This window comes from Euprymna scolopes, chromosome 31 (genome assembly GCF_053919585.1).
Source record: "Euprymna scolopes isolate OS-2025 chromosome 31, ASM5391958v1, whole genome shotgun sequence".
In the NCBI taxonomy this organism is placed as follows: Eukaryota; Metazoa; Mollusca; class Cephalopoda; order Sepiida; family Sepiolidae; genus Euprymna; species Euprymna scolopes.
The window spans coordinates 87785617-87929795 of record NC_136512.1 but is presented as its reverse complement, the minus strand read 5'-3'; the positions used below and the strand labels follow the sequence as shown (position 1 = coordinate 87929795).

The 144179-nt window shown below is 35.3% G+C and overlaps 2 protein-coding genes and 1 long non-coding RNA gene across 4 annotated transcripts in view; all 3 read left to right on the top strand.

Annotated features, from left to right (window-relative positions):
* Positions 1-7352, top strand: part of LOC145255846 (uncharacterized) — a 42350-nt gene extending 34998 nt beyond the window's left edge. The window contains exons 3-4 of the long non-coding RNA XR_013863908.1: positions 3625-3703; positions 6564-7352. This is a non-coding gene — a long non-coding RNA (uncharacterized LOC145255846). The remainder of the gene's footprint in view (positions 1-3624; positions 3704-6563) is intronic.
* A 17552-nt stretch (positions 7353-24904) lies between these two features.
* On the top strand, positions 24905-117784 carry LOC145255840 (uncharacterized). Its single transcript, XM_080114572.1, has 3 exons — positions 24905-26830; positions 112488-112664; positions 116056-117784. Exons 1-3 carry the CDS (start codon positions 25046-25048, stop codon positions 117460-117462), a joined length of 3369 nt encoding a protein of 1122 aa, XP_079970698.1. The 5' UTR covers positions 24905-25045; the 3' UTR covers positions 117463-117784.
* A 19302-nt stretch (positions 117785-137086) lies between these two features.
* LOC145255839 (uncharacterized) overlaps positions 137087-144179 on the top strand; it is a 47413-nt gene continuing 40320 nt past the window's right edge. The window contains exon 1 of one of the 2 annotated variants that reach the window (XM_080114571.1): positions 137087-137478. Coding sequence is in view for 1 of the 2 variants with exons in the window: in XM_080114570.1 (XP_079970696.1) it covers positions 139185-139251 (67 nt within the window). In the remaining variant the exon portion in view is untranslated. Of the gene's footprint in view, positions 137479-138369; positions 139252-144179 lie in introns of those variants that run through there. The other variant, XM_080114570.1, reaches the window with a different exon arrangement.

Genomic DNA, 144179 nt, shown 5'->3' with positions numbered 1-144179 from the left:
GCCAAGGTCGCTGGAAAGATGGTGGGATCCTTCTACCGCTCCAGAAGATATCTCACTAATGATAAAATTCTCTATCTATATAAAAGCCAAGTACGTCCAAGGATGGAATACTGTTGCCATATCTGGGCAGGAGCTGCTAAAAACAGCCTATCCTGCCTTGACAGAGTACAAAATAGACTTCGTGGCTTAGTGGGGGATGCCCTCTTCTCTACCCTGCAACCTCTCTCCCACAGAAGAGACGTTGCGAGCCTATCCTTGTTTTATCGTTATTTCCATGGCAGGTGCTCGTCTGAACTCCAATCTCTGGTCCCCCCTCGCCAATCTTTCACGAAAAACACACGTCTAGCTGAATCCACTGAAAAATTTCCCCCACTCTATATCTGTGTCTAAATCAAAACGCAGATTCCATGAACAAAGCTTCTTTCTTAGAACTGCACGCCTGTGGAACTCTGTTCCGTCTGCCTGCTTCCCACCGAACTACAACTTGGATGTCTTCAAGTCCGTTAACAAATTCCTAATGAACTGCCCCCTGAAGTAAACACTTCATCAAATCTCCACACTAACGTAATGTACTTGCAATAACCCTTATCCCTGAGTGGCTTCCGGGCCTTGATAAGTGGTGATCACTGTGTAAAAAGAAAAAAAAAAAAAAGGGGCTAAAAATGAAAGCATAAACCAATAGCTATTACATCACATGCATATTCGTAATGCTGTCGTTAAACCTTCACCTGGAAAATTTCATTTTTTTAAATTTCTGCTTTTGCACCGTTTTTTTTTTTTTTTTTTTTTTTTTTTTTTTCCCCACCTCTGGCTAAAACCTAAATATAAAGTTTTGCATGGGCTTGAATATCCTATATATGAAGTTTCATGTCTGTAGACCCAAAGCTGGCAGTTTGGTAGGCAAAATCTTATATATATATATATATATATATATATATATATATATATATATATATATTAATAAAATCACCTGTCTGTTTAAATGTATGTATGTATGTATGTCTTGCAAAAACTTTCGACAGAGGCGACGAGATTGATATCGTTTTGAAGCTCAACCCTTTGGACAACAAATATCTAAAAGTGGGCTAAACACATTAATTCCTTCACTCTTAACTGGGCACTTTTTTACAGGAAGGGGTCGCTTTTTCCACTGATATTTTCGAAAGTCATCCCCTCTTTTAGATTGTCTAGCCTACGTCCCTTCCAGTTTTGTGATGGACACAACAGCAAAGACATCACTTTTCCACGTTTTTTTTTTTTTTTTTTTTACTCCGCTGTATGGGTTCGAGCCTGCTTGTCCACTACCACTTTTTTTGCTCAACACGCACCCAGGCTAGTATATATATATATATATAGATATAGATATAGATAGAGGTTTGTCTTTACTATTCGGGCCCTATGTACTGTTCTTAGCTTTATATATTAAAAAGTGTGCATATGTACGGTAATTCTTTAACTACCATAGAGAAAAGTTTGGAGAGACCGCAGAGGTGATAACAAATGAACACATATCTAAAGAAATGGCAAAAACACTAGAGGATGACCTCCAATCTGTAGTGGAATGGGGACAAAAACGGATGGTCACATTCAATGCTGCCAAGACTAAACTCGTTTCCTTCAATAACTACAAGAAACCTTTTCTATCACCAATAGCAATGGCCAAAGACTCTTTATCTGAAGGTACATCTTTTAAACTCATCGCCCTAATGTTCACAAGAAACACGAGTTGGAACAATTACATTGAGAGCATTGCCAAGACCACTGCGAAGAAGGTAGGTTCTCACTACCGTGCTTGAAAGCTATTAATGCCTGAAAGTGTCCTGTACCTCTATAAAGCCACCATTCGTTCCTGTATGGTGTCATATTTGGGCTGGTACACATACACACAAACTTGGAAGAAAAAAAAAATCGATTATGGATCTGTTTCGTTTGCCCATCTCGGTTTGAGAAAACCTTTACTAATCTAGTTTCCAAAGAATTTGGATGAAGAAAAAGCAAATAATTTTAAGGAAAAAAGGGGACAACCTTATTGCAAAAGTAAATCTTATTTTTTTTATTGCACCTCTGCGACTTCAGGGTCACTCTCCTCCAAAAGTGTTGTAAATTTCACAATCCTTTCTGCAGTCCAACCATATTTGTTACAAATAGATATCAATCACTGCCCGCCTTGTCCACCAACATTCAGTCATAAACATCCAACAGTCTTTGTTATATTTGCTATTTTCGATAAACACACCTGCAACAGGCAAAATTATCGATAACTCTATCTGTTATGTCAGAAATCGACAAACAAATTAAACAGGAATAGAAATAAAAATCCGAGTCAATATCTTTTTTTTCTTTAACACAAGTTTTTATTACATCATTTTCGACAACACTTAAAGTCTCTCGCTGCCACGTGTTTCTATTTCTTCCGACCGCATGCTGGTTTAGCCAGCCATTTCTCATCTTTGCTTTACACGGCCATTCTTCTCGATGCTGGCTTTGTTTTCTTCTGAACACATGTTGCATTTTTCCTTTTTTTTTTTTTTTTTTTTTTTTCCTTCTTGCGCACATTTCCTAATTTGCATATAACGTTTTTCAACTAATACTACTCTTTGCAAACCGCCACCCTTTGCTGCTGCTGCTATTTCCCATGTGCTCGTCTGCATTGTTAAAATTTAAAAATAGTTCAGAGATAATCTCCGCAGGTGGAAATCAAGGGAGGCAATATTTTTATTTTATTTATTTATTTTTTTTAAGCTACTTTTCATCAAATGGTTTCATGCCTTGTCTGGAGTGATTTCCAGAAAAAAACGTTATGGAGTCGGTATCACAAAACTTGCATGATGTACTTTTGCTGTTCACCAAAATTTTCAGAAATTTATCCAGTATTGTTTAGAAAAAAATTATCACCACCATTATCAACATTAATACGATAGCTTGTGTTTTGTGTCACACGTCCATTTTTTTTTTTTTTTTTTTTTTTTTTTTTTTTCATCCAAGTGATTGTCATTTGTTATGACCTTCCATTTCTTGTAATAATTTTATCCAGAATTCTTTATAAGTTTTAGCTTAGATTTTTATTATAACTGAAGGAACTCGAGTTATACATATTTTTTTCTGTCCTGATAAGTTTCAGTTTCGATTGCAGCTGATGCAGCCAAATCATGAATATATTTGTGAAATCACAACTTTATAATATATAAAAATCGATAGAAAATTAACTCTATAATAATATGAAATCTGTATGAATTAAAATATATTAAGTGTATTTTATGACCGGGCTATGCCGGGCATCCTTACTAGTTTAGATAAATACTTAAATACTACGAGGGAACTCCTATGGAATTTCCACAGGTCCCACTAGTCAACATTACTATGGAAGTCAAGAAAGATGGGGTGGCGTTTCACATAAAAAAAAAAAAAATGAAAAAGAAAATGATCTCCCTTGAATATCGTGGTGATATCTATAGTGTTCAGTTTATTTCCTAAAAAAAAAACAAAGAAAAAATTAGTTTAAAAATTATACGTAGGATTACCAAAAAGGATGGAAATTACATCGGCCAAAATGTGAAAAACTTGTCCAAATAATCCATGTTGTACAGATTAAGATTTTTTGTGATTTCCTTAACTCCTTTGCAGTGAAAACGTTACCTTCAAGGGAATTCCGGGTGCTCCACCTGTAGTTATTTTGTTTGATAAAGATGAACAAGAAATCGAGGTAAATAACTTTTTTTCTTTTTTTTTTTTTTTTTTTTTTCTTAAAAAAAAACAAAAAAAAACTTGGTCAATTTACATGCTTTTTGGAATGACATCTTTTGACAATTTTTTTTTTTTTTTTTGTGTAATTCTAAATAAGTGCTGAAATAAACAAGTTGTGCCCCTTGCAATGCCATGGACGGCTTGCTTCTCCCCTCCACTTACCTCCAAGGTAAGCTTGTATCAGTGGAAAGTAATGTTAAAACGACAATATGTAAGTGGTGTGAATCATGTTTTTTAATATTCGGTTAGACCACGTTCTGCACTGACATGAGCATTCTCATGACAGTTTTACAAGCCTTACTACTTCTGGGCTGGCTCATGAAAAATTGGAAGTGGGTTGTGACAGCACGTGGCCTCCCCTTCGACAAACCACCAATCTCATAGTTGTGTGCCGTGGATTACTACCTCATCTCTTCATCGTTCTTGTTCGCTGTGTCATCATCTTTTGGTTCACACTGGCGGCTGCCAACAGAATGCACGGATCACAAAGAATAAATATTAAAACAAAATAAACATGAAAAAAAACGCCAATGTTTCACATATTTGACGGTTGGACTTGGGAGTGTGTGTGTCTTCTCCCCCTTCTATCAATGTTACGTTTGTCTGTCAGTTGCAATCTGGCTTTATCTTTGTTTCACAGTCAACTCTAAAAACTGTCAAACCGTTGTTGTTATCGGCTCCTATCCGCTGCGAACAGCATCTAGTTGTCAAGTGACTGTCTTCTCTGCGTCTGTATCTGAAGTCACCCCCACCCCAGCAACCCGGAAGCTGCTCTTCCCTTGTAGGCTTGTATTGTCACCATCAATTCTGTAGGCTTCTATTGTCATTGTCAAATCTAAAAGGCTCAATGTAAAAATACCTAGATTCATCATTTGCTACTTCCTATTTCATTGTATATTTGTATGACACTTCCCATCTATTGTTTCCCTTCAGCACTTAGTGACTCATGGGTCACCTTCATAGTATCACAGGGTGTTTTATCTGTGACACCAACACTAGAAAACTGCCCTACAGGGTTAATTGGCTTGCTCTGTCCAGTTTAGTTTTTCAATAGAAGCACATTTTCTTAGATATGTTACCTTCACCATGGCTGAGGTATACCACCTACCCTTCCTGTATGATAACCTTCAGAATATCAAAGGAATGCTAACAAGTAGTTCTACCAGATCAGACTATATGAAGATGCTGACTTCCTGACTGTAAATATACCACTATTGATTTTTCTATTTGTAAGCCATGTTTACTTTCAGAACAGTTTCCGATGGTTCGTTGTTCTATACAAGTCTTGGAGGTGACTGGTTCTCAGTTGACAGTTCTTGAGTTGGAAGTCATAGAACAAGATTCTTCCCGTATTGACACGATGAAAACATATGCGAAGTTGCTAAAGAAAAGGTTTAATTTTTATGAATAAATTCTGGTTTCTGATTGGTTGATAGCAGAACGTGAATTAATTAGATTCGTCAGTTCCTAGCAGCATTGTTTATAAATAGAATCTCTGGACTGTGTGGGATCATACCCTATTATGAGACGAAAATATTGCAACAGTTTTTTTTTTTTCCTTTTTATTGTGTAGTGGCATACATAGAGGTGTGTGTGTGGGGGGGATCTTGATGGATGACGGGGATATATATTATAACACATACATGAGACATTTATGTATCACTGTTACACAATGAGATGACGTCGGTTGTATAATGGCGTAAACGGTGGCGATGGTGACAGTTCTATTTAGTTCATATTATTAACAGAAGACATATGAATGCAAGAAGCGATATGGAATACAGTTCTTTTAACTCCGAGGTGGGGGGGGGTCATTATTTTAACATCAGAGGAGATACTTTATGATGATGGCAGAGGCGACACATAATACTTGACGGGTGTTTCACAAAGTTTGTTTACAAGATAATAGACAAAAACATTTCTCTTTCAGTTGTAATGAAGACACAGTTTACAAAATATAGATGGTGATTCTGTATTCATCTAGCTGGCTGAGTGATTAATCGGGAATTCAAGCTTGTATGACTGTATAGTCTCCCCCCCCCCCCCTTCGCCTTTAAGGGCATCAGCTCCCAGGCTGACTGACTCCTCTCCCTCCCTTCTGTCTTGACTCTCACTGTCGCTTTCAGACACTGTCTCTCTAACTGACTCAAACCTATCTTAATATATTGGAATTCCTAAACAATGTGACTCCCTCATGTTTTGAATTAGACGTGCGCTTTGCACATGCATCCACACCTCTGGTAACAAAGAAATTCCTAAATGAATTGTTTCATTTATAACCTATTTATTTCATCATTATTTCTAAACTGCATTGTTCATATCTAACTCTGACATAGCAAATATTTCGTTATTTGCGTGAACAATGACAATCATTCTACATTCCTAAGATTTCAATATGTATTTTATTTTTTAAACTTGTCTTACTGGGTTCGATTCTAACCTTTTCCAAATACCATTTTCAAACTTATCTAGTTTTTTCTTTTAATTACTGGGGTCTGTCCCTTTTCATGTAACACTATTTGTAAAACTCAATCATGTTCTGTGAAGTCTAAAACGATTTTTCTCTACTAAACAACCATCTAAGCACCATGAATAAATATTTAAAGATATAAAGAATTTGAAGCATAAAACATTATCCAAAATTATTGGATTTGGCATAAAAGTTGATATACTATAAAAGAAAACAACCAATTTTTTTTTTTTTTTTTTTTTTTTTTTTTTTTTTTTAATAAAAAAAAAAAATTGGGTTGGATCAAATTGTATGTCCTTTATCTAACCAATTTTCTTTTTTTTTTTTTTTTTTTTTTTTTTTTTTTCAGAGGATTTTTCTCAAAGATAAAAATCAAGAAGAATGTAACGATCTTCTCCTAAACAAAGGTTTCCGCAGGAAGAAAGTGTCGGAAGAATTGTAATCTTTTCGTGTTGAGTGACGTGTGTAAGAATAACTGCCCCCCCCCCTCCACCCGCCTCCTTTTTCCTTTGCAGTTGTACACTTGACCTGAGAGGTTTTCGGTCCTTATTTCGGCAACCTGTGTTCAATTATAAATCAATATATAACTGACCACGAGTAATTATTTACAATTTATTCACAAATGGCAAGATGCACAGTGTAGTGTCTGTTCTTCCTCCTTCAGTGAAGGGAACTCCTTCTAGACTGAGACAGGTTTTACTTTTGTCCCAATCCAGGATGCCCCCCCCCCTTTTTTTTTGTGTAAGTAAATTTCCTCTACATTAAAAACCATTCTTATGTCTAACTCTGCCCTCGTGGGAACGCAAATAAATAGGAATCTTGTGAAAATTCTACAGCTGCTTTTTATAAGTTACTGCCCATGAATTTTTAGTTTCGCCAAAATAGTATTTAAGCTGACAAAAACCAATTTTGCTTCTGATGATCCAGTTTGTATTTGTTATTGCAGTACCATGTTATTGTCAGTAAAATAACATGCTTGGCTACAATTTATTTGAAAAGTGACTTGGTCCAGGCTAGACTAGTGAATGATGTGTTTTTAAATAATCACTTAAAAATAAAAATCAGCAATAGGCGATAACTCAATCATATATTGAAGCATATAATAGTTATCTTTTTTTTTTTTTTTTTTTTTTTTTTTGTGCAAATAAAAATCTTAGACGGCATAGAATATACACCTAGTTAAGAATACTTCTCTTGAAATATAAATTTCTTAACGATATAAGCTGGATTTATTATAATAGAAACATTTTAAATAATTACCCAAAATTTTCTAAATGTAAGGGAGATAATTCATATATTAACAAAATTGTAATCAATTATTCCTCCTTACATTTTTAGCTTGTTTTTCTGTCACAAAAATAAACTGCATAAAAATTTTTTTTAAAATTTCTCGCCTAAAATAACCTGTGAATTTGCCACGTAAGTACAATTAGCATAAATTAAAAACTCTAAATAAAATAGAGTTGAACACGTTTTACTGAAAAATGCATATCTGAACTTAACACGAGTAAAAGCTTTTCAAGTCGAACAGTGAATCGAACCAGACACGATTCTACGCTATTTTATTGTCAGGTTTTTCGGTAATAATTACATATGCTAACTCCAAAAAAATTCTGTAAATTCTTCCACCTCCAACAATATTTCGTTAGCGTTATTTTTCCTGTCCACTTGTCTTGCTTTTCCTCTCAATTAGAAAGAATTTATTTGGTAAACATTTAGATTAACCGCATAAACAGAATTCAGTTTTTAAAATTTTTGTTTTTTATTTGGACTACCGTTCGCATCTGTATGTTATGTATTTCGGTCAATGTAACTTCAAACCTTCTTCAGATGTATCTTGTTGAGCTTGAAAATCTTTTAATTTCTGGGATCTGTACAGGATCCCAAATAGAATTCTTTCATTAATCCATGCACTTTTAAAAATTTTTTGCCCATTCCACAAAAAGATACACCTGGAGAAAATCTGAAGCTACATTCGCCAAAATGTGTGAATAACAAGATGAGAACGGTAGTCTTCAAGATACAAATTATCAATCCTCATCTCAAAAATTCATAAACAGATGCAGCATTCAATGAAAAATTGTGTACAGGCAAGAAAAAAAATGTTTTTATTTTATTTATTTATTTATTTATTTATTTTTTTTAAATCCCTGAGACGAAAAAATATTAAAATATCATTTTCCATTTGTGTATTCATTTTATAGCGGACTGTTATCGACATCTTTATAGTTTTTGCTTTTGTTACACCATGTTTCAGCCAACTTATCCTTTTGCCTTCTTCATATGGTTAACCGCAACGGGATAGGAATGCCGAGTCTTGTAAATGTATCTGTAGTAATTACTGCCTTCCATAGTTGTTGTCTCATCACGTTTTGGCCAGCTAGTCATCTAGCCTGCTTTGGTTAGGATTGAAACGGACAAGTCTCACCTGGAACCATAGAGACTCAACGTCTCTATCCATTGTGCCCTGAAGGCCAGAGGATAAGTTTGTTGAAACAACTATGAAGTTGAGGATGAATAGTCCGCAAGAAAATGAATACACAAATTATGAAACCTCATCTCAAAGGATTTAAAAAAAAAAAAAAAAAAAAAAATCTTTTTCCATGTTCTTACATAAAACTAAGTTTTTTTTTTTTTTTTTTTTTTTTTTTTTTTTAATCCCAAAACGTTGTGTATATCATAACCTTAAAATATATAATCAATTATTTGAATAAGATTAGTTGATGTATCTGAAGAAATTGTTAATGTCGTCAATCCGAATGTTTACTATTTTCTACTGACCACAACTGCCTCTCTTCTTGTGTGAATGTGTATGCGTGTACGTTGCGAGTGTGTATCTTTTTACTCCTTCCAGTCTGTCACCTCATGTGTTGCCGAGAGTTCCCCATGAAATTTTAGGCTTAAACCATTTTACGGCCTAAAATGGATCCGCTACAGCTGCTATGCAACCCTGAGTGACCGACTCGATGGAGGAAAGAAGATGCCAATTTTATATTGAAAGAAGACATATATATTTTCAATTCTTATTTTTATTTTTGAACCAAAATGCAAAACAAAATGGATTTTCTGAATAAACGTTTTGTAATTGCCATCAATTGTTGTTTTGGATATATTTAAGTGATTTTATTTTTTCATTTTTTTAATTTTTTTTTTTTATTTTTTTTTTTATCATCGCTCCAAGCAAGACATGAAGCCACTAAATGTAAGAAGCTAACAAGAATGAAAGATGGTTATCATAAAGATGGGAGATCTCTCTATAGATAAAAGGAAAACCGCTGGCAGGAAGAGAGCTCCACTAGCTTGCAGTTCTTTACCAAAAGCTAGTACAATAAGAAGTTGTATTAAAATTGAGTAAATTGGTAAAGACCACTAGGTCAACATGCCAAACGAGCTGAAACAAAGGCAGCAGGGATTAAATCAGCTAATTCTGAAGACAAAGGATATCCCTCTGTAATGGCATGTGTAATTGTGAAGCAAAGGTTGCGCAATCTCCAATCACACCTCCTGAATCAGCACTGGTTGAGTCCAGTAGCAAGAAGTCCAGGACAACTGGAAACAATGCTGAGATAAGCGGAGATTACATACAGAACTGAAAGTCCCAAATGGTCACCAGTTTAGGTTCAACATTGTTTAACTTCAGTGATCCAGCAGGAGCCGGTATGTCAACATGGTTGTTTTATAGTATTTATTTAAAAAAAAGACTGAGACTAGCAACATCACGTGAGAAAAAGGGTTTGGGCTAATCAAATTTCAGATATATTTCTGCACATTATCAAGAACCCTCAAATGAGACACAAATTCACCAACTGAAATGTGACGATAGTATGCCATACATTGTCAGTAGAGTTAGAGAATAACCATCAACATATCCTTGAGTGGCCTCTTGGTCTTGATAATGTGATGCTTTTCTAAAAAAAAAAAAAAAAAAATTTATAAGAAAGCTGCCTTTGCACGAGGCAGAAAAACCAATGGATCTAACATATGACGTCTGAGAAATTTCAGAATTGAGTAACACTAGCAGAGGGGAGTCTTTGCTTCATCGTATAATACGCTTAAATATATTTGAATTTGTCCAGATTTTGTGTATATTATTAGTCATGATTTCAAGTCGAACAAAAAAAAAAAAAAAAAAATTTGAGTGCCATCAGCTAAAATCGAAAACAAAATCAAAACTGTAGCATTCAAAGCTGGTGACGTTACCACTGTACCAATGTGACACACATGTGAACTGATTGAAAATAATCTAAGATGAGTGCACGGAATGTATAACGATTTAAAAAATTTGATTCCTTAAAAACTAGAATAAGGCAACCATTTGCCCATGTATGGAGTACAGTTGTCACATCTGGGCTGGTGCATCTGCTGCTTGTCTCACGCTCCTGGACAGGGTTCAAAAGAGTCGCCAACCTGATAGGTCCTGAACTGTCATCTAGGCTTCAGCCTCTGTCCCATCGATGAGATGTTGCATCCCTCTGCCTGTTCTACAAATACTTTAATGGTGAATGCTCTAACGAACTGCAAACACTTGTACCTCCCCGACGTAACTACCCCCGACAAGCTACTAAGTCTCATCCCTTTACAGTAGAGATCCCTAGGTGCAAGAAAGCCTTTTACTCCAATAGTTTCTTCCCCCAGAACTGCGGGTCTTTGGAACTCTCTTCCGGGATTCTGCTTTCCCAACTGCACTGATATGCAGAAGTTCAAGTGTAATGTTAAGAAACATCTTTCTACTCATCTCCTTCCATAATGACCCTGCTAATTAAGTCCCTGATAGTAGCCCCCTGCTTCAAAGTGGCACTGTGCCTTGTATGGGGTGAAAATTGAATAATAAAAAAAAAATAAATAAAAAAACTATTTTAACTGATTAAAGACCCATAAAAAATCTAATCATTTGAGGCACCTTGCTCTGCGACTTTTCGTATCGGAAGAGATAGTTTAAAAATATAAAGACAGACATATAGCCTTAGATTTTAATGTAACTACTGAATATTGGATAGGTAGATCAACTATTGTATATCTTAGGTAAAGCGGTCTTATCAAATGCTTTTAGAATAAGGAAAATAGAACTCCCAGATCAGCAGATGACAGCTTCCTAGTCTAAGGTCATCATTATATGGTTATAAATGCGGAGATTTTATTGTTGGCATTGGTTTCCCTGATATTTTTATGGTCAGAATTATTTTTAGAAAGACTTTAGGTACTTACAGGAGGGATCATGTAAAGGTTGTCAACGTCCCAAGTGGAAGTGATTTTTGTAAAACAAACTTGAAACCTCGAGGTCGTCAGTTTATGCCATTAACCACTGAACCACCATCACCTCGTGCTGGTCAAAGGTGAAATTACTTAAGCTAGTGGATATTATGTCATATAGGTCTGAAAGAAAGAATTATAGATTTGTTGGAAGAAGCAGTATTGATATTTATCATCTTCATATTGATTTAGAAGTGGTTCTCTGCTTAATAGAACATGGTATCTCCAATTAATGATCACCAACCCTAATGTTGTGTGTCTTGGATTTTTTTTTTTTCTTCCATTTTCTATTCTCTTTTTAGCATGGATTCGTGACTGCCAAGTGGATGCAGTAACTCATATATTTTTTAAACGGTGAATGCTCTGACGAACTGCAAGCACTTGTGCCCCCTCGACGTAAATACCCCGACAAATCGGTCAAGCAGCTAAATCCCACCCTTTCAGTAGAGATCCGTAGATGTAAGAGAGCCTTCTACTCCAGTAGTTTCTTCCCCAGGACAGCTAGACTTTGGAATTCCCTTCCGGGTCCCTGCTTCCCCAACTGTACTGACATGCAGAAGTTCAAGTGCAACGTGAACCAACATCTTGCTGCCCAACTCTCTACACAGTACCCCTGATGCCCATGTCCCTGATAGTAGCCCCCTACAACAAAGTGGCAATATGCCTTGTTTGGGGTGAAAATATAATAAAAAAAAAAAAATAAGAGCAACGAAAAATGATGTGATAGCAAGAATGATGGTGACAGATTGTAAATCTGGCCTCCAGCCAATGTAAGATTGAGACCATTTGGTCCCCCATCGACAGCATCCTCAACGTTGTGTGCTATGGATTTGATCTCCTTTGTTTTCTCATTCTGGCTGTGCATGTTCTCCCATGCTTTGGCAGCTGCTGAGTGGGTGCAGTAGGTCACAGGTAAAATAAAATAAAACAACTCGAAGGGAAAACTGATTGTAAATATTTGTTGCATTCTGGGTGAGTGTGTGATACTATCGTTGGAAAACTACCTTCTAATTGCTAACGTCCATATTTAGACCCTGTTCGTCAGTTGCCGTCAACTCATCTCAATTTCCCAAACCTCTCGGTACTTGGTTCAAGCAATAATCTACCTTTGACTGTGTCAAACTTCAACTGGACTGTGGTTAATTGTGGAATCCAGGACTGTCATAAAACTCAGTCTGACGAAAAATGTTTCATTTTCTATACACTTTTCTTTTTAACCTATCAACACAGACAAAAAATAGCTATGGTAGGGTTGTGAATTAGGGTGTAACATTGAATAACAAAACCTACCTTCTATCTTTACATCATCAACACTCTGATCCCCATCTGGCAGCAATTGAAATGGATTGCTCTCGTCTTGGGGAGGCTCTATGTTTTGACAAGCTTCTGAGGTTGACCTTTACTCCTGATCTGAAATGGAACACATACATCAAATCTGTTGCCAGGGACGCTGGAAAAATGGTAGGATCCTTCTACCGCTCCAGAAGATATCTCACTACTGATGCAATTCTCTATCTGTATAAAAGCCAAGTACGTCCAAGGATGGAGTACTGCTGCCACATCTGGGAAGGAGCTGCTAAAAACAGCCTATCCTACCTTGACAGAGTACAAAATAGACTTTGTGGTTTAGTGAGGGATGCCCTTTTCTCTTCCCTACAACCTCTCTCCCACAGAAGAGACGTTGCGAGCCTGTCTTTGTTTTATCATTATTTCCATGGCAGGTGCTCGTCTGAGCTCCAATCCTTCGTCCCCCCCCTTGCCAATCTTTCACAAGAAACACCCGTCTGGCTGAAACTACTGTCAATAATTTTCCCCACTCTCTATCTGTGCCTAAATCCAAACGTAGATTCCATGAGCAAAGCTTCTTTCTTAGAAATGCATGCCAGTGAAACTCTCTGCCACTTGCCTGTTTCCCACCTAACTACAACTTGGACGTCTTCAAGTCCAACATAAACAAACTCCTGACAAACCGCCCCCTTAAGACACTCTATCAAAACCCCCAATACTAATGATTATTACAATACTACCTCATTGATTACTGTACATGCAATAGCCCTTATCCCTGAGTGGCCTTCGGGCCTTGATAAGTGGTAAAAAAAAAAAAATTTAAAAAAATAAAAAATCGCGAACATCCATATCTTGGGTTTTTTGTTGAGATCATGTTCATCAGTTGTCGTCAGCTCATCTCGATCTCCTGATTGGGAGAATGGGATAAATCCTCACCTAATTAACTGTCAAATCTGAAGATTCATTTATACATGGCTTCGTGTCTAACACCTTCGAAGGGAGGTAAATAAAATACATGGGGTCCAGATTTTGCAGTGAGATTGTTATGGTGATGGTGTGGAAAGACTAAAGGATAAGCTGCCATGACTATCATGCACCAAGTGTTGGAAATCTGATACTATTTGATTTTGTGGCAATGGTTGTGATTATGCAAATTTTTTTCTTTTTTACAAGGTCGTCACCACTTATCAAGGCCCTGAAGTCACTCAGAGATAAGGATTATTGCGTGTACAATGGGATAATATCGTATTAATCGTTAGTAATGGAGATTTGATGAAGTGTCTTACTTAAGGGGGCGATTTATCAGGGATTTGTTTATGTTGGACTTGAAGACACCCAAGTTGTAGTCAGGTGGGAAACAGGCAAACGAAAGAGAGTTCCACAGGTGTGCAATTCTAAGAAAGAAGCTTTGCTCGTGGAATCTACGTTTTGATTTAGGCACAGGTAAAAAATGGGAAATTATTGACAATGGTTTCAGCTAGACGAGTGTTTTTCGTGAAAGATTGGTAAGGAGGGGCCGACCAGAGCTTGGACAAGCACTCGCCATGAAAATAATGATAAAACAAAGACAGGCTCGCAACGTTTCTTCTGTGGGAGAGAGGTTGCAGGGTAGAGAAAAGGGCATCCCCCACTAAGCCATGAAGTCTATTTTGTACTCTGTCAAGGCAGAATAGGCTGTTTTTAGCAGCTCCTGCCCAGATGTGGCAGCAGTACTCTATCCTTGGACGTACTTGGCTTTTATACAGATAGAGAATTGCATCAGCAGTGAGATATCTTCTGGAGCAGTAGAAGGATCCTACCATTTTTCCAGCGACCTTGGCGACAGACTTGATGTACGTGTTCCATTTCAGGTCAGGAGTAAAGGTCAATTCCAGAAGCTTATCAAAACATAGAGCCTCCCCTAAACAAGAGCCATCCATTTCAATTGATGCCAGATGGGGATCAGAGCATTGATGATGTAAAGATAGGAGCTTGGTTTTAGATGCAGTAAAAGTAACCAGCCACCTCTTCCCCCACTGTACCACGCGCTCAAGATCAGAGGAGAGTCACCTTCAATCCTGACCTGAAATATAAGACTTACGTCAAATCTGTTAAGGATATAGGTTAATGAGTCTGCGGTGGTCATTAGGACAGCAGTGTAGTGATCGTCAGAAGTGGAAATTGGGTAGAATTAGACTTGATGTTGTAGTCTGCTGGAAAGCAGGCCTACGGAACAGATCTACAGTCGGGCAGTTCTAAGAAAGAAGCTTTCATGGAATCAGCATTCAGATTTATTCATATTGATTGTAGCTAGATGAGCATTTTTTTGTGTGAAAGTTTGGCAGGAGGAGGGGACTATAGATTGGAGCTCAGACGAGCATTGCCATGAAATTAATGATAGAGCAAACAGGCTTGAAATGTCTCTTCTGTGGAGAAGAAGTTGCAGGGATGAGAAAAAAATATATATATATACTAGGTTTTGAAAATAGTTTTGAACTTTTTCATAGGATAAAGTGCCCAGATGTGACAACAATAGTCAATTTTTAGGATGTATTTGACTCATACAGGTAGAGGATTATGTCAGGAATTAGGTACCTTCTGGAGTGGTAGAATGATGCCACCATTTTTCCAGCGACCTTGGCAACAGATTTGATATAAGTCTTATATTTCAGGTCAGGATTGAAGGTCACTCGGAGACTTGTCAAAGCAAGGAGTTATAAGATGAGAACCATTCATATCAATTGGGGCCAAGTGGGGATCAGAGCATTGGTGGTCAAATGAGAGAAGCTTGGTTTTGAATGCGTTAAAATAAGAGGGCTGTCTTTTTTCTGTTGTTCTCGGCATTCGGGTCGAGATCAAAGTGTAGTATCTGTTCTTCTGATGCTGCACTTAAGGTAATTTGTCCCAGTCAATGGAAACCCTCTATACTGGGACAATTATTATTTTTGGTAACCAGAATGCCCCCCTTTTGCCTACTTTTAGGGGAGCTGGTTTTTACCCCACATTAAAAACGGCCTTGTGCCTAATTTGCTTTGGTGGGGAAGCAAATAAATACACCTTTTTGTTCCATTACACCACGTGTTCAAGGTTGAAGGCGAGAGACTCAAAGAGATCTTGGTCGTTACTGGCCTTTGAAATGTTGCTATAGATGGTAGTGTCGTCTGCATATACGTCGATGAACGAACTTTGTGATTTGGGAGATCATTGATGAAGATAATGAAGAGAGTTTGGTCCAGGATGCAACCCTGAGGTATGCCAGCATTGACACTTTGAGTTTCAGACTTCTGCACATCGATGAGTATTTGTAAAAAACTATCGGAGAAAAGATTTGATGGCCGAGAAGACATTTCGAGGTATTCCATAGCTGGAAGTCTGTGTAAGTAAATCTTAATGTGAAATCAAATGCTTTACATATGTTAAGCGTTATTTCTCTAGAGAAGAAGCCCCTGTTGATAGATTCGCTGATCCTATGTTAAATTAAAATTTAGTGCGCGATTAAGGTATTTGGCGCAAAAGGTGTTTGTTAGTTAAGGCTGATATTTTCTGGATCTTCGACAGGTTCTGAGAGTCCAGGCAAGGAAATCCGAGCGAATCAGTGGATGAAAGGTATATCTTAAACTTTGGAAGCCAACCACAAAGATAAACGAGCTTTAAGATTGTCCCAAAAAGATAAGAAAAGTTACAAAACGAAAACAAAGCTCCAATTAATAGATGAACCATACGGAAGAAAGGATCAAGGACACAATTGGACGAAGAATCGTCGATTTCGTAAAGAGGTAAAATGAGACCTTAGTTTACGGTATAAGGGTGGCTGGAAGAAGCAGCTGACGTGAGTTATAGGAGGTACTACCCTACACCCAAAAGGGATATGCCAGGGAGATCAGATAGAGAGTCTGGTCTAAAAAAAACAAATAAAATTATGAAGTCAGTTGGAAAAAGGGCTGACTTAGAAAAAAACAGTTTCGGTTATGTTTTATGGTGTCTGATCTTTCTTAGCCAAGTGGTTATATAGAAAAAAAAATGTACTAAAATTAAAAAATGCGTGCATTTTTTTTGGAAAAATGAGAGGAAGGGATGTTACATGATAAGGGCTGTCCCCTTTTCATGTAAGTATAAAAATAGGGAATTAGTTAAATGTAAAAATGAAATAGAATAGACGAAATTCGAACCTCATAATTTAGGTTTAGAAATAGATTACGAGAGAGAATTAGAAAATGGAATGTAAAAACAAACCATTGTTTAGCTTAGAGATAAAATAGTTTTAAGAAAAGGAATGCGCATTTGTCAATTCTGTTATGAAATTGAATTGAGGAATGCAACTATAGGATAATTTAATAAACATGTTTTTAACATATTGGAAATATAAGTTACTGGAAATACAGATTAAAATTCCTTTTGTAAACAAAGGAAAATGTTTTGGGCACGCATTTCCAGAACACGTGAAAGAAGAAACATGTTTTAACATGTGTATGACGTCATGGAAAATGGGAAGTTCTCGATATAGTTAGAAACTTGAGAGTTAAGAGAGAGAGTCTGAGGACGACAGACGACAGTCTGGAGTCCAGAGATGGACAGTCGAACGTCTGGAAGCGAGACGGTCACCTTTGAAACATAGAATGTAAAACTTTGAATTCCTGACTAAGAAAACCACCGACCGGTCGAAGAAGAAATAAACGTATCATCATGTGTTTTTATAAACGTCGTCTTTGTGTTGTAATTCTACCAAAAGGTAAAGTGAAATTGTCATTATATGTCTTATGTATCCTGTGCTTTAAAATGTCTTCACATACACAATGTCTCAACATCTCATATCTACAATGTGAACACTAAGACTGTCTTAACACTGCCTACTCACTCTAAGAGCTTCTACTACACTTCTAAGTATGAACATTTTATATATATGAATCTCTTCATAACACGAACACAGAACGCAACATCTCTCTTAATAAGACTCTCTAAGACTCACTTTTAATAAGACTTCCTAACAACGAACAATAACAACAACAATAACAATAACAATGATAATAATGAAAAACCTATATAACAGCTGATCCTATGTTAAATTAAAATCAGTACATCAGCTCTAAATCTTGCAAGATGCAAACCACATTGCTTGTCACTGAGTAAGTTGTTTTTTTTCTGAAGTGCTTGATTATTTCTCTATCTAACATGGATTCAAGCAACTTACTCATGACTAAGGCTGTGACAACAGCATATTCTTTTCATTGCTTTGACTCTTGAGTATATATCTGACACAGTTAATCAACTGAGAACCACATCACCCTATATAAAAGCATATAAGATATCAACAGATACGCACTCGAGAGTCAAAACAACGAAAACAATATGCTGTTGTCATAGCCCTACTTATGACTAGGGCTGTGACAACAGCATATTCTTTTCATTGTTTTGACTCTCGAGTGTGTATCCATTGATATCGTATATGTTTTTATGTAGAGTGATGTGGTTCTTGGTTGATTAGCTGAGTCTAACTGTGTTGAATATATACTCGAGAGTCAAAAGAATGTAAAGAATATGCTGTTGTCACAGCCCTACTCATGACACACAAAAAACTAATCAGTCTGTATTGAGATGCAGAAGACCAATTTCCAATATTTTTAAATACTGATCAAACTAATGAGGTTTCCAAAGATGTTGAGAAGTATTTCTCCTTTAAGTATTGATTGAACAGTTTTGCAAGAATGGTTGCTAGTTGCAGCTTTTTGAGTACTATGACTAGAATATTGTCAGGATGAGTTGCTTTGCTGACATTAAGGTTCTTGATGCGTGTGGCAATATCATGAACAGATATGTGGATATATTATTTGCATTGATTGGACTATTGTTCTCTTCTTGAGTGTTATTTGTGCAATGCTTCGGTCAGATTGGCCTTCAACCGTCCTCAGGCATGTTGGTTGTTGCTTGGAAAAGAAAGAAGAAAAGTTACTTGCTCTGTAGATATTTCGTATTCTTTTAGTTAGTCTCTATTTTATGGTTATTGTTTCGTATTTGTGAAAAGAAAAATGGTTGACAAAGAGGAGGCAACTCTAATAAAGATTGAAATTTCTTCTTTTTTTTTTTTCTTTTTTTACATTTTCATCCCAAACAAGGTGATATATGTGGCTACTATCAGGACATTGTAGGAATACTATGTAGGGATATAGATAGAGAAACTTTCAAGATCAAGACATGAAAAGAAGCAAAAGAGAGTTGGGCCGAGGATGCAACACCGAGGCCTGCCATTTTAAGGGTATACAATGTTTGTTTTACTACAATTGGAGGTTCCCAAATGCTACTAATCTTTATGCTTGGTTAGCTTAGTAATTTTTTTTTTTTAGCATATCTTAAATATATGGATGGATATCGCTCTGATTATTTTTGGTCTTGGGTATAAAAAAAAACTAGAGTTACCTCCCTTTTCGTCTTCCCATTCCCTTTCCTTACACTTTAAATAAGGCCCTGTTTCATTGGCTAAAGGCGCCACTCATCGACCAATCAATGCAACTTATTTATTAAGCGGGACTAGAGATTCCCTTTAAACTCTCTCTTTCATTCAAGCCTCTGTGGAGGAAAGACTTATTATTTCATCTCCCTTCTTTCCGAACTTGAGTCGGGCCGTCAAACTGAAGACGTTAAAATAAGAACTTTTTGGACTTCTTAAAAAGCCGCAAACGCAATTGTTTTGCAACCTGCTTATTTTATATTTGTATTTATTTGAAGTTAAATACACTTTTATTGTTCTCCGACTTGTATATTCGTGTTTCTTTTTCGCCTGAGTCCTAAGTGTCTGGTTGAAACACAACATGGGAAATAGGTGGCCCTGATCGCATATGGTGGAGTTTGATGCAAAGTTCTTAGCAAAGAGTTTGGCTTTGTCAGATACTGACGGAATCACCTCAGGCTGTTGATGATGATCGGGATAGAAGACACAGATTTGTTCAGTACGATGTGTATTATTTGCCAGAACTCATTGGGACCAAGCTTCTGCTCTTTCATTTTCGAGTTGATAGACTGAACATATGATTCTCGCGCATTTTCTATAATCTTTTTGCAATAATTGCTGGTGATCCTAAAGGCAACTGACATTTTAAAACGTCTATTGAAGTTTAAAACAATTGAAGTTTAAAACAATTGAAGTTTAAAACAATTGAAGTTTAAAACTATTGAAGTTTAAAACAATTGAAGTTTAAAACTATTGAAGTTTAAAACTATTGAAGTTTAAAACAATTGAAGTAGTGGTTTTTATGAGCAATGGTAGCAGCACATCCAGGGATGTACCATGGCTGACTGGTCAGGTTCTGTTGGAATTTCTTGGCGGGTGTGTAATCGTCTATGCTGTTGGTTAGCCAATTAGTTAAGTCAGATGCTATATCAGAAGCATTTTTTTAAACCATATTGTAATCAGCTGGAAAGCAGGTAAACGGAAGAAAGTTCTACAAGTGTGCAGTTCTAAGAAAGAAGCTTTGTTCATGGAACCTACGTTTAGGTTTAGGCACAGATAAAGAGAGGGGGAAATTATTGATAGTGTTTACAGCCAAACGAATGTTTCTCGTGAATGTTTGGCAAGGAGGGGACCATAGATTGGAACTCAGACGAGCACTTGCCATAAAAATAACAATAAAACAGATACAGGTGTTGTATTGTCTATTTATAAAGGATTGAGTGTTTAATTATCTTACCAGAGTTAATGTCGTTGTGTGTGTGACATGCATTTTCACATACCTCTGCTTCTTGGTCCGTCTGGAACATCTCGTCTGGGAGGGAGACTTGATACCTGTTTTTGGGGACGAAGATTTATTTCACTCCAAGACAAGAAATTGGTTCTATAGTTCTTTTTAGTCACCTTCCAGATCGATCACAGAAGAAAGGAAAGTGAATTTGGCCTATGGTTTCTTCTTGTAGGTCTTATTTCTACCACGTCAGTGTTCGTCCCCCCCCCCAGCGAAGGGGAGTAGACAACAGCGAAGCCGTCCGCTCTCGTCCAAGTCCCAACCAAATCTCCTCGATTCAGCTAACCTGATCACGTGACTCACACACAATCCAATCAGCTGATCTTGACTTCCGGTCAACGTGTCTACACTATAATTCACACTCTCCCTCTGTCTCTGTCTCTGTCTCTCTCTCTCTCTCTTTATCCATTCTCTAACACAGGCTCACAACATCTTTTCTGTGAGAAAGAGGTTGCAGGGAAGAGAAAAGCCCCCCCCCTCCACTAGGCTACAAAGTCTATTCTGAACTCTGTCAATGCAGCATAAGATCTTTCTAGCAGCTCCTGCCCAGATGTGACAGCAATACTCCATCCTTGGACGTACCTGGCTCTTATATATGTAGAGAATTGCATCAGCAGGTAGATATCTATTGGATTGATAGAAGGACCCCACCATTTTTCCAGCAACCTTGGCAACAGATTTGATGTACGTATTCCATTTTAGATCAGGAGTAAAGGTCAACCCCAGAAGCTTGTCAAAACATGGAGCCTCCCCAAGACGAGAGCCATTCATTTCAACTGACCTAATTCAAATTTCAAAGAAGGTGATTATTTAATATATCCTAATGAAAGTTATGAACTTATTTTTTTCTCACCGTTCTGTCCATCTATACTTTTTCAAATTAACCGTTAGCAGAAATTATTCCATTTTTTAATTATTTTTTATTAGTGATCTGAAACCTCAATTTTGTCGATGTGTTTTTGTGGATTTAGGAAAACTCGTCCATTTTTGCTAGGTAAGAAAACTGGTCCATAATTGAATAAATATCGATTGAAAACACATTTTATGACCGTTTTTGAAGGAGATATTGTTTTTAAAGGCGACTACGACGCACCCCATAATATTTTTAAAAAATTATTTTTACTATTTTACTTTTCTTTTAAAAAAATTAGCTTGATCAGGGAATCAAGACACGAAAAATGAAACCATATATTTACTTAAAAAATACTTTAGTTTTAACACTTTTGTGTTATTACGAAAAAAAAAAAAGGAAAGAAAGAAAACACCTATGTATTATCAAAGAAAGCAAATATTTTATTCAGAAGAATTAATTTAGTTTAAACAATATTTGTGTTAGAACTGCACGCCTGTGGAACTCTGTTCCGTCTGCCTGCTTCCCTCCGGACTACAACTTGGATGTCTTCAAGTCCAATGTTAACAAATTCATTGAACCGCTCCCTTAAGTAAACACTTCATCAAATCTCCACACTAACGTAATGTACTTGCAATAACCCTTATCCCTGAGTGGCTTCCGGGCCTTGATAAGTGGTGATCACTGTGTAAAAAAAAAAAAAATAAAAAATAAAAAAAAAATAAAACACTTCTTGTATTATCAAATATTAAATTATTATATAAAATAATTTATAAAATTAATATGTTGGTGTTAAAACTAAATTAAGTATTTTGAATAAAATATTTGTCTTATTATTTGATAATATAAGAAATAATTTTTAGTTTAAAAGTCATTTGGGAGGTAACTTCTGAAGTATGCAGACAGCGCCTATTGTTAGGGGGGTGGGTGATAACGCCAATTTCTTCTTGGTCAAATAACGCGGCAAATATGTAACGAACAAGGGTAAAACTATACAAACACCGTGACAGCGAATTAACCCTACCCCTAACCCTAACCCTAACCCTAAACCTAACCCTAACCCTAAACCCTAACCCTAACCCTAACCCCTAACCCTAACCCTAACCCTAAACCTAACCCTAACCCTAAACCCTAACCCTAACCCTAAACCCTAACCCTAACCCTAACCCTAACCCTAATCCTAACCCTAACCCTAACGCTGTCACGGTGTTTGTATAATAATACCCAAACAAGATTTGATTAAAATACTACTTAAAAAAAAAAAGTACACACGAATTCATTCATAATTGTGAAATTATTAAAAATTGAAGAAATAAAGCACAAGCGCAACTGATTTTTTTTTTTAATTACACAACACTTTAAATTTAAATCAATGTATTCAAACGGTCCTTCAAGTTTTACGATATCTTTTTGTTTATTAAATTGTTAGGTGAAAGTACAGAATAGTTACAATACACCCGCCAGCCCGGTAACATAAATGTATAAGTACCAAAAAAAAAAAGTGAATTTTAGTATCGTATTCAGCTAAATCCATAACAAGCGGCACTTGAATTAGTGGTTTATTTTATTGATGCTACACCGTAATCACGTGATTAAAATTTTAGCAGACGAAACATTGGGAGTCAAAAGAGTAAGGAGTCCCAATTTCCCTTATGACAATTAGGTACGTAATATTGTTTTTACTTAAAATGATATATTTAAAAAAAAAAAATCGATTTGTCGACTATAGAACAAGAACCAAACCTTTTTCGTAGATTCCTTGAAGCTTCTGGAGACCCCCAGGAGTCCATGTGAACCCCGGTTGGGAATCCCTGTACTAAACGGTAGAGACCATTTTCATTAAATTTTTTTTTCCTTTCTTTTTTTTAAACGATTAAAGGGAGATAACTTATCGTTTTCTTTAAACAAGTTATGGGACTTGCAATTGCTTTTGATGTTGTAGTTAAAGAACGAATATTAATTCAGAATAACGAAGGAGCAAAAAGGAAATTTTTGTGTTGCCTTTTAGGATTTGGCAAAATAGTAACAGTATTATTTTGGGGGTTGTCAAGAATTCACCTTATATTTCAAACAAATTAAAAAAAAACAAAAAAAAAAAAACTATGATGTACGTATTTTTAAAGAAACGAAAATATCATATTCCAAAAATCACGTAAATCATTGATTTACATAATTTTTGGAATATGATATTTTTTTAATTTGAAAATAAAACAACTGGATTGATTTACTAAATTTTTGTTGTCTTATTTTCAAATTAAAACAAAAATATGAGTAACAGAAGAGTGGCTTGGCTGGCTGCCTTATCCGCCGTTTTGGAAACAATATAAAAATCCAGAAAAAAAACAAACAAAACACACACACACACACACACACACACACACACACACACACACACACACACACACACACACACACACACACACACAGGGAAATAACTCAACAATAATTTAAACTTACTACATTTGTGTTGTAATGCCTATGGATCCCTATTAATCATTTGAAAATGATTTTCTTCATAAACATAAATATACTTGATCAATGCATGCGTTTTTTTTGAAATATGATATTTTCGTTTCTTCACGTATATGTACAATGTACAATTTTTTTTTTCTTTATTATTTTTAATATAGGAGGAATTCTGGACAAGAACCTGAGTTTTAAAATGAATTCGTATTTGAAAAACGAAAAAAAAAAAAAAAAGAAGAAATTAGGTCTCCGTGAAAATCCAAAATCATAAATAACTTTATTGGTTATATTGAAGCGGTTGGCTTCCGAAAATGATTGACAAATTGTATTGATTTATTTAGCCAGGCTTTGCAAGCGGTGACAGGGCAAATTAATGCACTCTGTTAATTTGTTGTCTTATTTTTATTTTATTTTATTTTTATTTCTTTTGTCTTGAATTCTTATTTTCCAAATAATAATTTGTTTTCTGATTTTTGTGGATTAAACTGGATTTTTGTGGATATTTTTTGTGAATTAACCCCTTTTATATAACCTAGTTAAAATTTATAAACACACTAAAAACTTAATTTTAATTTACTATTTGTAAATACTTTAAAACATTTTTTTTTTCTGCAGTAAAAAAAAAAAAAAAGATTTTAAAATATTCTTTGTTCTGGCGCTCAGAGTTTATTGAGGAAAAGAAAAAAAATATTTTACAACAAAAAAGAGTTTTTAATAAAAAATAAAAATTATTCTTCGATGACTAATTTATTTTCGAACTGAGAATTTTAAAAATAAATATTTTCACTAAAATATATTTAATATTTTATTAGCATTTTACGTTACCATGGGAAAACGAATTTGTTTATGTTTTTGAGTGCACGTCAACAAAAATAAAAAGATAAAAAAAGGAACATTTTTCATATTATTTATAATAAAATTGAATTTTAAAATAAAACAAATTATTTTATACGACAAAAAAAATATTAATTATAAAGCTGTAACTTCAGAATAGCAGAATCCGTAACCCGGTTTCGTCGCTGCAACAAAACCGGGTTGTCGTTGGGCAGTTCATTGTTTTGTTATTTTTATCCAATCAGAGACGAGGATTCTCGTTGTGTTTATTTTCTGCGGAGCTCGAGTCAATCATATTGACTTCCGTTGCTATGTAAGTTTGCCAGTCTTAACTTGATTGAAAACTCGGAGCGTGTGTTGTTTTTTGTTTTGAATTGTTTTTTTTTCCCTTTTTCTGTTATGTTGTAGCGATTAAAACGGATTATTGAACCCAAAATGTCTAAATCGGAGGTGGATATTACCCCTGAGGAGTTCAAGAGGTTCGAGGAGGCGATGAAGAAAGAAGAATTCCGTAAATTGTTCCACGAATACGCCGAGGAGATTTCCGACCCGGAGAATCGAAAGAAATACGAGGAGGAGATCCGTCAGCTGGAACGCGAGAAAGGTATGGACATCAAGTTCATCACCCCCAAACCGGGGCACGTGCTTAAATCGGTCCTTAACAAAAACGAGGGAGACAAAAAGAGGAAAGTTTTTATAAACATATGCACGAACGAGAACGTAGAGAAGGCGACGTCGACGAGCGTGACCAGAAACGGCCCGCACGGTCGCGGGGTCAACTGGTCAGTACCCCATTCGATGACCAAGCCCCGGGATGATCTGGACAAGAGCGGCGAGAAATGTTCCGTCTACGACGTCGTCTTCCACCCCGATACTTACAAAATGTCGCAGTCGGATCCTCGTTTCAAAAACCTCATACACGAAACTGCTATCGATGCTATCCAGGAGCACTTCAATGTTAGCTTGGACAAGAAAAATATTAAGACCCCACGCTTGAAAAATAACTATAAAGGTGTCATTACCTCGACAGTGGTGCGGACACGGCGTGCGGATCCGGCTGGTAGTAGTCAGGCTAGTGTCCTGCCACCGGACAGTATATTAAATCAGATGCCTTATCCGTATGACAATAATAAGACGACACAGGAAATGACGAACGAATGGTTAGAAAAAGAGGGTCGTCGAAAACCATCTAAGAGGCTAGCAGAACGGTCACAGTCCAATGTGACCAGTGCCAAGATATCCTCAACTCGAGTTACTCCTCCTCCATCATCATCATCATCATCTTCAAAAGAAGATTCTTCGACAACACCATCGACCAAAAGTTCCTCCTCTTCTTTAAAAGAAGAACAAGACAAACCCATCATTCCTAAATACACCATTCTCCACCGTTCTGCTATTGACCTACAGGACTTTCGCAACACTCCAGATGCTAAGACCAGCACGAGACCCAAAGAGCTTGTGGTTTCTATAGACCTTCCAAAACTCAACTCTGCAAATACGGTCGATCTGGACATTGTTGAGAACTATATCATGCTAAAGTGTACGACTCCGGCGTCTTACGAACTTGAGCTGCGGCTGCCGTATCCTGTCGACGAGACGAATGGAACTGCCAAATTCGACAAGTCTAAGAGCCAACTGAACATCACTCTGCCCGTACTCGTTGCGCAACCGGAACCCTTCATCTTTAGTTCCACTCATGAAGCTGAAGAGGATGCATCCAGTGATGTCGACTCTGAGAAAGCCGCATCATTGGATGAGGGTTCAGAGGTGTCGTATGACTCCCCAAGCCCAGGAGTTGATAAAGAAGATGACTGCGACGACCTTAATTCTGACGATGTTGTTATGAAAACCCCTACGAACTTTAACTCCTGCGGTATGTTAGTGAGCTCGGCCTTATGCCAGCTTCCACCGTTTGTCTTCTCACAGGATAACAAGACAGTTACGTTTGTGATTGACGTGGTTAATGTTAATCGCAAGCGCGTTGTCGAGAAATACGATAAGAGCAACATTTATGATTTGGTATTTGTCTCCGAAGGCAGTGGATGTTTTCCTATCCATTATAGACTGTGTGTCCAGTTCCCCGAAGGCTGTAATATCAGTCCCAGAGAGGACACATTGGACTGTTCCGAGGAGAATTTGGTCGTTCTGCTTTACAAAGATGAGAAATGCCAAGAACTGTGGGACGGTTTTCTTGTTGGCTTTGATGAAAACAATTTGGAGGTATGGATTACAACTTTTTTTTTTTTTGTCCCAAAATAAACAATCTATTTTGATATTAATCTATATTCCAAAATAGATGGAGTATTTATGCATTGTACGACCTGCGGTTTCCATAAAGTTAGCTCAGGCTCATTCGGTAGCCTACGGAAATAACCGGAAAAGACTAGCCAAGCATTCCTCTATTTTTAAAATGCTACAAAAAAATAAGCATTTATTGATCAATGTGGACTGGTTGTCCAACCTATTTATTCCGAAAACCGTTCTTAACATGGGGAGGTTGAAAATAAAAAAAATGCCTTTCGGAATAAACACTCGACCTCTCCATGTTAAGAATGGCTTTCGAAATAAACAGATTGGACAGCAAGTGCACATTGACCCATTTATCTAACCCTAAACCCAACCACAAACCTTTTTTTTTTTTTAATTTTTTACTCACATTCACCCCTAACAATGCTTATTGCAACTTGGACATAAGGGGTTACTATTAGGACCATGCCTAGGAAAAGTTAACAAGATGTTGGTTTACATTACATTTAAACTTCTGCATATCAGTACAGTCAAAAAAGCAAGTAGCAGAAAGAGAATTCCAAAGTCTAGCTGTTTGAGGAAAGAAACTATTAGAGTAAAAAGCCTTCTGGCATTTAGGGACCTCAACAGTGAAGGGGTGTGATTTTGTTGCTAAGCGTGTTTGTTGAGGATATGTATGTCGATGGGGCACAAGTGCAACGAGTTCATCAGAGCACATTCCACTAAAATATCTGTAAAATAGGCACAGAGATGCAACATTGCGGTGATGGGACAGGGGTTGGAGCTTAGTTAACAAAGCGAGATCTATTAGATTGAAAACTATTTTCTGAACTCTGTCCAACAGGGAGAGACTAGTGGGAGATGCACCAGTCCAGATGTGGCAGCAATACTCTATACATGGGGGAATGGTGGCCTTGAAGAGATACAGGATACTCTCAGGTGGGAGTAGTCTTCTAGCTTGATAGGGGAAACCCAGCTTCTTTGCAGCAGCCTTCGCAATGTCGTCAATGTATTTATTCCAGTTCATATTACCTGCAAATGTTAGGCCGAGGAGTTTGAAGAAAGAATTCTCAGGTCGGGTGTTATTTGTCATGGATATCAGTGGCTGGAGAGACATCTTGTAATTGTTAAAGGAAAGCAGCTTAGTTTTACTAGCATTAAATGTTACCATTCATTTACGGCCTCATTTCACTTCAGTCTGGAAGTCATTTTCTAACGATTCTTCGATTGTCTTAAATTTATGTACATCTTTTCTTCCCTCATGCATGTTATAGAGCATTGTATCATCAGCAAATATACCCATCTCGGACACAATATTATCAGGAAGGTCATTAATGAATATCAGCAATAATAGTGATCCAAAGATCGAACCCTGGGCACTCCTTCATTAATGTTACGCTGCTTGGATGAACATCCATCAATGACAACTTGGATGGTTCTATTGTCTAAGAAGGATCTAATTATAATTACTATATGCCCAGTTATACTGTATGATTTAATTTTCATTAACAGCCCTTCCTGCCAGACTTTGTCAAAGGCCTTGATATCAAGGGCTAAAGCCCTGGCTTCGCCCACTTTATCCAGTGCATAGTATATGCGTTCACAGATGACTGTTAAAATATCTACAGTAGAACGACATTGCCGAAATCCATACTGTTTGTTAGAGAAAAGATTTGCTTTTGTGAGGTGGTAGACTAGTGCTTGATTAATTAAAGTCTCAAAGATTTTAATGAAGAGGGGAGGAGACTGATAGGGCGATAATTGAGAGGGTCAGTCATTTCACCAGAGTTCTTGTACACTGGTACTACAGAAGCTGTCTTTCAGCTATTAGGGAACCAATAGCAGCAAGGCATTTATTGTAGAGCTCGGAAAATACAGGGGGCTAGCTCAGCTGAGCATTACTTAATTAGTGCAGCAGGGATGAGATCAGGCCCATACGCCTTAGAGAGGTCTAAGTTTTTTATGATATCATGAACATGAGAAGACGTGATGTTCACATCATTTGATGTGGCTTCAGTCGGCATAGGGAAATTTGGGAGGGAGTAGTTTGTTGGCTCTAAGGTGGAGTTGGAGATGAATCACCATGCAAACAGTTCCGCCTTTTCAATTGCCGTGCATGGAGCCTTTTGGTTGTTAGATAGTGGAGGAATAACTGATTACCCTTTATTCACTACACTATTATAGATTTTCTAGAAATCACAAGTTCCTATGCATTCTCTGGTTATTTCAGCATGATTTCTTTACAAGTCTATCTGTTTGTCTCCATATTTTCAAACTCTATCTCTCCCAAAACTAAAAGTTAAGAGCGGCGTTAGGGGCTTCAAATGATTGGATTTTTTATGGACCATTCTTTTATGAGTTATTTAAGCCAGTTGAAATAGTTTTTAAAGTTGAAATAGTTTTTAAAGGGTCAAATAGTTTTTAAAGTTGAAATAGTTTTTAAAGGGTCAAATAGTTTTTAAAGTTGAAATAGTTTTTAAAGGGTTAAATAGTTTTTAAAGTTGAAATAGTTTTTAAAGGGTCAATATAACAACTCTATAATAATGTATAACAACTCTATAATAATATATAACAACTCAATGATAATATATAACAACTCTATGATAATATATAACAACTCTATAATAATATATAACAACTCTGTAATGATATATATGAAATCTTGATGAATTAAAATATCATATTCAAGCGTATTTTACCATTAGGCAAAGCCGGGCGCACCTGCTAGTTAAAATCAAATCTTTATTTCCTCCAATTTATGAAAAAGTTGCCTGCTAAAAACCCGATAGCACATTCGTTCCTAACATTGTGATCGGACTTTTCCAGTTTTTGATGTTAGCTGTCGGGTGAACTCTAGTAACTTTGTGGAATTCTCGGGTCGTACAATACATACGCAGCCTAGAGGTTTAATTTGGAGACACTGTGTCGATAAAATTGGGTGTGTGGGTCAAATTGTCAATGTGTAACCCCCCCCCCCGAAACACCTTTCAAATTTTGATTTTTTTTTTTAAGGGTATTCCATCAGTTTCGAATGAATAACACACTTAAAATCATTGATAAGTAGTTTTTATGATATTTAGACCTTTATTATCCAATTTATTCTTTAATGGTTTTCAGTGGTCGCCATTTTGGTTTTCATTTAAGACAATACAAAATGAACCAAAACATCAATTTTACAAAACCTTCTTTCAATATTTATTTTTTGTAAACATTTTTTTTTTTCGCATTCGATTAATATATAACTATTTATCATTATAAAAAAAAGACAAGGAATCCCAGCATCGCTGATTCGTGTGAAAGTTGTAAATTGCTGAGTTTAATAAAAATGGAAGTAAAATTAATGTTAGGATTAAGGTAAATGTTAGCTAGCCCCAACCCTTACTCTAATCCTACTTTCCTTTGTATTGAACTCAGCAATTGTATTAAAATATTTGGTGCTTATGCACTTACGTTACCACACTAATTTTTTAAATAGTATTTTCAAGTTGAATTCAAGTTTTGCAGTATCTTTTTTTATTAAATTGTTAGATGAAAGTACAAAACATCCACGCATCTCCATGTTAAGAATGGCTTTCTAACTAATAACGTTATTATTTCAGCTCGGTAACATAAGTACCAAACATTTATATGTGATGCTCAGCATCACTGATGCTGGTATTCATTGTTGTAACTTTCGATTTTATTCTTTGCTTCTTATTAAAAAAACACTTTCCTTTGTGCATGCGTATATTGTTTGGCAAGTGTCTTAAAACCAAAATGGCGACCATTGAAAACCACTAGGGAAAACATTGGATAATAAAGATCTTAATATCATAAAAACTACTTGCTGGCGACAATTTTAAATATGATGGTCATTCAAAACAGGCCTGAACACCCGTAAAAATCAACATTAGGGAACAAAGTGTTTAGTTGGTACACATCCGCTATGTGTATGTGTTATTTCGGACCATGTTCACAGGGAACTGTGTAAGGAGATGAGTGAGAGATTGGTTTACATTACATTTAAACAGTGATCAGGGTGGGAATTTCACACTAATTAACCTTTATCCTCGAGTGGCCTTGGAGCTTTGATAAGTGGTGACTCTTTTGTAAGAAAAAAAAAAGGTAAAACTTGTCGAAAGCGCTCTGTTTTTGAGTTTGTTTTAACAATGGAATGGAAATTTAAATTTCATTGCATTTTAATCTTTTTTTTTTTTAAAATTGCGCATGCGCCAACAATATTAAAAATAATCGATAAAAATAAATTTAAAAAATGTATAGCGCGACCACCAATATGTGCACAATTTGCAAATTTAAGAATTTTTAATACAATAGTAAAATTTTGGGACCAAGAAGAACGGCTTTCGGAATAAACACCCCCAACCTCCCCATGTTAAGAACGGCTTTCGGAATAAACACCCCCAACCTCTCTACGTTAAGAACAGCTTTTTTGGAAAAAAAAAAAAGGAAAAGATGTTGCTTCGGTATGAATGAGAGGGAGGTGACATTTTTTGAGAAATCTAATTTTCCTCACTCGAAAATTATATAAAATTTTTTTTTTTTTCAAGCATTTCTTAAGTAAAATGTTGGACCAGAGCAATTTGGGGGGGAAAAAAAGAAAAAAAATTAAAACAGAATGAAATTTAAATTTCCATTCCATTTTTAAAACAACCCCAAAACAGAGCGCTTTCAGCAATCCAAAGCTATTAGAGTAGAAGGCTTTCTGGCATCAAAAGACCTCTACAGTGAAGGGGTGGGACTTTGTTGCTAAATTGAGGGGATGTATGTTGATGAGGAGGTACAAGTGCAGTGAGTTCATCAGAACACATTTCATTAAAATACTTTTAATTTCATTGTGGTGATGAGACGGGAGTTGGAGCTTTGTTGATAGTGCGGATCTATTAAATTGATGGCTCTTTTTTGAACCGTGTCTAAGAAGGTGAGACTAGAGGTAGATGCACCAGTCTAGATGTGGCAAGAATATTCCGTACATGGGCGAATGGTGACTTTGTAGAGTTACAGGATACTCTCGTATGTAAGTAATTTTCTAGAGGGAACTCTTCTTCTTTGCAGCAGTTAATGTAGGCCTCAAAAATACACTTTGAAACTGATTAACTGATCATTATAAATCTTGGAATATAGTTGCTAAGCATAAAGGTGAGTAAAATGGGCTATATTTAGTTTTATACAAGAGAGTGGAAACCTTTGTTAATTTTCAGGTGCTGCAGATTTTGACAAAATTTTATCCATAAGTATTGGACATCGATTCATAAATGTTCCTGGAATTTCAGTTTCTTTGGAGAATTTTAAAGGGTTGTTATGGGCATAATATGAGCAGAACCTCTCTTTTGAATAAAATTTGATTTATATCTATTTGGGACATCCAGTTTCACTTCAATATTTGGGAGATAACTGCGGTCCAACGGTTAACGACACGGAGTGCCGACCTGGTTGTCCCAAGTTTGAATCCAGTTAATTTCACAAAAATCACTTTCATTTATGATGTTGGCAACCTTCATGTGGTTCCCTCCTGTACCTAATGTCTCTGTAGAAATAATTATGAATATCGGGGAAACCAATGCCAACAATAGAATCTTTGGATTCGTATGATATGATGATGGCCTCAGTATTTAAAACTGCTAACAGAAAGTTTATGTATTTATGTGCTTGGTTTAAAAAGCAAAAAAACGACATTAATCTTCTAAAATCACTTTATGGCGGATCACAGGTTTTTACAAAAACTGACCTTGTGTTTAGCTGCTCCGTAAACATCAAAAAGGGCATCAAGCAAGGAGATATGCCAGGGCTCTATGGACCAGCTTATTTTTAGTTGACCTTTGACAACTAAATATTTTCATTTACTAGCCAAATAGAAAAGTTACTAGCCAAACCCACATGATTTTTAGAATGTGACATCTTTGTTCTGTGACGAGTATGTACACCATAAAGATTTTTCTGTTTTTTTTAATGTGTAATTCTAAATATACAACAAATTTTATGTTGATACTTGAAGGTATAAACATTCTGTTTTCTTCAGATATTTTTTTTAAACAGCCTTCATTAAAAACAAAAAAGTATATAAGAGGTGGGTGTAGTTTGCTTGAAGCATTGTATAGCATTGTATAGTATGTAGTTAAATAGAATTGTAGAAGGCGGTACAATGCAGAAGTAACGGAAAGACACAAGCTGGAGTATATTGTTCTATTAAGTATAGTAAAGTATATTGTTCTATTAAGTATAGTAAAGTATATTGTTCTATTAAACTTTTATTGTTTAAATAATTTAATTTTGTTCGTTTTATAAAAAAAAAGTGGAAAAGATATTTTTCACTTAGTAGTGAGCTTTGCAAGATTATCAGTGAAAGACATACGATCGCCAAAAGATAAGCGTTTCATTATTTCTAATCGCCATGTTAAAAAATCACTTGCAAATGCGACTGTTTCACTCGCGATGTAGAGCCCTGTATGCTTTCAGCAAATTCTATGTTGCATTAGCTGCTGTTATGCTTAAGACGGAGGAGACCTGCCAAAGTGGTTTTTCTATAGGTGGACAAATCATCTCCAACCTCTCCTATGCTGATGACATCGTTAATGAATGCACACATAAACTTCAAGTTTGTGTCAATGTATTAAAGAAAAGAATGCAAAGGAAATAGGATTAGAAATAAACCTAGAGAAAACAGAATGTATGTCTACAGTTAAATCACATTTTAACCTAAACATGACGTTTCGCAGTAAACACATCAAACAGGTCACCCAATTCATTTATTTAAGGCATAAACTGACTTTCTTCAGTGAATTATGAGACAACATTGAAACACAGAATCGAGTTGGGTTGGGCGGCTTTTCAAAAACACAACACCATTCTAAAATCAAAAACGATGCCCATAACTGTTAAAGTAAAAGTTTATTTAATTTATGTCCTCCCAGTAGTTTTATATGGACGTGATTGTATCACGTGACTAAACAACTAGCCAATCGCGTTGAGGTGTTTCAAAATCACTTAATGCGTTTCATTACGGGGGGGGGGCATCAAACTACTTCCCTATCCCCCCTATTTGATAAAATCAAAAGTAAAACCATTAAACATTTTGGCCATGTCAAACGATCAACCACTGGTCTGTCAAAGTTATGCTTTGAGGGCATGTTAGAAGGCAAATGAGGCAGATGAAAGCCAAGGAGGTGGAGAGAAATTTTTTTTGATTGGACATCTCTTAACAGTTGGGCGTCCATCAACCAACTTGCTCTGAAGGAATGAGAAAAATAATTCATATGGGTTTGCAATCCTCACCAAGTAGAAGATGCAGCTCATGGTAATTTTAAAAAAAAAACAAAAAAAAAAAAACAATTTACCAAAAGCAGTGCAAATTGATCCAGTATTTTTTGTTATAAAAAAAAAAAAAAATTTGATTGTCACATTCTCTCGTCAGCCATTCATAAAATCAATACCAAAAGGATGTAACTCAAACAAAGCCCCCCCCCCCCCTCCATTATTAAGAATGGACTCCAAAATTTAAATGGAGATTATTTTATTTGATTTTTTTTCTACAAATTCACTATCAGATCATATATGGAGTATTGCTGTCATATTTGGGTGCGTGAATCTCTGCCCCATTTGAGGATTCTTGATAAGATGCAGAAATATATCTGCAATTTAATTGGCTGCACCCTATCTTCTTCTCTGCAATCTCTCTTTTGCAAATGTGATGTTGCTAGTCTCAGTCTTTTCATACCATAGTATGTGTTCTTTAGAATTGTTTTATCTATTCCTTGTTTCTTTTGTTCCAGCTTGACCTGATGATCTAATGGTCTCCATCAATTCACTGTTTTTACACCTTATAATAAAAGCTTCCTATTCGAGTAGTTTTTTTGCTAAGAACTTTTTTTTTTTTTTTTTTTTTTTTTTTTTTTTTTTTTTTTTTTTTACACAGTGATCTTGCTGACTATTTTTCTCCTAACTTTGGTCTTTTCAAACAAAGGTCAATAGGTGTCTCCTGACTTTGCGCTAATCATCTTTCCTTTCTGTTAACTTCTTACATTATAAGTGGCTTTATGCCTTGTCTGGAGCAGTTGCCATTAAAAAGAAAAATACTGAATAAATTATGTGTAAGTTTTCATGTACATCCTTTTTTACTCTAACCTGTTTTCGTGCAGCTATAATTTCTTAATTTTGGGGTAAAATTGAATAAGCATCTCATATTTGACGCCAATTCTGCAAAATTCTCTGAATTTCAATTTCTTTTAAGATCTACATTTTAGACATTTTATAGAATCCAAATCATTTAATGGATTTTGATTAAAATTCGAACAAGGATTCTAAACATAAGATTTTGTAACATTATAGCTTATATATATATATATATATATATATATATATATATATATATAATGGGTGATGCTTTTTTTCTTCCCTGCAACCTCTTTCCGACAGAAGAGACGTTGTGAGCCTGTCTCTGCTCTATCATTGTATTCATGGCAATTGCTCGACTGAACTCCAATCTATGGTCCTCACTTGCTAAATTTCCACAAAAACACACTCAACTAGCTACAACCACTATATACAATTTCCCCCACTCTATCTGTGCCTAAATCTAAACGCAGATCCCATGAACATAGCTTTTTTCCAGAACTGCCTGCCTGTGGAACACTGTTCTGCTGGCCTACTTCCCAGTTGAATACAACATAGTAGCCTTCAAATCTAATGTAGACAAGTTCTTGTTGAGCTGTCTCCATAAATAATCAAATTCTATCCAATTTACACCATTAATGATTACTACACTGCCACCTTACATTCATTAACTCTTGTCCTTGAGTGGCCTCCGAGCCTTGATAAATCGTGACTCCCAGGTAAAAAATTTAAATAAAAAATATTTTTATTTTAATCTTCGTGAGGAGGAAATAAAAGTGGTGCAAAACTGTTTTATTGAATAAAATTTATTTGAATTTTATTGAATAAAATTTGTTTGAATTTTATTGAATAAAATTTGTTTGAATTAACATTATTGAATAAAATTTGTTTGAATTAACATTATTGAATAAAATATTTTTGAATTTTATCAAATAAAATTTTTTTTGAATTTTATTGAATAAATCTTTTTTGAATTTTATTGAATAAATTTTTTTTGAATTTTATTGAATAAATTTTTTTTGAATTTTATTCAATAAATTTTTTTTGAATTTTATTCAATAAAATTTGTTTGAATTAATTTTATTGAATAAAATTTTTTTGAAAATGTAAAAGAAGGAAAATTTCAGTTGTATCATTAGATTATTTTAATATTTATAGAAACTTATTTTAATTTCCGGTGCTTACTTAAAATCAAACCTATTTTAAAAAAAGACTAAATTGCAGAAAAATCTTTGATGTACATAACCATCACAGAACGAAAATGTCATATTCCAAAAATTACATAAATTGATCAAGTTTTATTTTTTATAGAAAATAATTTTTTTCATGATTTTTAGTGATTTTAATAGTAAGTTGTATTCATTACAAGGCTCATTTTGATCTCGATAGTTTGAATTGAATTTTCTCCCCGTTATATATTAAACATGGCGATTCAAAACATAATGTGTCACTTTGTCAAGAACTTTGATTTAAGTCCATTGCCAAGGTTGCTGGAAAAATGGTGGGATCATTCTACCGCTCCAATAGATATCTCACTGCTGATGCAATTCTCTACCTGTGTAAGTATGCCCAAGAATGGAGTACTATTGCCACATCTGGGCAGGAGCTGCTAGAAGCACTTTATCCTGCCTTGAGTTCAAAATACACTTTTTAGTCTAGTGGGAGATGCTCTTTTTTCTTTTCTGTAGCCTCTTTCCCACAGAAGAGACGTTGTGAGCTTGTCTCTGCTTTATCATTATTTTCACGGCAAGCGCTCATATGAGCTCCAATCTATGGTGACCTCTCTCGTCAAACTTTCACAAAAAAAACACTCATTTAGCTGAAACCACTATCAATAATTTCCCCCCCACTCTTTATCTGTGCCTAAACCTAAACATAGATTCCATGAACGAAGCTTCTTTCTTAGAACTGCACACCTGTGAAACTCTCTTCCATTTCCCTGCTTTCTGACTACAATATGGGTTTCTTCAAGTCCAACGTAAACAAATTCTTGATGAGCCGTTCCCCTTAAGTAATCCAATTTACCAAATTTCCACTACTAACGATTACTACGATATTGTCCCATTAACTACTGTATGCTCATTAATCCTTATCCTCGAGTGACCTCCAGGCCTTGATAAGTGGTTACTTTGTTTGTAAATATATATATATATATATATATATATATATATATATATATATAAGAGCAAATAGTTAATAAAACATGTTAAAAAACACTTTGAAAAAGAGTTAAAAACATTTATTCTGAAAAGGAAACACTTAATAAGTGGATAGTCCTTAATCCGCGGAGTTTCGAAGAAATACTTTCCTTCTCATCAAAGGGTAGGAATTAGCAAAATGCGGGATCGGATTTTGCATACAAAAGTATTTGATGAAACAACAAGTAAGTCAAAGATCTTACTTGATAACAAAAAGTGAAGCAGAGGGAATTTGGTGAAGAAAAAGGTGATTACACGTGAATGGATAGTCTGGTGAAAGGTATAGTTGATTAAAATATGTAATTTTTTAACTTTCTTTCATGACAGGTACATACACCATAAAGATTTTTCTGTATTTCTGTTTTTCAAATAACACCAAATTTTCCATAACACATAAACAAATATTGACTTTTATGTTTAAGAAAGATTTACTTGTAAATATTTTTCCAACGCTACCATTCAGCCATTATGACATCACAAAAGGGTTTCAAAAATATGTTTATTTGAAAGCAGCAGCAGCAGCAGCAGCAGCAGCAGCCAGAACTTGAACTTAAAAAAAAAATTTAAGGCGCTTCTTTACATTGGTTATTTTTTATAATAATACATACTAGGTACGGGCAAAATGAATGCCGACGCTCAAAATGTATAAATATTTTGACCCCTCCCTTTACTTAAAAAATTCACCAAAAATCAAGAAATTAACCAATTTTAATGAAATTTTCAGTATTTATCAAATAATGATCGCGGATTATAATGAACTAATTACTTTTTTATTTAAATTTTAGTGGAAATGTATTATTTATTTTGTTTAAACAAAAAATACCTTTACTAAAGTTATGGTTTTCAGTAGTAAATAAAAAATGCAAGAATTTATTTTTGCTTTTTTTATATAAATAAAGCATCGGAATTTGTAACAATAAAAATAAAATAAAATACCTTTTACATGAACATTACGAAAAATACCCCTAAAATCTGTATTAATGAATTCGATATAATTCGAAGAAAAATGAATTTCTCAAACTACTGCTATTACCATTGAATTTAAGCATTGCTTATTTAATATTTTCACAAAAAAATTATAATTGCAAAAAATATTTCTACTTTTTTTTTTTTTAAATTACAGGTTTCACATAATTTTTATATGCAAGATTTTAATAATTTCCTTGCTCGCAAGAATGTGAAACTTTCGGCGTAACATTTTTTTTTTTATATAATATTGAACAATAATTAAAAAAAAAAAAAAATTAAAAACAGGAATTTTTTAAAATGGAAAAATTTATACAAACGTTCAGAATAGGAATGTATGGATGCACGTCTGGGGGGAAAAAAGAAAACTATCATACCCCTTCCTCCCTTTTAATTACATGACGTCATTTTCACAATCTTTCGACTGCCTGAAATTTTTGGCCTTCGTATATTCCGTGTTAACAAATTTTAGTTTGTTGCGTTTTGCGAACGGCAGAATCACTCGGTTTTGGGGCTAATTAATTTGTTTTGTACAAACAAGGTGTTTTTTTTTTTTGTTTTTTGAAATTTAATTCAATATCTTAGGACTTTACTAATTATCTTTGAAATAGACCCAGAAAACTAATATTTATCTTTTAAAGGATTTTTACAATGAAATTATTTAACTTCAAAATTTAGCTGAATTGGGTAGCTCGCCGTGAAAACATTTTTCATAACTTTTTTTTTTTCACGTGTACAAATATTTTTTTCCTTTTGGAAATTAACTTTAGTCCTTAATCTTTCAAATACAATCAAAAAGTAGTCGGAAGCCTACAAAAAATTATGATAAATCGGCTTTAAAAACTAGATCCCCATTTTTGTCCGTACCTATTACATACACAATCTGCATACATTAAAATATCATGTTTAAGCGTATTGTACGACTGAGCAGCGCTGAGCGTCCAACTATATATATATATGTATGTGTGTGTGTGTTATCTACAAACAGCTGTTTCGCTGTACCATGACTCTTCAATGTGCTTAGATGTGACAAGTATTTCATACTGAGGTTTGAAACCTGGCTTGTTTGGTTAACAGTCACAAAGAATATTTATTATACTTGCAGCAAATTAAAGGAAATTATGATGCTCTCTTTGTTTACATTTGCATTACCGACTACCTAGAGAGCTCAATTATTTCACGAAGGGGCATGCTTTATGCTAAGAAGCGACTGTAATATTGCTTCTATAGGTAGCACAGCACAGCATCCTTACCAAATTTCACATTCCTATGTCTTATGGTATAAAAGTACTCGGCTGATATAGACAGGTAAACGTCGATCATGTTGGTGTAAATTTATACGTTGTTGCTTGAAGCTTTTCCATCTCGACCTTAGCGCCCCCACCCCTCCCCGTCACGTTCATAACATCAGTTTTTAGTTGAGGATGTTTGTACATTGAAGATAAGTAAGAAATGCGTAGCAAGCACCCTCGCCTCCTCCTTCATTTCCCAGGGCATAGAATTTTTTTTATTTATTTTTACTGCATACCCTGGGGCGCCATTTTCTTTTCTTTCTTTTTATTTCTTTTTTTAATGATATCAGTTTCAATCATTTTACTTACCTGAACTTTCTTTATCTCTGTTCTCCTCTCTCTGTCTCTACATATCCCCCCCTATCTGTCTCTACATGTCCCCCTTCTCTGTCTCTACATGTCTCCCCCTCTCTGTCTCTACATATTCCCCCTATCTGTCTCTACATGTCCCCCTTCTCTGTCTCTACATGTCTCCCCCTCTCTGTCTCTACATATCTCCCTCTCCCTCCCTCTCCGCCCTCTCCCCCTTTCTCTCCCCGTCTCTCTTCCACCTCCCTCTACCTCTATTCCCTCTTTTTCTCTGGTCCCACTCTTTCTATACCCTCTCTTTCATACCTTCCATCTCTTACTCATTCTCCCCATGTCTCTTTCGTTCCCACCTCCCTAACCCAAAACCACAACCATCTTTGATTGGTCATTAACCCTTGTTCTTCTCTTCCAAATTGAACAACTCAAATCCGATTTTCAAAATGAATTCAATTGCTTGACTTTAAATAATTGCTCAGCTTTTCGTTTAATTTGGACATTCAAATCATTAAGAAATTCCCAAACTGTATTTTTGGCCCACAAATCCATGTTATGTCACGTGGTAGTAAAAAAAAAAAAGACTATTTATCAGACCATTGCGATCTCGTTTTTTTCTTTCTTTTTTTTTTTTTTTTTTTTTTTAAATCTCGGGAGAAGAACGTATCTGCAATATGAGATGAATTTCGTTTGTGTATATCAGATTTTTTGAAAAGTCAACAACAAACGAAATGCACTTTTGTGCAAGTATGCTACGATGATGGGCGGTGGTACGACTGGTACGTATGCACATAGCAACACTGGAAGGTGATCTGCATAGTAACATTCAAATTCTATCTGCTATTCGTTTTATTTACTTACTTTTTACCAATGGGTCACCGCTTATAAAGACCCAAAAGTCACTCAAGGATAAGAGTTAAAAAGATTGTCAGTTGGATGATGAAAGGCACCATAAAAGGATAAGAAACAATGAGTTGGATTAGGGTTAATAACATATATATATATATATATATATATATATATATATATATATATATATATATATATATATATATAATATTTTTGCAAAAATCAAGATCACAAAATATAAAATAAGAACATCATACGGTATATTTCTTTGTGTTACAATTGTTTCATAACCATTCGGACAAATTTAAACATTATATCATTTAAAAATATTCTAAAAATAGCTACTCTTCAGACACCAAATTACATTTGCCACACACACACACACACACACACACACACACATATATATATATATATATATGAATATATTCATAATACCTATTTTAAGGGCTCAAGCAGTTGACTAACTTTGTTTTAGTAAAAAAATATTAAGATATATATATAGTAAGTTTAGAAAATATATATGGCAATTAAGCTACACAAAATTTTCCACGTTACATCCTCGTGAGGATTCGTCAGACTATTATATGGAATCGATGTTTCGTCATGTTTGTATATATTCCTATAGTAATGAGTTTGCTAGTCAGTCAATCAAATTCTTTGTTATTCACACACACACAGTTATCATAGCCCACATTTATCAAGATGACCATATTGTAGTCTGCAATGAAGCAGCCCTATGGTATTTTCTTACACAAATGGTCTTTTTTTAGAAAAGACACTTCATTCATGGAAGTTATGTTTGTTTTCAGGTGTACAGAAAAAGAAAAGAAAGTTTATTGCTATAAATACAAAATATTTGATTCAAAATATATTTAAATTATATTGGGCCATCTTGCATGAATCGAGCATCAGTTTTTGGTTTCACTAAGAAGATGAGTTCTTGCTGCGAATGTTTTATGTGGGGACTACATATTGGAATTCCATCAAGCACCTTTCATAAACATAACAGAGTACTGAATATCAACGTCTCTTCTCTTGCTTTTTTTTTTACTACTATTAGTAGTTTTTTTTGTTTACTACTTTTGGCCTTTTTGGTCAAGATCAAAGTGTAGTATCTGTTCTTCAGATGCTGCACTTCCATTTCTTGTTCTCTTTCGGTGGAGGAGAAATCCTTCACGACTGAGACAATTTTTATTTTTGTACCTTTTCTCCACGTTAAAAAACGACCCTGGTGTCCAACTCTGTCCCGTGGGGAGGCATAGTAAATAGGTACTATTAGTAGTTTTTTTTTTTTTTTTTTTTTTTTTTACTACTATTAGTAGTTTTTTTTTTCTCAAGTTCACCCCTAACAAGACATATCGCCACTTGGATACGGTCTTTCTAGCAGCTCCTTGGACGTAAGGGTCTACTATTTGGAACCACGCCTAGGAAAGATTAACAAGATGTTGGTTTACATTACATTTAAGCTTCTGCAAATCAGTACAGTCAGGGAAGCAGGTACCAGGAAGGGAATTCCAAAGTCTGTTCAAGGAAAGAAACTATTAGAGTAGAAAGCTTTCTATTTTTTTATTACATTTTTTTTTTATTACATTTTCACCCCAAACAAGGCAAATTACCACTTTGGTGTAGGGGCTACTATCAGGGGCAACAACTACTGGGGTACTATGTAGGGATTTGGGCAGCAAGATGTCGGTTCACGTTACACTTGAACTTCTGCACGTCAGTACTGTTGGGGAAGCAGAGACCTGGAATGGAATTCCAGAGTTTTTACCTAAGTTTGAATGCAGATTCCATGAACAAAGTTTCTTTCCTAGAACTGCCCACATGTGGAACTATGCTCCTGTTGCATGCTTTCCAGCTGACTATAACATAATCATCTTCAAGTCCAGCGTAAACAACTTTTTGATGTCTCGCCCTCTTAAGTATTCAAATTCTACCCAACTTCCATCATCAACGATCACTAAGCTGTTGTCTCAGTGACCACTTTACACTCAGTAACCTTTATCCTCGAGGGGCCTCATGGCCTTTGATAAACTGTGACCGACTTGTTAAAAAAAAAATCCAGTTTTCGTTTTTCGTTCTTATTTTGAAGAAACACCAACTATTTGTATCTAAATCGCTGAAAGATTTTTTTATTTTCCTTGTTTTTTAGTCGGACGTAGTCCTTCTCCCCACTTTGCCGTCATATTTTTCTTGTTTTACTCACGTTCACCCCTAACAAGGCATATTGCCACTTGGATGTAAAGGTCTACTATTTGGAACCATGTGTAGGAAAGATTAACAAGATGTTGGTTTACGTTACATTTAAACTTCTGCATATGAGTATAGTCAGGGGAAACAGGTAGCAGGAAGGGAATTCCAAAGTCTGTTCTAGGGAAGAAACTATTAGAGTAGAAAGCTTTCTGGCATTTAGGGACCTCAACAGTGAAAGGGTGAAATTTTGTTGCTAAGCATGTTTGTCGGGGATATGTACGCCGAGGGGGCACAAGTGCAACGAGTTCATCAGAACACATTTTATTAAAATATTTGTAAAATAGGCACAGCAATGCAACATTGCGGCAATGAGGCAGGGGTTGGAGCCTAGTAGGATTGTATTCTTAGATACTGGCTTTCTTTCGATGCTTTTGGTTGACCAACTTTCAACTCTAAAGCGAGAAAAAAAGAAAAAGCAGTTTGTTTTATTCATTTAATAGCATCCGAATTTCATACCTGCTACTGTGGATTAATTGGTTAGCTTGCTAAACATCGTAACAAGAGTTAGTGAGTTCAAGCCTCAACTGGGATATAATTATTTTCTTAAATTTGGATTTTGTCCTAGAATGAACTTAAACATTTCCATTTACAATATTAAGCAGATTGTTTTCCTTTTATTTTTTGCAGTGATAGGATCCTGAGCAACACCGAGTAGTCTTGCTAGTTAGGAATAAATGTTATTTTGTCAGCGTTTGCTTATGCAATCGGCAAGGAATCTATTTGAATAAAATAATCAATTTTTATTAGGTTTTGTCCAAAGAGTCAACAACAGCTGTAATGTTTGGTGTCAGCACTCAAGTTAATATTATTGATGACATGGGTCTGGCCACTATATCACTGACCATTGGTCTATCGTGCTTAAGTTTGAAATAACATTTTGTCGATCTGCCGTGTGTAAGTTTGAAATAACATCTTGTCAGTCTGTCATGCTTAAGTTTGAACTTAACATTTTGTTGGTCTGCCGTACTTAAATTTGAACTTAACATTTTGTTGGTCTAACTTATTAATTACAATTGTCCCATTCTTAAAGTTGAAAGCAATTGTTTTATTTATTTACTTTTTTGTACTTGTGCATTTTAGTTTGTGAAGACAATTTTTTTGTTTTCATTTTTGAAGACTTCCCCAAGGGGAGAGAATTCAAGAAGTTTTCTCTGAAATGAATGTTCAAATGTATTTATACATTTTAATGATTATTTTTATTTATCATGAAAGTTTAATTTTGTAAAAAAAAAAAAAAAAAAAAAAAAAAAAAAAGTCGTACATTTTTATATAATGACCACTTCATTCATTTCAGAATTTTCTTTTAGAGAGACTATTTCATTAAAAAAGTTCGTTTGAAAAAAAAAACATTCACGTTTTCAAAAAAATGCAAAAAAGTGTATAATTTATTTTGAAATTCTAATTATTTTATGCCAAAAGAATTTTAAAAAAAAATTTAATTCAATAAATATTCAGATAATTAATGCTTTATTTTGTGTTATTAATGTTTTGCTTTACCCAAAACTGTTGCACGAAACTTCTTGAATTGTATTCCCTTGTGTAAGTCTTCAAAACTGAAGTCCAAAATAACACTAATGCACAAGTACTTTTTTTTACGTCTTACACGGCTGCTTCCAAGCTAACTACAACATGGTCCAATGTTAACAGATTCTTATCAAGCAGTACGCTTAATCAGATTTTGATCTTCATAATGGAATGAGAATGTAAATGGATGGTAACATTTAATGATACTACGAGGTGTCTTCAATAAGTTTCCAGACTTTTTTCTACAGGCATTTAAAATTTTCGTAGACACTTGAAGATTCAGTATGTTCTTGCTATGCGTCTTATGAGATGACTGATGACCGTATTTTATGATTTCAGGTTCAAATGAACAGCTACAGCAGAAATTGGAATACACCCTACTAAATCCTGATTATGACAGCTAGTCAATTTCAAAAATACAATCAGGACATGAGGACACTTTAGAAGAACGATATGCAATAAAATTGTGTTTTAAACTTGGAAAAAATGCCACGGAAACATATAAAATGCTTCAGGTTGCTTTTGGACCATCTTGCATGAATCGAGCATCAGTTTTTAAGTTGCATAAGAGATTCAAAGAAGGCAGAGAGTCTGAATGATGATAAGAGGTGTGAGAGAAATAAGGAAGTCAGAACACTGGATGAATAAGGACCGTCTTGTGTCTATAGAGACAATAAGTGCACAGTTTGACGTCAGTGTGGGAACTGTACACACAATTATTCGCGAGGAACTGAAGATGCAGAAAATTTGCGCTAATGCACCAGTTCACAATTCCATGCTTGTCGCAAACTATTTCATCAAGATGGGCATCAAGACAGTTCCTCGCCCTCCCTATAGTTTAGACCTTGCTCCCTGTGACTTTTGGTTACTCCCTAAGCTCAAGGAAAACCTTAGAAGCTGTCGTTATGAGACAGTTGAAGAGATGAAAGAGACTGTGCAAATTGATCATAACATTTAATGCTAGTAAGACTAAGCTGCTCTCCTTTAACAATTACAAGACGCCTCTCCAGCCAACGATATCCATGACAAATAACACCCTCCCTGAGAATTCTTCCTGCAAACTCCTCGGCCGAACATTCACGGGCAATATGAAATGGAACAAATACATTGAGGACATTGCAAAGGCTGCAACAAAGAAGGTGGGTTCCCTCTATCGAGCTAGAAGACTGCTCACACCTGAGAGTATTCTTTACCTTTACAAGGCCACCATCACATTGCATGGAGTATTGTTGCCACATCTGGGCTGGTGCATCTACCACTAGTCTCTCCCTCTTAGATATGGTCCAAAAAAGAGTTGTCAATCTAATAGGCCCCACTTTGTCAACTAAGCTTCAACTCCTGTCCCATCACTGCAATGTTGCATTTCTGTGCCTGCTTTTACAAATGTTTTGATGGAATGTGCTCTGATGAACTCATTACACTTGTGCCTCCTACTCGCTTAGCAACAAAATCTCACCCCTTCACTATTGAGGTCCCTAAATGCCAGAAAGCCTTCTACTCTAGTAGTTTCTTCCCTCGAACAGCTAGACTTTGGAATTCCCTTCCTGCTACCTGCTTCCCTTACTGTACTGATATGCAGGAGTTTAAATGTAACGTATACGAACATTTTATTAATCTTTCCTAGGCATGGTCCCAAATAGTAGCCGCTTACGTCCAAATGGCGTCTTTCCTAGGCATGGTCCCAAATAGTAGCTGCTTACGTCCAAATGGCGTCTTTCCTAGGCATGGTCCCAAATAGTAGCCGCTTACGTTCAAATGGCGTCTTTCCTAGGCATGGTCCCAAATAGTAGCCGCTTACGTCCAAATGGCGTCTTTCATAGGCATGGTCCCAAATAGTGGTCGCTTACGTCCAAATGGTGTCTTTCCTAGGCATGGTTCCAAATAGTGGCCGCTTACGTCCAAATGGCGTCTTTCCTAGGCATGGTCCTAAATAGTGGTCGCTTACGTCCAAATGGCGTCTTTCCTAGGCATGGTCCCAAATAATGGCCGCTTACGTCCAAATGGCGTCTTTCCTAGGCATGGTCCCAAATAGTGGTCGCTTACGTCCAAATGGCGTCTTTCCTAGGCATGGTCCCAAATAGTGGTCGCTTACGTCACAATGGCGTCTTTCCTAGGCATGGTCCCAAATAGTGGTCGCTTACGTCCAAATGGCATCTTTCCTAGGCATGGGCCCAAATAGTGGTCGCTTACGTCCAAATGGCGTCTTTCCTAGGCATGGTCCCAAATAGTGGTTGCTTACATCCAAATGGTGTCTTTCCTAGGCATGGTCCCAAATAGTGGCCGCTTACGTCCAAATGGCGTCTTTCCTAGGCATGGTCCCAAATAGTGGTCGCTTACGTCCAAATGGCGTCTTTCCTAGGCATGGTCCCAAATAGTGGCCGCTTACGTCCAAATGGCGTCTTTCCTAGGCATGGTCCCAAATAGTGGTCGCTTACATCCAAATGGCGTCTTTCCTAGGCATGGTCCCAAATAGTGGTCGCTTACATCCAAATGGCGTCTTTCCTAGGCATGGTCCCAAATAGTGGTCGCTTACGTCCAAATGGCGTCTTTCCTAGGCATGGTCCCAAATAGTGGTCGCTTACGTCCAAATGGCGTCTTTCCTAGGCATGGTCCCAAATAGTGGTCGCTTACGTCCAAATGGCGTCTTTCCTAGGCATGGTCCCAAATAGTGGTCGCTTACGTCCAAATGGCGTCTTTCCTAGGCATGGTCCCAAATAGTGGTCGCTTACGTCCAAATGGCGTCTTTCCTAGGCATGGTCCCAAATAGTGGTCGCTTACGTCCAAATGGCGTCTTTCCTAGGCATGGTCCCAAATAGTGGTCGCTTACGTCCAAATGGCGTCTTTCCTAGGCATGGTCCCAAATAGTGGTCGCTTACGTCCAAATGGCGTCTTTCCTAGGCATGGTCCCAAATAGTGGTCGCTTACGTCCAAATGGCGTCTTTCCTAGGCATGGTCCCAAATAGTGGTCGCTTACGTCCAAATGGCGTCTTTCCTAGGCATGGTCCCAAATAGTGGTCGCTTACGTCCAAATGGCGTCTTTCCTAGGCATGGTCCCAAATAGTGGTCGCTTACATCCAAATGGCGTCTTTCCTAGGCATGGTCCCAAATAGTGGTCGCTTACATCCAAATGGCGTCTTTCCTAGGCATGGTCCCAAATAGTGGTTGCTTACGTCCAAATGGCGTCTTTCCTAGGCATGGTCCCAAATAGTGGTCGCTTACATCCAAATGGCGTCTTTCCTAGGCATGGTCCCAAATAGTGGTCGCTTACGTCCAAATGGCGTCTTTCCTAGGCATGGTCCCAAATAGTGGTCGCTTACGTCCAAATGGCGTCTTTCCTAGGCATGGTCCCAAATAGTGGTCGCTTACATCCAAATGGCGTCTTTCCTAGGCATGGTCCCAAATAGTGGTCGCTTACGTCCAAATGGCGTCTTTCCTAGGAATGGTCCCAAATAGTGGTCGCTTACATCCAAATGGCGTCTTTCCTAGGCATGGTCCCAAATAGTGGTCGCTTACGTCCAAATGGCGTCTTTCCTAGGCATGGTCCCAAATAGTGGTCGCTTACGTCCAAATGGCGTCTTTCCTAGGCATGGTCCCAAATAGTGGTCGCTTACGTCCAAATGGCATCTTTCCTAGGCATGGTCCCAAATAGTGGTCGCTTACATCCAAATGGCGTCTTTCCTAGGCATGGTCCCAAATAGTGGTCGCTTACGTCCAAATGGCGTCTTTCCTAGGCATGGTCCCAAATAGTGGTCGCTTACGTCCAAATGGCGTCTTTCCTAGGCATGGTCCCAAATAGTGGTCGCTTACGTCCAAATGGCGTCTTTCCTAGGCATGGTCCCAAATAGTGGTCGCTTACGTCCAAATGGCGTCTTTCCTAGGCATGGTCCCAAATAGTGGTCGCTTACATCCAAATGGCGTCTTTCCTAGGCATGGTCCCAAATAGTGGTCGCTTACGTCCAAATGGCGTCTTTCCTAGGCATGGTCCCAAATAGTGGTCGCTTACATCCAAATGGCGTCTTTCCTAGGCATGGTCCCAAATAGTGGTCGCTTACGTCCAAATGGCGTCTTTCCTAGGCATGGTCCCAAATAGTGGTCGCTTACGTCCAAATGGCGTCTTTCCTAGGCATGGTCCCAAATAGTGGTCGCTTACATCCAAATGGCGTCTTTCCTAGGCATGGTCCCAAATAGTGGTCGCTTACGTCCAAATGGCGTCTTTCCTAGGCATGGTCCCAAATAGTGGTCGCTTACGTCCAAATGGCGTCTTTCCTAGGCATGGTCCCAAATAGTGGTCGCTTACGTCCAAATGGCGTCTTTCCTAGGCATGGTCCCAAATAATGGCCGCTTACGTCCAAATGGCGTCTTTCCTAGGCATGGTCCCAAATAGTGGTCGCTTACGTCCAAATGGCGTCTTTCCTAGGCATGGTCCCAAATAGTGGTCGCTTACGTCCAAATGGCGTCTTTCCTAGGCATGGTCCCAAATAGTGGTCGCTTACATCCAAATGGCGTCTTTCCTAGGCATGGTCCCAAATAGTGGTCGCTTACGTCCAAATGGCGTCTTTCCTAGGCATGGTCCCAAATAGTGGTCGCTTACGTCCAAATGGCGTCTTTCCTAGGCATGGTCCCAAATAGTGGTCGCTTACGTCCAAATGGCGTCTTTCCTAGGCATGGTCCCAAATAGTGGTCGCTTACGTCCAAATGGCGATATGCCTTGTTAGGGGTGAACGTGAGTAAAAGAAAAAAATGTTTACAAACAATCTTACTTTTCAGCTGATTTTTTTTTTTTTTGTACTTTGATTAATTTCCTTCGCAACAGACAGAACGCGGAATAATAGTGCAATTCCCAAGTCAGTTGACCTTTACAGCAATGACCAAGTGGCCTGCATTTAAGACTCTAATCTTTACTGCTTTACCATTAAGCACTTCATTAACAGGCCTGTGTGGCTGCCATATTATTGGCCCAACTCTGGCGTTTTTTTTTTTCCACTACTTTTTCTCTTCAAAAAACTCTTCTCTTTTTTTTTTTCTCGTTTTTTTTTGTATCTTTTTTGATTACTCTTCACTTTTTTTTTTGTATACGTTTCTCTTTCTTTTTTTTTCCTTCCCTCCCCACATCTTTGTTCCTTTACTCTTTACTCTCTCGCTCTCACTATCTTTACTCTCTGTTTCCCTCTCCTTCTCTTTCTATTCTCTTTATCTTCCTTCCTTTCTTTCCCTCCTTGTTTCCTTTCACTTTTTCTCTCCCTCCTTCTTTCGTTTCTTGCTCCTTCCCTCTCTCTCCTTTCGCTCTCTCTACTGTCTCTTTTTCCTTTCTCTCTCTCAACCCCTCTTTCTCTCTCTCTTTTTCTCTTTCCTCTCCCCCTTCCTTTTATTCTTCCTTTTGTCTCTCACTTCATCTCCTTAGTATGAATAACAGGTTTCGAAATCTTTGCAATAAGGATCGATGATTTAGATTATTTGGGCGATTACTATTCTTATCTCTGTTCGAAAAGATGTGCTTAAAGATAGTCGGAGGTTACATCGGCTGAAACGTTGTGAATATAACAATTCAGATGAGAACAGTAATCGGAATAATCCAGTTCCAATCTGCGCTGGGTGTGATATTCCAGACATTGTAGCATCAAAAGATGCTGGTTTAGGCACGTTTTTTGCTGTCCGCCAGATGAGTTCATTCACCAACTGATGATTCCAAATACACCCGTTGATTGGAAGAAATGGAAAGGCGGCAGCTTAAAATCTAGCTGTTAACAGTCAAAAGCAGATATGGAACATGTTTTGGGCTCGCTAATTTTTGGTGCATATATATATATATATATATATATATATATATATATATATATGTATATATATATATGTATATATGCATATACTAACCCTAACCCTAACCCGCTAATTTTTGGTGCATATATATATATATATACATATATATATATGTATATATATATATATATATATATATATATATGTATATATGCATATACAAAATCAAAACCTCAGGACACCACTGAAATAGATAACTATATAAAAAAAAAACTTATAAAAACGTTAATCAATGTAAGCATAAATGCATGGCCATCATTTCAAGAAAATCTTTAAAAAAGAATTTTTCAACAGAAACAAAACCAACTGAACCTATTACGAAAACAGAATCAAATGTTGATAACAATGTAGAAATACCCAAAGAAAGTTCTCGGACGGCTGAATCTACAGGTAAAAGGCGCCAAATATCACCAATCTGACCTCCGGATTCTAACAAAGACATAAATCTATATATCTATAAAAGTGAAAATTGTGTCTGTGTGTGTACATTTCTCTACCAAATTACTCTGTCAATTTTCAGTCTACATACTCAGGATTTGACATAAGGGGTATTGAGAGTTGGAAAAATCCTTTTAATTGATTTTCGACCAAAAGTTTGGCTTTCAAGGGGCCAAAGTTCAACGATTTGACCTTTGGAAACTCTACCAAACTCCTCCGCCAATTTTGGGTCTAAACACTTGAAATTTTAGATGTAGATTACTTGAACATGGATCAAACTTTTTAACTTGATTTGAGCCCAAAAACAAATGTTAAGGAGTCAGAATTGTGATCAAAGTTAAAAAAAATCGACCTTTCAGCCAATTTTTGATCTAAACATTTGAAATTTTACATAAAGGATATTCAGACATGCAGCAAGCTTTTTAATAAGCGAAAATTTGACTGTCAACAGGTCAAAGTTGAAAAAGTTGACCTTTGCAGACTCTACCAAATTCCTCTGGCAATTTTGGGTCTAAACACTTGAAATTTTAGATGTAGGTTACTTGGACATGAGTCAGACTTTTTAATATATATATATATATTATATATATATATATATATGCACATAAAGTTATGAACAGTAGTACATAGGGCCCGAGCAAAGCTGGGCTAAACTGCTAGTTGAAAAAAAAAAATTCAAAAGAAAATACAATTAAAAATAAGAACTCAAATAAAAGAATAATACAACCTGCTTTGATAGTATCAAACAAAGTCAATGAACCGAAAGAAATGAAGATTGAAAATAAAACCCCACAAATGATCAAAACTCAAAAAGAAAAAAAAAATGTATTAAAAATATGACTGGGTTGAACACTATTTCGCATGCGTTCCCCACCTTCCAGACTTAGGCCAAAGGTATGTGCGTTTACTTTTTAGATAACTGTTATGGCTCGCAAGTAGCCACAAAGAAGAACAAAACAACGGAGAACAGTTTAAACATGTATTACATGAAAAACACAAAAGCTACAAAGGAAAGGTTACAAACGAACAGTGTAGGTACTTCACCGAGCATGCGAGAGTCGCTCTGGAATTAGACCACCTCCTGGAACCGTCACGGCGTAAAGTTTATATCGATGATGGATTAGTCCATTTGGGGGGAGGGTCCCCACAACAATAACCCAGAATGGTTGATATGCCATAGAACCTAAACAGCCAAATTAAAATTGCTTATAAAAAAATGTATCTATTGAAAATTTTTAATTGGTTAAATATGTGAATCTGTTAAATGTATTAATTTGGGAAATATACCGTAGCGTCCAAAAGTTAAGGAACGGTCGATCATTTTCTTTTAAATGACTTCTAACTTTATCTATAAAAACGGGAAAATTTTTTTTTTTTTTTGGGGGGGGGGGTGAATTTTCCAATGTTTAATATTGGTAGTTAAATAAAAAATTTTTTTTTCATTTTTGATTTTGAATATATATTAGTTTTTTTACATATAAATAAATTTGATTAAATTACAGGTGTCCAAAAGTTAAGGAACGGGGAAAATTATTAATGCAAAAACAAAGAATCCTTTCAGTATTTAGTGAAAATCACCTAGTTTTCAATCACACTATGTCATCTTTTGCTGCAAGACAGAACCAATCATTTACCTGTTATTGGTGAGATATTATTCTAGGATTTTCTTATACATTCTCATAAATCATCAAGAATTTTTTTATTTCTGTAATCTTATCAACAATAATTTTCAAAACATCTTCAATTGGATTAAGGTTGGGTCTCTGAGCTGACCAATCCATAACACAAATATTGGATCTATTTAGCTCTTCTAAAACTATTTTGCTTTATGTCAGGGTGCATTGTCTTGCATAAAGATATCAGAATCAGGAAGATTACGAACCACATGTTCTCTAATCAATTCTCTGTACATTCGGGCAGTAACTTTTCCATGAATCCTCACAAGAGGGCCAGTTCCTTTTGAAGATATCCCATACCATTATGCTGCTACCCTCTCCAAATTTTTACTCTACTTTTAACGCACTTAGGGGACAGTCTTTCTCCATTTTTTCTCCTGACATGTGGTCTTTTGTCTAATCCGAAAAGATTGAATTTAGATTCATCACTAAAATGAACCTTTTCCCATTTTTTTCTCGCCAAAACAAATGTTTTTCGGCGAATAACAATCTGGCTTTTTTTATTTTTAATAGAAATTAAATGCTTTGAGCATGGACTTCTTGAAAATAATCCAACTTCATTTAATCTTCGTGAGATCGTTTGTCGGAAAATCTTTTGTCCAGTTTCGGATGTAAAATCCCGGGATATCGAAGCCACAATCTTAAAGAGATCAGAATGAGATGATCGAGTGATTTTTTTTATCCTCCCTCTTAGTTGTTATTCGGGGTCTGCCCGATTTTTTTCTTTTCAGTCAATAGTAAATCTTTTTTTCTATTTTCAATAACCCGAAAAACAACGCTTTTAGAGCTTTTCAATATTTTAGTAATCTCCCCTATGGCTTTTTTTTTTTCATCATAATGGTCACAAATAAGCTGTTTTTCTCGCATAGATAGCTTTTTCGAATATTCAGAGTCAACATTTTGTTAAGTTGTTATTAAAATTGCTAAAGTTTGTTTTAATTTTCCCCGTTCCTTAACTTTTGGACGCCTGTAATTTAATTAAATTATTTATATGTAAAAAACTAATATGTATTCAAAATCAAAAATATATATATATTTTTTTATTTAACTACCATTATTAAAAATTGGAAAATTCACAAATTTTTTTCCCCCCTTTTCATGGATAAAGTTAGAAGCCATTCAATAAAAATGATCGACCGTTTCTTAACTTTTGAACGCTACTGTATAAACTTGTTGAAATTGTTCTTTGGTTTGTTGTGTTCAACTTTTATAAAATTTGAGTTGGCGTTAAATGCAGAGGACACCAAGGGTGTGGGAAAAAGAATAACACAACCTGCTTTGATAACATCAAAGTCGAAGAACCTGAAAAAAATGGAGATTGAAAATAAACCCACAAATAATCCAAACTCAGAAAGAAAAAAATAAATATATTAAAAATATGACTGGTTTGAACACTATTTCATACATACATGTATATATGTATTCCCTACATTCGAGACATAGGCCAAAATGGGTTGATACACCGGAATACAAAGCAAAATGGGTTGATACATCGGAATACAAAGCAAAATGGGTTGATACATCGGAATACAAAGCAAAATGGGTTGATGCACCGGAATACAAAGCAAAATGGGTTGATACACCGGAATACAAAGCAAAATGGGTTGATACACCGGAATACAAAGCAAAATGGGTTGATGCACCGGAATACAAAGCAAAATGGGTTGATACATCGGAATACAAAGCAAAATGGGTTGATGCATCGGAATACAAAGCAAAATGGGTTGATGTACCGGAATACAAAGCAAAATGGGTTGATACATCGGAATACAAAGCAAAATGGGTTGATACACCGGAATACAAAGCAAAGTAGGTTGATGCACCGGAATACAAAGCAAAATGGGTTGATACATCAGAATACAAAGCAAAATAGGTTGATGCACCGGAATACAAAGCAAAATGGGTTGATACACCGGAATACAAAGCAAAATGGGTTGATACACCGGAATACAAAGCAAAATGGGTTGATACACCGGAATACAAAGCAAAATGGGTTGATGCATCGGAATACAAAGCAAAATGGGTTGATGCATCGGAATACAAAGCAAAATGGGTTGATACACCGGAATACAAAGCAAAATGGGTTGATACACCGGAATACAAAGCAAAATAGGTTGATACACCGGAATACAAAGCAAAATAGGTTGATACACCGGAATACAAAGCAAAAGTGGTTGATACACCGGAATACAAAGCAAAATAGGTTGGTGCACCGGAATACAAAGCAAAATGGGTTGATGCATCGGAATACAAAGCAAAATGGGTTGATGCACCGGAATACAAAGCAAAATGGGTTGATGCATCGGAATACAAAGCAAAATGGGTTGATACACCGGAATACAAAGCAAAATGGGTTGATACACCGGAATACAAAGCAAAATGGGTTGATGCACCGGAATACAAAGCAAAATGGGTTGATACACCGGAATACAAAGCAAAATGGGTTGATGCATCGGAATACTAAGCAAAATGGGTTGATACACCAGAATACAAAGCAAAATGGGTTGATGCATCGGAATACAAAGCAAAATGGGTTGATACACCGGAATACAAAGCAAAATAGGTTGATACACCAGAATACAAAGCAAAATGGGTTGATGCACCGGAATACAAAGCAAAATGGGTTGATGCATCGGAATACAAAGCAAAATGGGTTGATGCACCGGAATACTAAGCAAAATGGGTTGATACATCGGAATACAAAGCAAAATGGGTTGATACACCGGAATACAAAGCAAAATGGGTTGATGCACCGGAATACAAAGCAAAATGGGTTGATGCACCGGAATACAAAGCAAAATGGGTTGATACACCAGAATACAAAGCAAAATGGGTTGATACATCGGAATGCAAAGCATAATTGGTTGATACATCGGAATACAAAGCAAAATGGGTTGATACACCAGAATACAAAGCAAAATGGGTTGATACACCAGAATACAAAGCAAAATGTGTTGATACATCGGAATACAAAGCAAAATGGGTTGATTCACCGGAATACAAAGCAAAATGGGTTGATACATCGGAATACAAAGCAAAATGGGTTGATGCACCGGAATACAAAGCAAAATGGGTTGATGCACCGGAATACAAAGCAAAATGGGTTGATGCACCGGAATACAAAGCAAAATGGGTTGATACACCTGAATACAAAGCAAAATGGGTTGATACATCGGAATACAAAGCAAAATGGGTTGATGCACCGGAATACAAAGCAAAATGGGTTGATACACCGGAATACAAAGCAAAATGGGTTGATACACCGGAATACAAAGCAAAATGGGTTGATACACCGGAATACAAAGCAAAATGGGTTGATGCACCGGAATACAAAGCAAAATGGGTTGATGCACCGGAATACAAAGCAAAATGGGTTGATGCACCGGAATACAAAGCAAAATGGGTTGATGCACCGGAATACAAAGCAAAATAGGTTGATACACCGGAATACAAAGCAAAATGGTTGGTACACCGGAATACAAAGCAAAATGGGTTGATGCATCGGAATACAAAGCAAAATGGGTTGATGCACCGGAATACAAAGCAAAATGGGTTGATACATCGGAATACAAAGCAAAATGGGTTGATGCATCGGAATACAAAGCAAAATGGGTTGATACATCGGAATACAAAGACAAAATAGGTTGATACACTGTAATACAAAGCAAAATGGTTGGTACACCGGAATACAAAGCAAAATGGGTTGATGCATCGGAATACAAAGCAAAATGGGTTGATGCACCGGAATACAAAGCAAAATGGGTTGATACACCGGAATACAAAGCAAAATGGGTTGATGCATCGGAATACAAAGCAAAATGGGTTGATACACCGGAATACAAAGCAAAATGGGTTGATACATCGGAATACAAAGCAAAATGGTTGGTACACCGGAAAACAAAACAATCAGCCGACCTGATGAGCTCATAGCATGTGCATTATTTTTTTTACCACCTTCCCCAGCATAGTATAAACATCCCCCAACCACCCCATGTTAAGAACGACTTTCGGGATAAACACCCTCCCAACCTCCCCATGTTAAGAACGATTTTCAAGGTTTATTAACATGGGGAGGTTGGGGTGTTTATAATACGCTGGGGCACATTGTAAAAATTTACCACTTGTGCCTTCTCGACGTAAATACTCCAGATTAACCTGACAAGCAGCAAAATCTCACCCCTTAACTGTAGAAGTTTCTAGATGTCGGAAAGCCTTTTGCTCTAATATTTTTTTTTTTTTTCCCTCAGACTGCTATATTTTGGAATTCCCTCCACGGCCCTGCTTTCCTGACTGTACTTACCTGCAGAAGTTTAAATATAATGTTAACAGATATCTCGCTGCTCAACTCCCCACAGTCCCCTGTTAGACATGATCCCAAATAGTAACCCCTTACGAACAAGTGGCAATATACCGTCTTTTGGGCGAAAGAGTAAAAATAAATAGATATTAAAGAATCAGACTTGATAATCTTTTTTTTTTATTAATTAGTCACGATTCATCAAGGCTATGAGCCACTCGATGATAAGAGTTCAGATAAAATGGTGCAGAATATTATGAGAGGATTTTTTTATACAAAGGAGTCACCACTTATTAAGGCTAAAATTCGATGGAAGATGAGGGTTAATGAGATTGAATGGTGAAGGGTATTATGAGGGGAGTTTTTATACTAATGAATCACTACTTGTCGAGGCCAAAAGCAGCTCTAGGATAAAGTTAGAGATTGATAGATTGTCAGTAGAAAGGCGAAGAATATATGAGAAGATACGGTGAGAAAGAGTAAACCAAAATGTTAATGTTTCAGCTTTGCCCGCTCGTAAAATACGCTTAAATATGATATTTTAATTTGTCCAGATTTCGTATATATTATTATAGAGTCATGATTTCAAAAGTAAAATAACAAAAGTATTTGGGTGCCATCAGTTAGAATCGAAACCGAAAGCAAAACTGTAGCATTCAAAGCTGGTGACGTTACCACTGTACCAACGTGACACGCATATCAATTGATTAAAAATAAACTAAGATGAATGTATAAAATGTATGACGATTTTTTTTTTCAATTTTGACCCCTTAAAAACTATTTTAACCAGCTAAAGACCCATAAAAGAATGGCCCATAAAAAATCCAATCATTTGAGGCCCCTAGCGCTGCTCTGTGATTTTTAGTTTCGGAAGAGATAGTTTTAAAATATGGAGACTGACAGACAGACATATAGCCTTTTATATATTAGATTTAATGGAATGTAATATCTCTATTTCATATTTACAGCAAAGTTATGAATAAAATGCTTATTATTTAAATTTTTTTTATTCTTGTTTCAACTATTTTGCGTTATGATAGCCAACTCGTTTAACATAGTCTGGCATTAATTTTTCCTCCTCCATTCTTGCCTCCAAGAAAATCGTTCCCTGGTATTCTTGTATGCTTTTATTTATTTATTTATTTATTTATTTTTAGCTGCTTCTGTTGTCGCTGTTCTCCTTTTTGATGTGTTCTGACATTTTGTCATTGAATCTTGAAATCCAATATCGATTGATTTTTATCAAAGATTTCATCTTTTTATTGGCCCAAGGCCACAGTTAAGATAGCCGGGTTATCTCCCCTTAGATTAGATAATTGCATCAGCAGATGATGGGCTAGCTATGTTAGCTAAGGCTGAACACATTGACCAGAGATGGGTGTGAGGACAGTCATGTGTGTTATCATACATTAAATATTGATCTGTGTTATCGATGGTTTAAACTATTTGTTACATGTTGTGATTTTTTTTTTTTTTTAACTTTTTATCATTGTGTGTGTATGTAAGCTTAAACAAATAAATATCTGACAGAACACGTTGTTATAGATAGAAATACAGTCATTAATGAAAAAGTTGGTTGTGGTAATTATTAGAAATTTACTTCCAAACTATCCTATCTTTGGCCAGGTCTTTCTTTCAAATCTCATCACATCTGCCCATCTTTTTCCTGTTGAACAGCTTCTGCTTCCACAACATCTACTAACCCGACGGCACTCTTATCCATCCTTTCAACATACCTATATGATCGAAGTTCACTATTCTGCACACATCTCCCTATATTGTTCGGATTTAATTTTCCTCTGAGGTCATCAGATCTAAGCCTCTCTTTAAAACTTGCATTTACCGATTCATTCATTTCGCTCCATATGACACGTATCCTTAACTCTCGATGACCAGATTCCACTTTTCATCATCACACTGTTTACACATGCCTGATAGTTCTGCCCTTAAGGACCGCTATCAGCAGATCTCGAGTGGGATATTGTTGAATTTGGACATAAATTCCTCAGGCAAAATTCTTCATTGTGTAGTTACAGGGTGTAGTGCATTTGTTTTTGTAGTACATGACTCAACTGGGTGTGACATTGTCTGAACCAACCAAGGTGCCCTGCCTGGTCACACTTTTCAACCTTTCAGTTGGGATGCCACCGATATGGACACTCTTTGATTCGGCCAATGTTACAGGGAAGTTTTGCTATTATTAACCAGCAGAATGTTACGAATGTTGACCAAGTCTCCCTTATACCTGGACAATGCTGAGTCCATCTGCTAGTTTTTTTTTTTTTTTTTTTTTTTTTTTTACCACCTATCATGTCATGGTTAGGCAACTAGCCTAGGAAAAGGAAAACTCTGAAATGACACCACTTGTAGTAGTTGTGAGAATTCTGCTACTCTGATTGGTCGCCTTGTAAAATTGTTTTCTTTTTTCTTACAAAGGTATCACCACTTCTCAAACCTGAAGACTGTTCTGGGACAAGGTTTAATGAGTGTGGAATTCCTTTCCTGCTCCCTGCTTCCCTAACAGAGCACTTCTGGGTACGTGTGAGTTAATCAGCAGCAGCTGAAGGATAGCTGGCTAGCTATAATATTAGTAGCAGCAGCCGTTGAAGGACGTATGCAAATGAACCTTTTTTTTTTTTTAAAGATTGTAATGCTGGGTATGGCGCAGTCAAACCAGCTGCCAACATTGCCCTGGTTTTTATTGAAACCAACCGCTATTACCTTGATTTCGATTGTCTGGATCTCTTTTGCATTTGGTTCAGCAGGAATTGTGCTTGAGCTTGTGTCACGAGAAAATTGTGATACGTATCTACTTTTAACGTATTTTTAAAAATGGGATTTTTTTTTTTTACTTAATAGACTCTTACATTTTTGATTTCAATAAATATTTGCTTAATCTATATGTCTATAAAAATGAGGATATGTGTGCGCGTGTGGTCAACAAGAGAAGCAGAGTGCATGCCGTGGAAGATGGACGTGTGAAAACAAAGTGCTGGCTAACGGCCATCTCGAGGTAGCGAGGAGAAAGATTTTTAAAAAGCTCATGTGTGTGTGCGAAAATACTTTTGAAAAAATTATGCAATGCGTTGTTTTTTCAAAAACCACGAATAGATGCATTCCATTTGCATAAAAAAAAGAAAAAAAATTGTTGTTGTTGTTGTTCCTTTGCGACGGAGTACCAGACAACGTGTTGGTCTGAAAGGTTTGAAATGTAACGACACGATATAGATGTAACGGTCACGTTGCAATTGTACTGACATGCAAAAGTTTAAATCCGATGTAATCTGACATCTCGCTCATCTCTCTACATGGTTCTCAGAGTCGACATCACTAGATGCATCTTTTTCAGCTTCGTGGGCGGAACTGAAGATCAAAGATGTAGAAAAAGCAAGAGATGTTCATTTGAGATGCTTCATCGCCAACTTTGAGAAGTGGACGCTAAAGAGGCATGAATAAGACAAACTCAGCATGTCGGCAGATTTGGGAATACGGCAAAGTCATATGCAACATTAATTATGATAACTCTTAACCCCATAAGAGCAGGCGTTCTTGTCCTTCAGGCCAAGAAATAAACGACTTTTTATAAAATCTTATGTTTACTATTTTATTTTATTACTTATCAAAAAAAAAAAAAAAAACCCAAAAAATAAAACAAAAAACAAAACAAAACAAACAAACAAACAAACAAACAAACAAACACACACACACGATATGATTTGGGAATCTTAGATAGGACAACCCCCGGTGTGTTTGATATATTGTGGTGAATGAGAACGTTAGCTAGAATCAGCATAGACTAGCAAAGACACAGTGACGAGGATGACTGTAGACCTCCCCCTCCCCGCCCCAATTTTTGAGTGGCCTTGTGCCTAATTTTTTTTATTTTTTACTGTTTTGTTTGTAAACTTTCAGAGTGAATAAAAAATATATAATTCAAAGTGTAGTATCTGTTCTTCAAATGCTGCACTTCAATTTCTTGTTCTCTGTCAGTGGAGGAGAAATCCTTGACGACTGAGACAATTTTTATTTTGGTTCTTTTTCTCCACATTAAAAAAAAAAAAAACATCCTAGTGTCTAACTCTGTCCTCGTGGGGAGGTATTGTAAATCGAAACATAAACTATATCGTTTGGTCATTAAGATATTGAATCAAATCGTTATGAAACTATGAAAATTGTATTAAGTAAAAAAAAAAAAATGACTTTTTAAAAAAAATTTAATACACTCGTACATTTTTGATTTCAATAAATATTTGCTTAATCTATATATCTATAGAATTGAGAATGTGTGTGCGTGAGTGAGGACAAGTCTCAACCTATATACTCAACAAATTTTTGGTCTAAAGACTTGGAATTTAGTATATAGCGTATTCAGACATGCAGACAACTTTTTAATCGGTTTTCATCCGGAAAAAAAGGACTGCTAAGTGGTCAAAAGTGAAAAATTGGTACTTGGGGAGGGGGAGGGTCATCCGATTTTTATCTGTTTTCAACTGTTTCACGACTGTGCATGCGTGAATCGTTCACATGACGGCTTCCTTATGTTAAGAATAAGTAGGTTTGAAAGCACTTTTTAAAGATCGTGTCAAGCTTGACTCACTGGCTTTGGTTCAGTTTTTTTTTTTTTTTTTTTTTTTACGTACAAGAAATGAACTGTTTCAAAAAACATAATACTCTATGCATATGTCTCGGTTCCTTTTCGATTTTTTTTTTACTTCATTTTTTTTTTTTTAAGGAATTTAACGTTACGTTTAATACCTGAAAACGCCGGGTACACCTGCTAGTAGTAAAATTTAAAAAAAGGGACCAAAACAATATTAGGTCACGTAGAAGTGAGAAAAACGTACATAGACAGAAGTGATCACACAATTTTAAGTGATTATAGATTCAAAGTTTTCTTTTATTAAACTTTGCTGTGATTGTGAATAAAAAAAAAAATGATTCAGCTGATTAAGGAGGGGGGAAGTACGTTGGATTACAATGTTTTCATTTTATTCTCTTTCCTTAACTCGTCACAATGGCCGCGTATTTTAACAATTGTTGGTTCGTGGATGAACGGTTCCTGGGATTAGGGTAAAAATGAAATTCTATCAAGATTTCAGGTATGTCTTAATTTTTTTTTCTTCAGATAATCACGGAAAATCAGGAAGAGATTTGAGCTCTGATTTTAACAGGATTTAATGCTTCATTAAATTTAATTTCCAGCATTTAAGGTCTCACATTCAATGTATATATTAACTAAAAAAAAGAAGGGTTTAACTTATGCTGAACAATGATAAATTCAATTTTAAATTGATCCTCTTACAAACGTAGTGTTGCCAGTCTCAGTACTATCATAACGTTATCTTCCAAATGATTTATTCTCTGCTTCCTTTGTTCCAGCTTGTTTGACTCATTGATCAGTGGTCTTCAGCATTCATTAGTGGGCTTCATCATTTCGCTGTTCAGGTGTCTTGTTATAATACATCTTCCTATTCCAGTAGCTTCTTTCCAAGAACTGTAAGCTTGTGGAACTCTTCCTGCTGACTGTTTTCCTCCTACTTATGGCAATAGGCATCTCTTGTCTTTTAGATAATCATCTTTTTTCTTGTCAGACATCAATCGATTTCTGCAAAAAAAAAAAAAAAAAAAAAATTCGGATTCCAATTACTTGAGCCCGTATCTTGTTCGCAATGATTCTGAGCTCAAATTATGTAGTGACATTATGATGATGATCATCATCATCATCGCACGAATCCAAAGATTTTATTGTTGGCATTGGTTTCTCCGATATTTTTCTAGTTATAATATTTTTCTAGAAAGATTGGGCAGGTCAGGAGCTGCTAAAAACAGCCTATACTGCCTTGACAGAGTACAAAATAGACTTTGTGGCTTAGTGAGGAATGCCCTTTTCTCTACCCTGCAACCTCTCTCCCACAGAAGAGACGTTGCGAGCCTATCCTTGTTTTATCGTTATTTCCATGGCAAGGGCTCGTCTTAGCTCCAATCTCTGCCCCCCCTCGCCAATCTTTTATGAAAAACACCCGTCTAGCTGAAACCACTGTCAATAATTTCCCCCACTCTTTATCTGTGCCTAAATCAAAACATGGATTCCGTGAACAAAGCTTCTTTCTTAGAACTGCACGCCTGTGGAACTCTGTTCCGTCTGCCTGCTTCCCACCGAACTACAACTTGGATGTCTTCAAGTCCAACGTTAACAAATTCCTAATGAACCGCCCCCTTAAGTAAACACTTCATCAAATCTCCACACTAACGTAATGTACTTGCAATAATCCTTATCCCTGAGTGGCTTCCGGGCCTTGATAAGTGGTGATCACTGTGTAAAAAAAAAAAAAAAAAAAAAAGACATCGGGAGAAACCTCCAGAAGGTTGTCAACATTCTAAGTGAAGACCCCCCCCCCCCAAAAAAAAACAACAACAAACAAACAAAAAATAAACATTTATGAGAGAAAAAAAAAAGGTGCATTTTCTTTGTTTGTATACTCTCCTTCCTTCTAAGACATTTATTGAACACAAGGGTGAAGTGAAACACGACGAGACTGGTCAAAATATTTAAGGGTCAGTGAGTTTGTGAGTCGCAGCTGCATTATGTGTTGATCAATTGGTTGATAATGCAATTGATTTCTCGGCTGTAGTTTTCAAGTGAACAATTGAATGGCTTGATCCACTTTTCATTTTAATAAAATTCAGATTAAATTAGCCATTAATCTCTCCATTTAAAAAAAAAAAAAATATTTGTTACCCAATAAAACGAATTCTAGTAACGACTCCAAAATTATATAATGGTTTCTCCAATATCTTTCTATTAAGACATTGAATACTTATGGTAGAGACCACGTGAAGGTTGCCAACATCCCTAAATGAAAGTGATTTTTGTGGAACGAACTGGATTTGAACTTGGAACACACAGGTTTCCAGTCCGTGTCATTAACCACTTGACCGCCATTACCTTCCATAGTGAAATCTGAAAGTCATGATTTTGAATGAAGTTTATTTTATTAAGCAGGTTTCTTGTCAGATTTGAGAAATGGCCAATTCTGGTCCAGTTTGAAATGTTAACAAGCTGCCCACACGTTATATGACGTCAGACACACATTATAATCACAAAGCTGCTTCCCAGATGACTACAACATGGTCGTCTTGAAATACTTGCTAAGCCGTCCAGTTTGAATTGGCCCGGGGAATTTTTATATTTGCTAAAAACTGATGATCAAATGATCTTTTTATGTGCTGTTGAGTTTGTTTCATAGTGCAACTCCTCCTTCTCCTCCTCCTCCGTTGTTCTGTCGTTTACTAGCCTTATCTAACTGAAACATAGAAAGGGGCCATGCCTTTCGGATGGGGGGGGGGTGTAAATAGAAGATAATTGTTATTTTTTATTTATTTTTTAAATTTTTTTTTTTAGGTCATGGTTACATCTGGTATCACCAGGTTAACGTTTACCTGTCTCCTCTCTCTCTTTTTTTTTTTTTTTTTAAACTCTTTCTGTTGATATCTTTTTATTTTTTTGTGTTTTTTATTTTTTTATTTTAAATTTTTTTTTGTATATATTTTTTTTGAGTTGAAAATTTACTTTTAGAACAAATCTTGACCTTTCCCCTATCTCTCCCTCTCTTTTTCTCACTCACTCACTTTTTTCTCTCGCCTCTCCTAGAAGAAACACACCTCAGGTGAATTCCATTACAAATTATTTAGGAGGTTAGGCACAAGCTCAAGTGTGGGTTTGATAAAATTGTTTCCTTTTGAATGAACTTGATCCGAACTTGGCACCCCCAGGTTTTCAGTCCGTGTTGTTAACCATTGAGCTACCGTCAAAAATTTGAAAAAAAAATGAAAGTATAATTTCGTAAGACTTGAAAGTGTGAGCTGCTGAAGGCAACATTGTACCCTCGGGCCAAGATCACAGTGTAGTATCTGTTCTGATGCTACATTTCACTTTTTTTGTCCTCGGTCAGTGGAGGAGAAATCCTCCATGACTGAGACAATTTTTATTTATTTTTGTTCCTATCCCGAGTACCCCTTTTTGAGGAGCTGGATTTTCCTAACGTTAAAAACCGACCTTGTGTCTAACCCTGCCCTCGTGGGGAGGAAAGTAAATAGGCACATTGTATTTGCTTTCCTAAAAATATCAAGTTTGTTGGGTGAAGATTTTTGAATTTTTGAGATTTGGATTGTTCGGACTACTGTTCTCATCTTGAGTGTAATTTTCATGAAATTTCGGTCGATGTAACCTCTGACCTTCTTCAGTTGTATCTTGTCGAATTTTGGGAGTCTGTACATAAGTTCGAACAATTCAAATAACATCAACCGATGCCTTGGATTTTTATTAAACTTTCTCAAAAGTTGTAACTGATTTCTATATAATTTTGTTTGTCTATACTTCGCGATAACCTTGGGTGTGCCCCAGGGGCTCTTTTAAGTCTAATAAAAACCTTCCATTTTTCGGACTATTTTACTATATTTGTCCAAAATATTCTGTGTATGTCTATTTAGCAGTTTTGCATGGTGTTGAACTCACATTTAAATATGTTAAGGTCTTGGGGACTTTTGGGGCTAAATGGGGGGGGAGGCAAATGATGAACTTAGTCATTTCTTTTTTTGCATGGTGCAAAACTCAAATTTACTCATGTTAAGGTCAATAACTGTACCGTTTGTTCATTTTCACCAGGATTTGACGTCTCCTTGGGACTTTAAGAACTAAATGGAGGTGGGGCGGGGAGGATGGGGGAGGACAAATGCTGAACTTAGTCATTTTTTTTTATGCCTCGTTCACTGTGCACTCACGGGGGACCATACATGCTTCACTTGATTTTATTGCATTTTCACCCCAAACAAGGCACAGTGCCACTGTGATGTAGGGGGCTTCTATCTGGGACATAATTTGCAGGGGTACTATGTAGGGAATTGAGCAGCAAGATGTCTGTTTACATTAAACTTGAACTTCGGCATGTCAATACAATCAGGGAAGCAGGAGCCTGGAAGGGAATTCCAAAGTCTGGCAGTCCTTTGGAAGGAACTATTAGAGAAGAAGGCTTTCTTATGTCTTGAGATTTCTACTGTGTAGGGGTGCGATTTTGCTGCTTGTCTGGTTTGTCGGGTGTATTTACGTTGAGGGGGTGGGGTACAAGGCCTTGTAGTTTGTCAGAGCACCTACCATTAAAATATTGTAAAACAGGCAGAACGATGCGACATTTTGAGAGAGAGACTAGTAGTAGATGCACCAGCCCAAACGTGGCAACAATACTCCTTACATGTGTGTGTATATATATATATATGTGTGTGTGTGTGTGTGTATATATATATGTGTGTGTGTATATATATGTGTGTGTGTGTATATATATGTGTGTGTGTATATATATGTGTGTGTGTGTATATATATATGTGTGTGTATATATGTGTGTGTGTGTGTATATATATGTGTGTGTGTATATATGTGTGTATATATATATGTGTGTGTGTATATATGTGTGTATATATATATGTGTGTGTGTGTGTATATATATGTGTGTGTGTATATATATATGCTGAGACATAAAATATGCTTAAATATATTTTAATTCATGCAGATATTGTGCAGGGCCAGTTCTCTATTAGAATATTATGTACTAGCAGCTGCTGCGCCGTGTCGGCACACACAACGCCGTCAATCACAAAATCGAGTACACTCAACATCATCTTACAACCAACGCTTACCCTATGAATTCAGAGTATGGGAAATTCCCATATGCAAAAAACAAAATCACTGAAAAAACAAAAATACCGAAACTAAGGGTAAGAATAATGAGTAAACGTTGGATAAAATGACGATTAAAATTATTACAAACTTGCCAGGATTTGAACCTAGAATCTTCTGATCCATAGTGAGATGCGTTAATTCATTGCGCCACAAGTCCTGTCCATATGCCAAAAGATGTTACCGCGACTGTATGCAGATAGTGCTAAATTCCATTGACATGGGCAGATAACTTTTTTGACAAGTTTACGAAACGGCCCAAAGACCCTTATTTCGGGCTTTTTGTGTGGCTCGGCGTTGTTCGTTACAAACCATATATAGATAATGGCAATCTAGGTACTCACACCTTTCAGCGAAAAAAAGAACTTTTCAATTTGGTGCATCCGTTCGAAAGTTTTATTAGTATATATAATATATATATATATATATACACATGAATAAATAAATAAATGAATAAACATTTAAAAAAAGTTTTATTAGTATATATATATATATATATATATACACATGAATAAATGAATAAACATTTAGAATTTTATTAGTAGTATAGATTATAGTAGTGATTTCAAAAGTAAAAATAAAAAAATGACTTGGGTGCCATCAGCTAGAATTGAATGTAAATTATTTAGCACTCCAGCCATGTTCATTATCATTTGAACGAACATGACAGATTGATGAAAAAGATTTAAAATTAAATCACTTTTAGCTGTGATTGAATTTGTGCATGCGTAAAACTAATAGAAATATGTCGGCAAGTTGAGATGAACAGTTGGTCAAGATTTCTGTGCGCGTTATTCATCCAAACAAAGATTTTACTCGTTATAAACCATCCTTGGATGACTTTTGAAAATATCGGCAAAAAAAGCGACTCCCTCCTTCTAGAAAAGTACCCAGTTGAGGGTGAAGGAAATGATGTTTTTAGCAAATTTTTTGATATTTGTTGTCCGAAGGGTCGAGCTTCAAAACGATACTGATCTCGTAAAATCCGTCGCCTCTGTCGAAAGTTTTAGGTAGATATACAAACATACATACATACATACATACATTTAAACAGACAGGTAAGATTTATATTATAGAAGATAATTTATTATTTTATGTATGCATGTAGAGTATTATGAGAAGATATAAAATGTTATTATAGATTTTCAGTATGTCTTAATATGTGAGTAGGCTAAGTATTAAGATATGAAAATATACTTATGGCAATCAAGCTACACAGAAGCGTTCGTGTTTCATATCCATAGGGAATCGCCAGTTTGAGTGTACACAATTTATTTTATTGATTGATTTTATATATTCACTAATAGTTTAGCTAGCCAACCAATAAGATTTGTTGTTATTCCCTCCCATGGGTTATTGTTTTCACTAATCAATGGCTGAGCTTCTCTGAAACAAAGTTTGGTTGACCTTTATTTGGCCTCTTTTTCTTTTGTTTTCGTATAGGTATGCTAATATGTTTCCTGATTGAAAAAGAAAAAAAAAAAAAAACAAGAAAGAAGATGATTTAGAGTGATGTCCCTTGAAATCAAAAGCACAATCAAAGGAAATGGGCTGCGGAAGCGAAGATATTCTTTTTAGCTATGCTGGACTCACAGCCTGTTGTTAATATATATATAGCATAATCACATTGACACACCGGTTCCTGTCAGATCACCGAAGTTAAGCAACGTTGAGCCTGGTCATTACTAAAATGGGTGACCAATTTGGGAATACCAGACACGGTATGTAGGAGGATGTCGACACATCCCTGCAAAAAGTTGCAAAACCCTAAAGTCGTCATCTCCCCTAATAGGGATATACATGCGACTGGGGACCGCTTGTGAATTTTATACTCCCATGGAACTCCCTCCTTTGGAGGAAGCTGGTTAAACCCCAAAAGGGTTAGTGCCGTTTCACATACACCCACACCCACGCACACAGCCTGTTAAAGCATTGCTTATCCTAGATGTTGTAAAGTTATTCATATTAAAATATTTTGTGTAGACACGGCGATGTAATAAATTGTACGGACCCCGTTTTTGGGCAGATTAAGTCTGGACAGTGTAGGGAGATGTGTGTAGGTCAGGACACTCTGATGGTATGGCCATGTTGAAAGAATGAATGAGAGTTCTTGGTTTAGTAGAACTTAACCAGTAGAGGAAAAGGATTCAATACACAGGGGAAGCCAAGGAAGACATGCAAGAAATTGATAAGACTGGACATGAGAGGAAAGAGGGATAAATAAAGACCTGGCCAGAGATAGGTTCGACAGAAAGGGGCTAGCAACATCCCTTCTGTGTGAAAGAGGCTGTAGGGACGAGGAGAGATCATTCCTACTAGATTATGAATTCGATTTTTGTCTACTGTCAAGACAAGGAAGAATACACCGAATTGCACCTTCCCAGGTATGTCAGCAGTGTTTCAGCTTGGGACGAATCTGAGGCTTCGTAAGTAATCGCATTTCATTCATTATGTCCAATCCTCTCGTAATATCCATCATCATTGAAGTGGCCACCGTTCTGTCTTGAGAGACGATGGATACCCCCTGGAAAGCTGGCTACACATAGGATTACACAATTCAAACCACACCTCTCCTGAGTCGGCACTGCTTGAATCAAGTGACAAGGAGAAACCCAGGATAACTGGGAATAAAGTCGAGATAAGCGGAGAGCACATACAGCGCCTGGTATTCTCCACATGGTCACCCATTTTATTACTGATCAAGCTCTACATCCCTTAACTTCGCTGCATCAACGTGACTGCTTGTCCGAATCAACTAAACGAAATAGGTGATGTCTATTTTAACGGCCCCTGTCCCCCATTTTTTTTTCACTCCAAACAAGGCGTATTGTCACTTAAGGGACCGTAAGGGGCTACTATGTGGGGTCATGTCTAACAGGGGACTGTGGGGGAGTTGAGCAACGAGATGCCTGTTCACATTACATTTAAATTAAACCTGTTTATTCTTTTTTTTTTGCCTTAACGATAATAATAAAAATATTTTTTCAATGTTTCCGAAAAATATCGACCAATGACTCAGCGGGGAAAAAGGACAGAAGTTCTTTCGTTTTAGCTTTTATTTTTAAATAAACAAAAATAAACTTTATTGCCGTTTATTATTACGAAAGGAATGTATTGCTAATTGATAGAAATGGTCTTGAAATAGATCCTTGTTATTCATTGTTGAAAGAGAGAAGTGGGGAGAGTGAAAGGGCGGTGGGGGGGGGTCCTCTGTGACCCCCCTTCTAACATTCTTATGAAAGTGACTAGCGTTTGTTGCCCTCGTGGTGTGTACGTGTCTGTCCGTCTCCCTTCCCCCGTTTTCGTATGTTGTTGTGTTCAATTACGATTGGTTAGAGCTACTGGAGAAAAGAAAGAAAATAAAAACGGGGGGGAGGGGAGAGTGATGTTTGTTGATATTCTTTCTCGGTCGTGAATTCAGACGGTAATCTTCCCTTTCCTTTTACATCCCTTCTTCCTCTGCCTCTCCTTTCTATTCCCCCCTCTCTCTCTCTCTCTCTTTGCATCTCACCCTCTTTCTTTAGAACCTTCATCTTCATTAAAAGAAAACATCATCCGCACATACACGCACTGGGAAAGAAAGAAAGAAAGAAAACGCGCGTGCACGCGTGAGATATTTATTATTGTTTTGGTGAATAATAAAAAAAGGGGGTTGGGGGGTGTAGTTGTGTATAGATACTCTTTCCTACCCCCTCTCTCTTTCCTACTCCCTCTCTCTCTTTCCTACTCCCTCTGTCTCTTTCCTACTCCCTCTCTTTCTTTTCCTACTCCCTCTCTTTCTTTTCCTACTCCCTCTCTCTCTTTCCTACTCCCTCTCTTTCCTTTCCTACTCCCTCTCTCTTTCCTACTTCCTCTCTGTCCTTCTCTCCCTCTCTGTCCTTTCCTTCCCCCTCTTTCCTTCCCTCTGCACACTTATCACCCTGAAAAAATATCTTTATATACATAATGTGTGTATAGATATACGCATGTGTGTGTGTGTGTGCGTTTGTGCATATATGTGAGAGGTAGAGAGGGGTTGCAGAGAGAGAGAGAGAGAGAGAGAGAGAGAGAGAGAGAGAGAGGGGGGTGACGCTACGAACGCACATGATTCGTTGTGTTGTTGTTTTCAAACGACTTTTGAGGGAGAGAGACGCACTCGCCTCAAAATTCTCAGCACAAAACACAAATCTGCCCGAAAAAGACGGAACGTGGAAAATCATTTTCGTAGGACTTGAAGTTTATAAAAAATATTAAACAAAAACAAAATAAAACAACAAATCCTCTAAAAAATTAATTTTATTTTTCTCTGAAATTTGGTGAGTAAATAAATAAGTTTAATTTTATTTAGTTTTTTTTATTTTGCATTAACGAAAAACATGTAAAAAAATTTCTTGCACATGTTTTTTTTTTGTCTTTCAAGATTTTAATTATTGCATTTAATAAATATTTATTTTAAAAAATATGGCTATATGTTTATGTTTTGTGTTTTCAAATAATTTAAAGCTTTTAAAAAATTTTCCACACAAAACGGGTCATTTTTTTTTTTTTTTTTTAACGAAGGGAGGATGTTTTTACTTGTCGATAAAATTGAGGTGGGTCCGATTTTTATTTTTGAAAATTTGTCAAACTTGAAACTAATCTAATGACAATTTTAATAATAAAAAAAAAATGTTGCATATCCGATTCATACTTTTTAGTGGTGGAAAGTCGTACACTTTGAATGAATATACAATTTTGCATTTAAAACGATATTTTTCACAAATTCATTTTAGCAAAAATTTAATGAGTTGGTAAAATAGAAAGTATCTACTTGCTCATGGCCGGCATATCACAAATCGAAAATTGCAGACTGGCGTTAATAATAATAATAATAATAATAATAATAATAATAATAATAATAATAATATCCCATATATTTTAGGTAGTACTTTTTTCTTTGTTTTTTTTTTTTCGAATATTTTTTTTCATTTTTTATGATTCGATTTTTTATGATTTTAAAAATGTTTAGACAATAATCAAATTAAAAAAATATTTTCAAAGTAAACAAATATTTCAATTATATATATATATATATATATATATATATATATATATATATATATAGTTTGATTTGAAATTGTTAAAAAAACAAAACAACAAAAAACAAACTTATATTTATCTTTGAAGAGTTGTGGTGCTAACTGGTGCTTATATAGATCCGCCCTCATGGCTGCTAAACTACCGACACTTAAAAACATTGTAAAACTTCTTCCCTCATCGTCAATAACGATTTAAATTTAATTTATCAGCATAAATATTTCTTTCGTTTTAGTTTCAGGTTAATTTTTAAATAAATATTTTAACTAGTAAAAAATACTCTGAAAATGCTTCTTTTTTTGGTTTCTTAATTAAAAAAAAATGTCGAAATCCGATTGTAAATAAGAAAACTTAATTTATGCAATTGCATCATTTGTTTACAAACACGAAAAAATGTCGGCATTGTGAAAATCGTATGAAATTCATCGCGTGGCTTTATTTTCGTAGGTTTCTTTGTAGTATTTTTAAGGGATTATAAATGCTCCCTTTTGCAGGGATGGAGGTGGTAAAAAGCCTATGTTGCCGTCGTGTAATATAAACCAACCCTGATTCGCTATATATATATATATATATATATATATATATATATATATATATAGATATATATATATATATAATGTAGTAGTAAGTTATAAAAATATATATGGCAATTAAGCTACACAGAATAAGCCTGACGAATCCTAGCGTGGATGAAACGCGGAATATTCTGTGTAGCTTAATTGCCATATATATTTTATAGCTAAGAAGAAGCTCTACCTTTGCATTTGTATTGAAGTAAATGCTTACGCATAAAATTATACTTTTGTATATTAATTTATGTGATTAAATGAAGTAGTCATAGTCATTCACATACAGTACTGTTTCGCTGTATTCCCTTTATATATATATATATATATATATATATATATATATGTATACACATGTATATATATATATATACACATGTATATATATATATATATACACATTTATACATATATACACATGTATACATATATACTAGGCACCGCCAAAACTGGGGGGGCAGGTCAGTACTTTTTGACGGACCGTCTTTTTAAAAATCTACCAAAAATCAGGTAATTATCCGATCAATACGAAATTTTCAGCGATTATTAGGAGAAGAATGAACTTTATAACAGTGTACTTATTTTTCATAAACGATATTTATATATATATTTTTTTTTGCTTACAAAACCCCCCCTTGTTTTGAAGTGGGAACAAATATGCTTAAAATAATCATCTGAAACTGAACAAAACATATTGTGTTGTTGTAAGGGACAGGATTATAGATTAAAAAAAAACAAACAAAAAAACATTGTTTGCATACCTTATTTTGACGTCTGAATATCAGAACTTCGATTGTGTTTAATTATCCCGCTTTTGAGTTTTGAAGTGTGAAATTCGGTGAATATGTTAAGTAAAATAATTAATTTAAGTTAAGCAAAACAAAAAAAAAATTTTTTTTATATTTATACGAAAAAAGCCATTTTAAAATTTTTGATAAATAAATTAACAATTTTTTTTTAGCGAGCCGAATAATGCATGACCATTATTAAACAGAGCATGCTTTGAATAATCGATACAAAAAAAAAAAATTCGATAAATATTGTGCCCTTTGTGTTAAAAATAGCATCATTTTTTTCGATCTCGTTTGAAAACGTTTGCCGCCTTTCGACTACGGTGGACCAAACGCGCTGAAATAATTTTTTTTTATTCTGCTTTAAATTGCCCCCTCCCCCCATTTTGGGGAGCCTGGCCCCCACACACATACACATTAAAAACCAAACTCATACAAATGGTCACCCATCTGGTACTGGCCAGCCTCAGCTTAATAATACATTGAAATTTTCGTCACTGAAAAATAAGTTTTTTTGGCCTGTTTGGTCTTCCATAGTTTTCGTCTCAATCAAAAGAAAACGTAAACAGAGTCGATCTGAACTCTACGGCGACGCGAAATGTCTGGTTACCTATATGAATAAGTGGAATTATTTGAAATTCAGGTACTTATATTATAATATTTTTGCATATTCTCTTAGAAAATCATCCTAAATCTTAGTTAGACAATAAATGAATAAATAAATTATTTCAAAACCCCTTTTTTTAAAATATTTAAGTACGTTATTTGTGCAAGACAAAAAATATCAATTGTTAACTTTTTGGGAAAATTTAACATTTAAAATTGAATTTAAAATAGTAGAAAAAGTTTTACATTATTCTGTTTTCTATATGATAAAATTCAGGGTTTTATCTTTCTGGAAAAAAAAAAGTTACTCAGAAATAATGGATTGTAATAAATGTAATTTAGTTTTAAAAAACAACAACAACTTGATTTTGCGGCCATTTTTGGCGGTGCCTAATATATACATATATATACATATATATACATATATATATATATGTACATATATATATGTACATATATATATATATGTACATATATATATACATATATATATACATATATATATATATGTACATATATATATGTACATGTACATATATACATATATATATACATATACATATATATACATATATATATATATACATATATATATATGTATATATATATATGTACATATATATATGTACATATATACATGTATATATATACATATACATATATATACATACATATATATATACATATACATATATATATACACACATATATATATACACATATATATATATATACACATATATATGTATATATATAGATATATATAATGGTAAATTTTTACTTGGTTTCCGCCTTAACCTTAATATTTTCCTTAAAAACGATGACTTTTAACGACTTATCAACGTTTTCGAGTATACTGAAAACGAATATCGCATTAAAATTTCCTGCAAACAAATATTTTTTCGGCTATTAAGCAATGTAATTCTTTATGTTGAAAGTGGTAGCCAAAAATATGCGCGTACAACAATGGTCACTACTTTTAAAAACATAAGGGATTACATTGTTTAATATCCGAAAACAAAAAACAAAAAAAACAAAACGATTTATTTGCAAAAAATTAAATGCTATATTCGTTTTCAGCATACCCGAAAGTCGTTATTTTAAGGGAAAATGTTAAGGTGGAAAAAATTTACCTAAATAAATAAATAAATAAATAATTATACCCCCCCCCATTTCTAAAACCCAACCATTCATGGATCCCAAGATTCTATTGTTGACATTGGTTCCTCCGATATATTTCTAGACAAAGTTATTTCTAGTAAGACATTAGGAAGGCCCACACGCCAACATCCTAGGTGAAAGCTATTTATTGTGGAACGAACTGAATTTGAACTTGGAACATGCAGGTTGACAGTCTGTGTCGTTAACCGCTTGACCACCGTCACCTCCCATCAATCCTAATCCGTGCATTAAGAAAAAGGAAGAGTCTACCTATGTGCATTAAATAAAGAGTTCAGTTGGAAATTCCATTCAGGTGCCCGAGTTCGAAAAGATACATGCGATGAAAGTCGGAGATTGCATCAGCCGAAACGTGAAAATCTAATCCGAGATGAGGTTAGATGATCTGAATTTTAATTTTTAGGAAATAAATAAATTTGGCAGAAAATGCGTAATTCATATATCTATAAAAGTGTGTAAGGACACTTCTCAATCTATATACTCAACGAATTTTTGATCTACAGGCTTGAAATTTGGTATATAGGGTATTCAGATATCTCGAAAACTTAAATCGGTTTTCATCAGGAAAAAAAAAGAGCGTGCTAAAAGTCAAAATTAAAATAATTGCTACTTGGTGTCATCAGATTTTTATCTGTTTGTAAACTGATTCACGAGGTTGGAAAACACTTTTTAAAGACGTGGCAAGATGGCCTAATGGTTATCGTACTTGACTCACTGTATTTAGGTTTTTGGTTTCGATCTCAGCTCGAGTATTATTATTTTGTTTACAAATTTAACGTTACGGTTAATACCTACGGTATTTCTGTTTTTAATAAGTATTCTGTATTAGTTTATACGTATTTTATCAGGTAACAGCAGAGTGAGAATATGTGCGTGTGGAGGTGCACTTCTCAATCTATATACTCAAGGAATTTTTGATCTACAAACTTGAAATTTGGTATATAAGATATTCAGACATATGGAAAACTTTAATCCGCTAAGGGGTCAAAATTGGAAAATTGATACGTGGAAGTTATCTGATTTTTATGAGTTTGCTAACTGTTTCTTGCATGCGTGAATAATTCACATTACAGATTAATTATGTTAGGAATAAGTAGGTTTGAAAACACCTTTTAAAGATCGTGTTATGCTGGCTAATTGTTATTGTACTTGACTCACTGTCTTTAGGTTTTGGTTTCGATCTCAGCTCGAGTATTATTTTTTTTGTTTACAGAAAGTAAACTGTTCAGAAAAAAACAACATAATACTCGCATCCGGATGTCTCAGTTTCTTATTCTTTTTAACTTCATTTAACTGACATTTAATACCGGGCAACGCCGGGTATATCTTCTAGTTTATAAACTGAAACGAAAACTCATTAAAAAATCGCATTTTTACTTTTTTTTAATTTCAAAATGTCGGACGTGACAGAAGTAATAATCATAAAAAAAAAAAAAAAACCAATGAAAACCGTGGAAAAGTTTCTTATCGAGTTTGACAAGGTCACACGCGAACATAAGTAGGGCGGGGCGGGGTGGGATGGAGTTGCAGGACCACAGGTAAACCGTACTATTTAATTTTAGTTTGAAAAGCCCCAAGCCTTGTCCTGGTCGTAAAATACGCTTAAATATATTTTAATTCATGCAGATTTCGTATTTATTATTATAGAGCCAGTTCTCTATTGATTATTATATTGTACCCAATATATAGTAGTGATTTCAAAAGTTAAAAAAAAAAATACTTGAATGCCATCAGCTAGAATTGAAACGAAAACGTTTAGTGCTTCAACCTTAGTCGTTACCGTTTAAGCTATCGAGAGATCGATAAGAAAACTGGAACAATTAAGCGACTGTGACCTCTAAATATATATTTGCGCATGTGTATAATAAATAACAGATTTAATCAACTCATTCATGCTAAGTTCAATTTTCTTTTTCAATTTTGATCCCGTTGTAACGGCTAAAAAACAAATATTTTCAATTTTGATCCGTCTCTACTGGCTAAAAACCAAATCGAATTAGTTCCACTGCCACAAATCCCCTATCAATTTCTAAGTCTGTAGATGAAAAATAAAGAAAGGAGTTTGATACTTTATCTTCTGTACACACAGATAAGGCCACTTATATATAATGCATGTTCATGTGCTACTAGACCATTTTCATCCCAAATGATTACGTAATTATGCACAATGTAAAAAATATACATAAATTAGACAGTTTAACAATTAAATGAAACTAATCATCCAATAAGAAACCATTAATTAGAGTTTTTTGCGAATAAATATGCAAATTAGTTATTTTTTTTATGACGTTGCTCACATATCCATGACTTGAGTATATTGTTTGTTTTAATAGTTTCTAAATAGAAAAAAGTAGGCTTTTAATATCACTGTCAGTGCGACAAAAAAGTCAATTTATTTGTGTGTAGGAAGATTATGAGTTGTCTAAAGAAAAAGAAAACTTGAATTATTTTAATAAAGAAATTCGTTTTTTTTTTTGTTTTTGTTTGTGATGGTGGGGGTAAGGGTTATTTATTTACTTATTTATTTTGTACTAGCCTGGATGCCCGGCGTTGCCCGGGTGTTTGGAGGTGTGTGTTGAGCAAAAAAAAAAAAAAAAAGTGGTAGTAGGCAGGCAGGCTCAAACGCATCGCGAAGGAGGAAAAAAATGTGACGTCTTTGCCGTTACGTCCATCGCCAAACCGGAAGTGGCGAAGGTTTCAATTAAGGCTAGTCAATCGAAAAGAGGAGATGCCTTTTGAAAATATCAGCGAAAAAAGCAACCCCTCCATGTAGAAAACTGCCCGGTTGAGGGTGGAGGAATGAATGTTTTTAGCCAATTTTTCGATATTTATCGTCCGAAGGGTCGACCTTCAAAACAATACTGATCTATTGAAAATCTGTCGCCTCTAACGAAAGTTTTAGGCAAACATACATACATACATGCATGCAAACATACATACATACATACATACATACATACATACATACATACATACATACATACATACATGCATGCAAACATACATACATAAAGATGAGATTTATATTATAGATTATAGAAGAAGACGGGAAAATCCGAAATTGTAATTTTGATATATTTTTTTACCTCCGCTCACATCACGTTTTTTGCATTTTAAAATTCTATTTTCTTATATCTGTTCATTTCATCAGTGAAGGAGAAATCCTTCTAGATTGAGGCATTGTCCCCACCCCATTGCCAATCTAAAATGTTTCATTTTGGTGAACTGTATTTTTCTCACCTTGTGTCTAACCCTGCCTTCGTGGGTAGGCAAGTAAATAAGTTCATTAATGATCCTTACCCTCTTTTGACCAAGAGCAAAGCGTACTATCTGTTCTGATGCCATATTTAGTATATTCTGTTTTCCGTCAGTGAACGAGTAAGGCAGATATTTATTTTTTATTCAGTTCCTCTTTTGAGGAGCTCGAGTTTTCCTATATTAAAAAGCATTCTTGTTTTACTTTCATTGTAAATTGTCTAATTCTGCCCTCGTGGGGAGGCAAGTAAAATAGAAACATGAAAAAAATGTGCATTTTTTTTTTTAGATTGGGTTTGAGAAAGTTGGATTTTTTTTTTAGTATAGAAAAAAAAATGTTTCACGTGTTTTCGAGTTCATTTTTTACCTTCGCTCACATCGCAACAATCAAAAACCAATAAATTGTCTTTGCAATTTTCAAAATTAGATTGATTTGAATATCTCTTCGAGTAAACTTTAAATGAATTCACAGTAACAGCGTGAAATGTTGGATATTTTTTTCATTTGCATAAAAACAAAATTATTGTTTGTTTTTAAAGAAATTTCGGTTCTTCTTCGTTATATTATAGCGAAATTCGAAAATTGAAATATTGAATTTTCATTGAAAACAATGGACAATGGATATCGACTGAATCGAATGACGAAAAACGATAAGGTAGAAAATTAATTGGTAAATATGAAGAATTACTCCACACTCGAAAATTCCTTTTAAATTACCACTCTTAAAGGGTTTCGGGGTCGCTGAAAACGAAAATAAGGTTTAAAATTACGGCAAATGAGTAGTTTCCAAGATATGAAGAAATAAAAAAGTGGAGGATCACTTTTCTATAATAATTTAACGTAAAATGAGCACCCACTTTGTGGCCACATTTTTTTCTTTTCACCCTCGAAAAATCCTTTAAAATTCCAGGAAACAAGTAGTTTCCAAGATATGAAGAAATGCACTCACTTTATGGTCACCATTTTTTTTTAAACGGAGGGGGGGGGGAGAGGACTATAGGTTTTTTTGTTCTTTTTTTTTGGAGGGTGGTATTCAATTATAGAACTGGTATAGTTTTTTAACAGGTGCTTATGCAGTTTAATTAACCGTTTTCAGCAGAAGAACTGTTTAATATTTTACAAAAATTCTGTTTAGATTTGGTGGGAGGCGGTGGAGAGGCGGGCGGTGTTGTGGCGGCCCCTCCACCGCCTCCCATCAAATGTAAACAGAATTTTTGTAAAATATTAAACAGTTCTTCTGCTCGATTAATGTCGGCGCGTTACTTACGCTAAAACGGTTAATTAAACTGCATAAGCACCTGTTAAACAACTATACAAGTTCTATAGTTGAATATCCGCCTCTAAAAAAGAACAAAAAAAAAAAAAAAAACGAAAGACAATATATTTACCGATGTATTGGAAAATTTAAAATGGCGCCCAACTCTCTCTTTGAGACGGTAAGTTTGAGAAAAGTAGTTCAAAATAAAAATATGCAAAATACTGTTAAAAACCCACCGAATATATGTCAGTCTATGTTACGGTAATAATAAACATGTTACATTAAATAAAAACACTATAAAATTATTCAGTTAGGTAGATAAGTAATTTATCTTGCCTTTGATAACATTTGTTCTATGACAACTTTTTCGAATCTATGTGTACAGTAATACAAACCCCAAATTTTTAATAGGAGAGAGGATTCATATCTACCTTCTTTTTTTTGCTCTCATTTATAATTTAATTTTTGGGAGTGGGCGGGTGGAGAGACATGACCACCACCACTCCCATTCCCAAAATTAAATTCCAAATAAGAGCAAAACAGGTAGACATTAATACCCGCTCCTTAACAAAAAAGAAAAAGAAAAAGCGAGAAATAAAAATGACCCCCCTCCTTCATCTAAAAAAAAAAAAATCCTTGCAGATGGGACTCTCCAATCACAACTCTTGCCCCCCCCACCTCCAAAAACACCCGTTCTTTTCAAAAAGAATTTTCATTAAGTTTCAGCAAATTTAAAAATAAAAATGAAACCTCTCCCATGTATATCACATGTATATCACAGTTCTTGTCGAGTGTTTCCAATATGGGGGATCGATTTACTAGAACGTTGTAATTAAAAACTGAGCACCCCTTTCAAATGTTTAAATATTTAATTTTTTGCTTTTTGGTTTTGATAATCTGGTATATTAGTGCCTAATCGATAAATAATCCATTGAAAAACTTGTGAAAACAACGGAAAAAAAAATTATAAGGGGCGGTTTGCCAATTTTGTTTGTATACGTGTTGCTTGTTTGTAGTCTTCATTCATGTAAATGTCGTTGAGTTATGACGATGTTTGCCTTTTTGACAGTCCTCCTCTGGGATAACTCGGCACCAATGATGGTCTGCATGGTTTGCGGTGCCACATTCAACTCAAAACTCAGCCTGGTTAGGCAGTATCTCTTGTTGCAAACACCACTGTCTGGAATGGCCATCAAGTTACATAGACTCGCAATTGCAAATAATACGTTTGGTTCTTTCTGGCGCCATTCCCTCAACTTATTTGCACATACATTCGCATCAGTCGTGTCAGCTTTTATGCATTGATTTAGCTCATAGTAGTCTATGATATTCGCATCTTTGTGTGGTTGTACCATTGCCATTAACGGATAAGACCTTTTGGAGGTCCAAACTATGGGTTGGGGTGCATGATCAACCAGCCATCTTTGATTCAGGTGTTTGCATGCAGCACTAATGTTTGTGAGTACAAGGTATCCGGTAACGCTATTCCATAGCTTGGGTGATGCTTTATTGTCTATTTTCATGATGTCGTCAAGATCTTTTGGTGTTGATCAAATTCTACTCTGGAATCTGGTTGAGTTCTGCAAAAATGTGGCACATACCAGTGCCTTCAGGAGTGTCACAGTTGTAACTATTGTGATCACGACATTGTTCAATACTTTGATAGCGTCACATCACATCTGAGCAGCTAGTTGAAGTCCAGTAAGTCACCAGGACATTCACCTCAACAGGTGCACCAGTCTCTGTGCAAATCCTCCCTACCGCTACTCCACAACAAATCTGCGTAACAACATTTATAATCGGTATTTGAACATTTCTCCTGTTCCAGGTGTGGCCTAACATTATCATTGGAGCAGATTAAATCAAGAAGCGTTGAGCAAGGTGTTTGGTCGACATGCACTCAGATGATTCGTTGTTCCTTGTTTACATATGGGGGGTATTAATATCTACCTGTTTTGCTCTTATTTGGAATCTAATTTTGATGAATGGGAGTGGTGGTGGTGGTCGTGCCTCTCCACCCACCCACTCCCAAAAATTAAATTATAAATGAGAGCAAAAAAAAAAAAAAAAAAGGTAGATATGAATCCTCTCTCCTATTAAAAATTTTGGGTTTGTATTACTGTACACATAGATTCGAAAAAGTTGTCAAAAAACAAATATAGAACAAATAAATGTTATCAAAGGCAAGATAAGTTACTTTTCTACCTAACTGAATAATTTTCTAGTGTTTTTATTTAATGTAACATGTTTATTATTACCGTAACATAGACTGACATATATTACATCTAAGAGCAAAGCATCTTTCAGCTGCCCAAGCTCTGCTTCATGATGACCTGTACAGATTGAGTAGCTGTTCAATCGGTGTTGCTTCAATGCGTGTAGATGCCTACAAGAGTTCTTTCATCGAACTGGGAGTCTGGACATAAATGCGCATATAAAAGTCTGTTCAAGCAACAGAACAATCAGTCTTTAATGTTGCAAAAACAACATCCACTGTGTTGCTTGTCAGTAGTTTCTGGGTGGTAAACCGTTCATATGCGATGTACAAGAGTGCATCGCAAAGGCTGTCTATACCGCAGCCTTAATCAACTTAATATTAACTTCATCATTGTTGCTTAGCTGTTGGTAAACATCCAGAGAATCTCTTATAAGTCGCAGAGGAATGATTAACTTGACCTGCATAACCTCAGACAAACGACAGGTTAGCTCTACCATCTCAATCCAGTCCATCACAGATGTGGGGTTATCAAACTCGAGAATGAGTTTCAGATTAAACTTTGCATCTGCCATTATGTAAAAAAATTAATAGCACAGAAAATGCCGAAAATAGTTTGTGTTTTTTTTTTTTTTGTATCTGAGATCTTTCTCTCTCTCTCTCTCTCTCTCTCTCTCTCTCTCTCTCTCTCTCTCTCTCTCTCAACACACAACGTGGTTCAGTATTGCCACATCAAATTTTTGCGTTGTCTGAGAGAAAAGTTCTTGTTTTATATCAACGAGAATTCGTCCATGCAAAACATTGCTTATTTGCATAAATGATCTCGATTCATTGCACACAAAAGAAGAAAAAAAAATCTATCATGTAAACGGAATTCTCTCGGTTCAATCTTAAACAGACAACACACAGTGCGACCCTCATTGCTTTTTCCAACATGGACTTGCATGGTAGCTGTTAATATGCTAACAACCAAGAAATCGAAAACTAAAGAAATGCGCAACAAATATATATATATATATATATATATATATATATATATATATATATATATATAGGTCTAAAGCTGGATTGAAGAGTCATCTATGTGCACATGGACGCAAAAACACTTAAAGAAGAGATGGCAAACTTCTGTCAAGAAGAAGCAATCATCAATCATCATATATATATATATAAAACCCTTATCCATGAGTGGCCTTCGGGCCTTGATAAGTGGTGACTTCCTTGGAAAAAAAAAGAAAAAAAAAGTAATATGCAAGAAATAATTTTTATTAAATGCAATTTTCGATTGACTTGCATAGTTTTACAGTTCTGAAACGTTTTGTAGTTGTTTTTTCTTCAGAATTTGTATTGGAGCATCGAAGGCTTGTAAAAAAAAAAAAAATAGCTGATCACCTTAGTTGAAAATATTTGAAATATTTTCACAGTTTCAATCCGTGTTTATTCACGTTGAGACAGAAATATAAAGGAAACGATCCTTTTGTGCAGATATTGAATTGCATCTATGTATTGTTTGTATTAGTTGCGGATACGTTCTTGACAATCAGTCCGACAGTTGGTCGTGTTTCTCTCAGGCTGAAGTATGATTTTATTCAGTCTTGGGAGATCTATTCTTCCAGGCTTTATCATCGTTCATTGAGAAAGTGTTTATTGCTAATTGCTTGAGGCACACCTACTGGGGAATACGATAAGGCGGCTCAGGTATTTTTTGTAGGCCAGAGTGCACTTCTTTTAGTGCGTTAGCTTTTCAAAACCTCAGCAGATTTTGTGTCTTACTTTAATTTGCATAGAAAGTAAATAAGCACAATGATATGTATTCAGTTCTTTTGAGTAAGAAATAAACGATTTTTTTTTTATCGTGACCCACCATATTCAATTTTTTTTTAATGACGTGTATGGGTATTTTGTTTTTAGTGAGATTCTTCTACAAAAGATCCAAGTCAAGTATTAGTGTTTATTTGTGCTGCTAAATCAGAGGAAAAACTCATTTTTACATGTGTCACTAGTGTATCGAAAAACCCATCATTTAAACTTTTTCCAACAACAGCAGCTGCGTAATATAGGTATACCCCCCCCCCTACCCACTTCTTCACTTACAATCTTTAAAACCATCCCAATCCTCACCCTTTTTATTTTTCTAAAGAAAGAGATCATCTGTATGTTTGTTTGATCCAAGTTTTTTTTTTTTTTTCTCGAATGAAACTATTTTCTACGAAAAAGAAAACAATGCAACCCGGGGGCACTCCTATGACTTAACTAACATCAGAGACATTAAAAATTGAAATTATTGCGCACATGTCTGTCTTTATTTGTTGTCTCGACCGACATATCACTAGTTTTTTTTTGTTTTTTTTACAAAGAGGTCACCACTTATCAAGGCCCGGAAGCCACTCAGGGATAAGGGTTATTGCATGTACAGTACGTTGTACGTTAGTGTTGAGATTTCATAAAGTGTCTACTTAAGGGGGCGGTTCATCAGGAATTTGTTTACGTTGGATTTGAAGACATTCAAGTTGTAGTCAGGTGGGAAACAGGGAGACGGAACAGAGTTCCACTGGCGTGCTGTTATGCTTACAATACTGACACCATTGAAAAAAAATGTTTTTTTTTTGTGTGCATTAGTGCTATACTAATAATAATACTAATATTAATAGTTGTGGCACAGGTTTTCTAGACTCTTTTGATCTCATCTTCAGTCTGACCTCCATTTTACATACTAGCAAACATTGGACAGATTTTATAAATTAACTTCTAAACTAACCTATCTCTAACCAGGTCTTTATTTATCCCTCTTTCTTTCAAGACCATTTATATCACTTCCTCCCCCATGTTTTTGTTGACCTTCCCTTGTCAACCGACCCTGTCACTTCAACTGTTCTACATCTATTAAACCAATAGCTCTCATCCTTTCTTTCAATGTTACCATACCATAACAGTCTACCCCTCTGCACACGTCTCCCTATACGGTCCAGGTTTAATCTTCCTCTGAGGTCATCAGATCTAAGTCTATCTTTAAAACTCATACTACATCTCCATCGTAGCATTCTCATATTATTTCTCACAATGCAATCCATGTCCTCAACCCTCACTAATCAGGTTTTACCATGATATCAGTAGCTGTTTATTTTGTTTATGGCTGTTACCTCTATAGATAACGCAATAGTTCTTAGCTAAACTAGAGAGCTCAATCATTGATGTCATTTAACAAGTTCATCTGCTAAATAATAAACATTCAATAAAATGCTTCCGATAAATTGGCAGTGCTTTCCAAATACTATGCTTTGCCAGAATGCGACCCATGATTTTGTCCGGCATTGCCAGTGAATAGGAGTTGTTAGTTTCACATATAACACCTTGTATTCCCGAACGGTTACCCATCTGATATTGACCAATTTTATATATTTTTGTTTTGTACTTTTTTTTTTTTACTTTTAGTTTGATATGATGATAGCAACGTCTTGTCAGACGAGTGCCACTCCTTCAGACACTTAAAGTCCATACGCCCCAAAATAACTTCCATCGCCACAGGACCATTTTAATGGACAAATGCCTGAGGGAGTATCTATACACAGATGATGTTACAGAGCCTTAGCTTTTTACGACAGCTAAGTGTCTCTCTCGGTTCAAAATGTTGAGATCCAGCAACAAGCAAGAGCAAAATAGCTAACAACAAGTTAAACTGCAGACCAGCTTAATGCGGGTACTGGTCTCCCGCTTTATGGTTTTTTTAAATCAGAGATTTGCTTCTCCTAGAAAGGTTGCCTTCACCACGACTTACGGGAGCCCTCCACCCCAACACACACATACATACACACAAACACACACGGTGCTAGTTGGCCGTTGACCCTGAAAAAGGGTTCATTCGCCCTTTGAAAGGTCTTGTTTTTAATCCTTCAGGGAGACTAGCCACCCTCCTCACCAAACAAGTCTGGTGGGAGAACCAGTTTAGTCGCCGGTGACCCGACCATGAGGCAGGTAATACTGGGTTACATGGTACCATGACATGACCTGACATACAAGTTTGATATACAAACATACATACACACAGACAACTGTCATTTTTATATAATAGATGAAGTTTTCCAGGTTTTATTCGCCGACACTGAATAACGAATAACATTTCAATTTTATTGGCCAATTAGAACCAACGATCTATTTTGTCCTAGTTTTATGATTTCCATCTGTAAATTAAGGTTGTTAAGTGTAATAAAGTATTTGCTTTAATCCATCGTTCGTTGCTATAATTTGAGTGATGATGTCTTTTGAAGTGTTAAATGGAAATAATATATATATTTTTTTAAGTACACGTATGGATGCTCGTTCTGACTTGTTGATTAAGAGTGAAATCTTTTTTTTTTTTTTAATATAAAAAAAAACTTAATCTATCCGAGTTAATTTGAGCTGCTCGGACTTCGGGCAAGCAAAGACCATATGTGGGGGCAACTCCACATATAAGACCTTGGTCAATGTAGGGGCAACCCTTCATACCAATTGTCACTATCCAGCTCCCCTACTCCCCGGGGAGTTGGCCCCCATTTCCCCATTCACTCCTCACTTTAAAAATCGGCCTTGTGCCTAATTTGCTCGGTGGGGGAGCAAATAAATACCAGCTAAACTCACCACTGAATATTTTTTATTGTTTAGAAGCATTTTTTCTAAACTCATCTGTGTTTAGTACACTAAAATTTTTGCAAAGCTTCGTTTTAAATGGTGGAGTTTTCTGAAAGTAAATGCACAAGGTTTTGGAGAATATGACATTTTGCCCCCCCCCCCGAGCAGATGCATTTGTGTGCCGTTTTGTTTTTGAAATCGATAATATGTAACTTTTTTTTTTTTTAAATGAAGTGCTTTTAAATCTGTTTTTCAATGAACGATGTTCGTTCCTTTTATTCGTTTGCTGTCACTTTTTCCTTTGATCAGGTGTCAGACATTTTTTGATGTCACACAAGTTCAATTTCCAGTTCTGTTCAGAGGATCAACTGTTTCCAGATTCCACTCTGTGCAGTCTTGTTGAATTATTTGCTTCCAAGTTTTCCTTGGCCAGTTAATCTTCCTGCAGTTTAAGACATCCATGTTTCTGTAATAGTCTATCCAGAAGGATAGACGTTCCACATAACCATAGGGAAATTTTTTCCTTGGCACCAAAGCCAACAATCTCAACCATTTTTGAAATTACCTCTACCCTTTTGACTGCAGTATCTTACTAGTTCTGGACGGTTTTAAGAGGTTCACCCTCCCAGGTTTTACCTTCTTTCTTTGAGAAGGGGTTAGTTTATTGCTAATCGCCTGAGGCGCCTACACTGGAGAATATTGACAGTGCTGCTCAGGCATCTTTTGCAAGATCAAAGTGCACCCCTGAGAAATGCCGATTTTTTTTTCGATCTCACTTTCTGATCATTATGTCACATATTTCAATGTGGGAGAGAAATGCCTTCTTGCTGCCGGGTCACAGGGAATTGATCATTTACTGTTTATTTAAAAGAATTAAAAAAAATTTTTTTTCTTGTCTGTAATATTCAAATTTATGTAATGTAATTTGGCATAAAATATGAAATTTAGGTACTTATGCAACCGTGCTGAAATAATAACGTTATTATTTAGTAAGCCATTCTTAACATAGGGAGGGGAGGGTGTTTTGTAAGTATTCCATACTTTCACCTAACAATTTAATAAAAAAAGATATCGCAAAACTTAGAGTCAACTTGAAAATACTATTTAAAAAATTAGCATGGTAACATAAGTGCATAAGCACCAAAATTTATTCTGAAAGACAAAAACTTATGAGAAATCTATCAAAATTCTGTCGCTATAAAATTTGTATGCAATCGATTGAAGTTGATTTACTTATCTGTGATTAGTTTGAGAAAAACCTGCAAAACTTTTATCGATCTAAAATTGGATAAAGAAACGTGAAAGAAAATGTGAGTTAACTTCTAATCCATCAGTTTCTATCTTTTCCTTCTGCCCTCCCCCTCCTTCATTTCATGACAGTCCAATGTCACGGTGACCTTGGGGTATGACTAACATATTTTGAGTGTTGACAGTTTTTCAATTGAGATATTTTTTTCCTTTCTCTTTTCTTCTTTCTCACTCTTTTCTTTCTTTTCTTTTTTTTGCCTTTTCTTTCCTTCTCTTTTTCTTTCTTACACAATTTTTTCTATCTCTGTCTCTTTTCTCGCGTCTTATCGTTATATTTCCTCTTTTTCTCTGTACCCTCGTTTCCTCTAATCCTTTCCTCTTTCTCTTTTTTCTCTTCCCCTTCTCCCTTTCCTGTCCCTCCTTTTCCTCTCATTTCCCTGTACCCCTTTTCACTCTATCCCTTTTCTCTCTCTCCCCACCTCTCTCTCTCTTTCTCATCTCTCTCAATCCTCTTTATCTCCTCCTTTCTCATTATGTTTTATTCCCTCCCCGCCTTTTTTTGTCATCAAATGTAGAGGGAAGGTTCATATCTGAAACCGATACAAAAGGTGGACAACTCACCTCCAATCTCCCCTCCCCCCAATCGTTTTAGTTTCAACGTGTAGATCATTTATAGAACAGTCAGAAGTAACCATGCCTCCACCCCCACCCCAATTCGAAATGTAGTCATCACACTACACTCTCATTTCTACCTTGCTACATGTCCTGTGACGGATATTTTTTTTTTGCAGGGGGGTGGGGGTGAGATGAGGCTTGTACAATCTTTCACCTCAACAAAGAGGATTCGAGTAACAAAAAAAAAGAAGAAAATGACCGCTCATCAGAGAGAGAGAGAGAGAGAGAGAGAGAGAGAGAGAGAGAGTGAGTACGTGCGGAGGGGGGGGTGGACAAGTTACAGGGTGTAATGTCTAGGAATACAATCCATGTAAAAACTTTTTAAAAATAAGAATGATTTTTAAATATCTATATATAAGTGTAGAGTGTTGTGTTTGAAAATTTGCAAATAAGAATTTTTCCATCAATTTATTTATCTTCCTCCTATGGCAAGACAATATGGCACGAAGGTAGGAAAGTGGAATTGAAGAGCTGAAAAAAAGAAAACGCTTTCTGTTATTTTTAACAATCTTTACACACACACACACTAGCAGGGAAACTCGACATTGCTCGGGATTGGATGATCATCATACTCCTATATATTTTTTTTGTCATCGAAATATTTTGTTTAAATTTTCCTTTCGACAAGTCCAATAAAAATCATTTCTGATTGGTGTTTTTTTTTTTGTTTCATTTTTTGTACACAAAGGAATACTAGAAAGTTCTTTGCAATGGCGGCAGGTAATCGAGTTCTTGTCGTGAATGTTCTGGTACCGCAGAGCACCAGCAATTGGAACTTGGTTAATCACCTGTCTTTAAAATGGCGATTAATTTAGAGAATGGCTTTGTGGATATTTGTTTACATGGGACTTGAAAATGACGATGTTGCAGTTGGTGGGAAATATTTCGCTGTTGTGACATATTCAATAGATGGAAGTTCTTGGATAGAAACTCTGTTCATGGAAGTTGTCATTGATTTTTAGGTACATTGGAAGAAAATTCTTTGCCGTGTTGGAAGGAAAATGAGTTTTTCCTGAGAAGGTCTTGCATCGTTCGGAAGGGAACAACTCTTGAAGCATCTAATTTTAAAATACTGATGAAGTAGAGAAAGACTAACGGCGTGTCTTCTGCGAGAAGTCGGTTTCAGGAAAGAAAAGATAATCTCCCACTAGATTGTAAAGTCTATTTTGTACTCAAGATGAGTATTCGATGGGCATCGCGTAAACTAGAGGCAAATGATTGACTAATGAAATCCATTCAAGTAATCTAAAGACACGCACACAAAAAAGCCGCATACGAATTAACAGCACATTTTTTTTTTTTTTTAAATCAAGAATACATCAGGTTTTTTTTTAGTGAATTCGTTGCTTTTCATTTGTGACTTGGAAGCTTTGTTCAGTGTTCAGAGTCACGGCTATCAGCCGTGGTTTTGTACAGGTTGTCCGAAAAAAGTTCTGCATGTTGATAGAGTAAGTACTTTCCTGTGAAATGATAGAAGACCTACCTGTTAGGTTTTTTTAGTCTTAGAGTGAGTGAGTTTGCTTAACGGCATTTCAACCTCTAGGAGTCATTTAATGGCAAGAAAAATTTTATTGACATCGGAAGTTTCAAATTTATTAAAAAGTTTATTTTCAGATTCAAGATGCTTTAAATTTTCTGAAAAATTTGTTTTTCTAGAGTAAAATGTTATTAGATTATTTTCCAGAAGTTTAAATAAATTTATTTCTTTTAGATATTTTAAAATCTGCTGAGGCTCCACTTCCTGGAATACTTTCCTAATACTTTCTCTTCCGAAATATCTCTTCTGGATGTGTTTATATCTTCTACACTCCGTCAGTAGATGTTTTTATGGTTATTTGTTCGTTGCAGAGTGTGCAGTGCTCTGGAATTGAAAGGTCTGAGATCAAATGTTACCAAAAACCAAAGTGCTTATTTGTGGTCTTAGTATTTGATAGCTCCCAGAAAGTTGTGAGCAACTCAATATTTTGTGGTACATGTAAGCGTTACATACATAAGTGATTGGAGCCCAGTCGAGCACCTAGCATGGAAGTAGCGATAGAGAAAGTCTAGCATCGTGTCTTCTGTGAGAAAAGAAGGCATTGCATAGTATGCTGCAAAGTTTTGATCAACAGTTTCTCCTCGCATGTTATCTTTACATAAGATTAGGGATGGGGGAACGGCAGAGTTTTGCTTTTCAACATATGGTTACGTTTTGCAAAGATAAATTTTGTATTAAATAAATGGATAATAATTATCAACATATCAACTGGGGTATACAAAAAAATATCAACTGGGGTATACTAAAAGATATCAACAAAGTGAAAAATGGAACACTGACAAGATTTGACCTTATGATTAAGAAATATAGGAGCTGCTTTAAGCTGATGTCCTTTTTACGACTACTGAAAAACTGCAAGTAAAAAAAGATCAAAGTGATGATAAGTCGTCATAATGATGGAAAGCTCTCAAAAGGAATAAAGTTCCATAGTTTGTGGGAAAGAAATCTGGTGCAATTTAGAACTGTTCTGCCTGTGAAACTCTGTTCTGCTTTCCAGCTGACTATAATATTGCTGTCGTCAAGTCCAATGTAAACAAGTTCCCGTTGAACCGTCCTCTTAAATAATCAAATCATACCAAATTTCCATGACGAACGATTACTATGCTATTGTCCTAATGACTACCATACACTCATTAATCCTTATCCTCGAGTGGCCTCCGGGCCTTGAAAAGTGATAACCCCTTTGTAAAACAAAAACAAAAAAAACCTACAAGCATTAAGTACACAGGAAGTGCACTGGAATTACTGGCAGATTGAGAAAGGACAATCAATTTGTGTGTTAAAAAAGGTTTAGGCCAAAGGAGATGGATGAGAACTCGGATGGGGAAAAAGTATATCTGAAGGGCGTAGCTATTAAGATTGCCAATAAGTTTTGTTACCTTGGTAATACCATTGGAGCACAGGGAGGAGCAGGTGCTGGTGTGAATGCAAGAATTTGGAGTGAATTGACTAAGGACAAGGTACTTGTGTCATTACGAATCAACAAAGCATTTCCACTGCATGTGTACATAATGTGATGACGTAGGAAATGAAAGGTCTCCAATGAGGGTTGATGACATGCGTTGCATGGAAAGAAATGATATGAGAATGATACAATGAATGGGTGCAATGTTAGTGTTAACAGGGCTCTACGGACAAATTTATCTTTAGTAGACCTTTGACAACTAAATATTTTCGTTTATTAGCCAAATAGAAAAGCCAAACTCACATGATTTTTAGAATATGACATCTTCGTCTGTGACAAATATGTACATCATAAAGATTTTTTTTTTGTTTAAATAAATGTAATTCTAAATATACAACAAATTTTATGTTGATACTTGAAGCTATAAACATTCTTATTTCTTCAGATATTTTTTTAAACAGCCTTCATTAAAAAAAAAGAAGAGCATATTGTTCTATTAAACTTTTATTGTTTAAATAATTTAACTTTGTTCGTTTTATTAAAAAAAAAGTTGAAAAGATATTTTTTACTCAGTAGTGAGCTTTGCAAGATTGTCAGTGAAAGAAATACAATCGCCAAAAGATAAGCGTTTCATTATTTCTAGTCGGCATTTTGAAAAATCACTTGCAAATGCGAATGTTTCACTCGCAATGTAGAGCCCTGGTTAAAGAAAGACTTAGATCTGATGACCTCAGAGAGTATAGGGAGAAGTGTTCACAAGCGTAGATTTATGGTATGATCATATTGAAAGAATGGATGAGAGTTTTTGGTTTGGTTAGATGTAGAGCAGTTGAGTCATCAGGTCCAGTTGATGGGAAAGGCCTATGAAAACCCGTGAAGAAGTTATAAAAAAATTAACTTGAGAGACAGAGGGATAAATAAAGACCTGGGTAGAGTTAGATTAGTTTCGAAATCAATTTTTAAAAGCCATCTAATGCTTGCCAACATATGAAATGGATGTTAAACCGAATCTGATGATGAGGTGCATTAAGTAATCAATTTCTCTCTTTTGCAGTTGTCCCTTTTTTGTTTATGCTTTTTTGCATTCATATTTTGTTAGATTAGTGGTGGGATTGAGCAAAATGAGGTTGGATTTTATTTATTTTTATGGAAATCGCTCCAAACAAGGCATGAAGCCACTTGTTGTAAGGAGCTAAAGAGAAAGAAAAAATTCCATTTCAAGGTTAAAAGCAGGCCAACGATAAATATTATATGGACAGATTTTAAACCAGAAAACAGCAATTCTTCCCCCTTTGTCAGACGCATTGTTTATGGAATGTGAGGACAAAATAAAAGAAGCAAAAGCTACGAAAGTAAATTCGAGATGCCTTTCTGCCTCAAGGTGGTCTTGTCTTTTATTTATAGATTAAATACTTGTTTAATCAGCCCATTAACTCGCCACAACTATTTACCGACATTCGTCCGAATACGAGAGTGTAATTACAGTCAGTAGAGAAATATGGAAATTGCAGAGTCCGTCATTGAAATGGTATTTTGGTATCTTTTTTTTTTTTTTTTGCCCGTGTGGCTGGGGTTAGGGTTAGAGGATGTAAACCAATTTGTAGAGGAAATGTTATGTCTTGTCCTAACAAAATCAAAACGAGACAATTTATATTTGTTTTCCATTTCAATTGAGGTGCAATTTATCCGTTAATGTTTACTACTTAAATTATTTTGTTTTAAAAGTTTTAATTTACGTCATTAATCGTGATGTATATGTATGTTCTGTCCGTAGTTCATTGTTACTGTGCTTGAAAAAAGTCAATAAATAATCTAATATATAAAGTAAAATCAGCCACTCATTTTTTTTGTCATCGATAGTTTTCTTCCTACAAAATCAATATTTTATTCTGAGTAGCCAATTTATCTTTTGTATTGTTTTAGCATGTTGTTATGAATAAAATGTAAGTCAAGTTATTTCCTTTAGAAAAATTCTTTGATTTGGTCGGAATTTTTTTGTTTTAAATATCTGCAAACTTAAAAGAAGAAATGTAACTCAATATTTGTCCATTCAGAGTTAATTCGTATTATTTGGATTCTTCGGACTACTGCTATTTCGAGTGTTATTTTCATAACCTTTTAGTTGATGTAACCGCCGATCTTTTTCAATTTGCAAGAACCCATGGCGCTGTGGTTAGAGTATTAAAAATTGAAAACAAAATGTTAAGAACAATAAAATTCTTTGATTTGGTTGAAATTATTTTCACACGAATCTCGTCTAAAAAAATGAGAGTTGCTTACCTTTGTTTAGACCCAAAAAATATTTTGTAAAAAAAAACAAAACAAAAACAAATCAGATACAAAAACATGAAAACTACTAGATGTATATAATAATAATACTCGTCCCAGGACAGGTAAAAATGAATTCTCTAAAACGAAGAATTTTGCACCACTTTTATATTCTCTTATGAAGAATAAAATCATGAAACCATTCTACTAAACCTTTTGTCTAGAATCCTTATTTAAATTTTGATCAAAATCCATTTCATAATTTTTTGATCCAGAAATGTCTCAAATTTTAAACTTGAGCTTAAGGGATCTTAAGAAGAAACTTGAATTCCAGGAATCTACTGCTTACTTGCTGTCTAATAACTATAGACCAAATTTAATGCAAATTTGAAATATTTGAATATTTAAATGGGAAGTTGTGCTCATATTGTGTCACCTAAAACCCATTTTAAAATGCTCTAAAGAAACTGACATTTTGGGAATTGATGTCTGATACTTATTATTAAATTTTCACAAAACTCGGTCCTGGATATGACCTTAAACTATATCCGGTGGTGAGGCCCCAGCTTGCGGGTTTTGGAGAGTGTGGAGCCACCCTTTAATTGCCATTGCTCCCAGGTCCACTCTGACCCGGAGTGGTAATACCTGTTAGGGTCCCAATTATGGGTTAAATAGAAACCGACTTAAAAAAAAAGCAAATATATTCTATTAAAAAATTTTTTTCTTCAAAATCACTGGATTTGGCATTAAATACCCTGAAAAGGGTTGATATGCCGTAAAACAAAAACAACCAACCAACATTCACAAAACTCAAATGCATCTGAATTTTCAAACTTTTTTTTATTCTTGATTCCAATTTTGATTAATTGTCCCCCCCCCCACACATATATATGATTAGGAATAATAATTATTCTTTATATCTATAGACAGTCGTTGAATACTATCTGACTGTTTACTGTTTATTCACGCTTAATCAATATTCATAAAACTTGAATTCCCCTTCTTGTGTTAATTACTTGTAGCCAGGAGGTTGAATACGAGTCTAATGAGTTGAAGATGACTATGTGACTGGGTTCTAATCCTCCGACTGGCAGTAATTGTCATTTCCTACACTGATGAGAACGTAATTTTGAAGCAGGTGTGTCTGTAGGTTTAAAAATAATTTGTTAATATTTGCTTAAAAAATATCGTTATTATCTATATAAATATCTATAATATAAAGCTGAATGTCTGTGTGTGTGTGTGGTCACGAATAGGTTCCTATATGGTTGATTATTTAAAAAAACTGATCACATATAATGATAGAAGATGTATCGAGACACAGGAATGGGTATGTTTGATCTGGCAGAACGGTGGTTCATTAAAATTGTGGGGTCTGCGTTCGTGCCTGGTCCACAAAGTATGGAAATAAAAAATTTTAAAATTAAAAAAAAAAACGTTTACAAGTGTTTTTGATATAGATGTATATAAGACTAATTTGATAAGTATGTTTTAACTTAAATAGGGATGGTATAATAAAATTGTGGGGTCTGCATTCGCGCCTAGCCTCCATGGAATGGAAATAAGCACAAACTTTAATAAAGACTTTTTATATCTATCTGCGTAAGTATACTTTGATAATTATGTTTCAGTTTGAAGAAATATGGTATAATAAAATTATGGGGTGTTTGTTCGCGCCTGACCTCCATAGAATGTAAATATGTCACAAAGTTTAAGAAGGTTTTTTAATATAGATCCACAGAATATTGTGATGAATGTTTCATTGTGAACAAGTATGGTATAATAAATTATGGGGTTTATCTATTTTATTTTTACTCTCATCGTATTTTGCTTTGGTTTTGATACCCCCAAATTCGAAGCTATCTCGATTAAAAACAAGATCGTTTAAAAAAAAAATAAAGTAATAATAATAATTTTCAGACTTATACCCTTGAAAAGTTAGTCTGGACGAAAAGCGCTTTGGGTGTATTTTAACGATCTTGTTTTTAATCGACTTTTTTTTTTTTTTACTGAATTGTACATTTGTTACATGTAACTTCCCCCATTTTTTTTTCTTTTACTCGCCCCGTTTTCCATCTTATTTTAGTCGACTGAATTTCCGCTATGGTTCACTTCTTTACCATTATTCTAATATATATATATATATATATATATATATATATATATATATATATACTAGCAGGCTGCCTGGCATTGCCCGGTTGTAAAATACGCTTAAATATGATATTTTGATTAAGGCAGATTTCGTATTTATTATTATATTATATTGGACCCAATATATAGTAATGATTTAAAAAGTTTAAAAATAAATGACTCGTATGCCACCACTGAGAATTGAAACCAAAACGTTTAGTTTACGATTTACTTTTTCCTTTGATGTTAATGCCTGAGCTATGAAAATATGGTTGCTGCAAGGCTAAAAATTAAAAGTTGGACCAATAGCTATTACATTATGCATGCATATTTGTAATGCCATCGTTCGACTTTCACTTGGCAAATTCAATTTTTTTAATTTTTACACTTTTGTACCGATTTTCCCCGGCTAAAACTCAAATATAAAGTTTTGCATGGGTTCGAACACCTTATATATTAAGTTTCATGTCTGTAGATCAAAAAGTGACAGAGGAGTTTGGTAGGCAAAATTTTTAAACAAATATATATATATACGCATACATAAATATATATAGAAAGAGGTTTGTGTTTACTATAACATTTTTGTAACAAATATTACACTAGTATTTATCCGGTAGAATATCTGCATGAATATAATTACACGTAATAGTTAATTAAAGATGATCATCATATAAGAAAACCGAATAAACTAATAGCGAATTAATTAAAATGAATGTTTAGAAGAATATGCAAATTAGCTAGATCTTTTGCAGATGAATGCAATTCCATATATCCATATATAACAAAGTTGTATTTTCTTTTTAAACAAATAGCAAAAAGGTTTTTTAATATGAATACACACACAAAATATATATATATATATAGGAGTATATATTTATTATGTTCACTTAGTTTTAATTGTTTTGGTTTGTACAGACTTTATACCCTTGCAAATCATGTTTATCTCCTTAAAAGTAAAATGTTGGATGATTTTCTCTCTAATCCATGTTAATCTAAAATTAATCTCTATTGCCCCCCATTTCACACCTCGTTATTCACTGGATCAGGATCAGCCATTGTTTTTTTGTTTTTTTTATCTTTCTTTTAACTGAATCGAAATCTAATATTGATGTGACTCTGTACACCTGGATAATAAATCAGCTTCAGGTGTAAAAATAGTTTAATGAACTTGAACATTTTAGTATACAAGGAAAGATTAACGTCATTAAAATGTTTGATATGTCGGAAGGTTGGATTGTTGTGCAGTTGATGAGCACATAAGTAGGAGGATAAAAATTCTTTTTTTTTTTTTTTTTTTTTTTTTTTTTTTACACCTACAAACTCCCGGGCAACGCCGGGCACCCAGGCTAGTTAAAAAACCAAAAAAAAACTTTATGTGCCCATGATACTGTTTTTTTTTAAAAATATATTACTTATATGCATTTTCTTCAACAGTGTATATTGTATCACAAAAAAGTACAAATAATTATTTATGTAAGTAGAGCTAGGTTGTAAGCTTGAAAAATATATATGGCAATTAAGCTACACAGAATTTTATGAATTTCATGCTTATGAGAATTCGTCAGGCTGTTGATGTGACAAATTCTCACAAGGATGAAATATGGAAAATACTGTATAGCTTAATTAAGCCATATATATTTTCAAAGCTTACTACCTAGCTCTACTTCGGTTTCAAGTACTGTTGGAGTAAATACTGAAAATCAATACATAATATTTCATGTAGATACATGAAATATTAATAATATATATATACTAGCAGAACCCATAGAAATTCCACGGTAGTTTAAAATTTTTAAGCACATTATAAATAAAATGAATCTATATATATATATATATATATATATATATATATATATAAAAGTGAACGTGTCTGTGTGTGTACATTTTCCAATGCAATAACTCTGTCAATTTTAAGTCTACAGGCTCGAAATTTGATATACAGGATACTGAGATTTGTGAAAATCTTTGTAATCCGTTTTCGGACAAAAATTTGTTTGTTAAGGGGTCAAAATTCAATGATTTGACCTTTGAGAACTCTACCAAACTCCTCCACCAATTTTGGGTCTAAACACTTGAAATTTTAGATATATGTTCCTTGGACATGGATCTAACTTAATAACTTGATTTGAGCCCAAAACAATAAATGTTAAGGGGCCATAATAGGGGTCAAAGTTAAAAAAAATTGACCATTTTTTTTTTTTTGCTCAACATACATCTCCAAACACTCGGGCAACGCCGGGCTGAAATGCTAGTATATAAATAAAATAAAACGAATTAAAACTTTTTTTTAGTAAATTTTTTTTAAACTTTTTTAAAATTAATTTTTTTTGGCAATGAAAATTCCACACACAATTTTGTTTTTTTTTCTGAATAATTTTTTTAACATAAATTATAAAAGAACAGATGTCAATTCACTTGCTCATTTTAAAAAAAAAATTTAAAAAGAAACTTTAATAAAAAACTTATAGTTTTCTCTCAACATGACTTTATTTTTCAATTATGAAATAAAATGGCCAATTTAAAACCATAAACAGACAGCCATGTTATTTTTTTTGTTTTGCAAATTTTTGGAGAGGAAATGTTTTAATGATTTTAACATATAAAGAGCGACTATAAAGGGAGATAATTCGTTTCTCATTAATTAATGTTTGCGATGATGATGTTTTTTTTTGTGATACCAGACAAGTAAATTGATATATAGATATATGTGTGTATGTCTGTACTCATGAAGTGGAGTGGAATTACTGGTAGGTTGAGAAAGAACAACCAATGTGTGACGGAAGTGTAAGATAGTGAAGGCGAATGAAAGTTCAGATGTGGAGAAAAGATATCGAGATGACAAAGCTATTGGGAAGTTTTGTTATCTTGATGATAGCATTGGAGCACAGGGTGGTACAGGTGCTAGTGTGATTCAACGAATTTGGATTGGATGGAGTAAGTTAAAGGAATTTCTGCCGTTACTAACCAGCAGAGAGTTATCCCACTGTCAACCACAGGAAGAGTCTATCAAGCAGGTGTGCATGGTGTGATGATGTATGGAAGTGAAACCTGGCTAGTGAGGGTTGAGGACATGTGTTGCATGGAGAGAAACGATACGATGGATGTTTAATGTGAATCTTAAGGACAGGCTTAGATCTATGACCTTAGAGGAAAATTAAATCTGGATAGTATAGGGAGATGTGTGTAGAAGAGCAGACTTTGGTAGTATGGTCACATTGAAAAAAATGGATGAGTGTATCTGGGTCAGTAGATGTAGAACAGTTGATGTAGCAGGTCCAGTTGATCGAAAGCCAAGGAAACCATTTGAAGAACGGATAAATGTAAGAGAAAGGTAGATTACTAAAGACCTGGACAGAGATAGTTTTGTTTTGTGAGGATGGGGGGATCAATTTCCTAAAGCCATCCAACACATGACGTCATGTAAAACAGACGTTAAACTACATATGATGATGATGATGATGTATACTTATGAGAAAGAATAACACTAAAAATGACTGTTTACTGTTTGTATTACATTAATGTGGTTCATACAGAAGACATCACATGTCAACCTCGTCAGGTTTTGCAAGGTATCTTGCATTAATTCTTGTAATATATATATATATATATATATATCACTAAAGCATGATGTGCATTTATTTGTGGTATTCCTAATACCAAGAAGTTTGTTGTCGTAGAAGGAGAGCAAGAAGCTTGCAGAATTTTTTCATGACTCCAATCTCAAAAACTAGCAGCCATTAGCTGCTGTTTATTCAGTGTCTATGCACTTAAACTATCTACCTCCCTTCCTATCTATCTATCGACCTTATCTCTCTCACTCTCTCTCTCTCTTTATATATATATATATATATATATATATATATATATATATATATATATATATATATAGATATATATATATATAGAGAGAGAGAGAGAGAGAGAGAGAGAAATTCTAAGTTAAATTATGTAGAATTACAACAAAATTTATCGTCTAACAAAGTTGTACAAATAATTATTAAAGTTTTTTCCTTAATCCATGGATTTTCAATGAATGGCTCATCTCATCGGAAGTAATCTTGTTCCTGTATCTTCATCATTTCAACTTTTGACGCCATCATTTCAAATTTAATTTTCAATTTTATCTGCTAATGAGCAAATTCATAATTACCCACACTGATTTTGCTAACAAGATTACTTCTGATGAGATGAGCCATTCATTGAAAATCCATGGATTAAGGAAAAACCTTTAATAATTATTTGTAATTTTTTGTTAAACAATAAATTTTGTTGTAATTTTACTTAATTTATTTAAGAATTTCCATTTATATTATTGCTCTGTCTCGCATTATATATATGTATAAAAATAAAATAAAAATACCAGCAATGGTTAACGTTATGTTGTTTTGAAAAAAGAAAAACCAAATGAATTTATGAAATGATCAACGTTTCGTCCCTATTGCAGAGGACATCTTCAGGATATTAAAAGGAAAAATGATCGTTTTCTGTTTTTGCATTTTTCCTTTTCCTCTGCAATAGGTACGAAACATTGATCATTTCATTCGGTTTTTCTTTATTCAAAACAACATATATATATACATATATATATATGTATATATATATATATATATATACAGAATGTGACCTTGTTTGTTTGTCTGTCTAGGGATGGTAACGAATAATGCTGGAGCAGTAAATGTTTTGGTTTCAATTCTAGCTGATGGCACCCAAATCATATATATATACTTTTTCACTTTTGAAATTACTACTATATATTGGGTACAATAATTGACTCTGTAATAAATACAAAATCAGCATGAACTAAAATATCATATTTAAGCATATTTTATGACCAGGCAATGCCAATCAGCATGCTAGTATATCTATAATATGAAAGGAAAGGCAGTTGTCAGCGTGTATGTTTGTATGTTTAGCTAAAAGTCAAAAACGACAAAACAAACACTCACAAATTTGGTATTTTCTTGATCGATGTTACTCCGGATGAATAATATCTCAAATTTAGAAAAAATTCGTCCTCCTCAAATTTATAAGCGCTCAATATCCTAGATAGTTAACTTGGTTTTAATGGTGCTCTGGGTCCTATATAGAGCAGGTATGTTTAAACACAGTGTCAGCCAGGATAGAGAATGTTGTGAAAACAACTATAAAGATGAGGATAACAGTTCGCAAATAAATAAATGAATCTACAAATTACTCATCTTCAAGGATTCCAGTAATAAAATAACAATTTTTTTTTACAAAACAACCAAACCAAACATCATGAATAAATAATTTGAAGCATAAAATTTTTTTCCAAAAATGCATCTGGCCATCAAATATTCATTTAAACATTGTTTAAAAAAAACCCAACAATTCGTAACGATTATCTTTTTCATCATTTTTATCAACTTGTCAAGGTATGAAAGTATTGTTGTTTTAGTTTTTAAAATCAAGAACAAATCAAACATCCAGAGTTCGTCATTTTTTTTATTTTTTAAATTTGATTCTGCTTCAAGCAACTAAGTCATCATCTGGATCGTTAAACTGAAGGACACGAAAGAGCTGCGACATGATGCGAGAGGAAGGGTGCATCCGACTAGAAGTAAACGACCGTCAGGAGGAGGGATGGTATTACCAATGTTTTATTTTGGTGTAACATGTAGGGGAAGAATTTTCTAGGAAAAAATCTAGAATACCGGAGATGAGAGCTGGTTGGAAACATAACATGCAGCTGATTGAAACAAAGACACCTGGGAGGACATTTGCAGATGCAATCGATAAAATAAACCTGGTTGTTAAACAAATGATACACATTTGCTGAAGGTACGTTTAATGGGCAAGATCCTGGATAGACATAATAGTTGAAGGTATGTGGATGTCCAAAAATGTTATGTTAACTAGCTCTGATTGAGATAGGAAGTTTCTGGCTAGCGAATTCGCGAGGTGAACTCTTATGCAGTCTACACCCTTCACGATCTGTAACTAAACAATAATAAAAATGTATTTATGATTCTGGACTTTTGAGATGTGGCTTGATTATTCGTATTCTTCAGACTACTGTTTTCATCTTGAGTGTCGTTTGCGCAACATTTCAGTTGATGTTATCTCCAACCTTCTTCAAAAAAAAAAAAAAAAAAAAAAAATACCTACAACTCCAACTCTATTCGCACCTACTGAAAACCTGCCCATATATATCTATTCACCTAATTACGCATGACTCAATACTTGCTGTCTTATCCATGCTATATTGCACTTACATCTTAACCCTCCTATCATCTAAAATAGCTCGGGCACAACTCGTAGCTCAATTCTTAATACCTACTCATACTGTAACACTATACTAGACCTAAGCTAACATTAATAAAAAAAAAAAAAAAAGGGTACGACTAAAATCACATTATCTCCTCCCTAACAAGCCCTCTTACAAACATAGACGCTTACACTGCATGAACTTCACCCACCCCCTTTATCCATTAACAAGTAAATAGCATGTCCCTAAATCACTTTGAGGAGTGTAACTAATCAGTAGATATAATCCCCCACAAACTAACCCAGTAACACTAACAACGCGGGGTCGCAGAAATACCTGGATTAGAACCTAGGCGCGGAGAAAACCCTCTCAGGGCTGACGGACCCAGTAGGTCTTCCCAGATCATCCGTCTAGGAGAAGGAAAACTCTGAAACTAAACCAAAGGGGAGAGAGGCCTCTTCAGTCTTGGATGACAACCTTCCTAGAGCTGGTGACTCAAACAAATTCACCGGTTTGCAAACCTAAATTGCTTAAGGAGTAGATAGGCTCTGTCTATCGCCCGGCTTCCATACTCCTTCTTTGCCTATTAGTCAAGCGCAGAGACACTATCTCAGTGATTAGACAGAAACACCCAGCGGTAGATCTTGTTTCCTGGCTAGGGCAATGAACGCCGTTCTTCCCCATTCCCAGCATGCCCCACCCCTAAAACTGAACATTTGGGAGTGCTTGAGTATAAGATATGACTGAGCGGTTAGATTGGGTTGACCTTCTTCTAAAGGGTTGAGGGTACCGGATTGACAGTTCCTGGCTGCTGTTCCCGACTGGTAGTACAGGAGCCCTAACTCTTTGGTAGCGCTTAGAGCGGCTGCTCCATCAACAGTTGAATAATATCGGGTTGTTTGCAGTGCCATGACGCGCATGGAAAGGGACCCTGCACTCATCCCCGGTGGGCTTTCCTGAGGCCACAATCCTAATTGGAGAAAGGTCAGCTGATGGTCTACTTGTGATGCATGTCTGAAGCTCCGCATAACCTCTTGTTTAGCTCCCCCTTACCGAAACTCTTAAAAAAAAATATGACGACAGTACAATCTAAAAATAAGCTTAAACCAGGATTAGGGACAAACAAATTTAACTTGCCTCCTCCCTTGAGGCTCTCATTCATAAATATCCGTGGGCTTAGAACTAACTTAGCTGATGTTGAAGCATTTCTCTTAACAAATACCCCGGATATCTTAGCACTAAGTGAGACTAACCTACACTCCTCCATTCCCTCTAACCACTTTAACATGCCTGGATATCTCCCACTCTGCCGTAAGGACTCTGACAGACATATGCACGGACTTGGAGTTTACATTCGTAATACCCTTCCCTTGACTAGAGAAACAAACCTAGAAACAGATGATCAAGCCTTTATGTGCTTTAGACTAAACGTGCAACACAGTATTAGCTACTATTATTTTCTCTACCGCTCTCCCTCGACTCAGGACTGCTCCATAATAAACAAAGTATCTGACAGCATAGACACGGCACTGTCCCTCGACACTAGCGCACAAATACATGTGTTTGGTGACTTTAATGTCCACCACAAAAACTGGCTTGGATTCTCTTCTCACACAGATGCAGCGGGCAGCACAACCCATAGCTTCGCTATATCTCACTCCCTATCACAAATTGTTACGTTTCCAACCCGTTTCCCTGACCAGGAAGAACAACACGCATCACTTCTAGATCTGTTTTTGACCACAGTTCCCGATGACTGCATAGCGAAGGCCCACAGCCCACTTGGGAACGCTGATCATGCAGTGATAATGGTTGAAATCGCCCTAAACTCTAGAGCCAAAACTAAAGAGCCAGTGCTTAAAACAACGAGATATTATAAAAAGGCTGACTGAGAAGCCATCAGAGATCTTATCAGAGATGCCCCATGGAGAAATATTTTTTCTCTCCCCCCCTGCTGAAGAGTGTGCAAATGAGACCACTGAATGGTTCAAAACTGCAATTGAAGCACATGTTCCCATGCAGAAATTTATAGCAAGCCCCACTCTCCCCAATTGTTTACTTCGACTTGCGCAACTGCCATTGCTCAAAGGCAGCATGCTTACCGCAGATTTAACCGATGTAAGTCCAGTTCAAACAGACAGAAGTACATAGAAGCTAGAAGTAACGTTAAGAAAGAAATAGCGACAGCTAAGAGAGAATTTACTGAAACGACTAAAAAACGCATCAAAGCACAAAAATTAGGAACTCGAGACTTCTGGAAAATCTACAACAGTGTAGTAAATAATGGGCAATCAACAATTCCCCCACTAACCAACAATCACGAGGTTGTTTGCTCAGCAACCGAGAAGGCTAACATGCTTGCCGGTCGGTTTGCCTCAAACTCCACACTGGACCCTCTCAACCACCCCCTACCTGACTTTCCTATGTGGACAGACGCCACACTAGATGATCTGAAAATCACCCCTGCTCAGGTGCATGCTATCATAAAAAACCTTGACACTTCAAAAGCATGTGGACCCGATCTCATCCCAGCTGTGCTATTAAAAAGTGGTCAGCCGAAGTAGCTCCAGTCCTCTCCAAACTCTACAACAAATGCCTTAATGAATCTTGCTTTCTGGGCTGTTGGAAAACTGCTTCTGTGGTACCAGTATTCAAGAATTCTGGCGAAAGAACGAACCCATTAAATTATCACCCCATTAGCCTCCTCCCACTTTTTGCCAAAATATTTGAGACCATAATTAACCATGCTCTAGTCCATCATCTTACAGATGCTAAACTACTGACTGACAAACAATATGGATTTAGACAAGCCCGTTCCACAGCAGACATCCTCACCGTGATCTCTGAACGTATATACCAATCACTGGACAAAGCGGGGGAAGGCAGAGCGGTAGCTCTAGATATATCTAAGGCTTTTGACAGGGTATGGCATGAGGGTCTCCTCAGTAAAATCAGATCATACGGTATCACTGGTAGAATACTTAACATAATTAAATCCTTCTTAGATAAGAGAAAAATCCAGGTAGTCCTAGACGGTCGCACATCTAAACAATATGATATAAATGCGGGAGTGCCCCAGGGTTCTATCCTTGGACCTCTATTGTTCTTGATATTCATAAATGACCTCCCCGACAACATTGCCTCTGAGATGGGTATATATGCTGATGACACTACACTCTATGGCAGACACGACAGGAAGACGAATGAACACATTTCTAAAGAAATGGCAGAAACACTAGAGGAAGACCTCCAATCTGTAGTGGAATGGGGACAAAAGTGGTTGGTCGCGTTCAATGCTGCCAAGACTAAACTAGTTTCATTCAATAATTACAAGAAACCCTCTCTACCACCAATAGCAATGGCCAACGACTCTTTATCTGAGAGTCCATCTTTCAAACTCCTTGGCCTAACGTTCACAGGAAACATGAGTTGGAACAATTACATTGAAGGCATTGCCAGGGCCGCTGCAAGAAAGGTAGGCTCTCTCTACCGTGCTAGAAAACTACTAACACCCGAAAGTATCCTGTACCTCTATAAGGCCACCATTCGCCCATGTATGGAGTATTGCTGCCACATCTGGGCTGGTGCATCTGCTACTAGTCTCTCGCTCCTTGACAAGGTTCAAAAGAGAGTCGCAAATCTGATAGGCCCTGAACTGGCATCTAAGCTTCAGCCTCTGTCCCATCGACGAAATGTTGCATCCCTCTGCCTGTTCTACAAGTATTTTAGTGGTGAATGCTCTGATGAACTGCAATCACTTGTGCCCCCACGACGCGAGCACCCTCGACAAACCCGACAGGCTACTAGATCCCACCCCCACACTGTAGAGGTCCCTAGATGTAAAAGATCTTTTTACTCCAATAGTTTCTTCCCCAGAACCGCAAGACTCTGGAATTCCATTCCAGGTCCCTGCTTCCCCAACAGTACTGACGTGCAGAAGTTCAAGTGTAACGTGAACCGACACCTTGCTACCCAAATCCCTACATAGTACCCCAGTAGTTGTTGCCCCTGATAGTAGCCCCCTACACCAAAGTGGCAATTTGCCTTGTTTGGGGTGAAAATGTAATTAAAAAAAAAAAAAAAAAAAAGTGTACATTGTCAAACTTGTGGATCTTTCTGTCGAACTTCTCCACACGGACTTGTGATGCAGCGGACAGAACACTTGGTAAAATTCAGTTGTAAAAGCTACACTCTTCCGGAGGTTGAAGGTTCAGTCTTCAGTGCAAGCGACACGTGAAATACAATTTTGAATTACTTAGGATTTCCACTCAGCCGTGACTGATTGGCTATCCCCACGGCTTGAATTAAAGGACTCCATTTGAAATTCTGTGCAGATTCCCAAGTTCGACGAAATACACCTGAAGAAAGTCGGAGGTTACATTGATGGAAACCTTGTGCAAATAACACTTGAGATGAGAACAGTAATCGGAAGAATCCAAATAATCCGTACCATTCTGTTTTTTATGCGTAAGTAATCATTCTTCTAAGCACGGCAGCAATGTTAGATTTATATTCTTACTAGCAGAAGTACCTGTCGTTGACTGGGTTCAAAAACAGCCTACAGAAAATGAACTTTGATTGATGAAAGTATGATAGGTTATGAAAAGGAGGGGGTTGTAAAGAGATAGGTTTTGATACTCAAAAATTTTACCCTAAGCAAAATATGATCAAAGTAAAGATAATTTTCGCGAAAATATATTTTTTTATATCAACTTTGTTTCCATTTGTAGCCAAGAGTGACCAGCAAAATGATGTTTCCTTACAAAGAGAAAATGTTATATATATAATAATATAAATATACAAGAAATAAATGTTACCATAGTCAATAAAAGTTACTTTTATGGTAGAAAAGTTCATTCGTTTGTATTTTTAAGTAGTTTGTAAAAAAAAGTTTTTTTTTTTTTTAATTCGCAAACCGGTTTAAAAAAAAAAAATCAAAATGGCAACGACTTTGAAATGGAGAGCCCCGTTTTCAATTTGAAGGAGGGGCACCTTAGCATTCTGTGTTAACAATTTAAGAGAGTTCCGTCAATGTAAGGAATATTTATAAACATATTTTGATGTTTTCCGTTATTTTGTGCTTGAGGAATATTCGATGATGGCATGTGTAGTTTATATAAAAATTCATTTAAGTAGTTATCGCCTCAAATTTTGTTTTAATTTCGGTTCCCTGAAATTATTTCAAGTAAAGAGCATTAAAAACTATTTCAAAACTAAAATAACATGAACTGAACTTTTATTGACTATGGTAACATTTATTTCTTGTATATTTATTTTTTCGGGTAGTTGTTTGTTGGCTTTTCTGCTAAACACTCTTACTAAATAATATTGACGAAATATCGAAAAGCAAAGAAACAAAAACAGTTTTGAAAAATAATGAAGCTGTACTTACTTTAGTAAAATAATCCGAAACAGCAAAATGGGATATTAAAAAAGTAAACACGTAATTACTTTAGTTTTTTAAAGCAAAGAATCGATATAAATATTAATAAGAAGAAAATGGCGCCCTTTTCAAGCAGAACAGCTTCGTTTCAGTTTTACAGTATTAAATGGTGTAGTATTGCGCCGTCGGATTAAGGGTTGTACTATTGTAATGTAAAGAACACGTAAAAAGGGTTGTAATCAACTGAATTCCTTCTAGTACACTGACAAAAAAAACCCTTAAACAGATATATAAATAAAAATAAAAAGGTTATGTAAATGTTTTTAAAAAGACACGTAATCACGTGAGCAGGGTTTTTCCTTCTTTTGACATGATAACAAGTAATGTTCTTATTTTTTATTATTTATCTATTTTCGAAAGAGTGCCACATGCAAGTAGAAAAGGAAAAAAACAGAGTTTTGCAAAATTTGTGTCGAGAATTGTCTAAAGTTCCAACTTTTTTTTTTGGCTTTCACTTTAATAAGAACGTGAATTTATGAGGTGAATTTATTTGACACAATATGATTCAACTCAAAAAAAAAAAAAAAGCCTAACGTGAATTAAGATTACAGTTAAGGTGTTATTGTGGACCCTCACCCCTTTTAAAAAACCTTGTTAAACTTTGTGACATATTTCCATTCTATGGAGGTCAGGCGGGAACGAACACCCAATAATTTTATTATACCATATTTCTTCAAACTGAAACATAATTATCAAAGTATACTTACGCAAATAGATATGAAAAGTCTTTGTTAAAGTTTGTGCCATATTTCCATGGAGTACAGGCACGAACGCAGACCCCACAATTTTATTATACCATCCCTATTTAAGTTGAAACATACTTATCAAAGTATTATTATGTACATCTATATCAAAAACCCTTGTAAACGTTCTTTTTTTTCATTTTTTATTTCCATACTTTGGGGGCTAGGTGCGAACGCAGACCCCACAATTTTTATGAACCACCGTTCTGCCAGATCAAAAATACCCATTCGAGATCCTCGATACATCTATCATTATATGTAATCAGTTTTTTAAAATAGTCAACCATATAGGAGTCTATTCATGACCAGACACACACACACGTTCAGCTTTATATTATAGATTTATTTATATAGAAAATAATTTCGGAACGTCAAATTTTATCGGTTGGCCCATAAGGAGAAAAGATGGTTGTCATTAAATCAGACATTGTACGAGACTTTCTTTTGAAGTTTTTCTGTGAAACAAACCTTTTTTTTAATTGATGGATCACTGCTTCTCACTCGAAGATAAAAAGTTAAAAAGTTGGATGCTGGTGTTATTTACTTCCTTCCCACTGCAGGAAGATGTGACACAAGGTCAGACCGTGGCGAGTCAAGCCAGCACTCCTAAAGGAGGAGCACTGCAGTCTATTAAAAAGTTGTCTGGACAGCCCTGTTGGTATACCTTGGTAAGGGTACCCTAAGAAGTAAGCAAATAATCTCAGTAGTCCCAGAAGACAGGCGGTAAAGCCTGGGAGTGTGAACATCCTAGAACGGCACAGGACATAAGCTGTTCATCAGTCAACAGAGAAAAAGCCATTTCAAAAATGGCTAATACTCTGTTGGCTTTGGAGCTAAAGGACGAGGTTGGATGATAATCATGTCATGCAAGAATTGAAAGCAGTAGGTGAGCACTTGCTTTTCAAAGAGGACAGCTTGACAAGTATTTGTTTACATTGATGACAACTGCTGTAGTCTGTTGGGAAGCAGACTCATGATATCTTGTTCCACAAATGGGATGTTCTAAAAAAGAAACTGAAAGTTCTGTTTTGTTCTTGACACAGAGAGAGGGAAAGGAAATTTTTTTTGCTGTGGTTGTAGTCAAATGAGTTCTTTATTGTGAATGTTTTAGTGGGCGGAACTAGGAATTTGTGCCAAGCAGCATCTCTTCCATGTGAAACAGGCTGTGGGGATAAGAAGCAATCATGCCCTCGCCCCGATTTCTGTAATCAATCTTGACCTGCTGCCAGACACAATGTCTCTTGTTAATGATTGGAAAATCAAATTTTTACTACAGCTTAAAACCGATTTACTAGTTAAGACCAGGATTAAATACTAGTTAAGACTAATTGTTAGTATTAACTGTGTTTGTGCCTCTTTCAATTATTATTAGGTTAAGCAGGCTTAACAGTTGACATTCAAATCTTTTACGATGTAAAAAAATTCCCTGTAGAATTATTTGAGGTGTTTCAGTTTTTAGATGTTTATTTGTTCTTCCTATGGAAATGCTCATCTATATATATATATATATAAAACAGTAGATGCATGTATGTCTCTGTTTTAACATATTTAACTGATAAACTCTTAAACTACTGGTCACATAACACTAAAATTGACAGGAAATAGTAATAATACACCAAGGATGGCTTATAATAAGTAAAATCCTTGTTTGTATGGATGAATAATGCATACAGAAATATGTCGGCAAGTTAAAATGCAAAATGTTCATTTCAACATATTTATATTGCTTTTGTGCATGCACAAATTCATTCATAGCTGTGATTTAATTTTAAATCTTTCTTATCTATCTGTTGATAGCTCAAACGGTAGAAAATGCGGCTAAAGTGTTGAATGTTTTGGTTTTGATTCTAACTGATCACACCCAAGTCATTTTTTTTTTACTTTAGAAATCATTACTATATATTAGGTACAATATAATAATAAATATTAAATCTGCATGAATTTAAAATATATTTAAGTGACCGGGCAAGACCAGTCTCCTTCCTCTGCTAGTAAGCTATAAATCAACAGCATGGGTAAGTTACAGAACGGCACAGGACATAAGCTGTTCATCAGTCAACAGAGAAAAGGCCATTTCAAAAATGGCTAATACTCTGTTGGCTTTGGAGCTAAAGAAACTTCTTGGACGAGGTTGGATGATAATCATGTCATGCAAGGATTGAAAGCAGTAGTACTAAAAATGTTCGTAATATTGTGAAGATGATCCTTGAAAATGTGATCGATTTTTGCACGTTATGCCATGAAGGACCTGGATTTTCTTTGTTTATTTAAACGTTGTTAATAAAAACCAACAACTCGGAACAGTTATCTTTTTTATCATTCTTATCAACTTGTCAAGGTATCAAAGTATCGTTTTTTAGTTTTTAAAATAACAATAATAGTACGGATTATTTCTAGGGAAATATGAATGTCGCGGGCCACAATCTGGCAGGCGTTAGATTTGCTGTCCCTGTTTTTCCCTGCTTGCTCTCCTGAAAGAAATCAACTCAAATAGATAGCATTCAGTTGTTATTGAAGTCACGAATTCCGTAGGCAACTAACAAAATAACTCCAGTCGTGAAGTTTTGTTTTTATAAAAATTAATTATTAAACAAACTCTACAATATTTGATATTTTACAGTTTTAGTTTACATTTTTATTTAAATTTTTATATATAAAAAATATATGCAATTTCCTTTCTTTTTTGCAACAACGCAGCGTGTGTGAACAGTTCGCTCAGAAAAAGAAAAAAACTTTCTGCAATGACCAATTGTCTTTATTTCTCTCCTGTCTTTACTCTCCCTTTCTTTTAATCAGTGAGTGGAGGGGGTGTAGTGTGGGTGGAGGGGCAGTCAGACTCAACTCAGTTCAATTCTCAAAAACCTGTTCCACACACCTTCATATAGTGAGGTAGTGGGGTGAGTTTAGATGAGGTCTGGGTTTTCATTCAGCCAATTCATCTTCATAGCATCAAAATTGAATTTGCCCTGATTTGCTAAATTGGTAAAATCACTTGTGCATCTGAAGTAAATTCCCATCATCAGTTCCTCACACAGATAAACTCTGAAGCTTCTGGTTCACATCCGCCCTGCCAAAAACTCAAGTTTAGAAAAACAATAATGGATACTACCATATGCCATGTAATGAGTTCCTTCACAAAACAATATTATTATTAAATATTATTATCAATTCCTAATTCGCTCAGCTGAAGTTATTTCCCCTTCTTTTGGTTTGCGTCACCAACCAAACAAATTGAATCAGCAATCAGGAGTGTTCACCTAATGAAATGTTCTAATTCAGCTCTAATTAACCGTTACTGGTGCAATTTTTGACCATCATAGGTGGTTGGGTCACAGTATACTAGCATGGCGACCTGACGTTGTCCAGTATTGAATGAGGATCAACAAATGTTCCACCCTCCCATACTTTTATTGTCATTGAAATTAGTGATCAAATCAATTGATTGCCTGCTCTTGTTAGAGACTCCATTCCTCCCCCCGCAGTGTATTGGGAGGACGCTTCACATGCCTTCTCACAATGATTTAGGCCACAATAGATTGTAGTCTACATTGCACTGTAGAGAATTTACTGTTTTTATAAAATCATTTGTAAATAATAGCTTCACTTAAAATTTAAAAGTCAAGTATCATGGTTCAATTGTGCTCTAAAAAGAAACATTCATTTCAAATGTGCTCCTGACTCATAAAAGAATCTACATTTGATTTTATAGGGTTAGTCTTTCTGCTTGTGCGGTGATAAAACTTTTCAAATACACTTGTGATGTTAGGTTGTATAAAAGTGTTAACTTTGGTCAAAATCAAACTTCCTTCTTTAATCGGATGTTTTCGATTAGTGATTTTCTATACTTATTGCACACATTCTGATACAAAGCCTAGTAAGAACACTCCCTGACACATCAAGTATCTTCATGTGAAATTTAAAAAAAAAATTGTCTCATCCGTTTCAGAGTTCATAGGAAACGGACTCACACAGACAAGGTTCCTTTTATAGTAGATAGATAGATAGATAGATAGATTAGATGTTTGTTATCTTGTTTGACACTGTCCACACTTCATCTGCACATGAATGTTTTGGATAGTGGGAGAAAAAGTGAACAATATGAATAAAAAGCTAAAACAAATAGAATGATGTAAATAATTAAAAGAGCGAAAGAAAAGGTTCATTATGACATCACAATGTATTCTTAGATTATGAAATCCTTTAACTTTGTAATCCTTGTAAAAATAAAAAAAATCAAAGTTGAAAACTTTGAATAACATTTTTTTTCTATTATGAAATTACGTTCTTGTTTTTCAAGCAATGTAACCTCTGACCTCTGTATCTTAGAGTCAGGAATCTTTCTGTTGAACTTAAAAACCTGCGTGAAACTTTGAATGGAACTTGCAAGAATCTGTGGTGGAGTAAATAAAGTTCTTGGTAAAATTTAGTTGTAATTTACACTTTTTTGGAGATAAAAGGTTCAATCGTTAGTGTGGGCGATAGGAAGAATCCAATTGCAAATTATTTAAGACTTTTACCGGGTCATGGCTGATGGAACAAGAACATGCTACTCCTGTGAATTAAATGAACAGTTTCTGTTCGCAAATTCTGTGCGGATTTCAGAGTTTGATAAAAAGATTCTTGCATTTGACAAGATACACCCTAAGAAGATTAAGTGAAACATGAAACTCAAGATGCGAATAGTAGTCCGTAGAATCCAAATAATATGAATAACCAGTCCTTATCTAAAAAAGTCACAAACATAACTACAAATTTTCAAATTTCTAACAAACTTTGAACGGCCATAATTTGTTGATTAATTGTGATATTAGCGTAAACTCAGTACTGTGCTTTGCAAAAATCTGGTCACATTAAAGTTTCTTATAATTTAATGAAAATAAAATTTTTATTTGCGATCTTTCTTTTTTTGCTTTTATTATGATATTTTGAAGTAAAAATTGTTTTTTTTTTTGTTTTTTTTTTAGCCTTACCATTTTGAAAGTCTGAGTAAATTAGAGAAGACCTTGCAAGACTTGGATGCGTGTTGTGATCCGTTGTGTGACAGCAGCCGCAATTCCGCAATGCCCCAGGCGCATGACAGCACAGACTACCATCTTCACGTAACGGAATTGGATGAGAAACATGTGACACTTGATGTTCAGGTAAAGTTTATCGGCATTTTTGTTGAAATGTGTCGGGATAGCAGGGCACTTATTATTTTTGTTTTATTTACGTAGAAAATACAATGAAAAAAATGTATAAAATAATAATAACAATAATATATTTAACTCGCCAAAAAGTCTTTTTAGCAACTGTTACATCAACAGAAAATCAAAGAACTGACATATCGCAAAAGAAGCAACGCGACAAGAACATGTCTTAAACGTTAGTATAATGATCAGAAAAGAATGTTGACGCGAAAAGAAAATGAAAAACAATAGTTTTGCGTATTCAAACATCTTTTTAAAATCCTATTTAAAAAAAAAAAAAAATCATTTAATTACATCAATTAAATCCACCAGAATGTATCTCCATTTCTTCATAAACAAGTCAGCCATTTTAAACCATTGGTTAATAGTTCTCACAGATGAATCATTGCGAGTCTGTCTTCTCTATCGCTACTTTTATGGCAGGTGCTCGACTGAACTCCAATCTTTGGTCCCCCACCCTGTAAAACGTTCGCAATGAATACTCGTCTAGTTGCAACAACTGTCAACAACTCCCCTCACTCTCTATCTGTGCCTAAAACTAAACGAACATCCTGTAAGTAGAGTTTCTTTCCTAAAACTGTTCGTGGAACACAATACTGTGGGGTTGCCTCCCGGCTGCTGATGTAAATAAATTCCTGTTGAGCCATCCTCTCAAATAATTAAGCCCTACCCAAGTTCCACCATAATCGATCATGTCTCAGTATCTATCTGACACCTATTAACTCTTATCCTAGAGTTGTCTCCGGGCCTTGATAAGCCAGAAAGCTTTCTATTCTAATAGTTTCTTTCCTCGAATGGCTAAACTTTGGAATTCCCTCCATGTTTCCTGTTTCCCTGACATTACTGACATGCAGAAGTTTAAATGTAAGGTGAACAAACATCTCGTTGCTCAGTTCCCCACAGTCCCCTATTAGACAGGATCCCAAATAGTAGCCCCTTATGTTTCAAGTGGCAGTATACCTAGTTTAGGGTGTAAAAAAAAAATGAAACAAAAGAAACCCAACTTAATCACTAGGTGGCGCTCAGTATTAATCACATGGAGGTGCACATTTGGACCATATTAAACGGCAACAAAACAAAGATCAAAACTTGGTGAACACACGCCAGGCATAGACTGACGTTTATTTTTACTGGATATTGTTGAGTTGTGAATTTTATCAATAACTAGCAGGGGCACATGACCTTGCTGGGTCATAAAATTAAAAAAAAATTTTTTTTTTTAAAATTCAATTTTCACCCCAAACAAGGCACAGAGCCACTTTGAAGTGGCACTGTGTCTTGTTTGGGGTGAAAATTGAATTTAAAAAAAACAACTTTTTTGTAATTTTATGACCCAGCAGAATGGAATTTGTAGACAACTGATTCGCTGAACCATAAGAAGTGAAGAGTGGCTTCAGTAATATAAAAAAAAAAAATGTCAGGGAAAAGTGACATTAGATGAGTCTATGAAGATTCCATGATATTTTATCAATCGTATAAATTGATGTCAGATAACACAATGCAATAAGAATGGTTTTATCTTTTTCTTTATAATATTAAACGAGGAACATTTAGGGGTTAATTAAAATCAATGTATTATTACATTGTAATAGGAGGAAAAAGGACGTTTTAATATTTTTTCCTCAAAAACGGAAAATCTGGATCAGAAACATGAGTATTGAAACAACGTAAAATCTTGTACGGTATTATAAAAATAATTTATTTATAAAATTTCGTTTCGTTTAACTCTGCTCCGTTTTTTACATAGGGCAGTATTTCTAGTGTGATAAACTCGATGTTTTAACATTCATCTTGATTTGTGTAGCATGTTTACCCATTTCAAACATGTTTTTCTTAAGATTACATGTGTAATAATAAATAGATTTTAACTCGAAATCGTTCCTTATGTAATAATATTAACAAAATAAATGACATAAAACAGTTTTTTATCGCCTATACGCAATTTGTTATTGCATCGTGTAGTCCGATGTCAACCTATATAACACTGGTATTGTTTTATTGAAACTTTTTTTTCCAAAAAGAAAAAGAAATCAACTTTTCCCGATTTCTATGACAGATTTTTACATATATGGTATTCCATACTGAAAATACTTAACGTATCCTAAATGAAAGTAGTGCGGTCCGTCTGATGATGGGTTAGCAGGTACATCCTGTGTGCGATCACGTGCTCCCCATGCTTGACAAGGATCATCGATGACAACGTTGTATGCATGCATTTCTTCTCTTCTGACCGTGTTGTTGTCTCTCACATTTGTGGTTGCCAAGGAGGGAGTACACGGTGGCTCACAAGTATACACAAAGACTAAAATAAGTCAAAACACAGAAAATACAAACTTGAACACATTTCGTAGATGTCAGGTGTACCTTGCATGTGTGTGGGACACCATCAACCTTCTAAAGACTAATACTCACATTTCAATATTCTGTTGCGGTCATGTCCATCAGTTGCCGTCAACTCATCTTGATCTTCTCTGAGCTACAGTCTGCGTTCAACTGTCGTAAACTCAAGCCTGTCCCTCTAACTTTGCATAAACTATCTTAAAACTCATTGTCACTCCTAGAACTATCCGTAAACTAACTCTAAATATATTAATCTCTATATCCGATCTTTTGTCCGCCACACTTTGATTAACAATCCTATTTCAGCTTCCTTTTGTGTGCATACAACTTCTTCCCCATTCGTATTATTTAGATTCATCGGACTACTGTTCTCATCTTGAGTGTGATTTTCAGAATGTTTCGGTCGATGTAACCTCTAACCTTTTTGTCAAAGTCAGGAGTGTTTTTGTCGAACTTGGGAATTTGGATGAGATGAGAACAGTAGTCCGATGAATTCAAATAATACGAATAACCAATCCTCATCTCAAAAATTCAAAAACGTCATTCCTCTCTGTTGTTTTTCTATTTAGCTCCTTTTCTATATCTTATTGTTTTTCTGCTGATAACCATACTACCTCTTTTTGTTATAGTTTCTCTTTCTTTTTTTGTTTCTCTTTTTTTGTTTCTCTTTCTTTTTTTTGTTTCTCTTTTTTTTGTTTCTCTTTCTTTTTTTGTTTTTCTTTTTTTTGTCTCTCTTTCTTTTTTTGTTTCTCTTTCTTTTTTTGTTTTTTCTTTCTTTTTTTTGTTTTTCTTTCTTTTTTGTTTTTCTTTCTTTTTTTTGTTTTTCTTTCTTTTTTTGTTTCTCTTTTTGTTATAGTTTCTCTTTCTTTTTTTTATTTTTCTTTCTTTTTTGTTTTTCTTTCTTTTTTGTTTTTTTCCTCTTGTTTTTTGCCTTTTTGCGTCACTAGGAAAAGATTTTGTTTCTCATGATTTATGACATTTCACTTCCACTTTATCTTTGCAGGTCACTCGTGGTGTCTCGGAGTCTGACACGACAGACACGGAATCCCATGCGTATCCTACAATTGAAGTTATTCATCGCAAACAAACACCTGACCTGCATGGAATCTTAAAGCAGCGTTCGCGGACAATCTCTGATTCTAGTGATGAAAATGGAACAGTGCTGTCTGCATCCCCGGACAGCTCGTCCCATGAAGGCCACTTCCCGTCTGTTAAAAAGTCTGTCTCCTTTAATGAACGTATCGATCAAACGACGTTCAAAACGAACTCTACTGTATCGAGCATGCACAATGCATTGAAATCAAAACGCAAGCGCACACGACAGCGAGAGGAGCGCCGAAAGAATGGTCGGCGCCGGCGCCGACACAGTAGCCAAGAAAGTAGTGAAGGGGAGGAAGGGCATCTGAAAGATAAAAGTGATGCTCCTGTCACAAAAGGTTCGCATCAAGGAGGGCAACAACATGGCAAGAATAGTCGTAAGGAAACCAGAGCTGCTGCTGCTGCTGCTGCATTTAATAAGAACGCATCTAAACAGGATGGGACTGGCAGCAGTAGCACTGTCGAGGAGACAGATGAAACAACCAACACAGAAGGTTCAGGACACGACACAGACTCTGGATGCGACAACAACGACAACAATTCAAAGAACTCTTCCAAGCCGGAATCTTCATCCCAATCTGAAGACAATAATGTTGACCATTATAATTTACGGCCCCGCGGGAACCGTAGCTCAAAGTCAGAACCAAAGAATTGTTATTCAACGAAGAACTGTTCGCATAATTCTATCGTTGTCAGCGGTGAGCGGATGGATAATGAATTGACGCCCGAAGAACGGACAAAACTCGATCGTTTAATGACAGCCGCCCTTAATCAGACGTTGAGTCAGATGAAACCAAATCTCAATGATAATTCTGAACATTTTGAAGTGGTTGAATCTTTGAAAACGGATGCGGTTGAACCATCAAAAGCCCAAGTCACTGATACGATGACGCATATGGCATCGTTATCGATAGGTGATGGTGTAAAAGCTCCAACGGAGAAAGAACATGTCGTGTCTAATGCGGCTGTTTGTAACGGACAATTAGTTGACGTTGATAACAGTACTCCGCCTGTGGTAAACAATGAGGACGACGGAAAGTCTGTTGTTAGGGTTGGGGGTGAGGCCGAAAAAAGCAGGGTGAAGTGTCCCAAAGAAAAGTCTTCAGATTGTAATACCAAGTTGAAAAACAACAATGCCATCAACGGAAAGAAGTGTCAGAAATCTGAACTGGACAATTTTCGGTCGACGCCAAAGATCGAGTCCACTCTCAGCTGGACAGACACTGAGTATACGAAGCAGCAGTTGAGTAATGAGCATCACACCGAGTGTGCGTTTCACTTTAACAACAACGTCATGTTTGAATTGGATTGAGTACACCTCCTCCCCCTCCCCCATCAATGCCGGGAAACTCATCTCCCCCCTTCCCTCCTCTCAAAAAAAAAAGAAAAAAAAAAGAAAAGAAAAAGAAAGAAAAACTGATAAACTTACTGTTTTCATCTTATTTTTTTTTTAAATTACAAATTTGAATAATGACCAATTTAGATATATTTGTCGTTCTAGGATATTTTTTTTAAACAAAGAAAAACAATTTTCTTAAAATTTTCTAAGTCTTGTTTCAAATTAAAAAAAAAATATATATATATATTTATTTTTTAATGGTGTGAAATAAAATGGGAATTCAAAAATAAAAATATTTCCGATTTCAATTTTCTTTGTTACCAAGAACATAGCAGTTAAAACATGGAATGCAAATGAATAACTAAAACCCAACGATGCGTTGCAATCAAGTTGTTAGTGTACCTACTTTTTTGCCGTCCTACGAGGGAAGGGCCAGACACGAGTCGGTTTTTAATGGGGGGGGGGAATCCAGCTGTTCAAAATTGGGCAAAAAATTAAAATTGCTTCAATTTAGAAGGATTCACTGCTTGACCGAGGACACAAAACATGAAGTGTATTATTAGACCAGATACTACACTTTGCTTTTTGGCAAAAGCCAAATTGTCTAGTAGATGACTCATAGTTGTTTTTTCATCTATAAATATAAAAGTGGAAATGTATGTATGTATGTATGTATGTCTGGGCAGGAGCTGCTAAAAGCAGCCTATCCTGCCTTGACAGAGTACAAAATAGACTTTGTGGCTTAGTGGGGGATGCCCTTTTCTCTACCCTGCAACTTCTCTCCCACAGAAGAGACGTTGCGAGCCTATCCTTGTTTTATCGTTATTTCCATGGCAGGTGCTTGTCTGAACTCCAATCTCTGGTCCCCCCTCGCCAATCTTTCACGAAAAACACCCGTCTAGCTGAATCCACTGTGAAAAATTTCCCTCACTCTTTATCTGTGCCTAAATCAAAACGTGGATTCCATGAACAAAGCTTCTTTCTTAGAACTGCACGCCTGTGGAACTCTGTTCCGTCTGCCTGCTTCCCACCTGACTACAACTTGGATGTGTTAAAGTCCAACATTAACAAATTCCTAATGAACCTTCCCCTTAAGTAAACACTTCATCAAATCTCCACACTAACGTACTGTACTTGCAATAACCCTTATCCCTGAGTGGCTTCTGGGCCTTGATAAGTGGTGACCACCGTGTAAAAAAAAAAAAATGTATGTATGTATGCTTGCTTTTTGTGTATGTCTGTAAAAGGCTTTTTTTCCGAGAAGTGATCGGTCAGCTCACAACTTCTTAAAACTTTTTATATCACGTCTAAATCATAATATCTACGAGTTAACAATGGAGGTCGCCTGTCTATTTAATTTGCTCAACTTTGAAAAGATAAATATTCAACATTTTTCGCTCGCTGCATGTGGATTAGGCTTTTTCGTATCATAAAAGCGACACTAATTTTGGCGGTATTTTTCCGATCGCGATCGCCGGAAATGTTAATCAGATTTGATCAATGTGGAGTTTTTCCTTATATCAGACAATTGCTATTCAATTTGGACAATCCCCTTTTTATTGGGAGCTGGTTTCCCCCCCAACATCTTGGGGAAACAAAAAAAAAATTAAAAAAGCGTTCCCACAGTGAATAAAAAAATAAAATACTACCCCGCAGTCAAAGTTGACCTCATTAAGTAATTAAAAACGGGAACCTGCTAATTCTAAATAGTTAAATAAATTCAAACGTGTTTCTGTTAGTGTTTCGTGGTGGTCCAATGTTTAACGTCGCAGGTTTTTTTTTCACACTTTAATTACCAACTTTGCCTCAAGGGTTCAGGTTCGATCCTTCATGCTTACCTACCAAAATTTTTTCAAATTCTTTTACCCCCCCTCCTCCCGACACAAACACCTGGGTGTTTTGATTTACCCAAACCCACACACACCTACAAACACCCGGGCAATGCCAGGTACCCCCCACTAGTCTATATATATAAAAGCGAAAATGTGTGTATGTATGTATGTGTGTTTGTATATCTTGCAAAAACTTTCGACAGAGGTGACGGATTTTCACGAGATTGGTATCATTTTGAAGCCTAACATCTTGGACGACAAATATCGAAAAATTGGCCAAAAACATTAATTCCTTCACCCTAAACTGGACCCTTTTCTACAAAGAGGGTGCCGAAAAAATCGTTCCTTCATTTTCTCTCCTCCTGTTACTACGACAATGACGTCATGTTTGACCTAGAAAACATTGACGTTAGTTTAAACCACCTGCAAGTGTTTTTAAACATTTAATTTTATCCGTTCTCAATTGTATGTCTCTTTGGTGTAGGGATAACGTGTCAGGCTTTTTTTTTTCGTCTTAGCCTCGATGCTTCGGGTTCGAGCCCGTCTTCCTACCTAAACTTTTTTTCCTCTTTTACACCTTTTTCATTTGTTTTGGTTTTTCCAATTTTTTTTAACATCGTGTTTTTTTTATAATATTAAAACAGGGTCACCCTCTCCTACATACACACCTCCAAACACCCGGACAACGCCGGGTACCCCCCGCTAGTCTATAATATAAATCGCACCTGTCTGTTTAAATGTATGTCTGTATGAATGTATGTATGCATATGTATGTTTGTATGTCTGCCTAAAACTTTCAACAGAGGCGACAGATTTTCACCAGATTGGTATCGTTTTGAAGCTCGACCCTTCGGACGACAAATATCGAAAAATTGGCTAAAAACATTAATTTCTTTACCCTCAACTGGGCACTTTTCTACAAGGAGGGATCGCTTTTTTGCACCAATATTTTCGAAAGTCATCCCGCTTTTTGATTGACTAGCCTTAATTTAAACATTCATCACTTCCTGTTTGGTGATGGACGCAATGGCAAAGACATTACATTTTTTTTCACATTCTTTTTCTTCTTCGCGGTACAGGTTCAAGCCTGCCTGCCTCTTACCACTTTTTTTGCTCAACACACACCTCCAAACACCCGGGAAATGCCAGGCACCCGGTCTAGTCTAAAATAAAATGTAATAAGGAATATCCCACCTCTCCATCTGATTTGATTGGTGAAATCATGTTATGATGTCATCAACTGTGCACGGTTATCCTCGACCTGTTTCTGTGAATGGCATCATTCTTTTGTGACATGGTTTATGACTTCATCCATTACTCGTTTCATTTGAATTTTTTTTTTTTTTTACCATAGGCATCACCACTTATCAAGGCCCAGAGGCCACTCGAGGATAAGGTTTTTTTTGACTATTCTTCTCATCTTGAGTTTTATTCTCAATGTTTTGGTCCGACCTTCTTCGGGTGTATCTTGTCAAACTTTGGAATCTGCACGGCATTTCGAACAGAACCTTTTATTTAGTCTGAGAGTAGCATGCTCTTGTTTCGTCAGCCATGACCGGTCTTAGGTAATGCGCAATTGCATTTGGAACCTTCAACCTCCAGAAATATGTAATAATTCGCACTGAATCTTACTAAATACTTTATCCACTGTGCCATGGGTCCTTGCGGACAATTATTAATTGGAAATAATCAACAAATATATTGGGTGGAACGATAAAATTGTCGCCTTAGAAAAGACGACCTGATTCCATTTCCATTTGATGAAAACCGGTTTTCTTTTTTCTTTTTGCAGACCATTTACTAGTTGGCTTGTTGTGTACAAATACCAAGAGCGATAGTAGCCTTCTATCATGAGATGCACTGCTGTACAATTCATGCTTTCTACCAATCGAAGTTATGACAACAAGACCATTGCCAGCACCCTCAAAATGCAAATCTGGATAGTTCAATGTTTGAGGGCACAGCTCAATAAAGTTTACGGCCATGGTTATCATCTTTGGCTTTCAAGTGAGGGTCACATCATGCCACCTCACATCTTCAAAGTCAGTTTGAAAGTCAACACCAAAGTGTACCTGGATGTGCTGACGAGTGTGGCAATAGGACTTGGCGCCAGCCCACAAGTCCAAAGAGACCCAGGCTTGGCTTCAGAATGAGTGCTACAACTTTGTACTCTTTTCTCACTACCCCTTCCCCCTCCTCCTCTGAGCTGAACTCGCTGGACTACTTTGATCATACGTCGAGAACATCGACAACATGACCTTCCACAACACCAAAGCCAGCCTGATCGTCCCCATCTGCCGAGTATTTGTCGGCACTCATGGAAAAGGCATGCTGCCAGTACTGGACCTGTATCGAGGCAGTGATTGAGGCTGAAGGCGGCTACATAGAATAGATGTCAGCTGTACTACATAATCAAGTGACCTGGATTTATTTTTTTAATAAAAGTTTTAAAATAAAGCTGTACAGGGTGTCCACAAAGTCTGGTTACATTATGTGGCCAGACTTTGTAAAAGCATCCTCTAAATTATGTAGCCAGACTTTGTGGGCACCCTGTATATATATATATATATATATATATATATATATATATATATATATATATATATTCTCTCTCTCTCTCTCTCTCTCTTGCTCGTCCATCGAAGTCGACGATGACCAAGGTATCAATCAGTTCGGCGTCGGGGGTCAGTGGATCCTGAGATGGCTGATGAGGCCAATCTGTGCTCGGCAAACTCTTCCATACTCTGGACACGTGAAGGCTGTATCGGCAGGCTGTGAACCTGCAGCTCTCTCCTTTGCTGATATGATTGATATATATATATATATATATATATATATATATATATATATATATATACACATATACACACACACACACACACACACACACGTGTGTGTGTGTATATATACAGGGTGCCCACAAAGTCTGGCTACATAATCTACAGGATGCTTCCTCAAAGTCTGGCTACATTATGTAGCCAGACTTTGCGGACACCCTGTAGTATTGTTTTCTTCAGGGCGACAACTTTATCGTTCTATCTTGTAGATATATATAGTAACAATACGTAGCAATGAATATTGATACATAGCTGTAAGTAATAAAGATTGTACATCTAAAAATAAAAATAGGTTTATACCAGAACAATTATGTTATTTATTGTGCACAAAAGCAATCAGAGTAACAAGATTCACAGAATTTATATGTGTGTGTGTGTATAGTCTTTGAAGTTTTTAACATTTGAAACTATACAAAAAATTACTTTTTATCATTCGTTAAAAAAAACATCTAGTCAGTAAGTCATTTAATCACCTGCAGTCACTGCATCAACTCTGTCAAATTTACTATAATACCAATTTTTTTTATTTTTCAAGGGATCATCAGTTGTTTACCATGAAACACTGTTTCGGGGATTTAAAAACAAAACAGTGTATTACATCATGGCTCCCCAGCAGTGTTGATCAAACACCACCACCCTTAATCTTAGGAAGAAGACTAGTTACAAAAATTTGATCCAATTTCCTATTCTTAATTGCAATTACTAACCTTTTCATAGTATAAAAATGAATTTCTTACCTGTGCGATTCATCAATTTCCACATTTAAAATGGATATATTTTTTAATTTATCAGTCTTGTATTTATAAGATTTGGATTAATCCATTTAACTACTTATCACCCCCACTATAGTTAGTAGTTTGTATATTTACATTCTTATTTATTTAAAATTAGATATATAAAGGTTAAAAATATTTTATTTTTACATATATACATTTTTTTTTTTTTTTTTTTTATATATATATAAATTTATTATATGTAATTATAAATACATTTATACATTGCTAATATAGTTTTGGATTTCCTTTATTAATATAGTCTGGTTTATCTCAAAAGCATCAGGATAACGAACAAATGCTTTATTTAACTGATATTTAACTAATATATATATATATATATATATATATATATATATATATATATATATATATATATATATATATTAGAATTTTTCTTTTTCTTTTTTTTTTTAAATTTGGATTTCGAATCTCAAGTTTGGATATGTTAAACTGATGAGCCCAAAAACAAAAAAAAAAAAAATTCATACTGGAATTGTTTGCAATGACCCGTGGCATAGTAGATGAGAACAGTATTCTGATGAATCGAAAGTAATCTAAAATATTCGGAATCATTTTTCACTGTTGAGGACCGGTAAGGGTTTGCAAGGAAAGACAATTCTGTATTTAGTGGAAATATATTGAAAAGAAAGAAAAACACAACAAATAAGGAGAAGTTGTTATACGTCAGTCTGACTGCCAAGTGTGTATAAGTTGTGCGTAATGCTGAGAGGCATATTCTCCTGGTCTTTATAGTAAACGGAAGATTATATTGTAATCAGTAAGGTGGACACCACAACAATTATGATGTCATCTATTGTGCACAAAAAACATGAAACGAGATTTACAGTATTTTTATATCATAGAATATATATATGTATATATTATATAAGTTATGAAAATATATATGGCAATCAAGCTACACAGAATATTCTGTGTTTCATTCTTGTGAGAATTCGTCAGGCTTATGCATAAGCCTGACGAATTCTCACAAGAATGAAATGCAGAATATTCTATAGCTTAATTGCCATATATATTTTCGTAACTTCCTACCTTGCTCTACCTATGTATTGAACACTGTTGAAGTAAATACTGAAAATTCATCCATAAAATTATATCTTCGTATATTAATTTCCCTTTTGATAAATAATGTTCTCGTAATATGTTCAATGCTTTCCTCCCATCATCCAATGCGTCTCTTATAATCAGAGACAGACTTTTATCGTCTAAATATTGAATCAGTTCTGCAAAGACAGTCGCGTTTTTTTCGAGAAATTTGGGGTCGTTTGGATTCTCTGTTGTAGATTGTATGACTTTGTGTAGTTTTCGAATCCTTAGATGTCCCAGAAATTTTACCTGCCACAATTCGAATTTAGATTCTGATCCGTCAAAGAAAAGACGGTGGCTGGGCCCATAACCTGTTAAGTTTTGAGACATTGTGTTGAACAAAGATGGCGGCGTAGTTCAGATCAGTAACCAAGATGGCGACCAAGAATCAAATGCGGTCCGTGACGTAGCAAACGGCGAACTGATTGATTCCAAAATTCGACAATTTTTATAATAATTTTGCGACGTTTTCATTGGTTGTTTAGCACAGCCGTTGGTTATAAAAATGATTGGCGAATCCATTCGTCTCATGCCCCCATTAGGAGTCAAAAACATTTTACAATATGATTAAATGAAGTAATCATATATATATATATATATATGTATATATATATATATATATATATATATATATATTCAGACTTCTGGCAATAGATTTCTAATTGTTTACCCATCGACATAGCATTTAAATCATACTAACAATCAGCCCGCATGTAAAAATTCACAATCCCAAAAAATGTCTTCTTTTTTCTCTAAAATCAATCAGTTATCATGATAAATGGACAAGCTTTTGTCTTTAATAGGCCTTATCAAGTTCTGACATTTTTTCTCTTGTCTGTAAATTATATTTCCTGTCAGAGATATAGAAATCTCTTGTGGATAGTAGTTTGTGGAGGTTCTTCTTCATTATTAGAACGAAATTCCAAAAAATTCAATTTGAAGTAAAACCAACTGTATTTACTTAATAGTAATGTGATTGTAATGAACATATCCAAAAATTACGAAAAATGATAAAATAAAAAATTGATTATTAATAAAAATAATTTGCGAAGGTAATTACAAAAAAAATTGAGTTTTATCACGACCTTCATAGTATGTCATCAAGGCCTGGAAGCTGAAACATGACGTCATCCCAGAGCGCCTAGCAATCAAGATCTATGGAATGGTCAATCTGTCGGTAATGAATTAAAAAATTTTACAGAAAACTTTAGAAAACTTAAAAATTGCATAAAAAAAAGTAAACATGATGGTTTGTACGGAAACTCAAATTCACAACGAAAAAGTTGTGTGTTATGCTTTAAAAGTATTTATTTTGCTGTTTCATGGATTTTGAAGACTAAACTACGTTCATTATTTATTTGTAAATTACATTTAAAAAGAAGAAAAGAAAAGAACACGATTTGATTTTTTTTTTAACTGAATAAAAACTTTAGATTTCATTAAAAAACACACAAACTTATCCAGGTAGGTAGAAGAGTAACTTATCTTGCTTTGATAACATTCATTTGTTATGTATTTGAATTATTGACTTTTTCTATCGTTTATTGGCTTCTCTGTTGAATTCCAAAAACGGTTTTATCATTAGACTTTATCTACTTCCGGTTGTTTTCTTGGGATACGTGACCAGATTCACAGGACTAAACTCAATGACGTTAGTAGGTTATATGACTTTAGTGCTTTGGCCATAAGTAAAACTCAATATTTGCTAATTTTCTTTGAAAACTGTTTTAATTAATAATTAATTTTCTACCTTATCGTTTTTCTAAATTTTTGGATCTGTTCATTATTGTGATATGACAATTAAATAGATATTATTGGTTTCACTTTATAATAATGGAGAAACACCAAATTTAAATAAGTTTTAAACGATGGCGATAAATTCTCTCCCTTTAATAATTTGATGAAGTTGTCTCCCTTTAAATAACTAAATTTAAACATAAACCGTCTTAATAAAAACACAGAAAATAAATCAAAACTTAAACAAAATGCAAATTAGTTATAAATACGCGAAAAAAAACAAAAAACACTGAATATTAACACAAGCCCTACATTAAGTTTAAAGATTAGTAATTTTAAAGCAAAATTAATTTTCAATTTCTGTGCAACTGGCAATTGCCCTAGCATACACATTTGAACTAAAGTCGAATAGATATTTGATGAATGGAATTTTGCTAAAATATTATAGAAAATAGACCTTCCACCTGATCATGCTAATTCAAGCAAGAACACAGGGCAAGTTTAAAATAATCATAATAAAAATTTATCTATAATATAATTCTTACCTTTTTGTTTAAATGTATGTATGTATGTATGTATGTATGTATGCCTAAAACTTTTGACAGCGGTGACGGATTTTCACAGGATCAGTATCGTTTTGAAGCTCGACTCTTTGAACGAAAAATATCGAAAAATTGGCTAAAAACATTAATTCCTTCACCCTCAACTGGGCCCTTTTCTACAAGGAGCGGTCGCTTTTTTGCAGATATTTTCGAAAATCATCCCCTCTTTTCGCTTTACTAGTCTTAATTTAAATCTTTGCCACTTTCGGTTTGGTGATGGATGCAACAGCAAAGCAGTGAGATTTTTTTTCACGTTCTTTTCATCCTTCGTGGTACGGATTCGAGCCTGCCTGCCTACTACCACTTTTTCTTTCTATTTTTTCTCAACACACACCTCTGAACACCCGAGCAATGCCAGGCACCCAGGCTAGTATATTAATAAAAGGTAAATTTGCATAGCTTATTCCATTGTTAAATATCTTTGTTTGTTCAGTTTATCCATTACGCCTCTGTGTTTATCCATTATGCCTCTGCATTTTATTGCCATCTATAAATTTAAATTTATACACACTTAACAATGCTACAAGCAAACTACATTAACCTATTATTTGTATCTAAATATTTTAACACAACTATCTCTGTACTTTCTTCCCACACGAGGACAGAGTTAGACACAAGATCGGTTTTTAATGTAGGGAAAATCCACCTCCCTAAATAGAGCCACTCTGGATGTGGGAGGGGGGATTAAATTTGCTCTAGTCTAGAAGGATTTCTCCTTCGCCAACCGATGATAGAACTGATGAAGTGTAGTATCAGAACGGATAGTATGCTTTGAAATATGTTTTTTTGCAAAATATAAAAATTTACATCTGGAAACAAATTAGAAAGAAGGTTATCAAAAATATGAGTTGTTCATTATTTATTTTTTTTTTTTTTTTTACAAGGGTGTCACCACTTATCAAAGCCCAGAGGCCACTCGAGGATAAGGGTTAATAGGTATACATTAGTCATTGTGATTTTAGCATAGTAAACAGTGGGAATTTTGAAACTTGGATTACTTAGGGGGACGATTCAATTAGAACTTGTTCACATTGGACTTTTTCTTTTTTTTTTTTTCATAGGTATCAACTCATTATCAAGGCCAAGAGGCCACTCAAGGATAAGGGTTAAAGAGTGTACAGTAGAAATTGGACAATATAATAATCATTAGTAATGAAAATTTGTTAAATTTGATAACTTATATGGAACGGCTCATCAAGAACTTATTTACGTTAGACTTGAAGACAACCATATTGTAATCAGCCGGAAAGCAGGAAAACGGAAGACAATTCCACAGGCGTGCAGTTCTAATAAAAAAGCTTTGTTCATGGAATCTACGTTTAGGTTTAGGCACAGATAAAGAGTGGGGGGAATTATTGATAGTGTGTACAGCTAGACGAGTGTTTCTTGTGAAAGTTTTGGTCAAAATTGAAAAAAGATGTTTGTCTTAGTCTTAACAACAATCATCTCAGTCACCACAATACCATATTTACTCTAGGAGGTCATCTTAAGATATTCCCATATGCTTTGATCCTAGCTAAAAGCCCAAATGTTTTTGTTCTGAAAGTACAAGCTATAAAAGAGTTACTTTTCCTACTCAAAGATGGGCTCCCTCTTCCGTGCTAGAAAAAAATTACTCACACTAGAGAACATCCTATATCTTTACAAAGCCACAATTCGCACATGTGTGAAGTATGGTTGCAACATCTACGCTGGTTCATCTACCACTGATCTCTCGCTCTTAGACAGGGTCCAAAAAACTAGTCTCTAGTTTAATAACTCCAGCCTCTGTCAGCCAAGCTCAAACCTCTGTCCCATCCTTGCAGTGTTGCATCCCTCTGTTTATTTTACATGTACTTTAATGGAATGTGCTTTTATGAACTCATAGCACTTGTGCCCCGTCAACGTACATACTCCCGACTCTCCTGATAAGCAGCAAAAGCTCTTTCTTAAGAGGACCATGGAAACCATGGAAAACTTAAATGGCTGCAGATGTTTAATTATTGATCTTTTTTACTAGAAATAGATATGATACATAACTACAGGTGTAAAGAGTTTCAGGATGATTCATGAAAAAGAAAATAAAAAAATAAATTAACAAAAAAATGCAATACTTTTTGATTAATCAAGAAACAAAAAAAAAAAATTATAAACATTATCATTAGTTAGTGTTAAAATTTGAAATTAATGTTTTTCATATTTATTTTAGAAATTATCTTGTTAGTGTTCCGTCAAAAACTTTTGCTCTGCTCAGGTGCTCCATGGTGTCCTGAAATTTTGGAAACCCTGGCTTAGGGTGTAGAGGTGCAGTAGGTGTGTCAGAAATTTCGTGAAAAATAGTGAATAATTCCACCCCATCTTTCCGAGCTTATAACTCCTCGAAAAATGTAATTCAAGCCCTAATTTTTTTTCAATTAAAGGAGCAAGGACCAAGGTTTCATTAAAAAAAAAAAAAAAAAAAAAAAAAACAACGTGTTTTAAACTTCGGACTTTACAGGTAAATTTCTAAAAAAACACTACTTTTTTGTTTTAAATTTGAATATATTATTTATTGACCTTTTCTCTTCAATTTGTGATATATAAGACTTTGGTGAGTAAATTAATTATTTACTTTTTAATAGACATTTCAAAATAGGAGGCGTGAATTATTCGACCCCCTGTCTTTCCAAGCTTATAACTCCTCGAAAAATGTAATTCAAGCCCTTTTTTTTCAATTAAAGGAGCAAGGACCAAGGTTTCATTAAAAAAAAAAAACAAAAGAAAAAACAAATAACGTTGTTTAAAAAAAAAGGTTTTAAACTTCGAACTTTACTGGTAAATTTCTAAAAAAACACTACTTTTTTTTGTTTTAAATTTGAATATATTATTTATTGACCTTTTCTCTTCAATTTGTAATATATAAAACTTTGGTGAGTAAATTAATTATTTACTTTTTAACAGACACTTGAAAATGGGGGGGGGGCGTGAATGAAAAAAAAAAAAGAATGTTTGTCTAAAATATTATATTCGGTTTATTGGAAAGAGCATAAAATTTCACATTGACCCCGAAAATATCGTAAAAATTGAATCAATAGAAAAATTTTGATAGATTTTTAAAGTTTAAAAATTGAAAAATATTGAGTTCGTAAAATTCATTACTGTTTTTAAAAAAAATAAAAAAAATATTTCTATTACTTTTAAAACAACTTTAATAGTTTATTTTGGAAGTATAATCCATAAAGAAAATAAACAACCCACTTTTAAAAGAGAAATTACGAGTTATTTTTTATATTTTATTCGCAGTTTCGTGTTAGGGGTGTCAAAATTCCTACAAAAATTCTGATACACCTAGAGGTGCAGTAAGACCCCACTAATGTCGTGTGAGATTATGGAGTGATGTTGGGACGTCTTGTCCCCAACAGCAGCATCAAAAGCTTTGTAAATCTTGTTTCCTCTCTGTCAACTTGATTTTTTTTCCAACCTTTTTTCTTTTCCTTCCTTTTTTTTTTTTAAATCAATAATAGAGTCTCCTCTTATTTGCTACCGACTACTGTGTGATCTCTATTTTTCTCGTTGTTGTGCCTTTCAGAGAGAGCGGGAGTGAAAGAGAGAAGAGAGTTCTTGCTGATGGTGTGTTGCTTGCAGTGGCAACCGTTTTAGGTGTAGAGAGGTGGGGGGGTTCGACATTGGCTACATTATCTTTGATGTGAGAGGAAGTGTTCATTGTTCGTATTTATTCCTTAAATCTTTTTTCTCCCTTCTCTCAATAAACCTTTCTCAAATCTTAACAATATTACAGTAGTAAAATATTAACGTCATCATGAATGTTTGAAAATTCCTGCATCTTCTTCTCTCAAACCAATTCGGCACATTGTTATAGGTTTACAAATTTTAAACTTTAAAAATATAACAAAGAAATAATAAAAAAAAATTATAACATGAAAATAATAAAAAAAGTAAAAAAAAAAATATAACATAAAAATAATAAAAAATATTTAAAAAATATAGCATAAAAATAAAAAATTTAAAAAATATAACATAGAAATAATAAAAAAATTAAACATGAAAATAATAAAAAAGTAAAAAAAAATATAACATAAAAATAATAATAAAAAATAAAAAAAATAAAAAAAATATAACATAGAAATAATAAAAAAATTATAACATGAAAATAATAAAAAAGTAAAAAATATAACATAAAAATAATTTAAAAAATTAAAAATATAACATAGAAAGAATAAAAAAAACTCATAACATGAAAATAATAAAAACGTAAAAAATATAACATAAAAATATAACATAAAAATAATAAAAAATAATTATAACATGAAAATAATAAAAATTTTTTTTTTAAATATAGCATAAAAATAATAAAAAAAATTAAAAAATATAACATAGAAATAATAAAAAAAATTATAACATGAAAATAATAAAAAAAGTAAAAAATATAACATAAAATAATTTAAAAAATTTTAAAAATATAACATAGAAATAATAAAAAAATTATAACATAAAAATAATAAAAAATATTTAAAAAATATAGCATAAAAATAAAAAAATTTAAAAAATATAACATAGAAATAATAAAAAAATTATAACATGAAAATAATAAAAAAAGTAAAAAAAATATAACATAAAAATAAAAGAAATTAAAAAATATAACATAGAAATAATAAAAACTTATAACATGAAAATAATAAAAAAAGTTTCAAAAAATATGACATAAAATAATAAAAGAAATTAAAAAATATAACATAGAAATAATAAAAAAAAGTAAAAAAATATAACATAAAAATAATAAAAAAAAAACAAAAAAAAAAAACGTTTCCCTGACCAGCAAGAAAAACATGCATTACTTCTAGATCTGTTTTTGACCACAATTCCCGATGATTGTACAATGAATGCCCACAGCCCACTTGGGAACGCTGATCATGCAGTGATAATGGTTGAAATCACCCTAAACTCTAGAGCCAAAACTAAAGAGCCAGTGCTTAAAACAACGAGATATTATAAAAAGGCTGACTGAGAAGCCATCAGAGATCTTATCAGAGATGCCCCATGGAGAAATATTTTTTCTCTCCCTGCTGAAGAGTGTGCAAATAAGACCACTGAATGGTTCAAAACTGCAATTGAAGCACATGTTCCCATGCAGAAATTTTATAGCAAGCCCCACTCTCCCCAATTGTTTACTTCGACTTGCGCAACTGCCATTGCTCAAAGGCAGCATGCTTACCTCAGATTTAACCGATTTAAGTCCAGTTCAAACAGACAGAAGTACATAGAAGCTAGAAGTAACGTTAAGAAAGAAATAGCGACAGCTAAGAGAGAATTTACTGAAACGACTAAAAAACGCATCAAAGCACAAAAATTAGGAACTCGAGACTTCTGGAAAATCTACAACAGTGTAGTAAATAATGGGCAATCAACAATTCCCCCACTAACCAACAATCACGAGGTTATTTGCTCAGCAACCGAGAAGGCTAACATGCTTGCCGGTCGGTTTGCCTCAAACTCCACACTGGACCCTCTCAACCACCCCCTACCTGACTTTCCTATGTGGACAGATGCCACACTAGATGATCTGAAAATCACCCCTGCTCAGGTGCATGCTATCATAAAAAACCTTGACACTTCAAAAGCATGTGGACCCGATCTCATCCCAGCTGTGCTATTAAAAAGTGGTCAGCCGAAGTAGCTCCAGTTCTCTCCAAACTCTACAACAAATGCCTTAATGAATCTTGCTTTCCGGGCTGTTGGAAAACTGCTTCTGTGGTACCAGTATTCAAGAATTCTGGCGAAAGAACGAACCCATTAAATTATCGCCCCATTAGCCTCCTCCCACTTTTTGCCAAAATATTTGAGACCTTAATTAACCATTCTCTAGTCCATCACCTTACAGATGCTAAACTTCTGACTGACCAACAATATGGATTTAGACAAGCCTGTTCCACAGCAGACATCCTAACTGTAATCTCTGAACGTATATACCACTCACTGGACAAAGCGGGGGAGGGCAGAGCGGTAGCTCTAGATATATCTAAGGCTTTTGACAGAGTATGGCATGAAGGTCTTCTCAGGAAAATCAGATCATACGGTATCACTGGTAGAATACTAAACATAATTAAATCCTTCTTAGATAAGAGAAAAATCCAGGTTGTCCTCGACGGTCGTACATCTAAACATGATGACATAAATGTGGGAGTGCCCCAAGGGTCTATGCTTGGACCTCTGTTGTTCCTAATATTCATAAATGACCTCCCCGACAAAATTGCCTCTGAGATGGGTATATATGCTGATGACACTACACTCTATGGCAGGCACGACAGGAAAACAAATGAACACATATCTAAAGAAATGGCAGAAACACTAGAGGATGACCTCCAATCTGTAGTGGAATGGGGACAAAAATGGATGGTTACGTTTAATGCTGCCAAGACTAAACTAGTTTCCTTCAATAATTACAAGAAACCTTCTCTACCACCAATAGCAATGGCCAACGACTCTTTATCTGAGAGTACATCTTTCAAACTACTTGGCCTAACGTTCATAGGAAACATGAGTTGGAACAATTACATTGAAAGCATTGCCAGGGCCGCTACAAAGAAGGTAGGCTCTCTCTACCATGCTAGAAAATTACTAACACCCGAAAGTATCCTGTACCTCTATAAGGCTACCATTCGCCCATGTATGGAGTATTGCTGTCATATTTGGGCTGGTGCATCTGCTACTAGTCTCTCGCTCCTAGACAAGGTTCAAAAGAGAGTTGCCAATCTGATAGGCCCTGAACTGGCATCTAAGCTTCGGCCTCTGTCCCATCGAGGAAATGTTGCATCCCTCTGCCTGTTCTACAAGTATTTTAATGAAGAATGCTCTGACGAACTGCAAGCACATGCCTCCACGATGTAAACACCCTCGACAAACCCAACAGGCAGCTAAATCCCACCCCCACACAGAAGAGATCCCTAGATGTAAAAGATATTTCTACTCCAGTAGTTTCTTCCCAAGAACCGCTAGACTTTGGAACTCAATTCCAGGTCCCTGCTTCCCCAACTGTACTGACGTGCAGAAGTTCAAGTGTAACGTGAATCGACATCTTGCTGCCCAAATCCCCACATACTACCTCAGTAGATGTTGCCCCTGATAGTAGCCCCCTATACCAAAGTGGCAATGTGCCTTGTTTGGGGTGAAAATGTAATTTAAAAAAACAAAAAAACAAAAAAAAAACGGAACATGAACATAGCTCAGGGGAAGTTGAGAGAAAAAGGTCTAGAAGGCTTGCATACTGACCGGTAATATCGGGCACACGGATGGGCTCGCGGACAACCTGAGTGAGGTCATAGACAATGGCAAAATCATGACAGAACCTCCCCTCATCATCTGTCTTATTTGAGTGGGTCAGCCATTCCACGTTATGGACATTGAAGTCACCACAAATGTGAATGTTAGTTGAGGGATGAGCAGACAGGATGTGGTCAATTTTCTCAGATATACTCAGATAGTAACTCAAATATAATATATAAAATAATATAAATGCGGTGGTGTAAGAGAGTGCAACCCAGAAACACATATAAGGTAAATTAGGGTCTTCTCTGGAGATATTCCTGCCACACGGGAAGATATCTTTAATGTAGGCACATATTCCATGCCCGTGGCGATCTTGGGGGTCAGAATTAGATGTTAGGTTAGAGTATCCTTTAATTATGAACTCATCTAGGGAAGTTGTCGGCCCTATACCAGGTTCGTATAGAAAGAATATGTCTGGTTTCATCTCCTGCAATTGGGTTTCAACCTCTGGAAGGTTGGAACATAGACCCCTGATGTTGGAGAAGGAGACATGGTAGTAGGGGTCTACATTGGAGGATGGGGTTCTAGGTTTATTCGTGTCTTTTTCTGGAGATATTTCATGTTGAGGATTTTGGGATTTGTGGAACAGGTCGGCATACTTGGTTAAAGCAGGATGGAGAGGGAAAGTAAGAGAGAAAAGGACAGGAAATTTTTTGTTTTTTGTAGCACATAAGGTAAAGCCGTAACAATTACCCACTAGTATGGCATCGAGAGCCCCCACCAGAGGCTACTGTATGGTCCAGAATCCATTCACCAAATGGCAATACAGCAGCCCCAGTACTTTGCACCTGCTGATAGGACAGCCTCCTTAGTGGTTAATCCAAGGTTCAAGTCCCTGACTATCAGGCGGATAACGTCAGCCCAGATGAAATATTTACCTCCAGCACCCTTACTAGTGACATGGCCACAAGGATAGACATAGAAACAGAAAAATTTCCGACATCTCGGACTACTGTTCATGAAGTACTACCGATCTAGAAAGCAGCTTTTTCTTCACCCTTTGTCAGAAAAATCACTCATTGGAAATGAGGACTGAGGGACAAAAAAGGAGAAGCGAGAGTTACTGGAGCTGTGGATAACATATTCACTATGCATTATCTACTCTCCATTTAAAAAAAAAAACAAAATTAAAAAAATAAATTAAAATAAAAGATTAATTATAAAAATTCCATGGAAAAGTCACTTTTGATTAATTATAAAAATGAATAAGAAAAGTTACTTTTGATTAATTATAAAAATGAATAAGAAAAGTCACTTTTGATTAATTATAAAAATGAATAAGAAAAGTTACTTTTGATTAATTATAAAAATGAATAAGAAAAGTCACTTTTGATTAATTATAAAAATGCATGAAAAAGTCACTTTTGATTAATTATAAAGATGCATGAGAAAAATACGGTTGATGCGATACCAGGCATTGGTGAATATCGACCTACCCCTTAGGGCAAGATAAGTTATTCTTCCACCTAGCTGGATAAGGTCTTGTTTTTGCTTTAAACTTATTTTAAAGTGTTTATTCGGGTTGAAAAATAAGTAATATCGAGTGTTTCCTGAGAACAAGGAAAAAATTGCGGACATATGACTCTCATATCTATTAGGTGATCTTTTTGTATTGTGCTATTTTGTTTAATTTTTTATTTTTGCATTTTTAGGCGATTATCGAGACTTCAAAGATATTAACGTCATTGTGAAACATACCAAGACTTCCAAACGTTTCCTGTTTCTCCTTCCCCAGTTTCCTTTATCTCTCCAATTTTTTTTCACCTGCTCCCCTCGGCACTCCTCTCACCCCTCCACCTCTATCATGTCTGTACTGTTTATTTAAAGCATTAAAAATAACATTTTCTAAACTCATTTTTAATAAACAAAGACTTTAATTGAGATTTTTATTTTACTCAACTTATATAAGAACCAAATATGTTATAATGGGGAGTGATGCTGCCACGTCTGGGGAGGTACTGCTCAGACTCCTCTCATGCCTCGACAGAGTACAAAACCGACTTCAAAATGTTTTTTTAAGGAAATCACTTGAGACAAGGCATAAAGCCACTTGATGTAAAACCATAACAAGAATGTTATGTAAACCAACATCTTAATTTTTCCTAAGCATGGTCTCAAATAATAACCCCTTACATCAAGTGGCGATATGACTTGTTAAGGGTGAACGTGAATATAAAAAAACAAACAAAAAAACAAAAAAACAAACGAAAAATGGTTGTTGTAAAGGAGATGTCTTATGACCTTAGTCTTGAAAAGATCAAGGCTGTATGTAGAAGGAAAACAGTGAGCAAGAAGAGAGTTCCAAAATCTTGATGTCCTTGGAAAGAAGCTACTGGAATAGGAAGCCGCATAAAAATGAGTTATTAAGACAACGAATTGATCGAGACCTCTAAATCAGGGGTCACCAAACTACGGCCCGGGAGCAGTTCATTCGACCCGCCGACGGTATTTGCATTTACTTGATAAAACGTATGGAACACAAAACTTGGCGATAAAATTTCAATTTGAATATTGTGTTTAGAATACTAAGAGATGTTTGTGCTTGAGGAGATCTTCTGATTGCTTTATTCTTTAAATTAGGCATTTCATTTCTCCCAGCTCTCTCCTACCTTTCGTGAGCCGTAGTTTCGTCAGTGACCCCCAAATCCTCTACTTTTCTTGTGTTTCAACAGGATTTTCATTACGTTTCTAATTCAATGTTATTTATTTCATTTTCAGGTTCTGTTTTCTTCACCTTTCATTATGGCTGCCAAAAAAGATTCACAGATCTCACTAACCGTTTTTGTTGCTTAGTTTGTAAGATTCAGATATGAGCACATTATGTCTATCTATTTGCTGTTTTTTTTTTGTTCTACATGGGGGTCACCACTTATCAAGGCCCGGAAGCCACTCGGGGATAAGGGTTATTGCATGCACAGTAATCAATGGGATAGTATCGTAGTAATCATTAGTAGTGGGGATTTGATAAAGTGTCTTACTTAAGGGGGCGGTTCATCAGGAATTTGTTTATGTTGGACTTGAAGACATCCAAGTTGTAGTCAGGTGGGAAACAGGCAAACGGAAGAGAGTTCCATAGGCGTAAACTTCTAAGAAAGAAGCTTTGTTCATGGAATCCATGCTTTGATTTAGGCACAGATAAAGAGTGGGGAAAATTATTGACAGTGGTTTTAGCTAGACGGGTGTTTTTCGTGAAAGATTGGCGAGGGGGGGGACCAGAGATTGGAGCTCAGACGAGCACTTGCCATGGAAATAACGATAAAACAAAGACAGACTCGCTACGTCTCTTCTGTGGGAGAGAGGTTGCAGGGAAGAGAAAAGGGCATCCTCCACTAAGCCACGAAGTCTATTTTGTACTCGATCAAGACAGGATGTTGTCACTTTATTTGATAACATTTTAGTAAATAAACATTTTGATTTTGTTTTTGTTCATTGTACGTGCATCATCCATGATTAATACGGAATGCTAAACTTAGATTTTCGCCCCCCCCCCACCAGAGCTTCCGTTCTGACGTGCAAGTATTGAATAGAATGATTATGCGGCCCTCATTCGTCATTTTTTCAGTTATCCGGTTCGCAGTAAAAAAAAAGAATTTTGATGACTGCTGAGTGCTGCTCTAGGTGTGTCAGTGAATAATTCCACCCCATCTTTCCAAGCCTATAACTCCTCGAAAAATGTAATTCAAACCCTAATTTTTTTTTTCAATTAAAGGAGCAAGGACCAAGGTTTCATTAAAAAAACAAAACAAAAGAAAAAACAAACAACGTGGTTAAAAAAGGTTTTAAACTTTGAACTTTACAGGTAAATTTCTAAAAAACACTACTTTTTTTGTTTTAAATTTGAATATATTATTTATTGACCTTTTCTCTTCAATTTGTGATATATAAAACTTTGGTGAATAAATTAATTATTTACTTTTTAATAGACACTTGAAAATGGGGAGGGGGCGTAAATTAAAAAAAACGTTTGTCTAAAATATTATATTCGGTTTATTGGAAAGAGCATAAAATTTCACATTGACCCTGAAAATATCGTAAAAATAGAATCAATAGAAAAATTTTGATAGATTTTTAAAGTTTAAAAATTGAAAAATATTGAGTTCGTAAAATTCATTACTGTTTTTTAAAAAAATAAAAAAAATATTTCTATTACTTTTAAAACAACTTTAATAGTTTATTTTGGAAGTATAATCCATAAAGAAAATAAACAACCCATTTTAAAAGAGAAATTACGAGTTTTTTATATTTTATTCGCAGTTTCGTGTTAGGGTGTCAAAAATTCCTACAAAAATTCTGATCCACCTACTGCTGCTCTAGACCAAGGAATCAAACGAGCTGGTACAAAGGAGGCAGGTAATAGAGCAGACAATTCTGAGGAACAGGAACACATGCCATAATAGTATTTGTAGAAAAGACTGAGACTAGCAATATCTAGTGGACGATGCACCTTTCTCCTCCTCCTACCGCTTTCTCACAGAAGAGACACTGCCAGTCTTTTTCTATTGTACCCTTTTTTCCGTGGCAGATGCTCGGCTGAGCTTCAATCTATCACCCCTTGTAAAGTATTTACAACTCTCTAGCTACAGCTACTGTTAAAAAGTCCCCCTCTCTCTCTCTCTCTCTCTCTCTCTCTCTCTCTCTCTCTCTCTCAACCTAAAACTAAACAAAACTTCCACGTGCAAAGTTTCTTTCCAAGAATTGTTTGTCTGGGGAACACGATACTGTGGCGCTGCTTCTCAGTTGATTACAACATGGTCGTTTTCAAGTCCAATGTAAACAAATTCTTGCTGAGCCACCTTCTGAAACAATCAAATTCTGGCCCGTTTCAGCCATCTTTACCAATCGTTACGGTGTTGTCTAACCGTTCACATGGCACTCATTTAACCCCTGTCCTTGGGTGACACATAAAAAAAATAAAAGCAGTTGATCTGATTGAACCGCTTAGTACATCGTTTTTTTTTTCAATTTATTGTTACCCCCCATCCCCCTCCACACACACACAGAATAATAGTTTCATCCCCAAAACAACACCACAAAATAAAGAGCACATTGTAGCGGAAAACATTTTCTGTCCTTAACAAAGTCAGACTCCCCCCCCCCTCTCCCTTAACTGTGCCATACAGCTGTTTATGATTTTCTTTAGACATGCCCGGAGCCAGTTGTCCTATGAGTGTATTGCGATCCATTGTTTCCCTCTGTAGCGGTCACTTTGATAGTTGGACTCCTGCAGAGCTCGACCAATCGCCGTCCTCACCGAGTCGCCACACCTTCTAACACCAAGACCCACTTAAACTCTCTCGGAACCCGTCATTATCGTTTTTACTCTGGTTCGACGAGGAGGTCGTTTATTTTTTTTGTTGTTCCCGCATGGCTCTGTAAAGTTATATGATTTTCTAGAAAAAAGATTCTATGTAATTTTTTTTTTTAAATCCAAGTTTTAGATCGACCTATATATGTAGATATAGATCTATCCATCTAAGCTTCATTAATATCAAAAAGGCGTCTGAAATGCGGAAGATGTCCAGTTGGTGGCTTGCATTGATACCGGCCATTGCATTCTTGCTTGTCCCGAGAGGTAAGTGGTCGCTTTTGTATTTTCTATCAGTTTTACTAATTATGTACGACTAATTAAGGCAAGACAAATGTACGACAACTGCTCCTGCTGATTCTCAATTCATGTGATATTTAGGCACGTCATTCGAGCAACCTGGGATTCTTATGTTAAGAACAAGATAGCAACCGATTTTAATTTAGACGGACTGGCATGTTTTTTTTTTTTTTTTTTTTTTTTTTTTCCATCAGAGCAGGAGAGGAATCTGAGCACTGAGCAGTAGTACTTCCTCGGAGGTGTCAACATTACTCCCCCATTATGACGTATTTGGCGCTTATATAAGTTGAGGGTGCTAGTGTACTTATTGATCCGCGCTATTTTTTAAATAGTATTTTCAAGTTTCATTAAAGTTTTATGATATCTGTTTTTATGAAATTGTAAGGTTAAAGTACAGTATAGGTACAAAACACCCTCCCCTTCCCCATGTTAAGAATGGCTTTCTAAATAACAACGTTATTATTTCAGCAGGGACCAATAAGTGCACTAGTACCAAGTTGAGTAAAATAAATTTTTTTACGTTGTCTCTGTTTATAAGAAATGAGTTTAGAAAACGTTATTGTTAATTCTTCATAATAAACAGTACAGACATGATAGGAGGGGGGGGGAGAAATGGCAAGTGGCAGCCATGTTGATTTTTTTTTTTTACCCATTGGATGTTTGCTCATTTTAATCGTGCATTTCTCGAGTTTCGATGGGTCAAATAAATTAACTTTTTACTCTAAATGACTCCCTATGGAATAATTTTTAAGATAAGATAAACGTTTTTAATGACTTATTTTTCTCATACCAAACGCAAACCCTGTTTAGTGACATTATTTTGTTCAGTTTGTCTTCTCTGTCCTCGGACGCTGAAGGAGAAATCCTTCTAGACTGAATCAATATTTATTTTTTGGGTTTGTATTACTATACACATAGATTCGAAAAAGTTGTAAAAAAACAAAAAACAAAAAAACAAAAAAATAAAACAAATATATAACAAATGTTATCAATTTTCTACCTAACTGGATACTTTTTAGTGTTTTTATTTAATGTAGCATCAGCTCGAAAAACATAGTGTTTACCGATGTATTGGAAAATTTGAAATAGCACCCGACTCTCTTGAACACGGTAAGTTTGGGAAAATGAGTTAAAAATAAAAAAAAACTAGACAAAATACTGCTAGAAACTCGCTCAATATGTTACCGTGATTTCGGTGGGGTTCTAACAGTATTTTGGATAGCTTCTTATTTTTAACTCATTTTCACAAACTGAACGTGTTCAAGAGAGAGTCGGGCGCAATTTTACATTTTCCAATACATCGATAAACACTGTATGTGTTTCGAGCTGAATAAACATGTTACATTAAATAAAAACACTAAAAAATTATCCAGTTAAGTAGAAAAGTAACTTTGATAACATTTATTTATTATATATTTGTTTTTTGTTTTTTTGACAACTTTATCGAATATATGCGTATAGTAATACAAACCCTATTTTTCTATACCAATCCAGAGTGCTCCTTTTTTGAGAGTTGGTGGATTTTCTCGTTTTTTAAAACTTGGCCTTGTGTCTAACTCTGCCCTCGTGGTGGAGGCAAATCAGAACGCATGCAATTATATAAATTGTAACTAAAAATATTGTCTACAAATAAGTTAAAAAAAAGCATAATTAGTATTGCTTTACTTTGCGTGTTTTTATTTGGTACTTCTACAGTTTAGTCAAGACATTAAAAAATGAAAATATCGAAAAAAGTTTAAATTGTATGTATCCGTTATGGAACGAAGTTCTCAAAAAAAAAAAAAAAAGAAAGTTCACTTAATTTCATCAAGTAGTTTCTTTTTGGTACTTATACAGTTTAGTGACGACATTAAAAAATGGAAATAATGAAAAAAATTTTTATTGTACGTAACTGTTATAGACTGAAGTTCTCCGAAAAAAAATTTCACTTCATTTGATCAAGTAGTTTTTTTTTTTTACAGCGAAAAACAATGATTTATCACGGCTACGTCAACGTGGCCATTTTGGAAATATTATTGCAGGCCCAGGAATTCCCCAAGGGCAGGTAACTGTCGTACATAGCAGAATACCTCCATTTTAGGCCAATCTAGCCCTTTTTTTCCCCACCAGAATGAGATTTTTTTTTTTTTTGCGAAGACAGATGACATTTTTGGGGTGTTTTTTTTTGTTTTTTTTTTTTAATTTGTAACAGAAGTAAATAAACGAAGTTTCGAAGTTATCCATGCGTGTCCAACTGCGAATGTTTCGAAAATAATCTCGTATAAAAATTCTTCAATTCTTTGCATTCTTCAATTTCTTTGCATATTCAATAGTATTCTTATTTAAAAAAAAAAAAAAAACGCAAGAAAATTGCAGATTTAAAAAAAAAAATGTAAAAAATTGCAGATGTATTGTGCGCATCTCAATATGGCGAAAAAAAAAAAAGGCTAGATTGCGAAATTTGGCCTAAAATGGAGGTATTCTGCTAGGTACATTTCCAAAATGGCCACGTTGACGTCGTCGTGATAAATTATTGTTTTTCGCTGTAAAAAAAAAAAAAAAAAACTACTTGATCAAATGAAGTGAAATTTTTTTTCGGAGAACTTCAGTCTATAACAGTTACGTACAATAAATTTTTTTTTCAATATTTCCATTTTTTAATGTCGTCACTAAACTGTATAAGTACCTTTTTTTTTTTGCAGCGGAAAAAGACGTTTTATGAGAGCGCGTTGAAGGCAGCCATCTTGAGAAAAAGAATTGGTTTGAATTTTAGAAATGACAAAGGGAGATAACTGACACTCCTCCCCATCTTTAATACTAGCTGTTCTTCCTAAAAATCGAACATTTTGCTCGGTATCATAACACATTGTTTTTTCGCTGTAAAAAAAAAACAAAAAAAAAAACAAAAAAAAAACTACTTGATGAAATTAAGTGAAATTTTTTTCCGGAGAACTTCGTTCCATAACGGATACATACAATTTAAACATTTTTCGATATTTTCATTTTTTAATGTCTTGACTAAACTGTACAAGTACCTTTTATTTTAATAAATTCTGTAAAGAAAATTCGGCACCTGCGCATTTTAGCTTTGTTTTGTTTTTCGATTTTGGACGAGTTCAATTCGAGGTAAGGGGGGAGATAATCACGAAATTTACGGAACTTTGCGAAAGTTTTCGTAAAATCAAAACAAATACATAATTTTACATAGAAAGCATTAATTACCGCACAACATTTATTGAATTACATGTATTTTTTTACTGTCTTTCCACCTTAACACCCACTTTTTAAAATGACGATTTCTGTAGGGTTTCAAATGTGCTGAAATCGAATATCGCATTCAAATTTGACGCAGACTAGTAGTTTTCTGGATATTAAGATATTTTTCCAATGTCAGTAGCGTTCGCCATTCTTAATACGGGGAGGAGGGAGGTGTTTCGTATGCGCCGCATGTGTATTAGTACTTTTCAGTTGGGAAAAACATAGCCTCTTGTAATATCCAGAAAACTACTTGTCTGCACCAAATTTAAATGCGATATTCGTTTTCAGCATACATGAACACTTATTCAATCCGTCCTTTTAAAGGTGAGTTTTGAGGTAGTAAAGAAAGTAAAAAAAAAACAAAAAAAACAAAAAAACAAATTAAATGAAAAAAAAATAATTTCATCTTTTTTTCTTCTTTCCTCTTTTTCCATTTCTTTATCTTTTTCTTCAAACAAAGAATTTTCGTAAGTTTATTTGCAAACGATTACGTCAATTTAAAGAGAAAATTTCGTGATTGTTTTTCGATTTATTTTCGTATTGAATTTTTACCCCAAACAAAGAACATTTCCATTAAAAAATTTTCTTTTAAAATTTTATTTTACCCATAAACAAAGCACAGTATCACTTGGGTGTAAAAGAGGATACTATTTGAGACCAAATTTACGGGAATATTACGTAGGGAGTTGAGCAGCAAGATGTCTGTTCACATTACACTTGAACTTCTGCATGTCAGTACAGTCGGAGAAGCAGGAACCCGAGAGGGACATCCAAAGTCTAGCAGTTGGAGGAAAAAGAACAAAAAAACTATTTGAATAAAAGACTTTCCGGCATCTGAAGATCTCTGCAGTGGAAGGGTGGGACTTTGCTGATTGTTAATTGGATGTATTTACGTCGAGAGCGTACAAGGGTTTGGAGTTCAACGGATTATCTTACATTAAAATACTTTTAAAATACATATAGGGATGCAACATTTCGTTGATGAGGCAGAGGTTAGTTTGATTGACAGTACGGGACCTATTAGGTTGGCCATTTTTTTTTTTTTTTTCACCCTGTATCAGAGTGAGAGACTAGTAGCAGATGCACCAGCCCAAATTTGACAAATATTGGCCTTGTAGCGATACAGGATACTCTCAAGCATAAATAACTTTCTAGTAGGGTAGAGGGCGCCGACCTTCTTTGCAGCAGCCTTGGCAATACCCTAGATGTAATTGTTCCAATTCATGTTGCCTGTGAACATTAAGCTGAGGATTTGGGATGAAGTACTTTCAGGTAATGTATCATTAGCCATGGCTATCAGTGGTTGAAAGGTTTCTTGTAATTATTAAAGGAAAGAAGCTCTCCACCTCCCTCGAATGGAACTCTTCAAAAATGAAAATCAAAAAAGTTAAAATATGAGATCAAGTGTTAGCCCTCAAGAAGGTGTCCATTGATTTCTCAGAACTTCGACTGAAGTAAAATAAATAAAAAAAACGTGTGTGGGTGGGTGGGGGGTGAAACAAAAAAGTGAAACCTAAAAAAAATACTTGTATTATTATTCATCGGACTACTGCTTTTATCTTGAGCGTGGTTTTCACAACGTTTCGGTCGATGTGACCTCCGACCTTCTTCAGGTGTATCTTGTCGATAATATATACAAGTAATAATTAAAAACATTA

Coding starts and splice junctions, on each gene's coding strand:
- LOC145255840 (XM_080114572.1), top strand. CDS start 25,046: ATGTCTAAATCGGAGGTGGATATTACCCCTGAGGAGTTCAAGAGGTTC. Junction 26,831..112,487: donor TTGATGAAAACAATTTGGAG/GTATGGATTACA, acceptor TTTTTTTTTTAG/CCTTACCATTTTGAAAGTCT. Junction 112,665..116,055: donor ATGTGACACTTGATGTTCAG/GTAAAGTTTATC, acceptor TTATCTTTGCAG/GTCACTCGTGGTGTCTCGGA.